The sequence below is a fragment of the Lithobates pipiens genome, unplaced genomic scaffold, assembly GCF_037356315.1.
Source record: "Lithobates pipiens isolate NorthernLeopardFrog02 unplaced genomic scaffold, aLitPip1_a1.2 Scaffold_30, whole genome shotgun sequence".
In the NCBI taxonomy this organism is placed as follows: domain Eukaryota; kingdom Metazoa; phylum Chordata; class Amphibia; order Anura; family Ranidae; genus Lithobates; species Lithobates pipiens.
The window spans coordinates 79,737,860-79,882,038 of record NW_027507791.1 but is presented as its reverse complement, the minus strand read 5'-3'; the positions used below and the strand labels follow the sequence as shown (position 1 = coordinate 79,882,038).

The window sequence follows — 144,179 nt, the reverse complement described above, 5'->3', positions numbered from 1 at the left end:
TGTTATAACTGAGTTGTTCAATAAACTTGTGCTGTTTCAAAAAAAAGGAAGACAAGAGAGTGATGGCCTGGGTTCAGTCTGGTCTGGCAAAAAACGCAGGCTGTTGTATGGCCAAAGCCTGGGGACAGATATGTCATCTGCTGCTGTCCCTGATCTCTTGTAGTCCTAGACCGGATTGTGCTCACTATTATAAGGACTCCTCAGGCCACCAATTTCGATGTAAAATAACTCATGTGTGCCCTGGGGTATATTAACACACAATATCATGTCAGCACAGTTGCCTACAGCACGGCCCATGTGTCCTGATGTCACCGCTGGCTCCGCCCAAAGCGGTTTGCCTCAGGTGTCAACTGGGATTGAAGATACGTGCCTAAGCCTATCTTAAACCGCCACTCCTCTGAAAAACAATCCACGTTCAGATTGCTTTTCAGAAGTGATTGACAGGGGAGGAGGTGATGCCTCCTCAATGCCTGTTTTAACACTTTTTTTGCCAAATGAACATGCCACTACTGTGTGCATTTCACTTCGTTGTGGGGCATAGAGCGGCCATGAAACCTCTTCTCAGTTCCCCCACCGATGCTCCTAGCCCCTCCTTTCTGTCCAGTGCCCCCGTGAGAAGCCGCTCCCCATGGGGGGCACTCGCGCGTGCTTGCTTCCGAGCCCCACTGCTGAGTCCATTGTGTCAGAGGGCGGCAAAACAATGTTTTCAAGGCGATCAGGAGGTGATTCTGCTGCCTTCTGAATACATGTTTTTTTTTGTTAGTTTTTTTCCAGCCTAACAGGGATTTTGTATCAAAAAATTGTGCCACAACCATGAACCAAACAATTGGCTTTAGCTTACGTTGGCAGTGAGGCCCCATTGACTTCAATTTGCAAGTTTGGCAGATGCTGCTGCTTGTCAAACTCGGCATGCCAAGTTCAATTTGCCATGGCTGAGAATCAAAACAATTCCCTCCTGGATGCATGCTATATTTTAGGTGGGCAGTCAGATGGGCACTTGGCTGCCTGTGTGAATGAGCCCTAAGTGTGTATACAGTTTGTCAGCTCCCCTGCTAGTGCTACTAACCTTCTGTACTGCCAGGAAATGAGAGTGTTACAGCATTTCTACTTTAGTTTCTCATTTATCCCGGTTGTGGTATAGCTTGTAGAAGTGAGTAACATCAAACTAGACTTCCTCAGTTCTAACCGAGAACATTACAACATAAATGATGTCTAGGTGGTGGTGAGAAAGTTTCCTCCTACCGTGTTTCACCGAAAATAAGCAGAGGTCTTATATTAATTTTAGCAACAAAAGAAACAGTAGGGCTTATTTTTGGGGTAGGTTTTATCATGCCATGTGCCATGTGCTGTCTCTCTACCTCCCTGCCTGTCAGGAATACCCTGTGTAAAAGTGTTGGTAGAATACTTGAATCCACTCTGTTACAGTATCACACAATGCAAATAATGTAGTGCCACATACTTTATAGCGCCCGTGACCCGCCGAACCTCTGCAGAGGGAGGGGGATCCCGAGATCCCCAACCCCCAAACATATATATATATATATATATATATATATATATATATATATATATATATATATACATAGTGGGGACAGAAAGTATTCAGACCCCCTTAATTTTTTCACTCTTTTTTATATTGCAGCCATTTGCTAAAATCATTTAAGTTAATTTTTTTCCTCATTAATGTACACACAGCACCCCATATTGACAGAAAACACTTTGTTTTTATTTCTTTTTATTTTTTTGCATTTTTGCAGATTTATTAAAAAAGAAAAACTGAAATATCACATGGTCCTAAGTATTCAGACCCTTTGCTCAGTATTTAGTAGAAGCACCCTTTTGATCTAATACAGCCATGAGTCTTTTTGGGAAAGATGCAACAAGTTTTTTCACACCTGGATTTGGGGATCCTCTGCCATTCCTCCTTGCAGATCCTCTCCAGTTCTGTCAGGTTGAATGGTAAACGTTGGTGGACAGTCATTTTTAGGTCTCTCCAGAGATGCTCAATTGAGTTTAAGTCAGGGCTCTGTCTGGACCATTCAAGAACAATCACGGAGTTGTTGGGAAGTCACTCCTTCGTTAATTTAGCTGTGGGCTTAGGGTCATTGTCTTGTTGGAAGGTAAACCTTCGGCCCATTCTGAGGTCCTGAGCACTCTAGAGAAGGTTGTCGTCCAGGATATCCCTGTGCTTGGCCGCATTCATCTTTCCCTCGATTGCAACCAGTCGTCCTGTCCCTGCAGCTGAAAAACACTCCCACAGCATGATGCTGCCACCACCATGCTTCACTTTTGGGACTGTATTGGACAGGTGATGAGCAGTGCCTGGTTTTCTCCACACATACCGCTTAGAATTAAGGCCAAAAGTTATATCTTGGTCTCATCAGACCAGAGAATCTTATTTCTCACCATTTTGGAGTCCTTCAGGTGTTTTTTTAGCAAACTACATGTGGGCTTTCATATGTCATGCACTGAGGAGAGGCTTCTGTTGGGCCACTCTGCTATAAAGAAAAGCCCGGAGCAATGTAAATAAAATGCCATAGGCAAAGGGCTGACATGACAGTGGGAACAGTAGAATGTAACAGGAGAGGGGTGGTAATTTGGTGCCAAGGGAGAGGGGTTAGGGAAGTGATGAAAGGGAGACCTGCCTATATGAGTCATCACAGCGTGGGGGAAAGTTGGAGAGTGCAGCAGCATGGAGAGAATCTTGGCCCTGCTCAGGGAGGAGGCAGCGGTGCAGGGTTCAGGCTGGCTGCAGGACACCTTGGGGACTGTGTTACAACACCCGGGGTCGGAGGCAAGTACTGGCAGGAGGAGCGGTAACCAGGCACGCAGTTCCGGTTTTCCCTGGACCATGCAGGGCCACAGCGACAGTCAGGTGGCAACCTTACAGGGCCGAAAAAACTATGAAAAAACATGACTTTATAGGTGCAGAATCAGATGAAAAAGTCATAATCAGTATATAAAAACTATTCCTTTTATTGGAAAAATAGAATACAAATACATATATTCCATGAAACCAAAAATAGAAAAGGAAGGGGGGTACAAGTTATGACTTAACACCTAATATTTCGGGGGGGGGGGGGGGGGGTGGACCTTCGGCCCAGGGAAAATCGGCTGGAAACAAGAAAGGGGTTTGTTGGCAATACAATACAGGGACCTGCAAGTTTGGAGGTAAGTGCCGGTACAAACACGAGTGTCCAGGGTGTGGAGGGTCTCATCTGGCGTCAAGATGTTTCAAACAAGGAAAAGGCCGTTCCGGGGAGGCTGGACACAAGATGGAGGACCCCAGTGCACCTTTTATGGTTGAATGTTCCCTATGGAGAACCCGTCAGGAATACTCTAACTGTGATGTGCATACTATTGTACTTCTTCAAGTGATATTTGATTATTGTTTTGTTTTATACCTCTATTAAAATTATATTGATTTTAAATTTCATTAGTGTTTGTCCATTACCAAGTACCGATATAGTCCAATCCATTATATGGCTGAATGGAACTACGTATAGGGTTGGTGTGAGCGACTACCCGGTATTTCCATTTAAGCCTTTCTCTTTAAAATTACAACTTCTGGATGATGGTATTTTATACGATATTATAACGATATAGACCAGAGGCGATACTCATAGTATTTGGAAATGAAAGGTTGTCTTTATTTTTAAGTAGTTCAAATGGGAAAGGGGAGGACAGTAGAGGTGCTTCCAGTGCCGGGTTCGCCGCTGTGTCCTGTGAGGGCAGTTAAGGTGTTTTTGGATATCTGCCCAGCGGTGAAGGGGTCCTTTTTGGTGCATTTAGACGGAGCTCCTTTATCGTGATTCCAATTTGTTGCAGTCTTTAGAAAATGCCTACGGGCCTTGGGGTTGGATGAGAAGGAATTCTCATCTCATTTATTTCAGATAGAGGCTGCAACGGAGGCAGACAGAAATGGGATGGATGTGGAGTCAATATAATGTATTGGGCAGTGGGAATCAAGGAGGTTCCAGACTTATGTTTGGCCCCATCTTGTGGTGGGGTTGTGAAATATTAGGGTGGGGAGGAATTTTTTTGTTTGACCGGGTGTGGAGCAGAATACTAGTGGTCATGGTATTGTGTTTTGTTCTCTTCTAATTTCAGGTTCGGTGGCAGGACTGGTCTGGATAATGGACCATTCCTATGTGTGCTGGGGGTCCGGAGGGGAGACGTTAGATATGAAGGCAGGCAGTTGGGTTTCTCTAGACAGGAGGCCTGCATTATGTGGTTGGGAGTCCCGGGGATGTTGTGGGGTAGGTTGGTCTCGGAAGTGCATCGATATGCACAAAGGGATAGGCCGCCTGACATTTTTAGTTTTGCACATAGGCGGCAACGATTTGGGAGTTAGATCCATGGCGGACATCACGCGAGACATCAAATTCGATGTGTGGCGGTTAATGGTGGAATTTCCTGAGATGGTCATTGTTTGGTTGGACATCGTGGCTCGTACAACATGGAGGATGGCCAGGTTGGTGGAGGGTGTTAACAGGGCCCGGAGGAAGATTGATAGGGATGTGAGCAAGTTCATGGTGAAATGGGGGGATTGGATATTAGGCACTTGGAATTAGAGTTTGAGACTTGGAGATACCTGAGGAATGATGGGGTGCATCTGAATGAAGTGGGAATTGATATGTGGGTGTTGGGTTTACAGGAAGGTATTCAGAGAGCACTTTGAGTGTGGAGGGGCACCCAAGGGTAAGGTTGTTACCCTTGGGTGCTGTGGCGGGTGTTGGTCTTTGCAGAGGAAGAAAGATATTGTGGCAGCACGCAGGTAAAGTCACCTGGTTGTATCCAGGATGGAAAATATGTGTGCCCTAGATTCAGGCTTTATGCTGACTTGTACAACTAGAGGGGAAGAGTTAATGAGCCCAGCTGAAGTAAGTGGGCTCATTAAGACCTCTACAAAAAACCCCAGCATGCTTAGGGAGATGCTCCATCCTGGAACCAGTTTTGTGTTGTATAGACTGGGGAGTGTGATATCTGTTCTGTGCGGTGAGTTAACGCCTGTGTGGCAAACCTCTACAACAGAGACAGGGACTGGTGCAGCACAAGGCTGCACTCAGTTGTTAGATAGGGAATCTAAGTGTGTAATTAGAGGTCAAGCTGACCAGGATTTATTTTCATGTTTTATTTTTGTTTGGCTGTTATATGTTTCACTGCATGGAGCATAAATAAACCGCATCTTTTGTTTTTTTTGCACCTACAATGCTGTCTGCTGTGCCTGATTTTGTGTTGTGAACCCATCCAGGAGGTCACACACACCCGCTGCCGAGCTAACCCCTCACAGTTGGTGGAGAATGCGGGCAGTTTTTTTTTTAAGGCCAGCATGGAAGAGATACTGAGACAGCTGGCTCTAGCAAATGCAAATCAGCAGCAAGCAAATGCAAATCAGCAGCAAACAAATGCAAATCAGCAGCAAACAAATGCAGCTTTACAAAAGAGCCTTGCAGCCCAGCAGCAGGCAAATGCAACTTTGCAGCAGAGTCTGGAAGCTCAGCAACAAGCCCAGCAGCGATCTGAAGCCCACTTAATAGACCTGTTGCAGAAGCAAGAGCAGAGTTTTCAACAGCAAATAGAGACATTAATACAGCAACGTCCGCAGACCAATGAAGCAAGTGGTTACAATAATACCGCATCCTTTGGTGTGAGCCGTTTACTAACAAAAATGACTGGAGAGGATGATCCGGAGGTGTTTTTGACCACATTTGAAAGGACTGCTGAAAGGGAAAAGTGGCCTAAGGAGCAATGGGCTGGACTGGTGGCCCCTCTGTTAACTGGGGAATCGCAGAAAGCTTATTATGACCTAGAGCCTGACCAAGCAAAATACTATGTGGTGCTAAAAACAGAAATATTGGCACGGCTGGGTGTCACCCTGGCCGTCCGGGCTCAGCGTGTGCATAATTGGACTTTTCAGGTTGGAAAACCCCCCAGGTCTCAAATGTATGATCTCATTCGCCTGAGCAGAAAGTGGCTGCAGCCAGAGATTTTGACCGCACCAAACATTGTGGAACGTGTTGTTATGGATCGTTTCCTGAGAGCTCTTCCTACTGCCATCCAAAAATGGGTAAGCCATGGAGATCCAGAAAATGCAGATAAACTTGTGGATCTTGTTGAGAGGTACTTGGCTACAGAGAACCTGACCACCTCTTCCAGGGACTCACGGACTTTCCACCCTAAGACCAGATCATTCCCAGTGGCGGGTAAGATGACTCCAAGGGGTGAGGGTGGAGAGAGTGAGAGAGTGGGAGTTCTACCTAAGGTCTGGCGGGAGCAGCCCGGGAAGCCCAGGCTGCAAGAGGCAGCGAAAAAGATTATTTGCTACCGCTGCCGCCAAGAGGGACATATTGCAGCCAATTGCCCAGTTGTGGATGAGCCTATGCAATGTGACTTTATAAGGGAGAGACGTCAGTCGCTGTTTGCGACAGTTGCATGCACTGCCATTCGGGGACCTGAGAAACATTTATGTAAAATGTGTATTAATGGTAGAAATGTTGATGTGTTGCTGGATTCAGGTAGCCTGGTAACATTGATAAAAGCTGAATTAGTTACTACAGAGGTCTCTGGGAAGAACAGGGTGGCTGTTATTTGTGTGCATGGGGACACCCGAGAGTATCCTGTAACTTCAGTGTTTTTTGAGACCCCCAAAGGTAACCTCTCTCATCAGGTGGGGTTAGTGTCTCACTTACCACATGATGCTATTGTGGGAAGGGATTTTCCAAAATTCTGGGAACTCTGGGATTGTCCTGAGCCCCCCACTGGTGCCCCTATAGATCAGGAAGATGACCAGAATTCCTCTGGGAGTGGTGAGGACTCTCCTGAATTTCCCTTGTCGGTATTGGCGGGGGAAACTCGAGAAACTGGGGAGGAGCCAACATCCTCAGGTGAAAACATGCCGTCTGTGGAGTTTTCAGATCTTGAGGTTCACAGGGAAAATTTTGCCACAGAACAGTTAAAAGATCCCACCCTAATAAAGGCACGGGAAAATGTGGTGAAAATAGATGGCGAGTTAGTGAACCCAGATAAGACTTGCACTTATCCTTACTTCACTATGGAAAGGGACCTGCTGTATCGAGTGGCTCAAAGGGCAGAAGAAACCATTGAGCAACTTGTAGTGCCCAAACCTTACAGGAAGTTGGTGTTAGAATTGGCCCATGGGCACATTCTGGGAGGTCATCTGGGGACCGAGAAAACCAGAGAGAGGGTACTGCAGAGATTCTATTGGCCTGGGGTCATGAAGGAAACGCAATGGATTTGGTAGGTCCGATAATGAAGTCTGCTAGGGGGCATCAGTACATTTTGGTTATATTGGACTATGCCACCCGTTATCCGGAAGCAATTCCTCTTCGAAATACCTCGGCCAAAACCATAGCCAAAGAGCTATCTCTTGTTTTTAGCCCCGTGGGTATTTGTAAGGAACTGCTTACGGACCAAGGTACACCCTTTATGTCCAGGGTTATGAAAGAACTATGCAAGTTGTACAAAGTGACACAATTGCGTACATCTGTGTATCACCCCCAAACAGATGGGTTGGTTGAAAGATTCAACAAAACCCTAAAACAAATGTTAAAGAAGGTGGTGGATAGAGATGGAAAGAATTGGGACTGTCTAATACCCTATCTGATGTTTGCCATTAGGGAGGTACCCCAATCCTCTACGGGTTTCTCACCCTTCGAGTTGCTCTATGGGAGACACCCAAGAGGGCTGCTGGATATCGCCAAGGAAACTTGGGAAAATTAGAGTTCTCCTCACAGGAGCGTGATTGAGCATGTCACCCTGATGCAAGATAGAATTGCACAGGTAATGCCAATCGTAAAGGAACATTTGACCCAAGCGCAGTTAGCACAGCAGAGAGTGTACAACCGTGGGGCCAAGACCCGTACTTTTTCCCCAGGGGATAGGGTCTTGGTGCTAGTCCCTACGGTTGAAAGCAAATTTCTGGCCAAATGGCAAGGTCCATACGAAGTGATTGAAAATATTAGTGAGGTGAACTACAGGGTTAGACAGCCAGGAAGACGAAAGCCGGAGCAGATCTATCACGTCAATCTGCTGAAAGCCTGGAGGGATAGGGAATCCCTAGTCGCAGAGACTTTGTCACAAGCACAGCCTGATTGCTTAGTTCCTGAGGTTGGAATAGCAGACACCTTATCGAAAGCCCAACAACAGGAGGTTAAAGAGTTTGTACTTCGTAACAAAGAGATTTTCTCTGAGCTGCCGGGACAAACATCTGGTGTAGAGCATGACATTATCACCCCGCCAGGAGAAAGGGTAAAACTAAAACCTTATAGAATACCAGAGGCCCAACGGGAGGCAATACGTGGGGAGGTTCAAAGGATGCTGGAATTGGGTGTGATAGAGGAGTCCCAGAGTGACTGGTCCAGTCCTATCGTACTAGTGCCCAAACCTGATGGGAGCTGGTGGTTTTGTAACGATTTTCGACAATTGAATAAAGTTACAAAATTTGACACCTACCCCATGCCGCGTATAGATGAGTTGATTGACCGGCTGGGAACAGCCCGATATATGACAACTCTTGATCTCACCAAAGGGTATTGGCAAATTCCCCTGGCCGACTCGGCCAAGGAGAAAACTGCGTTTGTAACCCCAGATGGGGCATTCCAATATAAGAGAATGCTGTTTGGGTTACAGAATGCACCGGCAACATTCCAGCGCAAAATGGATAAGATTCTGAGGCCCCATCAGAAATATGCTGCAGCTTACCTGGATGATGTGATTATCCATAGCACAGACTGGGTCTCACATTTGCCAAAAGTACAAGCAGTCCTAGACTCTATCCGGGAAGCTGGGTTTACGGCCAATCCAAAGAAGTGTACCATTGGACAGGAGGAGGCCAAATATCTTGGGTACACTATTGGGAGGGGGGTGATAAAACCCCAAGTCAATAAAGTCGAGGCCATACAGAGTTGGCCACGTCCCAACAGCAAGAAACAGGTACGAGCCTTTCTGGGAATCGCTGGCTATTATTGACGATTCATTCCCCATTTTGCTTCTCAGGCTGTGCCCCTCACCAACCTGACAAAAGGGAAAGAGTCGGTCATGGTTAAATGGTCCCCAGAGGCTGAAGAAGCATTTCAGTCCTTAAAAACAGCCTTATGTAGCCAGCCAGTGTTGTACTCACCAGACTTCTCTAAGGACTTTGTTGTACAAACTGATGCATCAGACGTTGGGTTAGGAGCAGTGTTATCCCAGGTCTGGAACGGGGAAGAGCACCCAGTCATTTACCTCAGCAGGAAGTTGAAGTCCCATGAGGTAAATTACGCCACGATTGAGAAGGAATGTTTAGCAGTGAAGTGGGCTCTAGATTCCCTTCGGTACTATCTGCTAGGTAGGCACTTTGACCTGGTGACTGATCACGCTCCTTTAACCACTTTCAGACCGGACCATTTTGCTGGTAAATGACCAGAGGTCTTTTTACACTTTGGCACTGCGCTGCTTTAACTGGTAATTGCGCGGTCATGCAATGTTGTACCCAAACGAAATTTGCGTCCTTTTCTTCCCACAAATAGAGCTTTCTTTTAAAGGTATTTGACTAACTCTGCGATTTTTATTTTTTGTGATATAAACGTAAAAAGACCGCAAATTTTGAAAAAAAATGATATTTTCTACTTTTTGTTATTAGAAAAATCCAATAAACTCAATTTTAGTCATACATTTAGGCCAAAATATATTCAGCCACATGTCTTTGGTAAAAAAAAGTCAATAACTGTATATTTATTGGTTTGCGCAAAAGTTGTCACATCTACAAACTAAGGTACGTTTTCTGGAATTTACGCAGCTTTTAGTTTACGACTGCCTATCTCATTTCTTGAGGTGCTAAAATGGCAGGGCAGTACAAACCCCCCCCAAATGACCCCATTTTGGAAAGTAGACCCCCTAAGGAAATTGATAAGTGGCATGTTGAGCCCATTGAATATTTTATTTTTTTGCCTCAAGCGATTGAATAATGACAAACATTTTTTTTTTTTTTTTTTACACAAAGTTGTCATTAAATGATATATTGCTCACACATGCTATGGGCATATGTGAAATGACACCCCAAAATAAATTCTGCTGCTTCTCCTGAGTATGGGGATACCACATATGTGGTACTTTTTGGGAGCCTAGCCGCGTACGGGGCCCGGAAAACCAAGCACCGCCTTCAGGCTTTCTAAGGGCGTAAATTTTTGATTTCACTTCTCACTACCTATTACAGTTTTGAAGGCCATAAAATGCCAAGATGGCACAAAACCCCCACAAATGACCCCATTTTAGAAAGTAGACACCCCAAGCTATTTGCTGAGAGGCATGTTGAGTCCATGGAATATTTTATATTTTGCCACAAGTTGCGGGAAAATTACAAACTTTTTTTTTTTTTTTTTTTTTTACACAAAGTTGTCACTAAATGATATATTGCTCACACATGCTATGGGCATATGTGAAATGACACCCCAAAATAAATTCTGCTGCTTCTCCTGAGTACGGGGATACCACATATGTGGGACTTTTTGGGAGCCTAGCCGCGTACGGGGCCCCGAAAACCAAGCACCGCCATCAGGCTTTCTAAGGCCGCGTACACACGCGGGGACTGTTCGCCCAACTTTGTCCGCTGAACAGTGTTTCGGCTGACAGTCCGCTCGTGTGTGGGCTTTCAGCGGACAGTTTCAGCGAACAGTCCGCTGAACAAGGTTTTTCGGAAATTCCGAAAAACTGTCCGCTGAAACTTTGTTTCAGCGAACAGTCCCCTCGTGTGTAGGCTTGTTCGTCAAACTAAGTTCCGCGCATGCTCAGAAAGGATTTACACGCCGAAAGTTATAATGCAGTGTATAGGACGTCGTATTTTTCGTCCCGTCGTACGTGCCGTTCACGTCATCGCGCACGGTTTCAGCAAACTGTTCGTTCGTCGTGTGTGGCCATGTCCGTCCATGCTAATTTTGAGCGGACTGTTTGCCGAAACTGTTTGACGGACAAAGTTGGGCGAACAGTCCCCGCGTGTGTACGCGCCCTAAGGGCGTAAGTTTTTGATTTCACTTCTCACTACCTATTACAGTTTTGAAGGCCATAAAATGCCAAGATGGCACAAAACCCCCACAAATGACCCTATTTTAGAAAGTAGACACCCCAAGCAATTTGCTGAGAGGCATGTTGAGTCCATGGAATATTTTATATTTTCCCACAAGTTGCGGGAAAATTACAAACTTTTTTTTTTTTTTTTTTACACAAAGTTGTCACTAAATGATATATTGCTCACGCATGCCATGGGCATATGTGAAATGACACCCCAAAATAAATTCTGCTGCTTCTCCTGAGTATGGGGATACCACATATGTGGGACTTTTTGGGAGCCTAGCCGCGTACGGGGCCCCGAGAACCAAGCACCGCCTTCAGGCTTTCTAAGGGCGTTACATTTTTGAAGGCCATAAAATGCCAAGATGGCACAAACCCCCCCCAAATGACCCCATTTTGGAAAGTAGACACCCCTAAATTTACGGGTACACTAGTGAGACTAGGTAATAAATGGCGGGTGCCCTGAAACTATAAAAAAATAACTAACCAACCAGCGTCACCTGTAAGGCCGCGTACACACGCGCGGACTGTTTGCCCAACCTTGTTCGTCAAACAGTTTCGGCAAACAGTCCGCTCAAAATTTGCATGAGCGGACTTGCCCACACACGAGCGGACTGTTTCAGCGAACTGTTTGCCAAACAGTTCGCTCAACTTTTGAAATGAACGGACTCGCCCACGTAAGGAGGAGGCAAATCCGCCCATTTCGAGCGCGTGTACAGGTAGGCGGGGCCCGCGAAGGAGACGTCGCGAGCTCCGCCGCCTGGAATGGGCTTAAAGGGGAACCCCAACGCCGAAAAAAATCGGCGTGGGGGTTCCCCCAAAGTCCACACCAGACCCTTGTCCGAGCACGCTACCCGGCCGGCCAGGAAAGGGGGGCGAGCGCGCCCCCCTCCTGAGCCGTACCAGGCCGCGTGCCCTCAACATGGGGGGTGCCTTGGGGAAGGGGGGGCCGCGCGGCCCCCCCACCCCAAAGCACCTTGTCCCCATGTTGATGAGGACAAGGGCCTCTTCCCGACAACCCTGGCCGTTGGTTGTCGGGGTCTGCGGGCGGGGGGCTTATCGGACTCCGGGAGCCCCCTTTAAGAAGGGGGCCCCCGGATACCGGCCCCCCACCCTATGTGAATGAGTATGGGGTACAATGTACCCCTACCCATTCACCTGTGAAATAAAGTACAAAAAAAAACACAACACAGGGAAAAAATATTTTATTGCACAGCTCCGGGGGTCTTCCGTCTTCGGGGGTCTTCTTGCCGGACTCCTCCGCTATCTGTGTGTAGCTCTTTTACTAGCGGAGGAGTCCGGCTTTCTTCCTCCCCGCCGCCGGCCTCTTCTCCCGACTTCGGGGGTCTTGTCCCCCTCTTCGGTTCTTCTGCCGGGCCACCGCGCCTTCTTCTAGCTCTTTTACAGGCGGTGGCCCGGTCTTCTGTCGCCGCTGCCTTCCGTTCTTCTGTCGCCGCCTTCGGTTCTTCTGTCGGGCCACCGCGCCTTCTTGTAGCTCTTTTACAGGCGGTGGCCCGGTCTTCTGTCGCCGCTGTCATCGCCGCCGCTTCCGTTCTTGTTCTTCTTCTTGTTCTTCTTCTTCTTCTCCTGGAGACTCGACGAGCTCTCCGGCCGGAATGCCAGAGCCGCGCTGTGCGGTCACTTATATAGTGACAATGGGGCGGTGTCACATGGTATATGTCACATGGGTTGGTCACATGGGTTGATGTCACATGGGGACTATGACATCGTAAGGGGGCGGGGTCACCATGTGACCAACCCATGTGACATATACCATGTGACACCGCCCCATTGTCACTATATAAGTGACCGCACAGCGCGGCTCTGGCATTCCGGCCGGAGAGCTCGTCGAGTCAACATCTCCAGGAGAAGAAGAAGAAGAACAAGAAGAAGAACAAGAACGGAAGGCGGCGGCGACGACAGCGGCGACAGAAGACTGGGCCACCGCCTGTAAAAGAGCTACAAGAAGGCGCGGTGGCCCGGCAGAAGAACCAAAGGCGGCGACAGAAGAACGGAAGGCAGCGGCGACAGAAGACCGGGCCACCGCCTGTAAAAGAGCTAGAAGAAGGCGCGGTGGCCCGGCAGAAGAACCGAAGAGGGGGACAAGACCCCCGAAGTCGGGAGAAGAGGCCGGCGGCGGGGAGGAAGAAAGCCGGACTCCTCCGCTAGTAAAAGAGCTACACACAGATAGCGGAGGAGTCCGGCGAGAAGACCCCCGAAGACGGAAGACCCCCGGAGCTGTGCAATAAAATATTTTTTCCCTGTGTTGTGTTTTTTTTTGTACTTTATTTCACAGGTGAATGGGTAGGGGTACATTGTACCCCATACTCATTCACATAGGGTGGGGGGCCGGTATCCGGGGGCCCCCTTCTTAAAGGGGGCTCCCGGATTCCGATAAGCCCCCCTCCCGCAGACCCCGACAACCAACGGGTAGGGTTGTCGGGAAGAGGCCCTTGTCCTCATCAACATGGGGACAAGGTGCTTTGGGGTGGGGGGGCCGCGCGGCCCCCCCTTCCCCAAGGCACCCCCCATGTTGAGGGCACGCGGCCTGGTACGGCTCAGGAGGGGGGCGCGCTCGCTCGCCCCCCTTTCCTGGCCGGCCGGGTAGCGTGCTCGGACAAGGGTCTAGTGTGGACTTTGGGGGAACCCCCACGCAGATTTTTTTCGGCGTTGGGGTTCCCCTTTAAGCCCATTCCAGGCGGCGGAGCCCGCGACGTCTCCTTCGCGGGCCCCGCCTACCTGTACACGCGCTCGAAATGGGCGGACTTTCCGAGCGGGAACAGTTTGCTCATTTCGAAAGTAGCCTACACACGGGCGGACTGTTCGCTCAAACACAGTTTCAGCGGACAGTTTTTCGGAATTTCCGAAAGACTTTGTCCGTCCAACTGTCCGCTGAAACTGTCCGCTGAAAGCCCACACACGGGCGGACTGTCCGCCCAAACACTGTTCAGCGGACAAGGTTGGGCGAACAGTCCGCCCGTGTGTACGCGGCCTAACAGTTATATGGTGATCACTGGTGAAAGGGTTAACTAGGGGGCAATCAGGGGGCTTTATGCGGTAGTATATGGGGGTCCCTGGCGCTATAAAAAGCTGCGGCGAACCTAAATACCTACCTGCCTAACTAGCGTCACCTGTGACACTAATACAGCGATCAGAAAAACGATCGCTTATTAGGCTGGGTTCACACTGGAGCGATGCGGGAACGCCACGAATCCGCGGCGGGTTCCCGCATCGCATGCCTCCCGGCGGCAGTTCACACTGCCCTATGCGAACTGCTGGGAGTGTCAGTGAAATGTTAATGACACCCCCAGATCAGTTCGCATATCGCAGTGCGATCTGCAAACTCGGATCGCATGGTGTGAACACCCATGCGATCCGATTCTGCTGCGGACCAAAAAAAGGGTCCCGTGCGAGTTTGCGGCGCTATCTGTATGGCTGAACTCGAATCGCACAGAGATCAGATGTGATTTGCACTGCAGTGCGGTGAGAATCACATCCGTTCTCATAAACCGCTGCAATGTGAACCCAGCCTTAGTGACACTGGCGACGGGGGGTGATCACGGGGTTAAACCTTTATTGGGGGGGTTAGGGGGGTACCTTAGAACTAAAGGGGGCTAACCCTAACTGCCCTAACAGTTATTACAGTCACAAATGACACCCGCCGTGTGATCAGGGGGTTAAACCTTTATTAGGTAATAAATGGCGGGTGCCCTGAAACTATAAAAAAATAACTAACCAACCAGCGTCACCTGTAACAGTTATATGGTGATCACTGGTGAAAGGGTTAACTAGGGGGCAATCAGGGGGATTTATGCGGTAGTATACAGTGGTGTGAAAAAGTGTTTGCCCCCTTCCTCATTTCCTGTTCCTTTGCATGTTTGTCCCACTTAAGTGTTTCGGAACATCAAACCAATTTAAACAATAGTCAAGGACAACACAAGTAAACACAAAATGCAATTTGTAAATGAAGGTGTTTATTATTAAAGGTGAAAAAAAATCCAAACCATTATGGCCCTGTGTGAAAAAGTGATTGCCCCCCTTGTTAAAACATACTATAACTGTGGTTGTCCACACCTGAGTTCAATTTCTCTAGCCACACCCAGGCCTGATTATTGCCACACCTGTTCACAATCAAGGCATCACTTAAATAGGAGCTGCTTGACACAGTAAGGTCCACCAGAAGATCCTTAAAAGCTACACATCATGCCGAGACCCAAAGAAATTCAGGAACAATTGAGAAAGAAAGTAATTGAGATCTATCAGTCTGGAAAGGGTTATAAAGCCATTTCCAAAGCTTTGGGAATCCAGCGAACCACAGTGAGAGCCATTATCCACAAATGACGAAGACATGGAACAGTGGTGAACCTTCCCAGGAGTGGCCGGCCGCCCAAAATTACCCCAAGAGCGCAGCGACGACTCATCCAAGAGGTCACAAAAGACCCCACAACAACGTCCAAGGAACTGCAGGCCTCACTTGCCTCAGTTAAGGTCAGCGTTCATGCCTCCACCATCAGGAAAAGACTGGGCAAAAATGGCCTGCATGGCAGAGTTCCAAGGAGAAAACCACTGCTGAGCAAAAAGAACATCAAAGCTCGTCTCAATTTCTCCACAACACATCTTGATGATCCCCAAGACTTTTGGGACAACATTCTGTGGACCGATGAGACAAAAGTGGAACTCTTTGGAAGGTGTGTGTCCAAGTATATCTGGCGTAGAAGGAACACTGCATTTCATAAAAAGAACATTATACCAACAGTAAAATATGGTGGTGGTAGTGTGATGGTCTGGGGCTGTTTTGCTGCTTCAGGACCTGGAAGACTTGCCGTGATAAAAGGAACTATGAATTCTGCTGTCTACCAAGAGATCCTGAAGGAGAATGTCCGACCATCTGTTCGTGTACTCAAGCTGAAACGAACTTTGGTTCTGCAGCAGGACAATGATCCTAAACACACCAGCAAGTCCACCACCGAATGGCTGAAGAAAAACAAAATGAAGACTTTGGAGTGGCCTAGCCAAAGTCCTGACCTGAATCCTATTGAGATGTTGTGGTATGACCTTAAAAAGGCCGTTCATGCTCGAAAACCCTCTAATGTAACTGAATTAGGACAATTCTGCAAAGATGAGTGGGCCAAAATTCCTCCAGGACGCTGTAAAAGCCTCATTGCACGTTATCGCAAACGCTTGGTTGCAGTTGTTGCTGCTAAGGGTGGCCCAACCAGTTATTAGGTTTAGGGGGCAATCACTTTTTCACACAGGGCCATGATGGTTTGGATTTTTTTTCACCTTTAATAATAAACACCTTCATTTACAAATTGCATTTTGTGTTTACTTGTGTTGTCCTTGACTATTGTTTAAATTGGTTTGATGTTCCGAAACACTTAAGTGTGACAAACATGCAAAGGAACAGGAAATGAGGAAGGGGGCAAACACTTTTTCACACCACTGTATATGGGGGTCCCTGGCGCTATAAAAAGCTGCGGCGAACCTAAATACCTACCTGCCTAACTAGCGTCACCTGTGACACTAATACAGCGATCAGAAAAATGATCGCTTATTAGGCTGGGTTCACACTGGAGTGATGCGGGAACGCCACGAATCCGCGGCGGGTTCCCTCATCGCATGCCTCCCGGCGGCAGTTCACACTGCCCTATGCGAACTGCTAGGAGTGTCAGTGAAATGTTAATGACACCCCCAGATCAGTTCGCATATCGCAGTGCGATCTGCAAACTCGGATCGCATGGTGTGAACACCCATGCGATCCGATTCTGCTGCGGACCAAAAAAAGGGTCCCGTGCGAATTTGCGGCGGGTGCGGCGAATGGCTGAACTCGAATCGCAGAGATCGGATGTGATTTGCACTGCAGTGCGGTGCGAATCACATCCGTTCTCATAAACCGCTGCAATGTGAACCCAGCCTTAGTGACACTGGCGACGGGGGGTGATCACGGGGTTAAACCTTTATTGGGGGGGTTAGGGGGGTACATTAGAACTAAAGGGGGCTAACCCTAACTGCCCTAACAGTTATTACAGTCACAAATGACACCAATGCAAAAAAAAAAAAAAAAAATGCATTGGTGTCACTGTGACTGGGGGGGGGGCAGGGGTAATTGGGGGGGTGATCGGGGGGTAAAGGGGGGGGTGTGAGTGTGCCTGGCATGTTCTACTGTGTAGTGTAGTGTTGTGCAACTCACCGATCCTCTCTCCGGTGCCGGAACGAAAAATACCGACACAGAGGAGAGATTACATCACTTCCTCTCCTGTGTTTACATTACAGGAGAGGAAGTGATGCAATGCTTCACTCCCATTCGTCAGGAGCGATCGCGAGGGGGTGGCCATGAATGAATGGCCGTCCCCTCATCACCGATCGCTCCTGCACGGATACCGACCGCCGCTGGCACTGGGCGGGGGCCCAATCGGGCTCCCGACCCGCGGGAAGGCAGGGACGTACATGTACGCCCATATGCCTGCCCGTGCCATGCTGTCGACGTACATCGTCGTGCGGCGGTCGGGAAGTGGTTAAAGTGGATGGCTCAAAACAAGGAGACCAATAGAAGGGTAAATAGGTGGTTCCTGGCCCTACAGGAATTGAACTTTACAGTTGAGCATCCCCCTGGTGTTAAAATGGGGAATGTGGATGCTTTGTCTCGGATACATGCGTGTCTGACTGCTTGTGTTACAACCCCAAGGTTGAAACAAGAGGGGGGGTATGTGGCAGCACGCAGGTAAAGTCACCTGGTTGTATCCAGGATGGAAAATATGTGTGCCCTAGATTCAGGCTTTATGCTAACTTGTACAACTAGAGGGGAAGAGTTAATGAGCCCAGCTGAAGTAAGTGGGCTCATTAAGACCTCTACAAAAAACCCCAGCATGCTTAGGGAGATGCTCCATCCTGGAACCAGTTTTGTGTTGTATAGACTGGGGAGTGTGATATCTGTTCTGTGCGGTGAGTTAACGCCTGTGTGGCAAACCTCTACAACAGAGACAGGGACTGGTGCAGCACAAGGCTGCACTCAGTTGTTAGATAGGAAATCTAAGTGTGTAATTAGAGGTCAAGCTGACCAGGATTTATTTTCATGTTTTATTTTTGTTTGGCTGTTATATGTTTCACTGCATGTAGCATAAATAAACCGCATCTTTTGTTTTTTTTGCATCTACAATGCTGTCTGCTGTGCCTGATTTTGTGTTGTGAACCCATCCAGGGGGTCACACACACCCGCTGCCGAGCTAACCCCTCACAATATGTTAGAAGGAAGAGTTCGGGAACTATCATTGGTATGGGTCCTGATGGTGGTTTCCGGCTAACGGAGGTTAGCCGGGAAGTGGTAATAGGGGCACTGCGGTCAGTGGTTGTCTCTGAGCCAGCCTGTCGGCTTGAGGCCTATTATTGCACTTGGAAAGGGACCGCAGTGCAATATTGTTCCTTCCACAGATGGTTACGAAGTTCCTGCAAAGACCAGTGCTAGATAGATTGATGGGTTGACTAACAGATGTTTTTGTATGTTTATGTTAATTTGAAGATATATATATTTGTTTAAATAAAGTAGGCTGCTACGGCCTTTTTTTGTTACTCCAACCTTTGTGTGGCCTCAATCAATAAGAGGAAGGTTAAGAGGTTGGGGTTATGTAAGTGGTGGGTGTAATCACATCTGTTATACAACAGTCAAGCCCCGACTGGTGGAGGGCTGCAGTGATGGTTGACTTTCTACAACTTTCTCCCATCTCCCGACTGCATCTCTGGAGCTCAGCCACAGTGATCTTTGGGTTCTTCTTTACCTCTCTCACCAAGGCTCTTCTCCCCCGATAGCTCAGTTTGGCCAGACGGTGCCAAAGTGCAGTAGAATTTTTTTGTAATCTTGGCCAGATCTGTGCCTTGCCACAATTCTGTCTCTGAGCTCTCAGGCAGTTCCTTTGACCTCATGATTCTCATTTGCTCTGACATGCACCTTGAGCTGTAAGGTCTTAGACAAGTGTGTGACTTTCCTAATCAAGTCCAATCAGTTTAATCGAACACAGCTGGACTCAAATGAAGGTGTAGAACCATCTCAAGGATGATCAGAAGAAATGGACAGCACCTGAGTTAAATATGAGTGTCACAGCAAAGGGTCTGAATACTTAGGACCATGTGATATTTTAGTTTTTCTTTTTTAACCACTTCAGCCCCGGAAGGTTTTACCCCCTTCCTGACCAGAGCACTTTTTACAATTTGGCACCGCTAATTGCGCGGTCAAGCAATGCTGTACCCAAATGAAATTTGCGTCCTTTTTTTCCCACAAATAGAACTTTCTTTACATGGTATTTGATTGCCTCTGCGATTTTTATTTTTTGCGATATAAATGCAAAAATGTTGAAAAAAATGATATTTTCTACTTTTTGTTATAAAAAAAATCCAGTAAACTAAATTTTAGTCATACATTTAGGCCAAAATGTATTCAGCCACATGTCTTTGGTAAAAAAATGTCAATAAGCGTATATTTATTGGTTTGCGCAAAAGTTATAGCGTCTACAAACTAGGGTACATTTTCTGAAATGTACACAGCTTTTAGTTTATGAATCTCATTTCTTGAGGTGCTAAAATGGTAGGGCAGTACAAACTCCCCCCCTCAAATGATCCCATTTTGGAAAGTAGACACCCTAAGGAAATTTCTGAGAGGCATGTTGAGCCCATTGAATATTAATTTTTTTTGTCCCAAGTGACTGAATAATGACGAAAAAAAAAAAAAATTACAAAAAGTTGTCACTAAATGATATATTGCTCACACATGCCATGGTTATATGTGGAATTGCACCCCAAAACTAATTTTTCCACTTGTCCTGAGTAAGAGGATACCACATGTGTGGGACTTTTTGGGAGCCTAGCCGCGTACGGGGCCCCTGAAAAGCAAGCACCGCCTTCAGGATTTCTAAGGGCGCAAATTTTTTATTTCACTCCTCATTACCTATCACAGTTTTGAAGGCCATAAAATGCCCAGATGGCACAAACCCCCCAAAATGACCCCATTTTGGAAAGTAGACACCCCAAGCTATTTGCTGAGAGGCATGGTGAGTGTTTTGTAGCTCTCATTTGTTTTTGAAAATGAAGAAAGACATGAAAAATGTATTTCTTTTTCTTTTTCAATTTTAAAAACTTTGTGACAAAAAGCGAGGTCTGCAAAATACTCACCATACCTCTCAGCAAATAGTCTGGGGTGTCTACTTTCCATTTGGTCATTTGGGGGGTTTTGTGCCATCTGGGCAGTCCATGGCCTCCGAAACTGTGATAGGCAGTGAAGACTGAAATCAAAAATGTACACCCTTAGAAAGTCTGAAGGCGGTGCTTGGTTTTCAGGGTCCCGTATGCGGCTAGACTCCAAAAAAGTCTCACATGTGGTATCCCCATACTCAGGAGAAGCAACAGAATGTATTTTGGGGTGTAATTTCACATATGCTCATGGCATGTTTGAGCAATATATCATTTAGTGACAACTTTGTGCAAAAAAAGAAAGAAAAAATTGTCTTTTTCCCGCAACTTGTGCCACAATATAAAATATTCCATGGACTTGACATGCCTCTCAGCAAATAGCTTGGGATGTCTACTTTCCAAAATGGGGTAATTTGAACTGTCCTGGCATTTTATGCACAACATTTAGAAGCTTATGTCACAAATCACCCACTCTTCTAACCACTTGAAGACAAAGCCCTTTCTGACACTTTGTGTTTACATGAAAAAATTACTTTGAACCCCCAAACATTTTATATTTTTTTTAAAGCAAAGGCCCTACAGATTAAAATGGTGGGTGTGTCATATTTTTTTAACACAGTATTTGCGCAGTGATTTTTCAAACGCATTTTCTGGGGAAAAACACACTTTTTAAAATGTTAATGCACTAAAACACACTCTATTGCTCAAATGTTTGAGCAATAGAGAAGAAGAAAAAAGATTATCTTAGGCCGAGTACACGGATACCAAACACGTCATGCTTTAAAATTGCGCACAAACGTGTAGTGGAGACAAACTACATACATTTTTAAAAGCCTTTGCAGGTTACCACTTTAGATTTACAGAGGGTCTACTGCTAAAATTACTGCCCTCGATCTGACGAATGCGGTAATTTTTTTGTTATAATTTTTATTGTTATCTCAGGGAATGGAATGTAAATATCCCCTATGATAGCAATAGGTAGTGACAGGTACTCTTTTTTGAAAAAATTGGGGTCTATTAGACCCTAGATCTCTCCTCTGCCCTCAAAGCATCTGACCACACCAAGACTGGTGAGATAAAATGCTTTCCCAATTTCCCAATGGCGCTGTTTACATCCGGCGAAATCAAAGTCATAAAATGCTTGTAGCTTCTGGTTTCTTAGGCCATAGATATGATTGGAGCTGTTCTTGTCTCTGATCAGCTCTATGTTCAGCTGGCCGAATCACTGGCTGCATTCTCAGGTTCCCTGTTGGTACAGGAGAGCCAGAGAAAAACATGGAAGACGGGGGCGGGGGACATTCCCTCCCACTGCTTGTAAAAGCAGTCTAGAGGCTAATTAGCCACTAGGATTGCTTTTACATGAAAGCCGACCGCTGGCTGAAAAGAATGATACCAAGATGATACCTAAACCTGCAGGCATCATTCTGGTATAACCACTCAAAGTCCAGCAACATACCAGTACGTTGCTGGTCCTTGTTTGGTATGTATTTTAATCTTTTTTTTTTCATGCAGCCTGTGGGCTGAACGAAAAAAGAGATTGATCAGTAGGTATGCCCACCATTAGAATACCTCCCTTCATCCACCCACTTCTAATGATGAGCATACATGCACCATTTATATATGCCAAAGCATATGGGCATCCGCCCCAAAAGGTAGGAGTATATCGCTCCTCCACCCGTGCTGCCCCCATGCTTCGGCATACATGCTCTTTTTTTTTTTTAACTGTGGTGGTGAAATCGCCTCTGACAGCGCTGGAGTCAAGGCTTTATGTATCGTGGGAGCAAATGCTGTTGCTGTCAAGATAAATAAATCCGCTCTGCAGCTGAATGGTGTACCTGAAAACAAAAAAAATGGTTAACAATAAAACATAGTCAACAGTAAAGTATAAAAAAAATTGCATACCTGAAAAGCAAACATGATAAAACATAATTAATAACAATAAAACATTGCAGAATAAAGTACAGTAAAAAAAAGAGCAGAACAATAGAGAGAGAGAGCAATAAAACAACAACTATTTTTTTATTTTATTTTTATATATATATATATATATATATATATATATATATATATATATATATATATATATTTTTTTTTGTTTTGTTTTTTTACTTTTTTTTGTTTTTTTTACACTTTTTTTGGAACTGTAATGGTTGTAATGGTTCCAGCGGTTTGGGTCTCTCAAAATGCCATGGCATCTTGGGAGACCCTGTGAAAGTGTGCCTAGTCTGTGCAGTGCTGTACCCTATGCTAAAACTCGACTAGTGTTTGGTAGTGTTCAAAACATTCACCAATGCAAAGACCAGGATTGTCAGGACAGGAGGGACAAAAGTAGCCCGTGTCACACCTATATCCGCACTTGTTGCAGACACAACATCTTCTTTGGGGGGTTTGTTGGATAGGGGTACTCGGGAGGACATAAGGGAAATGCCTCTCATGCAGCCGGCTTACAGCATTTGGTTGGGGAAGGTGAGGTGGAGCACCGTCTGGAAACAGAAGGGCACTGATGATCTCTTCCTGGAATTTAAGGTATGATCCAGTCCGTCCTGAAGCTCTGTGTAGCACATGAGCATTCAGCAAAACCAATTGAAATAAATAAACAGACACTTTCTTGTACCAGCGGCTGGCCTTACGGGCAACTAGGTATGGCGCCAACAACTGGTCATTGAGGTCCACCCCTCCCATATTTTGGTCATATTTATGGACACAGAGGGGTTTCTCCACAACACCAGTCGCCATAGTAATTTGTACCGTCATGTCTGCATGAAGGGAGGTAAGGACGAAAACATTCTTATTATCCCTCCACTTCACAGCGAGCAAATTATTACACTTGAAGCAGACTCTCTTCCCCAGCCTAAGACAGGAATCTACAAGCCGCTGGGGAAAGCTCTGGCAATTAGGTCGCACGGTGCCACATGCTCCAATCTGCTGATCAAACAAGTGACTAAAAAGTGGCACGCTCCTGTAATAATGGTCCACGTACCAGTGGTACCCCTTTCCGAATAAGGGTGACACCAAGTCCCACGCAATCTTGCCAGTGCTTCCTATGTAGTCAGGGCAGTTTGTCGGCTCTACGTGACTATCTTTGCCCTCGTAAACCATAAAACTACATGTATAGCTTGTGGCCCTGTCACAGCGCTTATACATCTTGACCCTGTATCTGGCACGCTTGCTGGGAAGGTACTCTTTGAATGACAAGCGGCCAGAAAACTTAATCAGGGACTCATCAATGCAGATAACTTGATGGGGAGTAAACAAGTCTGCAAAATGTTGGTTGAAGTGGTTTACAAGGGGCCGAATTTTGTAGAGCCGATCGTATCCAGGGTCTCCACGAGGATGACAGAGTTCATTGTCATTGAAATGCATGAACCTCAAGATCTGCTCGTATCGTGCCCTGGTCATGGAAGCAGAGAACAAGGGCATATGGTGAATTGGGTCAGTGGACAAATATCACCGCAACTCACTCTTTTTGGTTATGCCCATGTTGAGGGAAAGGCCCAGAAAGAGCTTAGATTCTGGAACCGTAATTGGTTTCCAATCTCTGGCAAGGGAGGACTGAGGAATAGTGGCGATGTGTTGACCAGTGTACAAATTGCTTTGGTCCACAAAAGATCTATAGAGATCGTCGGTGAAAAACAGTGAATAAAAATGACGTAAAATTAACTTTTTCCACCTGAATGCCGGGTTGGCCAGTGAATGGGGGAAGTATGGGTGCTGCAGAAGTTGTGGGTCCCAATTAGGACTGGCGAATGCAGCAGGAAGGGCACTATGGGCACAACGGGCCTGTGTTTATCTTTTTGGTGGCAGAGGGACACCACTTGTGCTTGCCACCTCACCAGCTTGAATTGTACTTATGGGACTCGCCGCGTCACCACGTGATACTGCAGTGCTGGTTTGACTATGACCAGGGTGTACTAGGCCGCTGGTGCTTGCCAGTTCACCAGGAGGATGAGCGGCACTAGTACTGCTCTGCTCCATACGAGGGACCTGCGGTTCTTGCGCCTTAACGACAACAGAAGAAGATCAGGGTCTGGTACGCCTGACCTTGGCAGGGACCACAACTCCATCGTCAGAGCTATCTGTCATGGAGCCACTGTCGTCTACAGGATCATATTCTGAGCCTGAATCTGACAGATGAGTGACTTCCTCTTCACTATCTGTCATGCTCAAAAACGTGTAGGCCTCTTCACTAGTGTACCTTCGATTTGTCATTTTGGGCTCTAAATTTAGTGGTACACTAGTGAGACTCCCAGGTAAAAAAGCTCCTGACTGTTAGCGAATGTATCAAAACGCTACCAAAAAAATGTTAGCGATCGCAGGGATCAGGCCTGACTCTGCGAACGCTGCAGTTATGTGTGTTTAGTGTTTTGTAAGTGATAGTGATCGATCAATACTGCACTTGGGTGGGGTGGGCTGGGCTGGGCGGAATGGGCAAAATGCAGGTGCTAACAGGTATCTGGGCTGATCCTGCTAACACTACGTTTTTGGGAACCCTAAACTGCTGGGGACGCTAGTATAGAGCGGATCAGATCAGATTTCGATCCATTCAGATACTATACCACTAAGGGAGGTTACATAGTTACATAGTCAGGCTGAAAAAAGACACAAGTCCATCCAGTTCAACCACAAAAAATAAATAAATAATATCATACAATCCCATATACCCAATTCTATACCCACAGTTGATCCAGAAGAAGGCAAAAAACCCCAGCAAAGCATGATCCAATTTGCTAAAGCAGTAGAAAAAATTCCTTCCTGATCCCCCGAGAGGTAATCGAATTTTCCCCGTATCAACTTTACCTATAAATGTTAGTACCCAGTTATATTATGTACACTTAGGAAATAGTCCAGGCCTTTCTTAAAGCAATCTACTGAGCTGGCCAGAACCACCTCTGCAGGGAGTCTATTCCACATTTTCACAGCTCTTACTGTGAAGAAACCTTTCCTTATTTGGAGATGAAATCTCTTTTCCTCTAGACGTAAGGAGTGCCCCCTTGTCCTCTTTGTTGACTGTAAAGTGAATAACTCAACACCCTGTTCACTATATGGACCCATTATATATTTGTACATGTTGATCATATCCCCCTTAATCTCCTCTTATCAAGAGTGAATAAATTCAGTTCCTCTAATCTTTCCTCATAGCTGAGTTCCTCCATGCCTCTTATCAGTTTGGTTGCCCTTCTCTGCACTTTCTCCAGTTCCCCAATATCCCTTTTGAGAAGTGGTGCCCAAAACTGAACTGCATATTCCAGATGAGGTCTTACTAATGATTTGAACAGGGGCAAAATTATATCTCTCTCTGGAGTCCATACCTCTCATAATACAAAAAATTACTTTGCTTGCTTTGGAAACCACAGCTTGGCATTGCATGCTATTATTGAGCTTATGATCTGCCAAAACCTCCAGATCCTTCTCCACTATGGATTCCCCCAGTTGTACTCCCCCTAAAATGTATGATGCATGCATATTCTTAGCCCCCAAGTGCATAACTTTACATCTCTCAACATTAAACCTCATCTGCCACATAGTCGCCCAATTAGACGGAGCATTGAGGTCAGCTTGTAAATTGGAGACATCCTGTAAGGACATTATTCCACTACATAGCTTGGTGTCATCTGTAAAGACAGAAATGTTACATTTGATCCCAGATCCAATATCATTTATAAAGATATTAAAAAGTAAGGGTCCCAGCACTGAACCTTGGGGTACACCACTGATAACCTTAGACCATTCAGAGTAAGAATCATTAACCACTACTCTCTTTTAGCCAGTTTTCTATCCATTTACAAACTGATATTTCCAAACCTGTAGACTTTACCTCACACATGAGCCGCGCATGCGGAACTGTATTGAACACTTTTGCAAAATCCAAGTATACCACGTCCACCGCCATCCCTCTGTCCAAGGTTTTACTTACCACCTCATAAAAAGAAATCAGGTTTGTCTGACAACTTCTGTCATTCATGAATCCATGTTGTCTGTTGCTTAAAACATTTTTTTCCTGCAAGAACTCGTCTATGTGGTCTTTTATTAATCTCTCCAGTATCTTCCTATAGAAGGTGTATGCTGCATGCGTGGGTGTTAGCGGTACTGGCACTAACCTGACGCTGCCTGGGGCGACGCAGACCCTAAAACCTAACTTATGTAGCGGCGACACTTTTGACAAGGTGTCCGCTATGTACAAATTTAGTTTTTCCTCAGAACAGTAAAGGGGTTCTGAGGGTTGATTGTGCTGGTTTAACTTTGGCCTCAGTTTGGCTGGGCTGTGTTAGGGTTCTGCCTGGTCATGTGTACAGTTAGGTGCACACGACAGGATCAGAACCAGGCCTTGTTGGAAGCTTTGAGTATCAGCGTTTCCCGGAGCCAATCAGTGGGTGCGTTTGGCCCCGCTGAGGAGTCAGGGGAAGGGTACTTAAGAGGCTGAAGTCACGTGTACGGGGTTGGTTCGTTCGGCCAGAGCTATCTGTTCCTGAGTCTGGACCGAGGTAGCCCCTCGAGGGGTCCTGGTCATGGGGCCGCTCCGCAACATGGTCAGTTTGACTAGCCCCACTAGACCCGCATTGTCTGGGGTAAGGATCCATCTGTTCCCAAGTCTCGGAACCGGCTGGTCCGAGGTGCAGTAATTGAGGGAGGATTCAAGGCGTCCGGGTGGGCTCTCAGCTTGGAGGGGCACCGCAGCTCGTATAAGCGACTGGGAGGAGTCTTCGGAGGAGGGCCAACAAGCTGGCATCCCAAGAAGTGCCTGGTTGCTGGGTTTTCAAGGACACTAAGGAATCCACGCTTTTCCAGTACTGCCAAGGAGACAGAGAACATTCCAGGTACTGAGAAAAGGTTCCTGTTCATTTTCGGTTGCATATTTATTCAAGGTCAGAGACTTTGCAAGTTTCGGATTAAAGTGCTGAATGCCATAATCTCTGGCTAGAGATTTGTTCAGCGTTGAAACGCCCAGCTGCTAGTGGCTACTCTGGGCTGCCTTAAAAACTTCCTGATGATTAGCAGTTCAAGGTGCCTGAGTTTCTTCACCCTTGTCCTCTGTTCCAATACGAGACTGTGTTTATTGGATGTTACCCCTGCAAATAAAAACCTTTTTTAAGGATTTTTATGGTGTCAGCATCCAAAGCCGTTGGGTACTTACCCTGGGAACCCCTAGACATGGAAGAACAAGCCAAGCAGAGGTAACCGGTAAGCCAAAAAGTCAAGGCTGCTCCATTGAGGGTTATGGCCGCTACACTTATATCACCCGCTGGGTGATCAGGGGGTTAAACCTTTATTAGACAATAAATGGCGGGTGCCTGACACTATAAAAAACAAACTAACTAACCAGCGTCACCCGTAATAGTTATATGGTGATCACTGGTGAAAGGGTTAACTAGGGGGCAATCAGGAGGTTAAAACCTTTATTAGGTAGTATATGGGGGTAACGGACGCTATAAAAAGCAGGGGGCGAACCTAAATACTTACCTGCCTAACTAGCGTCCCCTGTGACACTAATACAGCGATCAGAAAAACGATTGCATAGTGACACTGGCGACGGGGGGTGATCACAGGGTTAAACCTTTATTAGGGGGGGTTAGGGGGGTACCCTAGACCTAAATGGGGCTAACCCTAACTGCACTACCACTTATAACAGTCACAATGCACCAATGCAGTATTCAGTAAAAAAAAAACAAAAAAAAACTGCTATTGGTGTTACTGCGACAGGGGGTGCAGAGGGGTGATTGGGGGATGATTGGGGGGTGAAAAGTGTGTCTGCGTGTTCTACTGAAAGTGTAGTGTTGGTGCAACACACATTGATGTCTTCTCTCTTCGGAAGCCAGAACGAAAAGGCTCCACGAGGAGAGGTTACATTCTTTCCGCTGCTTCTGTTTACATTACAGAAGCAGGGGAAGGATTACATTTGCCGGGAACGAACACGAAGGGGTGGCCATGAATCAGTGGCCTCCCCCTCAGCACGGATCACTCCCGCAACGATGTCGACCTCGCGGTATGCCCCCCGCCCATTGGAGACAAGTAACGTGCCATTCTGCCGACATATATCGTCGTGAGGCAGTAGGCAAGTGGTTAATAAATCTTCAAAAATGTCAACAGTTCTGTGTTTTTCTGTCAATATGGGGTGCTGTGTATATGTATATATATATGTATGTATGTATGTATGTATGTGTATATATATATATATATATATATATATATATATATATATATATATTGTGACAGAGCGAGGCTCTGTCCTTATGAAATTGGAGGAAAAAGAGACACAGACACAGAGTTTGCATATCTGCGGACTGCAAGACTACGGAGTGTAGCGTTTAAATGGAGAAAACTGCTCTGTCAGTTTTCTCCAGGTTTTGCTAGCTCCAAATGGGATTCTATAGTTTGGAGATCCTTGAGAGTCATGGGTGGGACGGGATCTCCAACCCTGTGTCTGGGTCTTGACGATTGCTGCTGCTGCTGTTTGAAGACAAGCCTGTGTTTGGAGAGTGGTCTGCCCTGTGGGAGACTAGTCTGTGTAATGGACTGGGAAAGGCTGACAGCCTTGAGAGTCAGTAAGACTAATGCCGCATACACACGTAGCCAACTGTCCGACGGACTTAGTCTGGCGGACTTCCTGCCAGACTATCCGTCGGACTTTCCGAACAAGCTACTTGCCCACACACGGCACTTTTTCAGCGGACTAATACGGCGTACTAAGTCCGCCGTACTATCCGCCCTACTTTTGAAATGAACGGACTCGCCCACACACGCGGAGGAAAGTCCGCTCATTTCGAGCGCGTCTCCAGGTAGGCGGGGCCCGCAAAGGGGCGGGGCCTGCAAATCGGCGTGGGGGTCCCCCAGGTCCATATCAGACCCTTGTCCGAGCACGCTACCCGGCCGGCCAGGAAAGGGGGGACGAGCGAGCCCCCCCTCCGAGCCATACCAGGTCGCGTTCCTGCCCTCAACATGGGGGGTGCTTTGGGGAAGGGGGGGCCGTGTGGGGTGGGGGGGCCACGTGGCCCCCCCACTCCAAAGCACCTTGTCCCCATGTTGATGAGGACAAGGGCCTCTTCCCGACAACCCTGGCCGTTGGTTGTCGGGGTCTGCGGGCGGGGGGCTTATCGGAATCCGGGAGCCCCCTTTAATAAGGGGGCCCCCGGATACTGCCCCCCACCCTATGTGAATGAGTATGGGGTACAATGTACCCCTACCCATTCACCTGTAAAATAAAGTACAAAAAAAAACACAACACACAAGATAAAATAGTTTATTGCACAGCTCCGGGAGTCTTCCGTCTTCGGGGGTCTTCTCGCCGCGGCCTCTTCTTCCGACTTCGGGGGTCTTGTCCCCCTCTTCGGTTCTTCTGCTGGGCCACCGCGCCTTCTTATAGCTCTTTTACAGGCGGTGGCCCGGTCTTCTGTCGCCGCCGCCTCCTTCTGTTCTTCTGTTCTTCTCTTCAGATGTTGCCTCGTCGCTCGCTCCGCTCACAATGACGGGGACCGGGCGTGCGGCGACTTATATAGGGACATCATCGGATGATATCTCCGCCCATTATGGTGTCACAGTCCCAGAGGATGCTGGGACTGTGACATCATAATAGGCGGGGACATCATCCGGTGATGTCCCTATATAAGTCGCCGCGCGTCGCGCCGGAGCCATTGTGAGTGGAGGGAGCGACGAGTCAAGATCTGAAGAGAAGAACAGAAGGCGGCGACGGCGACGACATCGGCGACAGAAGACCGGGCCACCGCCTGTAAAAGAGCTATAAGAAGGCGCGGTGGCCCGGCAGAAGAACCGAAGAGGGGGACAAGACCCCTGAAGTCGGAAAAAGGGCGGCGGCGAGGAAGAAAGCCGGGCTCCTTCGCTAGCAAAAGAGCTAGAAGAAGATAGCGGAGGAGTCCGGCAAGAAGACCCCCCAAAGACGGAAGACCCCTGGAGCTGTGCAATAAACAATTTTTACCCTGTGTTGTGTTTTTTTTTGTACTTTTTTCACAGGTGAATGGGTAGGGGTACATTGTACCCCATACTCATTCAAATAGGGTGGGGGGCCGGTATCCGGGGGCCCCCTTATTAAAGGGGGCTCCCGGATTCCGATAAGCCCCTCGCACGCAGACCCCGACAACCAACGGCCAGGGTTGTCGGGAAGAGGCCCTTGTCCTCATCAACATGGGGACAAGGTGCTTTGGGGTGGGGGGGCCGCGCGGCCACCCCTTCCCCAGGGCACCCCCCATGTTGGGGGCATGCGGCCTGGTACGGCTCAGGAGGGGGGCCGCTCGCTCGTCCCCCTTTCCTGGCCGGCCGGGTAGCGTGCTCGGACAAGGGTCTGATGTGGACCTGGGGGGAACCCCCACGCCGATTTTTGCCGCTGTCCCGTGCGAGGTGGGGGGCATGTTTGCTTGCCCCCCCCACAATATTGGGCACCAGCTGCCACTGGTAACAACCATTTAGTTTTGCAATGCCCAGAGCCCTGAAAGACGCTGGTGAACTGAGTCCTAATTCCATCTTGAAGCACACACAGCCAGGCACACAGCATTCTGGGCAATCTTCCTCTGGCTCAAAAATCAATCTAAGGGTTTCTTATACTCACTTTGCCGCAGGATCGTTGGTTGCCTCCTGCCAATATCCACCATTGAGGGAGATGTAGACTCACACCGCCTCTTAATGACTTGGGCTCTCTCCCACAGATTCCTCCCAGCTCTATCCCATGAGTAGGGATGAGCTTCGTGTTCGAGTTGAACCCATGTTCGACTCAAACATCGTCTGTTCACCTGTTCAGCGAATTCCGAACGTTATGGGCCGTTCGCGCCAAATTTGAGTGGAGCGTCATGGCCCATAATTCACTGCGGCATCGCAGTGCATTTCTGGCTGATGATTGGCCAAGCATGCACTATGACACGCATGCTTGGCCATTCACAGCGCCGTCTGTCTAGCGAGCCACAATTGGCCAAAGCCAGGGTGGCTTTGACCAATTATGGCTCAGGGGGGTTTATTACAGGCCCCATGCTATATGGAAGTCGGCCTTGTGTAGTGTGTTTCAGCGTGGTGAGAGAGAGAGAGACAGTGTAATTTCATTTGAATTAGATAGAGCAGGCAGGAGGCTAGTCAGTTAGCTGCAGTCAGTGTATTGTGTGTGTGTATATCTATATCTATATCTTTTGTTCCTGTGTACGGTGTACTCTGCACAGTGTGCCCTTAAAGCTACCTCAATTGCTGGTCTTCTGCTGATCCCATGCCGCAGGCAGGCAGCTGCAGTAATTACAGTTGGTGTACGGTGTACTCTGCACAGTGTGCCCTTAAAGCTACTCCAATTGCTGGTGTTCTCATACTAATAATACTACAGGTAGGCAGTTGATTCTGCTAGCTGCAGTATAATCACTATATACACTGATTATATATACATCCCAGCTTTGTGCAGCTACATCTCCCTGCAGGCCATTAGTATGTCTGGAAGGCCAACAAGGAAAGGCAGACAGTCACGAGCCAATAAAAGAGGGCAAGCAGGCTCTGTGTCTAGAGGCAACAGAGCTGGTCATGGACATGGTGCATCCTCATCAGCACATGGCCATGGGACACGCTTGTCCTTTTTTTTTGCCTACTGGCCGCGTTGAGCTGCAACATGCTGAAGACGTGGTAGAGGGGATGACCAAGCCATCCTCATCCTCCTCATCCACTCTCTCACCCATGCTCAGGGTGCTTTGTCTGGCAAAGCAGCTGCCAACGCGGCCTCTTCCCTCAGCTCAATGACATCAGTCACTCCTTCCCTAGCCCCACCATGTCCTCCTGAGGAGTCCCCCGAACTGTTGAGCACGGTGTTGGGTACATGCTCCAGGAGGGTGCCCAGCGTTTTGAAGGCTCTGATGATACCCAGCTAGAGGAAGGCAGTAATGTGAGCCCAGAGAGAGGGGATGCCCAAGAAGGACAGCAATCTGGCAGTCATGTTCCCCCAGCTGCAACATACTGTCAGGTTTGCTCCAGTGATGAGGAGGGAGGGGATGATGAGGTCACTGACTCCATGTGGGTGCCTGATAGGAGAGAGGAGGAGGCACATCTCCAACGAGGCAAGATGCCCTCCAGGGGCCAGCTCAAGGGAAGCACACAGACTGCATCACACTGCAGAGCTCCGCATGTGCAAGGAGCTGCCTCTGTGCGTTATTCCAAAAGTTCTTTGGTGTGGGCCTTTTTTGAGACGAGTGCATCAGATCGTACCTCGCATGGCCAAAACATCAGCCGCTTGGGCACTACATGCTTGATCAGAACAAAGCAGACCTCTCCTTGCTCCTCATCAGCTGGGATCTCCAACCCCACCTTCGGCCCTCTCTGAAACCTGTACTGAGAGGAATGAAGGTGTAGAATTAGGTGTGTCACAGCCAAGTACTTGCGGGCAATCTGCTATCAGTACACCAATGTCCGATTGTACCAGGCAAATTTCCCTACCCCAGCTGCTGCACCGCCGAAAGAAGTTCACTCCCAGCCATCCACATGCCCAGTGGTTGACTGCTAGCTTGGCTAAATTGCTAACAGTTCAACTGCTGCCTTTTCAGTTGGTAGACTCTGCCCCCTTCCGTGAGTTTATGGAATGTGCAGTTCCTCAGTGGCAGGTTCCCAAACGCCACTTTTTCGCAAGGAAGGCGAATCTGGCTCTCTACCGGCATGTGGAAGGCAATGCCTTGGTCTCACTGGACAGGGTGGTCAGCGGTAAGGTGCATATTACCATGACTCATGGTCCAGCAGGCATGGACAGGGACGTTGCCTATCTTTCACGGCACATTGGGTTACTCTGCTGGCAGCTGGGAAGGATGCAGGATGAGGTACAGTAGTGTTTGAGGTTGTTCCGCCACCATGCCTCCAAAATGCTACTACTGGTTGTGACACACCTCTCTCCTCCACCCCCTCCTCTTCTTCTTCCTCCATGGCCTCTTCCTGTGCTTTGTCCTCAGAAATCAGCGGTGCTCTGTAGGCATTCAAGGGGCTACGCAAGTATGCAGGCAAAAAGATGCCATGCCATGGTTGCACTGGTGTGCTTGGGAGACAGAAGCCACACGGGGCAGAGATTCTGTCAGCTCTGCAGGGGCAGGCTGAGAGGTGGTTGACGCCATGCCAGCTTAAGCCAATAATGATGGTTTGCGACAATGGCACCAACCTCCTCTCCGCTCTCCAACAGGAACAACTGACCCATGTGCCCTGTTTGGCTCACGCCCTTAACTTGGTGGTGCAGCGGTTCTTGGGCAGGTACCCGGGCTTACAGGATGTCCTGAGGAAGGCTAGGAAAGTCTGTGTGCCTTTCCGCCGGTCATATAATGCCAGTGCTCGGCTAGCTGACCGCCAAAAGGAATTTTACCTGCCCAAGAACCACCTAATCTGTGACATGCCCACCAGGTGGAACTCAATGTTGGCCATGCTGCAGCAGCTGTACACGAAGCAGAGGGTCATCAATGAGTACCTGTGTGACTACAGCACCAGGACAGGGCCAGGGGAGCTTTGTTTTTTTTTCCCATGCCAGTGGGCCATGATCAGGGATGCATGCACTGTCCTGTCACCATTTGAGGAGGCCACGAGGATAGTGAGCAGTGACAGTGCATGCATCAGTGACACTGTGCCTCTTCTCCACCTGTTGGAGCACACACTGCATGGAATAATGGACAGGGCACTTGAGGCAGAACAGAGGAAGGAGGAGGAGGACTTCCTTACCTCTCAAGGCCCCCTTTATCCAGACAGTGTTCCTGCTGGCCCGTCGATCACACAGGAGGAAGAGGAAGATTGTGTCAGCTTGGAGTTGGAGCCTGGTGCTCAGCATCAGGAGCAGTCTTTTAGGGATGATTTACAGTCCAAGAAACCCGTGAACTTGTACGTAGCTGGGAGGAGGTGGCTGTGGATCCTGTTGTCCTTAGTGACCCAGAGGACTCCGGACCGAATGCCTCAGCTAGCCTACGCTGCATGGCCTCCCTGATCCTGAAAAGCCTGTGGAAGGATCCTCATATTCGTCGGCTCAAGGAGAGGGATCATTACTGGCTGGCAACCCTCCTTGATCCATGTTACAAGGGTAAGGTTGCAGACCTGATCTTGCTGTCGCAGAGGGAGCAGAGGATGAAACATCTTCATGAGGCCTTGCAGAAAGGTCTGTGCAACGTGTTCCCAAGGACTGGGAGGTTACAAATTCCTGGTCCTGGACAACGTGTTGCTAAGGCTTCGGCCAGTCACAGAAGGAGCGGTGGAGAAGGTGGCTATCTGACCGATGCGTTCAGACAATTTTTTAGTCTGCAGCCCCAAGGTATGATCGGTTGCAGCAACCATCGCCAGCGTCTGATTTACATGGTACAGGAATACCTAGGGGCAAGATCAAGCTTGGACACCTTTCCCACCGAAAACCCTCTGGGTTACTGGGTCTTGAGGATGGATCATTGGCCAGAGCTTGCACAGTATGCAATTGTGCTACTGGCCTGTCCTGCATCCAGCGTTCTTTCGGATTGAGGCTTTGTAACCGATCACAGGGTGCGCCTGTCCACCGACTCGGTTGATCGACTGACCTTCATAAAAATGAATCAGTCTTTGATCATCACCAGCTACCAAGCACCTGATGCTGATGTAACCGAATACATTTTTTTGAAATGTCAGATCCCTTCAAGACTGCCTATGCTGATGCAGAGTGACTATTCTGTTATGCTCAGTGATTATCCTCTTCCTCCTCAATGATCATGCTGAAAGCTTGTAAGAACATTTTTGGTTCTGGGCACCAGTGGCTAAGGCCCAATTTTTCAGTCCCTGTTTAACAAGGGCGTGTAATTACATTTTTGATGCAATATTTGTCAGGAGGGTTCGTTGCTGCGCTCAACTACAATATCTGTGAATGGTTCCAGTGTTGTGGCACCAGCATTAGTGCCTAAGGCCCCATTTTCAGCCCCTGTTTAACAGGGGCATGTAATTACAATTGTTGATGCGATACTTTGCAGCAGGGCTCATTCCTGCGCTCCAACCAGAATTTCTGTGAGGTGTTGCAGTATTGTGGCACCAGTGCCTAAGGCCCAATTTTTCAGCCCCTGTTCAACAGAGACATGTAATTACAATTCTTGATCTAATATTTCACAGCAGGGCCCATTCCTGCGCCCACCAAGAGTAACTTGTTGTGGCACCACCACCACCTATTTTTCTACCACTGTTCAACAATGGCATGTAATTACAATTCTTGATATAATAGTTCACAGAAGGGCGTTCCAGCACCCACCAAGAGTAACTGTGAGGCCGTGTACACACGGGCGGACTGTTCGCCCAACTTTGTCCGCTGAACAGTGTTTGGGCGGACAGTCTGCTCGTGTGTGGGCTTTCAGCGGACAGTTTCAGCGGACAGTTTGACGAACAAGGTTTTTCGGAATTTCCAAAAAACTGTCCGCTGAAACCTTGTTTCAGCGAACAGTCCGCTCGTGTGTAGGCTTGTTCGTCAAACTAAGTTCCGCGCATGCTCAGAAAGGATTTACACGCCGAAAGTTATAATGCAGTGTATAGGACGTCGTATTTTTCGTCCCGTCGTACGTGCCGTTCACGTCATCGCGCACGGTTTCAGCAAACTGTTCGTCCGTCGTGTGTGGCCATGTCCGTCCATGCTAAGTTTGAGCGGACTGTTTGCCGAAACTGTTTGACGGACAAAGTTGGGCGAACAGTCCCCGCGTGTGTACGCGGCCTGAGGGCTTACAGTGTTGTTGGCAACACCAACACCTTAGGCCCAAATTTCTGCAGATCATATAGGGCAGGCCCCTACTTTCAAACATAAAACTTACAAACGACTCCTACTTGCAAATGGAAGGAGACAACAGGAAGTGAGATGAAATATACCCCTAGGAAGGGAAATTCTCTCCTGTAAGAGTTTATATGGGAAAAACGCGTCTCCTCTCCACTGATGCTTTATCACCAATCTTTGTTTCACTAAAACCCCCAAATTTAAAAAAAACATTTGTCATTGGGACAGAAAGTGAGGTTAAATCTTCTGAAAAGGTGCACAAACAGCAAAACAAATGTTACAGGGGTGACAACCCTTCTCTATGGTTTCCAAAAAGCTTAAAAATAGATTTTTTGACTGGAGCTACACTTTAAAAATGGACCAGTTCAATTAGAAACCGATTTTACTTAACAACAAACACAGTCCCTGTCTTGTTTGCACGGCCTGTATACTGCTGTTAAGAGTATATAGGGCCTGGGGGCCCCACGCCTTTCCCTTTTTTTTTATTTGGGTACAGGGTTCCCCTTAATATCCATACAAGACCCAAAGGGCTTGGTCTCTCTCTTTCTCTATCTCTCTTTTTCTTTTTCTCTTTCTCTCTTTTTCTTTCTCTCTTTTTTTCTCTCCCCCCCTCTCTCCCCCCTCTCCCCCCTCTCCCCCGGAACGTACCCGTCTATTGTCGAGGAAATATGCCCTTGAAAATATTATACTGATATCTGGTGGATGGTAGGAGTGGAAAATCAATTTTTTCAAGGCTTGACATCATTTATTGTCTGGTGAATGCACCCCCAAAGGGGAGATTCTATCGCACGTGGTGAACTTTGGGTGGAAGCTTTTTAGCACAACAAAGACTAATTTTCCTACCGTTATATGCATTTTTTTTCATAGACTATTTATGAAAACGTATATCTACATTTGAAGGTGGATAAGAAAAAGCACTGCTGCAATATATTGAAGGACTTTCTATCAGAGTTTTAAATACTGCCTGGTTTACAATAAATTAGAATCCCTTGCAGAGATGAGCGATAGTGATTTGTGGGGAAATTCTTCATCAAACGCTTAATCTAACGACAGCGACAATTCTGCAACTGAGAAAATTTCAGTGTCTTTGATTTGATTACATTATTGAATAATTGTTATTATATTGTTTTTTATAATTATTTACAGATATTTATTATATTATAATTTATGATTTTGTGTTTCAAACTATATTATACCCGGGATGTCTGCTAGACTCTGGTTTGGACAGATTTAAGTGAGTTATTCCTAAGAATTGCAGGCCTACAATATAAAATGCCAAATTTCCATGCAAAATATTGTACTGCTTTCAGCACCTAAAATCAGAAATAAACATACCGCCAGGGAGGTTAAACCACTGTATGGTCTTAGCCACCATGCTGCAGCTCAGTTTCAGGGTCTTGGCAATCTTCTTATAGCCTATACCATCTTTATGTAGAGCAACAATTCTTTTTTTCAGATCCTCAGAGTTCTTTGCCATGAGGTGCCAAGTTGAACTTCCAGTGACCAGTATGAGAGAGAGAGAGCGATAACACCAAATTTAACACTAGCGAGTCACATGACACTGGGGAGGGAAAATGGCTAATTGGGCCGAATTTGGACATTTTCACTTAAGGGTGCACTCACTTTTGTTGCCAGTGGTTTAGACATTAATGGCTGTGTGTTGAGTTATTTTGAGGAGACAGCAAACTGTAGCAAAGTGTAATTTCTTCAGTGTTGTCACATGAAAAGATATAATAATACATTTACAAAAATGTGAGGGGTGTACTCACCTTTGTGCGTTACTGTAAGTATTGGTAACTGTAAATTGTATTCCTCTCCGTTTACAGTGAATTCTGTGAGACAGCCAGTTGGTGGACCCTGGGCAATGTTGGTGGCAAGGTCAGGGGGGGAGGGGGGGAGGGGGGTCCAGTCCTAAAGCTATGTAAGGGGCCCCAAAATTTATGATGGCTGCCCAAAATGAAATATGAAAGAAAAGAGAAGGGGAGAAATTGAGCAAAAGAATGAAAGCAAGGGAAAATTAGTCTGTGTCTCTTCACCGTCCAGGCCTGCAAATGAGACAAAGTAGCAAATGGTCAATAACAAACCTAGGGGTCTCCTAGAATAAGACTTCTTGCAAATGCCAGAACTCCAAAACATGGTTATGTCTCTCCATCGTATTCTTTAGGTGAGCGGTCAACATTTCCATGAGTTAGACATCTCTAATTCTAATTCTGTATAACACCATCTGAGAAGGAGGAATTCTCTTTTCCCAGTTAAGCGCTATTAAGCATTTAACCGCTGTGAGGATATGCCACAGCAGATTCTTATGTGATTTGGAAAGATTCTGAGAAAGGTAACCTATTAAGAATAGTTTAGGGGTGAAAGCAAAGGTGGAGCCAAATAGTTGTTGCAGTAATTGATGGAACACTCTCCAATAAGGTACTATTTGAGGACAACGCTGTCAGGGCTGGCTTAGCCCTTCCTTCTCTGGGCTGGCTGCTCAGCTGTCGGCTAATTGCCAGCTCTCATCTCTCTCCAGTTACCAGCTGTTCCTTATCCAGCTTGTCTGACCTGCCTACTTAAAGCTGTCCAGCTCACTTCATATCTGCCTTCGCCTTGGTCACATCACAAGAAACCATCTCCTGCGGTTCTGTTTAAAGACTGGCTTGCTGACATCCCTTCTGGCTCCTTATCCTGCTTGCTGTTGCTCTACTTGGATCCTTGACTTCTGGCCTGGCTGATTGCCCGATCTGGTTATTGAACTCTGGGCTGACTACTTGATCCGGTTACTGGATGCAGGAATCAAGGTTCAAGTTCAGGATCAGGGTGACAGGATACAGGTCAGGGCTCAAGGACAACCAAGGCAAACATGTGAGTGCTTGCCGGCTATTTCTAGGCCTTTGATTGGCCTCAAGTGACACCTGATTGCAGGAGTTGCTGTCTGCTCCACACTGCCAGGATCCATCCGCTGGTGGACGCCAGTACTGCAGCCCAAAGATGACATAACATCAGCAGGGAAAAGCTCTCCTGACAGTTCCAAACTGCTAGGAGACACCTGCTGTTGGACCTCAGTACTGCACGCCAAAAGACAGATATTATCAGTGAATGGAACATTTCCTGACAGTTCCCCCCTCCCTCAAAGGAGCAGCCTCCGGACACTCCAACTGGATGTAATTGTCCATAGGCTGTGGCATCAAACAGAACAATGGATAGGGGTACATCAGGCTGGGCAACAGGCACTTCAGGCTGGGCATCAGGCACTTCAAGGCAGATAGCGGGCTCTGGGCCATTGAGTTGGGTGGCAGGCACTGGGCCATTGAGCTGGGTGGCAGACACTGGGCCATTGAGCTGGGTGGCAGGCACTGGGCCATCGAGCTGGGTGGCAGGCTCTGGGCCATCGAGCTGGGCGGCAGGCACCTTGAACTACGCAACATGCACATCAGGCTGGACAGCCAGCACGGGTACAGCCGGCATGGGTACATCAAGCTGGGCAGTGGGTACATCAAGCTGGGCAACAGGCACTTCAAGTGGGGCAGCAGGGTCATCAAGCTGGGCAGCAGGCACAGGCACTTCAAGCTAGGCAGCAGGCACTTTGAGTTGGGCAGCAGGCATGAGCACTTCAAGCTGAGCAGCAGGCACTTCAAGCTGAGCAGCGGGGTCATCAAGCTGGGCAGCAAGCAATGGCACATCAAGCTGGCCAGCAGACAGTGGCACATCAGGCTGGGCAGCAGACAGTTGTACATCAGGCTCCGGGTCGTCGGGCTGGGCAGCAGGCTCCGGGTCGTCGGCCTGGGCAGCAGACACAGGTGCATCAAGATGTGTAGTAGACAGTGACACATCAGGCTGGACAGCAAGCACATCAAGGCAGATGGCAGACACATCGAGGCAGGCTCCGGGTCATCGGGCTGGGCAGCGGGCTCCGGGTCATCGGGCTGGGCAGCAGGCTCTGGGTCATCGGGCTGGGTAGCAGACAGGAACTCATCGGGCTGGGCAGCAGGCACCGCAGGCAGGGAAACCGGCAACTTACCCTCAGACCGGGAAAAAAACACCGTGACCTCCGGCTGGAACGCTGCCCCTGGCACCTCTGACTGGGACAGATTGGTGGGTGTGGAGGCAGGTTGGGTTAATGGCAGGATCATTTTGGTTGGGAAAAACTTTTTTTTTTCTTTGGTTTAGTCACTGAAGCTTTGTAGGTGGGGGGTGCAGCAGACTGGAAAGGAGGATTGGGATATGGCAGAGAGGAGGTAACAGCAGCTGGGGGAAGTTCTTGTGGATTAGTAGGCAGCTAAGAAGAGGCCGGTGAGTTGTATGCAGGATAGGTACAGGGAGCAGAGACCAGATAGGAGTATTTGATTGGAAGCAACGTATGCTGTGCTGCTACTGGGTTTGGCATAGGTGATGGGGAAACAGACTTTTGGGCAGGCAAGTGTCTGATGACAGGTGATTTGTTGTGGAATGGTTGGAGCTGGTAGTAACATATCAGACCATGCTGAGAGTATTGGTTGGACAAAGAACGGATCACATGCTGCCTGTCTAACAAGGGTCTGTACTGAGTGAATACATTCCATAAGCTTCTGCTGGGAACAAACAGAATAGTGCTCAAAAAAGCATGTGGAACCATCCTCTAACAGCCACACCAGAGACTCCACCTGATCAGCACTGAAAGGGGGAGAAAAATCATCACCAGTCTTTCTGAACACTGGACAGGGCTACCTCAGCACATATTTGGATCAAAGGCTGCACATCCCTAAACAACATACAGCCCTGGTCAACCAGGGAGTGATCTCAAGCAGCTGGTCATTGGTCCACTCTTTCAGTGTCTGGCGTAGATACTCGCCACTCTCTGACGCCAGCAGATTCATTCCAGCAAAGCTAACAGAACCAAGGTGATTCCTCTGTGCAGCCACTTCTGGTCAGGGATGGCCTTGGTTTCTGTCATAAACCGGATGTGACCAGAACTGTGTGACTGTGACAGAGTAAACCAAACATAAGTAGGTGAAAGTAAGTGATTTTATTAAGATGAATGCATATAATGTGAATACACCACCAATACCAGAGTGAGAAAACCGAATAACATTGACAACCAACCAGTATATATACAAAGGGGATTCCATAATTGTAGTTTGGCAAACATCCTAGCTACTCGCCTTAATACAGTAATTTCTGCACTGGTCCATGTGGACCAATAGTGGATCATGCCTGGCAGAGGAACAGACATTAATATTCACAGGTTCTTCACCCATATGTGCTTGGCTCGTGCTGACAGCCTAGTTGTAGTGGCCTCCCTTGATGCTGAAAAAGTGTTTGATTCCTTGGAATAGGCTACCTCTGTGCTGTCTTAGCTAAATTTGTCTTTTGGCCCCTGATTTATCTCCTGATTGAAGCTACTAGATCTTACCCCAATGGCTCGGGTGTGCATCAGCAGTTTGTTGACCCCCTTCCCCCTACATAAAGACACGAGAAAGGGTTGCTCCTTGTCGGAGCTATTGGCCACATTAAATAGGGAACTGACCACAGTGCAGGGAATAATGGTTAGCATTATGAAGGAGAAGTACTCCCTATATGTGGATGACACTCTGCTATATCTCCAAGACCCGACTATGCCTCTCCAGGAAGAGTTGCGGATTATAGACAAATGTGGGTCATTCTCAGGGATAAGGATCAACTGGGATAAATCTCTCCTGTTTCCACTTACTCCCTTCATGTCCCAGGAATGATACTAATACACCTCTCCAGTGGGTAACTTAGTTTAAGTACCTGAAAGTCACGATCGGTAACAAAATGACCACGTATCTAGATTTGAACTTATCCCCTTTGCTCAAGCAGTTTTCTCAATGTTGTTCTTCAATGAAGTCTCACCCACTAACCCCTATGTAAAGGGTTAACATAAATAAACCATTTTATTTGCTGACATTTTTATACTTTTTCAGGAAGGCTCCGGTAAGAATACCTAAATCGTTTTTTTTTAACTTGATAGATATTATTCCATGCAAAAAAAGAAAGGCTGGTGCCATGGAAGTCAGCTAAAACATTGTTTTATTATTGCATGTGAACAACAGTCAGAAAAGCCAACGCATTTTGGCAATTTGACCTTAAAGGCTTCCTTTTTTGCATAGATTACATGGAGGTTTGCAGAGACTTCCCAGGCTGAGTGCTGTGTTCTTAAGGCTCACCAGACATTACACAGGAGATAGTAGCTCGGATGCACCTGTTCCAGTTCTCGGCTAGATAGTATTATTATTATGTTCATTTGGGCTAGGAAAACTCCTTGGGTTGCTCAAACCACCTTGCAGCTCCCCCTTAACCAGGGTGGCCTAGTATGTCCCAATTTTCTTCTATATTATTGAGCAGCGGTCTTAGTAACCATGCCTCGGTGGTTCTCTTAGCCCAAATGCAGTGGTGGCCCATCCATACAGGGCGCAGGGGCGCCGCCCCCCAATCCATGCGCTCTGCCCCTAATTGATATGCAGGGCACCGGATGCATGGATTCCAATAGGGGTTTTTTTTTTTTTAGAAGCACATGATTAGAGCCTGAGGCTCTAATTGGATTAAAAAAAGGGTGGGCTAGGGGCATAGATCACTGCACCCTGAGGTCACCCAATTTTGTGACAATAGTGAATTAATATTCGATATTGTCTTCCTGATTCTCCTACCGGCCGATCAGGAAGTGGGTCCTGAGACCCGTCACCTCACTGGCCAATAGGAGAATCAATGCCATTGGCTGCCTATGAGAAGGAGGGAGGAGACGCATGGTGAAAGCTGAAGTGATGCCTAGAAGAAGATGCAGGGGAGCCCGCCACCCCAGAGGAAGCTCTGCCCGCGACCTAGATCAGGGCAGATGACAGAGTGACTGGGGGGTGGGGGAGGAGGCTGTGGGGGCTTTTTTTGCCGCTTCCCCTCCCCCAAATAATATACCACCAGCCCCCACTGCCCAAATGTAATCCAGCAATGAAACCAAAAGTGGTTATATGCCACCCTTAGCAAGTTAGCCTTTGCAGGTCCTCATTCACAGTCTGCTATTACACCCCCTATACATACTACTCTGCTGGTGTTGAGTCACTCCAGGGCGAAATATTGAACCCCTGCCTAATACCTAAACAAATTCCTGGTCCACACTTTTCAGCCAGCAAGGGCATCACTACTCATATTACAGCCAATGGGAAGCTATTCGATTTTAACACACTGTGTGCAATATCAGTTACCTAATTGGATTTTTTTCACTTTCAGTAGCTGCAGCAAGCCTTTTCCATGTTCCCACTGCTTCCCACTTTGAATTCTGATCCTCTTGAACATTTATTGGCCTTGCGAATGATGGGGCAAGCCTCTTTCCTCAATCTACCTCAAGTTATCTAATGCATATTCTGCTATGATTAGAACACACGCATCAGAAAGGGGTTTCAGACTTACCCAACCTCACTACTGAAAACTGGGAAGAATGTGCGTCTAACTATCTGACCACATGATATCTGTCAAAGACCATTTCATTTAATTGTAGTTTCTTCACAGAGTTTAGGATAGTAAAGAATGTAGCCGATGGCTATCCCTCTCGTATGACGCTTCTGGGCGATTACGCGTCATTTACAGGTGACCGTCTGATGTAATTTCAGGTGTTTGGTGCCACGAGGAAGGCGCTTGGCTGCTCTCTGCTCGTAGGGACAGACCCCCTTGGATGAGAGTTTTTTGGCTGTCCAGTCTGGGTGTTAAACGCCTGCGTTCCAGCCTTGTGGCTTCCAACGTCTGAGTTCCAGCCTTGTAGTTATCTGCACAACCCTTCTGGTAATAGTACATACCCCATACTTTTAGTGGAGGATATACTATCCCCGATGCTCTCATGCCTGCCAAAGCCATTGTACCCCATTTCTGAGTAACAACTACTCTGTGGTGGACTTTACAGGTTCATCATAGGATTGTTTCACTGATTGGACTTTTTTCACTTGTGTTTTTACTTAGTATATATATGATTGTTATAGTTAAGATTGATTTCCATCACAAAGTCATCATTTGTATATTTGGTACATCATTTTGTTCATTGTTTTTATCGCTACATTCTTTACCATCCTTCACTTTGAATTTTTGTCACATTCTTATGTAGCAGCTTTATATACATTTTTTATCACTTATTATGTTAGCATAGTAATATTTCTTATTTTTATTCTTCACAGAGTTTACTATACCCTAAAGCCGGCCATAGTTAAAGCAATTTTGAATTTCAGGAAAGACAATGCTCAGTTTCCCCAAGAACAATATGTGGTGATGGGGGAATCCCTTCTGTGGAGCTATTGTGTTCTCCAGAAGGGGGTGCAGGGAGTACACACAGGCATTATAATTAGCGGCTATAGCCACTGGCAATAATGGCATGCAAAATTTAACAGGCTGGTTGTATCCAAGTTGATCGATCAATCAACTTTGGTACAATCAGCCTGCCCATACATGGTTTGAATCTTGACCGGTCACTGCTGAACCTGCTGAGATTAGAACTGTCTATGGCATGCTTGACATACCAGTATACCTGACTTCCCACCTGTGTCAGAGATGCCTATCGTCATCATCGGGTACGTTTTTGCATATGGTCTTTGCTACTCTACTGGGACACAGTGATCCCAACTATTAACATCTGTGGTCTCCGTCTATGGTCAGATCCCAAACTATTCTTATTGAGCATCACTGACACCCTAGAGGTAGGTATATATGTTAAGTTGTTTGTTTTATATGCCTCCTTTTATATGAGAAGGAAAATACCAATTGCATGGAATCCTCCTCCCCACCCATTTTGTCGGCCTGGCGATCCTCCATCAATACTCTATTGCATTTGTATAAGCTTACTTATGAGAGCAGACAATGCCCTAGGAAATATGATAAGATCTGAAATCCATGGGTTGACTCCTCAAGTTCATAGATTATTATGTGACCAATCCCAAAGCTGATCTTGAACTTGTTCTGACTCCCTCCTTCTCTGACCCTCCCTTTCCCCTGTCCATCTCAGTTGCTCAGTCTATGGTAGACTTTACAAAACTATGTATCCTCTGAGGCTGGGCTGTGGGCTTGATTGACTGTTCCCCCTGTGGCTATGATGTATTGTCACGGGTAGTTAATGCTTTATAAGTCTCTGTGTTGCTTTATTAACTTACTGGTAAGATGAAAGTCGATATGACTTTATTGTTCTAAAGTGCCTTCAATGTATGTGATATACAGTGGGTAAAATAAGTATTGAACACGTCACCATTTTTATAGGTAAATATATTTCTAAAGGCGCTATTGACATGAAATTTACACCAGGTGTCGGTATTATAACAACCCAGAAAAATCCAGAAGTGGAAAGGATATCATTTCACCATAAAATGACCACGGCCAGGAGCTCCTTGCAAGATTTCTGACAAATAAGTGAAAAAAATTATCAGAAGAGTTCTCCAAGAGCCAAGGACCACTTGTGGAGTGCTCCAGAAAGACTAACAGGTACAGACTAGGGGGTACCCTCAAGCACTGATGGCCTCCTCGGCACTCCTTCTCTCGAATGAAACGTCCCACACTCCACTTGAGTGATTTCATCATATACCGCTTCCTCCCAGTCTAAATATAGATATCAGATCTTCAAACTGCTCCCAACAACAAACAAGACAATACTCATTTGGTTGCTGAACATGGACTGTTTATTGAAAACACATGTACACAGGTAATACGCTGGACATCCTCCCCCTTTGCATTCTGGGCGGGGTAGACTGTCCAATCAGCAGTGAGAGCTATTGGAGGAATTCACCCCACCAATCTCACAGCTAATCTACATACACATTCCATAATATCCAAGGCAGACAGACACAATAGAACATTGGAATAGAGCCACACTCTAAATGACCCAGCAAAGAGTACACAGCAAAATTAGACAATATACCAACCACCCCAAGCTGACAGAGACCATCATGGCCTCCTTAATAATGTCCTTTTGCATTACATAACAGAATATCTTCCTAAATGCTTGTAGCTCCCTCAAATGCCAGGGCCCATAGTTGGTAGGAAGGGGGTTGCATTCAGTCCCCTCCAAAAGCCCCTGTCCCGAGTGAGTCTGTCACATTCTCCATCTTCTGTCAGACTGTCCCTGCTGGCTTGACCTAAGGTATTTAGTAAGTGCCCATCTGGATGATGGGTGTGAAGCTATGCAGATGACAGCATGAATATTGGTACAGCCCAGGCCTATCCCAGAGAGGCAGGTTCTGATGCCATGCTGGGAGACTGTATATATTCTGTGAGCTCAGGGTCTTTTCCCAGAGTGGATTGGTCCAGCCTGGAGGGACACGTTGCCCTTCCTAGGCAAAGTTGCTGCTATGTTTATTGAGGTCTCAGGTGGGAGCGACCCGAGGGCCTGGATGCTGAGAATCTAATGCTAAAGAAAGCTGACTGAGGGTTAACTGTCCGCAGAAGATCCAGACTAGTATCACTGGAGTAAGGTGTCGCTTGGAAGTTGTAAGGAGGCAACCAGCTGTTCCTTGGGCCTTGTGTGAGTACAGACGCTTAAAAGATCTTGGGGGCTTTTTGCTAACCTTCTGGTGCTATAGAAAGTCAGCTGCGAGTCTATTTAAATGGGATGCTGGCTGGTTTCCTGAAGAGCTTTGTCCAGATAATCTCCTACTTAAAGGGACTCTGCTCAGTTACTACTACTGTTCTACAAAAATAAAAACAACATTCCTTGACTGGTAATTGAAGAATTGTGTGAATGAGCCTGTGTGCCCGGCAGGGCAAAGCCTGTGGGGAGGGCCTGGACAGTAATCGTGTGGCTCCTACAGGAGTAGCTCTACATCTCTACAAAGCCTCCCCTAGACCTCTTTATACTCATACCTTATACACTATACCTACCTTATAGACTTACCTGCACTACAGTGCTTTGCTGCTAGGCTCAAGCACTGTCATAGGGGAGGAAGTCATGTGCTTCCCCGTTCCCAATATCATCAGGTAGTGTACACTGGTTGTGATGAAGAAAGGAGCTTCAGAGGAATGCTAGTGAAGTAAGTGAGAGAAAAACCTCTGTAGTGGCTGCACAAATGGCAATAAAAACCTGACAGAGGTCCTAACTCTTGCCCACTTTATCTAAAAGTGAAAAAAAGATTTTGCCAGGATATTTTCTTTAATAGCACAGGAGTTATTCTGACACTGTAACATCACTGACTAGTTCTTGATGAACATAGTGTTTGTCAATGGAATATGATCTGTAATTTAATTATATAATTGAAACAATGTAACAGATTTATTGAGGCACCAAAAATATTTTTTTACAAAAACCCACATAAAAGAAGATAATAAATAAAATATAAATACACATAAAAATATTGATTATGATACACATAGTCCTTTGATTAATTATTTTGCCCCTACTCCCAGTCAATGGGAATAATATCTGTCCTGCCGTTTGTCTATTATACCAAGCCCACTGTGTGTCGAGCAATCCTTATCCAAAGGCAGGTCCCGGGAATTGTGGTTATGTGGATAAGTACTGTTATCGCTTTTGGTGTTAAGTGATAATTGTCTTCTCCAAATCCTCATGGCTCTACAGATGTCCTTCCTGACATTTTCACTGACCAAGACGTAGATAAAAGGATCAGCAACGCTGTTTACAGTCAAAAGACAAAGGAGTATAGAATAGACTGTGTAAACCTTTTCTTCAAAATCACAGAAGTTTTTGTCTTTTAAGAAATAAGCAACTCCTCGTATAAGCAACACCACATGATACGGAGCAAAACAGATCAAGAAGATGATGATTACGGCAATGGATAAATACTTTACTTTGTTTTTTTGCTGACTGGTGAAGCTGCCGCTTGTCTCGATCCTCCTTTTGATGATGTAGTTGGTGTACATCAAGGTCAATAAAGGGGCCAAGAAGCCAATAATGAACCTGGCAACATAAAAGTAAGCAATGTGTGATGGTACTGGCAAGGTTTCAAAGCAGGTGGTTTGGTTTCCTGTTTGGTCACCGTCACTGAGCCTGAATACTGGGGCGTGGATTAATGCCACCACGGTGCAGATGGTGACAGTGACACCAATAGCAATTTTCTGGCGCCGAACCCCTCTTGATTCCAAGGCATACTCCACGGCCATATAACGATCCACAGAGATACAACACAAGAGGAGAATGCTTATGTATATGTTGTTGAAGAATATAAAGCCTGTTATCTTGCATGCCAAGGGGCCCCATTGCCAGTCATGACCATTTTGTACATAGAGAATCCAAAGTGGTAGAGTGCCAAGATACATGATTTCACTTAGCGATAGGCTGAACAGGTACACTGCCAGAACATTCTTCCTATATATTTGAAGAAGTGTCAACCACAAGGTCAAAATATTAGCTGGCAGGCCAATAGCCAGGACAATGCTGTACATGATAATCACAAAGAACTTGCTGTCATCATATGGTGGATTGCACTGTGATTCAAGGATCGAAATGTTGGATGAGTTCACCATTGTGAGGCTTAGATTCCCAGAAACATTCATCTTCAGCTACTGGAAAAGAAAACACAAGAGAAATCAATATCTCTACAAATCCACTAGAGCTAAAGCCATGAGAAGACCCCCCCCCCCCCCCCCTCCTTCCATACTGAATACTTTTCTTTCAGCATGTAGAAGCAACACTATGTGGTTGATGCAGTTGCCCTCTGCAAGTGCAGTTGCTCCAGAGCTTAGTAAATGAGGTAAGGCTTAACTTTGCATAGAATACCCAATTACGTGCAAGGAAAATAATAAGAAGAGCATTTTTGCTTGCACGTGATTGTATGATGGAAGTCAGCAGAACTTCTGCTCATTTACTACGCTCTGGAACATCTGAACTTGCAGAGGGCAACTGCACTTTGCAAAGTGCACAGCATTTTTACCTTTAGTAAATCAACCCCTATGTCAGCCTATGGAGTTGATTTACTAAAGGCAAATAGACCGTGTACTTTGCAAAGTGCAGTTTCACTCTGCAAGTGCAGTTGATCCACAGTTTAGTTTAGTAGATGAGCAGAAACTCTGCTGACTTCCATCGTCAAATTATGTATAAGTAAAAATGCTGTTTTTCTTTATTTTCCTTGCATGTGATTGGTTACGCTTTGCAAATTGAAGCCTTACCTCATTCGCTAAGCCCTGGAGTAACTGTACTTGCAGGAGGCAACTGCAAAGTGCACAGTCTATTTGCCTTTAGTAAATCAACCCCTATGTGTCCATACACATCTGGACGTTTTCAGACATATTTGTAGGGGAGCATTTATAGTCTAAAAAAAAACAAGAAAAAAACATTACCGGTGCATTTTTGAGAGGAGCTTTCAGACAGAAAACAAATGCTTGCTGAGCCTAAGCATGGTGTTTAGGTGTTTTAAGTGATGTTAAGTGCAATGTTTTTCTAGTGTTTTAGAAAAAAAATGCTTTTATACACAAATGCTGGTAAATGCGTTCACAATCCACTCCATAGGATTGTTTTTTATTCAGATTTTTTTTTTGCCAGCAGTTCTGGTATCTTTTCTGCCACCTAGTGTTCATAGATACTAAATGCATTGCACAACATTTTAACACAAATAAATATATGTTGTAATTTTCCAATATCTATAAAACCAGACCAGCAGATGGCAGCATAAAATCATAAAGGGTTAGAATTTTATTAACGTGACCTTGTTAGTTGTTAACAACACTTGTAACAATTCCAAATGAAGGTCCATTGCAAAAGCAGAGCAAGAGGTCTTACACTCACTTCACTGGCAGCCTGTGTCACCTTTTTTTCTGCAGCCTCTGTGACTCTTCTGCATTGGAAACTTGTGGAAGTTTACATGTGTCCCCCGTGGTAAGTTGTCTAACCCCTACATCACCACAGGATACAGCAGTAACATAAGGGTTAAAGAGGAAGTAAACCCTGATGGGTTTACTTCCTCTTTCATTCCCTGCAAAGGCAAAGCATAATGGACTACTATGCATCGCATAGTAGTCCATTATGTGTCACTTACCTGACACAGGAGCCAGCGATGTCACCGCTGTCCCCTGTAGTCCGGCGCATCCATCTTTTCGGTGGGGTCTCGCAGCTCCGCCGCTGTCATTCGGCGGAGCCGCGATGACGTCACTCCCGCGCATGCGCACGGGAGCCGACACGCGCAGCAGCTCCATTGTTGGAAATGCCGCGCTCAGTGCGCCTGCGCGCCGCTGCGCCGTAGACAGCGGTGCCTGTCTTCGGCAAATATCTCCTAAACCGTATAGGTTTAGGAGATATTTCTTGGACCTACAGGTAAGCCTTAATCTAGGCTTACCTGTAGGTCAAAGTGGTTTGTAAGGGTTTACAACCACTTTAAAGAGGAAGTAAAGGCAAATTGTTTTTTTTTTAAAAGCACACCGAGTAAGGCAAAGGCATAATGAGCTAGTATACATAGCATACTAGCTCATTATGAATAACTTACCTGAGAACGAAGCCCCCGAAGTGGTCCTCCGTCTTCCTCTTCGCCGCTGCCATGGATCCCGGAGCGACTTCCGGGTCTTGCGGCTCCGGCGCTGTGATTCGTCGGAGCCGCGATGACGTCACTCCCTCGCATGCGCACGGGAGCCGACACTCGCGGGATATTGCCGCGACCTGCGCACTGCTGTCTATGGCGCATGTGCCGTAGACATCGGTGGCTGTCTTCAGGTAAATATCTCCTAAACCGTATAGGTTTAGCAGATATTTCTTGAACCTACAGGTAAGCCTTAATCTAGGCATACCTGTAAGTCAAAGTTGGTTGTAAGGGTTTACAACCACTTTAGAGGTAGTACCATGGCATGCAGAGGAGGGCACAGACATCCAACTCTCTCTGGAATTTTCTAACTCTAAAGAGGCTGTTAGAGGCTGCAAAAAAGAGATGCCTGCCATGTTAGATTTTAGTTTTTATTATTATTGGTATACCTTTAAAGGGGTTGTAAACCCTCGTGTTTTTTCACCTTAATGCATCCTATGCATTAAGGTGAAAAAAAAAACACCTAGCAGTGATTGACCCCCAATCCCCCCCGCTTACCTGAGCCCTGGAATTTCCCATGGCGGAGACGCACTCTTCCTCTACCGGGGGTTCTCGGCTCTTGATTGGATACATTGATGGCAGCGCAGCCATTGGCTCCTGCTGCTGTCAATCAAATCCAATGACGCGGCGCCGGGGGGCAGGGGACCCCAGAAGAGGAGGATCGGGGCCACACTGTGCAAATGAACTGCACAGTGGAGGTAAGTATAACATGTTTGTTATTTTTTATTTTTTCAACTTGAAGCTTTACAATCACTTTAAGTTTTATTAAATATTGTTATCATAAAGCTGAATCTTCATGGTAGTCTGGTTTAAAGTGGTTGTAAACCCTTACAAACCACTTTGACCTACAGGTAAGCCTAGATTAAGGCTTACCTGTAGGTCCAAGAAATATCTCCTAAACCTATATGGTTTAGGAGATATTTGCCCGAAAACAGGCACCGCTGTCTACGGCGCATTTGTATAATCCTGCTTCCTGTTTCATGTTTCTCCATGCTGTAAGACATGTAATATATTTCTCCATAATAGGTTAAGGGTCCCAGGCACCCAACAAAACCAGCAGCACCCAGAGGCACTGGAAATAATACTCAGTGAGTACAGCAAGTCAGTGAATAAGGTATACAAGCTATCGAAACATGGCAAGCAGTTCAGATGTGAAGTTTGCAATTGCAAAGCTGAAGATTACCAGCTGTGGAAGTTTAAACAAAGAATCTTTCTCACCAAGGATGACTTGTGGCAAGTGCTGAATACAGACAGACCCACAGACTGAGATGGAGGACTGGGATAGGAAAGACAGACAGGCAAAAGCAATTATAAGCTTACTAGTGGTAGATGACCTGATTATCCCCATAAGAACAGAGAAAATGGGCAAAGGTATGTGGACTTCATTACAAAAACTGCATGAGCATTCAAGTCTAAACAGCAAACTATTTTTGCTAAGAAAGTTGTACAAGATGAGACTAAAAGAAGCAAATGTGTAACCACATGAATGCTATGCTAGAGATCATAGAGCAACTGCGTGCCATCGGAGAGGACATCAAAGATAATCATATTGTTTCCCTGTTCCCCTGCAGCCTTCCAGAGACATATACTGCTTTAATTAACGCGTTAGAAACCAGACCCGAGTCGGAACTCACATTGGAATATGTCAAGGGCAAGTTAATCAATGAATATGAGGGAAGGAAAGAAATATGCACCATGATAACAAACGATAACGAAAGTACAGAATCCGAAAAACACGAAAGATCCGACATAAATAAATGCTTTATTTTCGTTTTTGTTGTGACAACAGTTCGATACAGATAGGAGATTCAACATAACGCTAACAATAACAATCTGTATCTATCGAACCTGTGGTCGAATGTGCCTAACCTTAACTCTATCAGTCCAGGATTATTCTACATAGAGAGAAAAGATTCGACATAGAGATTAAAAATTCGACAGAGAGAGAAAAGGTTTGTCAGAGAGAAAAGATTCAACAGAGAGAGAAAAGATCACGCTGGAATTGGGTGGGGGAAGTAAAATAAAAATAATGATGATGATGAATGTTATTGGCAGATTGTAATCAAAGAGGAGGAGCAGTAAAATAGCTAGAACTAAGTACACACGTACAGCCAACTTACTTTCGATTGCTAGCAGAGAGAGACACACACACTGAATCATTTCAGAAGACAGTCAATCTTAGCTGGTCCGTTTGTCAGAGAACCTAAATTATTTAGCCATTAAGCATAAGCACAGCAGCAGAACAATAGTGAAGCATGCTACAGTTCAACTTAACTTTTTAATAATAATCTGCTGCTATTGTGTTAGTGTTGTGAACTTGATAGTGATACTAGTGTTGCTAGTGTTGTGATAGCCTCAGAGGCTGCCCGTATTGTGGGGGGGGGGGATTTATTATTATAGATTCTATATTATAGATAGGGTATATAGAATCTATATAGAATCTCAATCTTGTTACCTGTCTGATCAGTGATCACTATCACCAGTCCTTTTTCTGTTTGAACTATATACATTCAACATGAACAAAAAAGATTCGACAAAGTAGTGAAAAACATACTAATGTTGAATCTTTGGCTTATGGTGTCTGTCGAAAGTTGGGACTTTTGGATGCAGTTGCAGAAGCAAGACCTACTACTCCCCATACTTCACCTATTTGGGCTACCCCAGCAACATGTCGGGACCAAAGAAGATGGCAACAATCTTTCACAAATATGGATACCTGAAGAAATTGTCTCATTCCCTCGGTTATAATGTATTCCTGTCTTTTAAAAGACAACATCAAAGAAAATATAGGAACTAAAATGAGACAAAGATCAAAGATTTCCACTTATTCCATCAAGTTAAAAGAAAGGTTATTAAAGTTTTGAAAGGTTGCAAGTTAATACGGCAGCTCAAAGTAAACAGTTGATATACCCCTTGGAGGGTCACTTGTTAGTATTTTATATTGGCTTTTATATGAAGCTATATATTTTTGTTTTTCACTTTTTTAATGTATGACATACTGATCTGCCCCGTCTCAGTTAATTTTTCCCCCTACTCTCAATGGGTTCCCAAAATATGGTTCAGTCTGTAGCGTTTTTTACACAACTGATCATGTTATCTGTTATTTTAATAGATAGGGCTCCCTATGTGAGTTTTGGACAATTTTGTCCACACCAAAATGGTTTTTGGTCAGGTGGTGTTCCACACCCTGACTCCCTACACTATAGTACATTTTTTTACAAGCTATCTTATATAAGAAGGTCAACCATAGTAAATCTACAGTTAAGATTCATATATTTAACAATGTTGTACACATGTGACAAATTACACTATATCATAGAAAAGAATAGTCTGATCTCTTTCACAGGTCCTATAAAAATCCTAATGCTGATAGTGATGATGAAAATAATAATTCCCCATTAATATCCAGCCTTAATAACAACACTCAAAGAAAAAATTTCCATTCAATTGGTGCACAGATTTAGATAATTTAGATACCTAGGAATCCATATTACACCCTCATACAAAACACTATTACATGCAAATTATCCACCAATATTTAATAACATCAAAAGTATAATGAAAATATGGTCATCATACCAAATATCATTCTCGGGAAGAATAGTGGCCAAGAGAATGGTTATACTACCCAAACTTTTATTCTTTTTTAGAGCCATTCCACTTACATTGCCCAAAAATACGTTAGATTCTCTCCAAAGAGAAATCAATACATTAATTTGGCAAAACAAAAAAACAAGGTTTAGCTATTCCTTAATGTTTAGGCCCCAACTAAAAGGAGGTCTAAATATCCCAAATTTATGGATTTATTATCTGTCAGACAGATTCACTCAACTAGCACAATGGTATGCCCCAGCCTCCCAAATCCCATTGCTCCTGTTCAAAGAACAATCAGTCCTCTCATACCACCTACAAGGACTACTCTGGTCCAAGTCTATTTTACCACAGAAAATAAGACCTTTAAATATAATTGTAACACATTCCCTACAACTGTGGAAAAGACAAGATACCAAATTTAACACATCTTTAGACATCCCTCCCCTCGCATCCTTTCTAGGAGACCCTCACTTCACTTCCTTAGATAATAACCAAAACTCCTTAACAATATGGAAACTGCATAAACTAACAAATCTACAATCACTTACTCATAACAATACATTTTACTCTTTCACTGAACTAAAAAAAAAAAGACCTTGCACCTAAAGAACATGAAAATTATACGAAGATAAAACACTTCTACCAAAAATACTACTTACTCATTCTACGTACCCCCTTCTCACAATTCGAACAGATTTGTATTTCCTCTACACGGGACAAAGGACTCCTTTCCAAAATATATAAAAATCGAAAAAAAATTAATATGCCTGAAAAATCACACCCCATGCTACAATGGAAATCAGACCTAAACGTTTCATTCTCCCCCGAACAATGGGATACCATATTTGAAAACTTACATAAATACACCAAAACTACCACCATCAAAGAATCTGCCACCAAACTGCTTTATAGGTGGTATCTTACCCCTGCCAAACTCAACTCATTCTACCCATTAACATCACCACTCTGTTTCAGGGGCTGCCCAACACATGGGACACTACTACATATATTTTGGGATTGCCCCCATCTAAAAAACATCTGGCACAATGCAAGTCTCATGATTGATTGAATTTCAGGCAGAAAAATCCCACTAACACCCCAAATGTGCCTTTTATTCTCCCTCATACAAGACATACCTATAGCCAGTTCTAGACTAATCCATACTCTATTTAGCTCTATCCACTGGACCATCGCTTTCAACTGGCGTTCATCCAACGTACCATGGCCTCAGGTTCTCAACCGTATGGCAAACTTAAAATTATCAGAAAGAATACACTGCACATTATATGACACCATGCATCCTTTGTGGGAAACCTTACTACTGGTGTAATGTTCACTACTGTAATCTAATTAAGCACATCTACAGATCCTTGCCTGCAAATGCTATATAGATTTATAATCTAATATGTGTATTTTCTCATATGATATGTCTTTACTCAGATATAATGTATAATCTAAATGACTCTCTCACTTGTACATCTTCTACCACTGTTAAAAACTTGTACAATGACCTTATCGATAATAAAAACTGTTTGTAAACAAAAAAAAAGTAGATATATGTTATTTTTGATTTTGCACATAGTTTTATTGTAATTTTATTGTATTTGTGAAGCAAGTTTTTAAATTCTTCATTAATCGTAGCTTTTTTTTAGTACAATTAAAGTGAAAAAAGAAAAAAAAAACACCTCTGGGTGTCAGACATTTGTGTTTATCATTAATAGAAATACCAAGAGAAGAAAGAAAATCAAAACCGCAAAACAGCTGAAGCAACGGTGCTGAAGCAATGGGTGCTGAAGCAACCACAGCTTTCGGGGGGGGGGGGGGGGGGGGTGAAAGTCGTGATGGTCTGCTATGTCTCTATAAACTATCTAAGAGACTTAGAATGCAGTAAATGTGAATGGCAGAGCAGCACAACAGAAAGCATAGGGGACTATTGACAACAATTTACTGGTAATTGAATGTGTTTAAAAATGACTGGGTCAGCATATGTAAAATGGGCCATATTATAGGTATGGTGACCTGGATTTTCCAATGAAGAATAGAAAAGTCCAAGGTGGGGGGGAGGAGGCAGGGGGCCTTGATGCCCTGGACTCATAGGAAGCAAGTTGAATGGCGCTGGGCCTCATTCAACCTGCAAGAGGAACAATGCTGGATCAGTAAGTGGGTGAGTCTGCATGGAACAGGGTCAGAAATAGGTGCATTGAAGCTGTAGCTGCCTGGCCAACTTTGCTAATTGGTTGCCCAAGTTGGACTTTAAAAGGGTTAAGTTTACCCCTTTGAAGACCAAGCCTTTTCTGACACTTTTTGTTTAGAAGTTTAAATCAGTATTTTTTGCCAGAAAATTACTTAGAACCCCAAACATTATATATATATATATATATATATATATATATATATATATATATATATATATATATATATATATATATATATATATATATATATATATATATATTAGCAGAGACCCTAGGGAATAAAATGGCAATTGTTGCATTTTTTATGTCACACCGTATTTGTGCAGCAGTTTTTCAAACACAATTTTTTGGAAAAAATACATTTTAATGTATTAAAAAAGAATAAAATAAAATTAATATATAAAAAAAAAATATATATATATATATATCCCAATTTTTTTGTATAATATGAGAGATTCTTAGATTCTTACGCCAAGTTAATAGATACCTAACATGTCACGCTTTAAAATTGCACATGCTTCTGGAATGGCGACAAACTACAGTACTTAAAAAATCTCCATAGGCGAGGCTCGAAATGCCTTTACAGGTTACCTTATCTTATTTATTACATTTTTTAATTTTACACTATCCCTTTTAATCTATTTTTTAATAACTTTTATTCATATTACAAGGCATGTAAACATGCCTTGTAATAGAAATAAAGAGACAGGTCCTCTTTATGGAGAGACCTGGAGTCAAAAAGACCCCAGATCTCTCCTTTTTACCTTTACCTGGCAGTTTTTGGAGGCATTGAAGCAGAGGAAGACATATGTCAAACATTCAGAGATGGTTTTCCATCCCCAGAACTCTTGGGATTAGTACGTGGCTGGGAGGAGGCACTTCCAGATACTGTAATCCTCAGTGACTCAGAGGAGTCTGCTTCTCATGCCACCAAACTTGCAGTGCATGGGCTTCTTCATGCTTCAAAGACTGCGAAAGGACCCAAGAATACGTGGCATAAAGAAGGATCACTATTGGTTGACAACCCCCCTTGACCACCGTTACAAGGGGAAAGTCTCAAAACTCATCCCATCCCCACAGAGGGTGCAGAAGATGAAATTTCCTGAGAACACCTTAAAGTGAAGCTTATCTAATGCTTTCCCCAATGGTTACAGTGTTGTGGAAAATGTTGTTTTGAGGCTTCTGTTGGTCAGGAGAGAGGAGCAGTGGAGAGGGGGCCGCCTAAGTGATGCTTTTTACTATTTTTTTTTAGTCCTTGCCACCCAGGGCTGTCAGCTTCCACATCCCATCGACAGCATCTGCATTATATGGTGGACGATTATCTAGTGGTGAAAACAGAGATAGAGAGATTTCCAATTGACGATCCACAGGGTTACTGGGTCATGAGAATAGACCACTGGCCAGAACTTGTTCAGTATGCAATTGAGCTGCTGGGCTGTCTTGCATCCAGCATGTTTTACAAATGGGAATTCAGTGCTGCTGGAGGTTTTTTTACTGATAATAAAACGTGTCTGTCCACAGACTCCATGGACCATCTGACATTTATTAAAATTAATATATATATTCTAGTGTCAATGCAGGTAGCATCGTTTTTATAACACAGTGGATTAAAGTGGTTAAGGGGAACTCTACTCCGAAATTTTTGTAAAAAATAGCATGGGGTCCCCCCAAAATCCATACCAGACCCTTATCCCTGCATGCAACCTGGCAGGCCACAGGAAAAGGGTGGGACATGAGAGCCCCCCCTCCTGAACCGTACCAGACCACATGTCCTCCAAAGCACCTTGTTCCCATCCTCATATCTACAACCCTTGCCCGATGGTCGTTGGGGTCTGCGGGTGTGGGGCTTTTCGGAATCTGGAAGCCCCCTTTAACAAGGGGGCCCCAGATCTTGCCCCCCATGTGAATGGGTATGGGGTGGATTGTACCCCTACCCATTCACCAAAAAAGTGTCAAAGTAAAAATGACAGGAGACCGTTTTTGACAATTCCTTTATTTAAAAAAAAAGTGTCCCATGATGTCCACCCTTCTTCAATCACAGCGCCAACAGACCAGAACAATAGAAAAGAAACCCCCTCATGTATACATCACATATATAACAGCTGTCAAAGTGAAAAGACGGCAGTCAGCGGGACGCCTCCCATGGAGGCAGAGTTTTTCAGTTTTTTTGGGGGTTTTTTTCTCGGGACCGTCAGACACCATGATTAACGATGGATTTACCTTGCGGGACAATTTTTTTTTTTTAATAAAGCAATTGTCAAAAACTGTCTCCTATTGCTTTTACTTTTTTGACCTTTTTTTGGTGAATAGGTAGGGGTTCAATGTACCCGATACCCATTCACATAAGGGGGGCCAGGATCTGGGGGTGAGGCCCTTGTCTCCATAAACATGGGGACAAGGTTCTTTGGGGGGGATTCCAAACACCCTCCCCATGTTGAGGGCATGTGGCCTGGTATGGTTCAGGAGGGGGGGCACTCTTTCGTCCCCTTCCCCTTTTCCTGTGGCCTGCCAGGTTGTATGCTTGGATAAGGGTCAGGTATGGATTTTGGGGGGGGGACCCCACACCATTTTTTTTTCATTTTGGCATTGGGTTCCCCTTAAAATCCATACCAGACCTGAAGGGCCTGGTATGGATTTTAGGGGGGAATCTACATCATTTTTTTTTTCCAATTTTTTTTTATGTATATTGCTGGAATCAACTGGAAGCAATTTTAAACAACATTTTTTCCTTTACAAATTTCATTTTGCTGCGGTAATGTTATAAACACAGGAAAGATGCACGATATTTAAAGGAATATTTAATTTTTATTGTTTCACTTTAAGCATTAATAAAATCACTGCTCCTGAAAAAAACAACTGTTTTAAAAACTTTTTTTGCATTCATATATGTGCCCTTGGGCAGCACCCGGGTCCCCAAACACTTTTTATGGCAATAACTTGCATAAAAGTCTTTAAAATTAACACTTTTGATTTTTCATGTTCCATAAACTTTAATGCTGTTCGCACAAATTTTGTGCTTCGGGGCATCCCTAATGTCAATGTTGTTGATTAAGTGTTTTTGCGATGTGGAATCTCTGCACAACTTCTAAGCTGCCTAGCGTTGTGGGTGTTCATTTCATATGGAAGAAGTTTTTGGGTGTAGGTTTCATGGGCACAATTAACACCCAAATACCAATTTTTCTGCACCTGTTTGAAAGGTGCATATCATTTCAGTTTTTGACAGCAAGGCCAATTCTAGCTTTCTGAAAGAGTACTTCTATAGGGTTACAGTGTGAAGGTACCATAGACACCCAAAGACCAATTTTTCCACACCAGTTTGGCAGGTGCATATCATTTAAATTTTTGACAGCAAGGCCCATTCTTGCTTTCATCAAGAGTACCTCAATAGGGTAACAGTGTTAAGGCACCTCTGACACCCAAAAAACAATTTTTCCGCACCTGTTATTTCCATCCAAAATCTGCGTAGGAGACTAGAATTTATCCAAAAAATCTCTTATCTTGTTCCCAATGCACTACATTGTTGCCTCATCATACAGACTGGCTCCCCAAGCTGTTTACAAAATAAAGGAAGCTTGCAGGGACAATGTAATTTGTGGGCTTTATAAATGCTATTATTGCTGCAGGAGCTTCTATACACAGTACAGATGTGCCTATTTACAGAAAGACTAAAGCCCCGTACACACGAGAGGACTTATGTCCGACAGACTTCCGAAGGAGTTCTGCCGGAGTTCTGCCGGAGTTCCGACAGAGTTCTGACGGACTTTTCGGCTGAGCGGACTTGGCCACACACAATCACACTAAACTCCGACGGATTCGAACGTGATGACGTACGACTGGATTCGAATAAGGAAGTTCATAGCCAGTAGCCAATAGCTGCCCTAGCGTCGGTTTTAGTCCGTCGGAATAGCATACACACGAGCCAATTTTTCGAAGGGACCGGGTCCGGCGGAGTTCCTTCGGAAAAATTTGAAGCATGTTCCATATTCTAAAGTCCTTCAGACTTTGGCGAGTCAAAAGTCCGTTGCAGCCCACACACGATCGAATAGTCTGACGGAATCAGTCCGTCGGACTTTGGATGTTGTAAAGTCCGCTCGTGTGTACGGGGCTTAAGAGGACCCCCCAGGCACTATATTGAAAGGAATTTTCAATTTTTATTGCTTTTTCTCATTTTTATGCTTTTACTTTAAGCATCAGTAAATCACTACTCATTTAAAAATTAAGTTTGTTACAAACTTTTTTTCATTGATACATGTTCCCCAGGGTAGTACCCAGACCCCCATAACTATTGTATGCCCAATTACTTGCAAGTAAGCCTTCCAAGTGGGCACTTTAGATTTTTCCAGTTCAGGTCGCACAGACTTATATGGGGTTCCTTCTTCGGGTCTCAAATTTTTGCAATGTTCTAAAGCTCTGCCATTGCAGAAGCGTTTTCCCATTAGGGCCTATGGAAGGTAGTTTGTTACCCCATGTTACCAAAGCTTTGGGTATTATACTAATATATTACAAAGTAACATTTCTAAATAAGTTAATTCCAAGTTACAACCATAGGGAACAATGTGCTGACTCTCATCTCCATCTAAACAGTTTTAGACTTATTTTACAATGGCCTTAAAGAGGAGGGCCGGTTTTGAATTTTTTTTTTAAAAGTCAGCAGCTGCAAACACTGTAGCTGCTGACTTTTAATAAGTAGACTTACCTGTCCAGGGCGCACGCAATGTCGGCCGCCCGAGGCTGACCCGTCCCTCGGTCTTGGGTCCCGGCGCCACCATTTTGGGTAAGGAAAACAGGCAGTGGAGCCTTGCGGTTTCACTGCCCGTTTCCTACTGCGCATGCACGAGTCACGCAGCGCTTTGTGAATGGGACGAGCTGTGTTCTGGGACACACAGTTCCCAGAACACAGCGCGACCCATTACCCAGAAGACGCCGCACGGAGGAGAGAAGAAAGAAGATCTCCGCGGAGGAGGAAGAGGCAGATTAGGATGATGTGCCTAGCAACAGGCATTTCTGGCAAGTAAAAAAAAATAATTTTTTTCATTTTTTTTTTTAAATGATTTTTTTCTAATTTTTAATGTATCTTCTTTTTTCAGGGTGGCGCTCCACTTTAAAGGGTATCTAAATCAAAAATGTCAAATATTATCCACTATAGCATCAAAAGTATTGAGACACCTGCTTTTCCATGCAAACTTTAATGGCATCCCAGTCTTAGTCCGTAGGGTTCAGTATTGAGTTGGCCCACCCTTTGCAGCTATAACAGCTTCAATTCTTCTGGGAAGGCTGCCCACAAGGTTTAAGAGTGTGTCTATGGGAATGTTTGACCATTCTTCCAGGAGCGCATTTGTGAGGTCAGACACTGATGTGGATGAGAAGGCCTGGTTTGCAGGGTCAGCTCTAATTCATCCCTAAGGTGTTCTATCGGGTTGAGGTCAGGGCCGCAGGCCAGTCAAGTTCCTCCATCCCAAACTCACTCATCCATGTCTTTATGGACCTTGCCTTGTGCACGGGTCCAAATTATTTAGTGGGGGGGGATTATGGTGTGAGGTTGTTTTTCAGGGGTTGGGCTTGGCCCCTTAGTTCCAGTGTAGGGAACTATTAAGGCGTCAGCATACCAAGACATTTTGGACAATTTTATGCTCCCAACTTTGTGGGAACAGTTTGGGGATGGCCCTTTCCTGTTCCAACATGACTGCACACCAGTGCACTAAGCAAGGTCCATAAAGACACGGATGAGTGAGTGTGGGGTGGAGAAACTTGACTGGCCTGCACAGAGTCCTGACCTCAACCTGATAGAACATCTTTTGGATGAATTAGAGCAGAGACAAAGAGCCAGGCCTTCTTGTCCACATCAGTACTTGACCTCACAAATGCACTTCTGGAAAAATGGTCAAACATTCCCATAGACACACTCCTAAACCTTGTGGACAGTCTCCCCAGACGAGTTGAAGCTGTTATAACAGCAAAGGGTGGGCCAACTCAATATTGAACCTTACAGACTAAGGCTGGATTCACACCTATGCAGTTTTAGTGCTTTTTGCATTTTGCAGATATGCACTACAGAACATGTTCCATAGGAAACCATGTTAAATGGACTGTAGTGCAAATCTGCAAAATGCAAAAAGCACTAGAAATGCATAGGTGTGAATCCAGCCTAAAAAAAAGATCAGTCCTGCTGGAATTTATACCTTTGGGAACTATACTTATTTAATTCTTTAAATAAATCTCTCTTTTTTGGTCTTTTCTTATACACTCCTAGGCAGAGGGGATACAGGAAGAATAATATATATTTTTTCTACCATATTTATATATGTTTTGTATATTTCTTTCTTTTTCAGCTGTGAGAACAGAAAGCTGTAGCTGACTACTGCATTGATCTGTAAAGGCAGAAGACTGTTGGTTTTGGCATTTTGTCAAGTTTAGCAGTTCACATCTTTGTTTTTCACACATTTAAGCAAAATGTTAGTGGCTGTAATGAACTGCCCAAATTAAACAATTTCCACCTTCACTATATAAGAAAGCTGCAAAAACCTTCCTGAAAACCAACATGTTTGCCGACAGTTGAAAAAAAAATATATGTACTGTATATATTGTTACTATATAATATTTTAACGTTTTTCACGTCTTCATCTATTTTTTGGTATAGTGTTTCTTTTATGTGGTATAACTGTGACTGTTACTTCCCTCCCTGAGCTGACTATAATTTCCCCTTCCTTTTTTTTGCCTCCCTACTTGCCCATTGCTTTTTTTGCCTCCCTACTTGCCCATTGCTTTTTTTGCCTCCCTACTTGCCCCTTCCTTTTTTTGCCTTCCTAATTTAGGCCTTATTTACACCTATGCATTTTTAATGCTTTTTGCATTTTGCAGGTTTGCGCTACAGAACATGTTCCATAGGAAACCCTGTTACATGGACTGTAAGTGCAAATTTGCAAAATGCAAGAAGCACTAAAAATGCACAGGTGTGAATCAGGCCTTAAAGGGTAACTCCACTTTTGTAGGGAAAAAAATAGCAAATAGTATATACAATTGTAATTGAATGTTATTTTAAAAAAAAATACCTTTCCTTTTAAATCTACAGCCAACGTGTCTGGCTCCCTGCACTGCGCAGGGGTGAGATACCGCGCTACTGAGCAAATGACATCTATGCTGAATGAGCTGGGGGGCTCAAAGCTCAGGCAACGCAAGACAGGGGTGGTTTCCAAAGGAACCATCCTCACCAGGGGAGTCATAAGTCCGCCGCTGGGGAGAAAAAAAGTAAACAGCCAGGAAAGAACTGGCTAAATGTGCAAGGAAAGCAACAACTCCAGTTAGTTATATCAATAATACACAAAAATAGTACAAAATAAAACATTAATTACAAGGAAAGATGTGGCGGCAAATTAATCCCAATTGTAAAGTAAAGCTTTATTAAAATAAAAATAAAGAACAGTTTGGAAATTTGACTATGACTGATCTAGCTCCAGGACAGGTATGGATGGCCGGGTAACCCAAGGTGTCATAGGCCAGTGGGGAATTACAGCAGTGGTTAGAAGGGGCCCACTTGTAAGACAGTCAAGCACACTGATTGGCACTGGGTATGTGTCATTATGACAATATTGGCGCCTTTGTCCGATTGTTTAATAACAGGTTCAGAACATTTTTGTAAGGACTTAAGTGCTTTAATTTGTCTGATGTTGAGATTGGATGGAATCTCATGCCAGTGCTGATTATTAAGGTCTCTGATAGCTTCATGCAGAAAGACCCAAATGGCCAGGCAGGTCATGAGATCAGGAAATTTAAGGGAACTCAGTCAGAATTATCTAGTCGAGCGAATCTGAGATAAGGAAGAAGTGGGAGCCATAGGTACAGAGGGGGAGGAGGGAGGTGAAGAAGCAGCAATGTTCTCCGTTGCCCCTTCAACATAGAGAATCATGAGGTTGCGAATCGCCTGAAACTCCTCCATAGTGTTTCGTTCGCTCCGCAAGCCCACGCTCAAGGTTAAGCTGTCCTCTATCCTTGTCAAAGATAAACTTAAAAGTGAGGTTGCGGACAAAAAGGTAGAGATCCTTGATGGTCTCTGTGATGATAAGTGAATCAAGTGGACCAAAAGCCCAAATCCAGCTGAAGTACTGAGGGCTCATCCTCTGCCAGCTGGTAGGGAGTCAAATTTATGATGTTGTGGTTCAGCAGTAACATTGGAAAGTTGCTAACCCAACAGGTCAATTGCCAAGTACAAGGCCCAGCCATTCAAAAGGCTCCCCCCGTGGCGGACAAGGGGGATTGTACGGAATTAGGTCTAAATAAAGATAAGAGTAGATGTATACAAAGTGATGGGTCAGATAGGGAATAAAAAGTGCACCAGGGAATGGGGGAAGGAGGGGGGGAGGGGAGGGGGGAAAAAGAGGGAAGGAAGGGGAAAAGGGAGAGGAAAGGCAAGTGGGGGAAGGGAAATGGGGGTATGGGGGTATGGGGGAAGGGGGGAGGAAAGGGGGAGTTTGTTAAGAAAAGAGGAAAGAAAAGAACAAAGGGAGAAAAAAAGGGGTGAGGAAGGAGCGGAAGAAAGGGAAGGGGGAAGAGTGGACCACTGATAAGGGGGGATGAGAGGGTAATGACAGGTAAAGGGAAGGAGATGCATATATACCTGGTAATTAAGAGGTATAACCCACCTGTTGGGAGGTCTTTAAAGATTTATTGGATAATTGTATACAAAACACCAGGGGGGAACGCCCCCTTTTCCTTCCCCTTCCCCCCCATTTCCCTTCCCACACTGCCTTTCCTCCCCCTTTTCCCCTTCCTTCCCCCCTTTTTCCCTCCTTCCCCCCACCCATCTTTCTCCGTTCCCTGTTGTACCTTTTATTCCCTGTATGGGCAATATCTGACCCATCACTTTGTATACATCACTCTTATCTTTATTAGATAGTCCACCACAAACTTTGTGGGTTAAAGCATATGTTTGGTCAGCCTCAGCAACTGTCCACATGCTCTTACCCCTCCCCTTCTTCTCCCATATCATTTTTAGATGATGGTACTATTTTATGCCTAGGTTTAGGCTTAAGGCTATACTCAAAAATTATCTATATCTATCGGGGTGGATAACACACCTTTCTCTCGCTTGAGGCTGAAGACGGATGTGTGTATTGTTCCACATACCATCAACACCTGCAGCATCTGAGTGCTTCTCTTTTTTATTGTATTACACAATTTTGACCCATTCAACGCTTATTACCTCTTGAAATTTGCCTTCTGGCTTGTTCCTTTGGATGGGATGGACGTTCTCGGTACTGATTGGGCAGGATTTATTAACAATTTATTCTGGCTTGTTCCTTTGGACGGGATGGACGTTCTCGGTACTGATTGGGCAGGATTTATTACCAATATACAGACCTCCTGTCTGAGTGGTCATAAAACAGATGAGGATGTCAAAGTGTTTTTCAACAGGATGCGTAGTCTATTGTAGAGTCCAGATATTCCCTACTATCAAAGATCCATCCCCGGATTTTAAAAAATCCTGGGAAAACACACTTACTCATTGTAGCCTCAAAATTATGAGATCTCTCATCATACAGTATACTGAACGGCTCAATACCTAATATTTACTTTTAACCAGTATCACCACCTTTTCAACTAAATGGAAGGAAGTAAAGATTGGTTAGAATTGATCAACAAGAAGATAATAGTCAAAAAACAGGGCAAATTCAGTAAAGACAAACTAGCCTTCTCTGAAAGCTATGCCTATAAGCGGTCTGGAAAAAACCCCGGTAGAAGGGGACATCCACGAGGCAACTATATCCAGAATTTTAACCAACAAAGAAAATGCAGCGCTCACATATACACTCAAAAAAAATATGGATACTGATTGTGTGACCAAATATAAGTGATAACACAATATGAGTGTAAAAACACAGATGAAATGTAAAAACAAAAATCCATTCAACAGTTGAAAAACACAGATAAATGTGTAAATAATGTCCACCAATGTGAAAAAAGGGAGTGTACAAAACAGGAGAGAAAGGGTTGAATAAAAAAGTCCTGAAGTAAATGGATGCTCTCAGTAAGTTGACATCACTGAGGGATCAAATGGGAACATGAGGGGTCAATGGAAACATGACAGGAAGGGGAACTTGCAAGGAGAACCACCACAAACTGTGTGAAGGCTTACCGGAAGCAGTGGACATAAAGGGGCATATACCGCTTAAGTCATGCAGGCTTGTGGTGATATTCACCGTTTAGAGTGAAAACAATCACAGATCCAGGTCACTATGATTACAGTTCCAGATCTGAACAGCACTGTTCATCAGCAAGTTCACAGTGAAACATATGGGTGAAGTTCACATGGAGGGAAGGAGGACCAAAGGGTAACCAAGTGCTCACACAATGTAACCACAAATTAAAGAAAGGTTCCACATAGTGTGATATCGTTTAAAAATTAATAAAAAGAGGGTAAACAGGAACACTCACATTTAAAATACAGATAAAGGCTCTTACAGAGACATGGAATAGCGTAATGATGTTGGCAGGACTCGACCCATCGCGTTTCGTCTAATCAGATGTCATCTCGTCATCTGAGGTGTGAGTCCTTGCCACAAACACTGCGCTTATATAAACTATGTGGCCCCAAATTGAATCACGTTCAGACCGGAACTTTCCGCATAAAAATGCATCACTTCCGGCAGACAAATTTTAATAAACATTATGATTAAATAGATACGAAGGTCAAAATAATTGATACAATACAAAAAGGTACATTGACGACATCCTCCTCCTATGGGATGGCACCCCTGAATCTGCAGCTCAATTCTTTTTAGTTCTTAACACGAATGACAGAGGAGTTGTTCTATCTTATGAATCTAGTCATAGTAAAATCATTTTTTTAGATCTAGAAATATAACTGTACACATCAGTTTAAGTTCAGCACTTACGTCAAACAGACTGATGGTAATTGGTTTATTCCTACTGACAGTTGTCATCATAAATCGTGGTTACGTTCAGTTCTGAGAAGTCAGTTTATGCGTTTACGCAGGAACTGTACTGATATAGATACGTTTAAAATGCAAGCCATGGTTTTATGACAGAGGTTCTTAGAAAAAGCTTATGGTCAAGGTGAACTTGACCTTGATTTTCATAATGTTTTACAAGTCGATCGAGCATCTTTGCTGGCTGACAAATCCCATCAAGAGTCTGATAAATCTTTTAAATGGTCATTATGAACATCATTTTCTGTATAACATAAGCAGATTAAATCCATTTTTGACCATCAATGGAGTGTGCTAAAAAATGATCGGATTCTAGGTACACTATTACCTGAATGAGTGAAGGTAATCTATAGAGGAGCTCCCTCTTTGAGGAGTAAGATCGCCCCTAATGTCATTAACTCGCCTGTTCGAGCAGCTTTTTTTCATAACCTGATTGGGTATTACCCATGTAAATAATGTACAGTCTGTCAGTTCAGTACTTGTGAAAGTCACACAACCAAACAGTTCACATCTACTACTGCTAAATGTACATATCCTATTAAACAATTTTGCACGTGTGCTACCAGCCTACCACCAATGTTGTTTATTTTCTGAGTTGTCCTTGTGGAAACAGTATGTTGGTCGCACCATACGTTTGTTTGCCACTAGGATCACTGAACATATCACTAAGATTAAGAGTGGAAGTATTAACATACTGTACCTAGACCGTCAATTTCACAATCGAGACCCTAGAGGCACTGAATTTCTAGTTATTGATAGATTTAGTTATTGGAGTGGGGGGCTACAACAAGGGGGGTCTCTAGACTTGAAATGTTTTGGATCTACGAGTTACAGTCCCACTCCCCAGTCGGAATGAAAGTGGAGTGAGATATTAATGCTGCTTGCCGACCAGTGCATGACGATATACGTCAGCACAATGGCATTACTGCGCAAATGGGCGTACCTGTACATCCAGTTTAAGACGCGGCATTGTGGTAGCACATGCGCCCGCCGTGACCGTGTCCTGCTGGTCCTGTGGACTCATGTCTGCCAGTGTCCCTTGATCGTGTCACGGAACGGCAGAACGAGGAGATGCCTATGTAAACAAGGCATTTCCCTGCACTGCCTAGTGACATGACAGAGATTTACTGCTCCCTGTCATTGGAAGCATTGATTGCTGTCATGTCAATGGTAGTCCATCCCGCCCACAGTTAGAATAACTCTCTAGGACACACACTTAAAGGGATTGTAAAGCTTCATTTTTTATTTTCTAAATAGGTTCCTTTAAGCTAGTGCATTGTTGGTTCACTTACCTTTTCCTTTGATTTCCCTTCTAAATTTTTTTTTTCTTTGTCTGAATTTCTCACTTCCTGTTTCTCCTCAGTAAACTTCACACCATCATTTGAGCTGTGTTTAGTCAGCCAGAAGAGCTTACTGAACAGCTTACTGAGGAGGAACAGGAAGTGAGGAATTCGGACAAAGAAAACAAAGAAAAAAAACATTTAGAAGGGAAATCGAAGGAAAAGGTAAGTGAACCAACAATGCACTAGCTTAAAGGAACCTATTTAGAAAATAAAAAACAAACCTTTACAACCCCTTTAACCCCTTGATTGCCCCTAGTGTTTAACCCATTCCCTGCCAGTGTCATTTATACAGTAATCAGTGCATTTTTATAGCACTGATTGCTGAGAAATGACAATGGTCCCAAAATAGTGTCAAACGTGTCCAATGTGTCCGCCATAATGTCGCAGTCACGATAAAAATTGCAGATCGCTGCCATTACTAATAAAAAAAATAATAATAAAAATGCCATAAATCTATCCCCTATTTTGTAGACGCTATAAATTTTGCACAAGCTAATAAATATACGCTTATTGCGATTTTTTTTTAACCAAAAATATGTAGAAGAATACATATTGGCCTAAACTGAGAAAGAAATTTGTTTTTTATATATATTTTTGGGGGATATTTATTATAGCAAAAAGTAAAAAAAATGCTTTTTTTCTAAACTGTCGCTCTTTTTTTGTCTATAGTGTAAAAAATAAAACTGCAGAGGTGATCACATACCACCAAAAGAAAGCTCTATTTGTGGGAAAAAAAGGACGTCAATTGTTAGCATCCATTTACATCAGGACTTTTTGACTCCACCCTTCCTCTCCTGTTTTGTACACTCCCCTTTTTTCACATTGGTGGACATTTATTTTTACATTTATCTGTGTTTTTCAATTGTTGAATGAATTTTTGTTTTTACATTTCATCTGTGTTTTTTACACTCATATTGTGTTATCACTTATATTTGGTCACACAGTCAGTATCATTATTTCTTGTGATTGTATATGTGAGCGCTGCATTTTCTTTGTGGGTTATTTTTTGCTATTTGTCTTTGGCTGTGCTGGCTGCTTTATATACTTTATTTTGAGCAACAGCGTTATGCCCAGAATTTTGACACTGAAGTTGAATCTGACTCTTCCCTGTCATGTTCCCTTTCTCAACAAAGTAACTTATGCTCTACAACTGCACTGTTCACTAATTCTTCACGTAAAAGATTGCGATATGGTGATGGGACTCCACCTGCTAACCCTAAAATAGATAAGAAAGCTCCTAAAGCTCCTAAAACCCCACTAGCACTCCCTACATCCTCCACAGTAGGTAATCAGGACCCAATTGATGGGGCCGCTAATAACTCTACCCCACATAGAACCATCCCAAAAATCCTGGGATCATCACTATTAACTCACAAAAACACTAAAGTTAATGAAGATCTCATTCTTTTAGATCTCAAAAAACAACAGGGCAACCTGGCCACATATGTCCTAAAGCCCCCACTCCAATTACCCAACACCCCCAACACGACACCCACCACAACATCATACATTTGACTCCCTACCAGCTGAAAGAGGATGAGTACTCAGTACTTCAGCTGGGTTTGGGCTTTTGTCTACTTGATGCACTTATCGTCATAGAGACCATGAAGGATCTCTACCTTTTTGTCCGCAACTTCGCTTTTAAGTTTATTTTTGACAAGGATCCAGGACAGCTTAACCTTGAGCGTGGGCTTGCGGAGTGAATAAAACACTTCACTATGGAGGAGTTTTGGGCGCTTTGTGACCTCATGCTTCTCTATGTTGAAGGGGCAACAGAGGACATTGCTCCTTCTCCACTTCCCCCTCCCCCTCTATACCCACAGCTCCCACTTCTTCCTCATTAGTGATGGCCGAACGGTTCGCCCGGCGGTCGTTTCGCGGCGAATTTCCGACATTCGCGGTCCGCACGTTCGAACGCCTTTTTCCGTCGTTCGCCGCGGCGGACTTACGTGTTTAATGTATACAAGAACTTTAACCTTTGGTGACACGTTTATCATGTGATACAGGACAGCCAATTGAGACATGACAGCACATGGACACTTGTACATTCCCCCTAACCTATAAATACACCCGATCCGGTGGCCATTTTACATTCTTTCTTCTGTTACGATAGGGACAGGTTCCTGTGTGGAGTAGGGAGAGATAAACCACTAGCTATTTGGTACACAAAAGTTCTTTTCAGGACTGGTATAGGTGTTAGGTGTTGATAGGTTTGCTGTGCTGCTGATTCTTGCAGCAGCCTGAGTGTCTTTTGTTAGTTTAGAGAAAGGGAAAGGACGGTGTATGCTACAGGGACAGCCAGATTAGTCTTTCATCATCATCATCATCATCATCATCATTAGCTGTTACTATCAAGGTCCACAAAAGAGCTGTTCCAGTAACCACTAATCGTTCTCTTTTTTTGCCAATTTGTATAGGGACAGGAAGGAAGCAGTGTTGTCAGGCAGTGAGGGTAATTTTAAAGACTTGCTGTTATTATTAGTTCCACAAAGGTTCTTTTCAGGACTGGTATCAGTGGTACAGTAATAGGCTTGTACATGTATAATATTCTTTCTTCCAAATATAGAAAGGATATTATACTTGACTGCTGCCCTTCTGCTGCAGTCTGCTAAACATTCACAACTCACTTGTTCCACAAAAGTTCTTATAAGGACTGGTAACTTGGTATAGGGTGCTACGGTACATAGGCTTGAGTGCGGTACAGTCTGCTGTTCTGTAAGGACCGCTATCGGTCCACAATAGATAGGGTTGACGTGCACCACTGCTGACCGCTCACCTATACTGCAGCAGTCCTTCAGCGGTATAGGGACTGACGTACAGTCTGCTAATCACTAACACACAACCTGCTTGTTCCACAAAAGTTCTTATAAGGACTGGTAACTTGGTATAGGGTGCTACGGTACATAGGCTTGAGTGCGGTACAGTCTGCTGTTCTGTAAGGACCGCTATCGGTCCACAATAGATAGGGTTGACGTGCACCACTGCTGACCGCTGCCCTATACTGCAGCAGTCCTTCAGCGGTATAGGGACTGACGTACAGTCTGCTAAACACTAATACACAACCTGCTTGGTCCACAAAAGTTCTTATAAGGACTGGTAACTTGGTATAGGGTGCTACGGTACATAGGCTTGAGTGCGGTACAGTCTGCTGTTCTGTAAGGACCGCTATCGGTCCACAATAGATAGGGTTGACGTGCACCACTGCTGACCGCTGCCCTATACTGCAGCAGTCCTTCAGCGGTATAGGGACTGACGTACAGTCTGCTAATCACTAACACACAACCTGCTTGTTCCACAAAAGTTCTTATAAGGACTGGTAACTTGGTATAGGGTGCTACGGTACATAGGCTTGAGTGCGGTACAGTCTGCTGTTCTGTAAGGACCGCTATCGGTCCACAATAGATAGGGTTGACGTGCACCACTGCTGACCGCTGCCCTATACTGCAGCAGTCCTTCAGCGGTATAGGGACTGACGTACAGTCTGCTAAACACTAATACACAACCTGCTTGGTCCACAAAAGTTCTTATAAGGACTGGTAACTTGGTATAGGGTGCTACGGTACATAGGCTTGAGTGCGGTACAGTCTGCTGTTCTGTAAGGACCGCTATAGGTCCACAATAGATAGGGTTGACGTGCACCACTGCTGACCGCTCACCTATACTGCAGCAGTCCTTCAGCGGTATAGGGACTGACGTACAGTCTGCTAATCACTAACACACAACCTGCTTGTTCCACAAAAGTTCTTATAAGGACTGGTAACTTGGTATAGGGTGCTACGGTACATAGGCTTGAGTGCGGTACAGTCTGCTGTTCTGTAAGGACCGCTATCGGTCCACAATAGATAGGGTTGACGTGCACCACTGCTGACCGCTGCCCTATACTGCAGCAGTCCTTCAGCGGTATAGGGACTGACGTACAGTCTGCTAAACACTAATACACAACCTGCTTGGTCCACAAAAGTTCTTATAAGGACTGGTAACTTGGTATAGGGTGCTACGGTACATAGGCTTGAGTGCGGTACAGTCTGCTGTTCTGTAAGGACCGCTATAGGTCCACAATAGATAGGGTTGACGTGCACCACTGCTGACCGCTCACCTATACTGCAGCAGTCCTTCAGCGGTATAGGGACTGACGTACAGTCTGCTAATCACTAACACACAACCTGCTTGTTCCACAAAAGTTCTTATAAGGACTGGTAACTTGGTATAGGGTGCTACGGTACATAGGCTTGAGTGCGGTACAGTCTGCTGTTCTGTAAGGACCGCTATCGGTCCACAATAGATAGGGTTGACGTGCACCACTGCTGACCGCTGCCCTATACTGCAGCAGTCCTTCAGCGGTATAGGGACTGACGTACAGTCTGCTAAACACTAATACACAACCTGCTTGGTCCACAAAAGTTCTTATAAGGACTGGTAACTTGGTATAGGGTGCTACGGTACATAGGCTTGAGTGCGGTACAGTCTGCTGTTCTGTAAGGACCGCTATCGGTCCACAATAGATAGGGTTGACGTGCACCACTGCTGACCGCTGCCCTATACTGCAGCAGTCCTTCATCGGTATAGGGACTAAGAGTTTTGTCACAGGGTCATTTAAAAAATGACAGGCAGAGGAAGAGGCAGGCCCTTCCGCAGGGGTGGTAGGGGTAGGGCAGGAGCAACAGGCTTGAGCCAAAGTGGGAAGTTGCAGAAGGTGCGTTCAATTACTTTAAAGGATGCACCAGACTTGGTTGAGTGGCTCGCTCAGCCTTACTCTTCTGCACCCTCCTCATCCTCTCGATCTGCACCCTCTTCTTCACTCTCTGCTATGTGCACCCCCAAAGACACTACCACCAACAACACGACCACCACCACCACCACCACATACCTTCCGCTTGAGTCACTGGAATTATTTTCCGATCCATATCAAGAGGACATTTCTGATGCGCAGCCACTCTTGGTATTGGATCAGGAAGAGGAGGTAGCAACAAGCGCTACTCAGCAGTCTGACGCCAGTACCCAGATCAGCCCAAGGAGGAGGTTGGTCCCCGGTGTTGCTGCCTACTCCGAGATCTCTACTTATAGCGGTGGGGAAGGTGACGTTGATGATGACGTGTCTAGTGATGTCACGTGGGTGCCCACAAGAGAGGAAGAGGAGGGGAGTTCAGAGGGAGATATGGACCAGCAGATAGGGAGGAGAAGCAGCAATGACTTACATTGCACAGCAGGGACAAAGCAGACTGCAAATGTATCAGGAGCGAGTCATCGACCATGTACGGTCACATCTGGCGCTCCCAGGACACCGGCACATGGCTCCGCAGTGTGGGCTTTTTTTAACGTGTCCGCTGCTGACAATAGCGTTGCCATCTGCAATCTTTGCAGTCAACGCGTTAGTCGCGGTAAGCCCAATACTCACCTAGGGACGACCGCCTTAAGAAGGCACATGAGCAGCCATCACCGAGCCCAGTGGGAGCAACGGAACACACAAAGCCACACTGCAGGCTCTCACCGTCCAGCCTCGTCTTCTACTTCTCCTTCTCCTCTCTCCTCACAATTGTCCTCCACTCCACCTTCCATCACGCCAAGCTCACATTTTTCTGCAAAAAGGCAGGCTTCCGTGGGCCTAATGTTTGAGCGTAAAAAAATGATGACGCCGGATAACCCTCTTGCCCAACGGTTGGCGGCTGGCTTGTCAGAACTCATAGCCCGCCAACTACTGCCATATAAACTGGTGGACTCGGAGGCCTTTCGCAAATTTGTGGCCATTGGAACACCACAATGGAAGGTCCCAGGAAGGAAGTATTTCTCAGAGAAGGGCATCCCAGAGCTATATGGCCATGTTCAGCGGCAAGTGAATGTATCTCTGGCACACAGTGTCGGTGCCAAGATACATCTGACCACAGACACGTGGTCTAGCAAACACGGGCAGGGAAGGTATATCAGTTTTACTGCCCACTGGGTGAACCTTCTGACGGCCGTCAAGCATGTAACCCGTGGCACCCGTGTAGATTTGGTTTTACCGCCACGGATTGCATGCAGGCCTGACTCTTCTTCTCCTCCTCCTACTCCATCCTCCTCCCTCTCCTCCTCAGCTGCCTCCTCCTTTTCCGCTGCTAGCGTCTCTTCCACTGCACCGCCCAAGCTCCCCAGAACCTATTCCACATGCCAGGTGAGACGTTGCCATGCCGTGCTGCGTCTGTTGTGCCTGGAAGCAAAGAGCCACACTGGCCCGGCACTCCTTTCAGCTTTGCGTTCACAGGCAGATGAGTGGCTAACACCGCTCAATTTGACAGTTGGTAAAGTGGTGTGTGACAACGGTGCCAATCTGCTTAGCGCATTGAAACAGGGCAAAATCACGCACGTGCCGTGCATGGCACACGTCTTAAACTTGGTCGTGCAGCGATTCCTTGTCAAATACCCTGGGGTCCAGGACATCTTGCGGCAGGCAAGGAAAATCTCGGCCCATTTCAGAAGATCTTACACGGCCATGGCTCGCCTTGCTGACATTCAGCGGCGACACCATCTGCCGGTCAGACGTCTTATTTGCGATTGCCCGACGCGATGGAACTCAACCTTCTATATGCTTGATAGGCTGCTCCAGCAGAAACGTGCAGTTAACGTCTACCTGTATGAACTCTGCGAAAGAAACGGTTCTGGGGAGCTGGGTTTTTTTTCACCGCGCCAGTGGCTGCTCATGCGCGACACATGCAGACTTCTGCGGCCATTTGAGGAGATCACCAAACTGGTCAGTCGCAGCCATGGCGCCATCAGTGACATGGTACCTTATGCCTTCTTTCTGGAGCGTGCATTGCGTCGTGTCATTGATCAGGCTGTGGAGGAGCAGGAGCGGGAAGATGAGGAAGTCGCAATGCTGGATGAATTCCCAGGGGGGGCTACTCTATCTGAGACAAGTCAACAACAGGAGTCTGATGAGGAGTCAGAGGAGGATGGTGCCGGGGCGGATGAGCAGGAGCAAGAAGAGCATGCTTTAAACCTTTCTGGGATCCCTGTTGTGCGAGGATGGGGAGAGGAGAATGAAGAGGACGACATTATCCTGGATGATGAGCAGGAGCCAGGCCACCACACCGCTTCCACTTTAGTGCAAATGGGGGCCTTCATGCTCCAGTGTTTTAATAGGGACCCCCGTATAAAAAGCATGAGGGTCAAGGACCAGTACTGGGTGGCAACGTACTTAGACCCCCGGTACAAACACAAAATGGCGGAAATGTTACCGCCGTCGCAGAGGGCTGTCAGAATGCAGCACTTCCAGGCCTTGCTTCGAGAAATGCTGCATTCTGCTTTTGCGTGCGCTGGCAGAGGAGCAATTCCCACTCCCAGAGAAGGATTTGCGGGTACCAATCCAACAGCGCCTGCAAGAAGAGGCCGGTTTGAAGATGTGTTGGTGACTTCGGATATGAGGTCATTCTTTCAGCCGACCCATCGACAGGTGTCATCCGGATCCAGCATCAGGGAACGCCTAGACCGTCAGGTGTCCGACTACATTGGGTTAACGGCCGATGTGGACGCTCTGAGGAGTGATGAACCCCTAGACTACTGGGTGGGCAGGCTTGACCTCTGGCCAGAGCTTGCCCAATTTGCAATCGAACTGTTGGCTTGCCCCTCATCCAGTGTCCTGTCCGAAAGGACGTTCAGCGCAGCAGGGGGGATTGTGACCGATAAGCGTACTCGCCTAGCTCACGACAGTGTTAACTACCTCACATTTCTAAAAATGAATGAGGCATGGATCTCGGAGGAATTCAACACATGTGACCAGTAGACCATGTATATGTCTATAAACTATTTTTTTAATCAAGCACACAGACCTTCTTAATTCATTTGGCTCACTTCCTTGACCCAAAAAAGCACACCGTACTATATGCCCCTACCCTCCTCTTTGAAGAGGTTGAGCGGTGTCATATTTCTACTGGGGCTGCTTATGATATCCCTGTGCTGTGCTGACTTCCTCCTGGGGGTTCTTATTATGAAGGGATCACACTATCCCTGTGCTGTGCTGACTTCCTCCTGGGGGTTCTTATTATGAGGGGATCACACCATCCCTGTGCTGTGCTGACTTCCTCCTGGGGCTGCTTACGGTGCTGCTGTCAGCGCTGTATGTCACGGTGCTGCTGTCAGCGCTGTATGTCACGGTGCTGCTGTCAGCGCTGTATGTCACGGTGCTGCTGTCAGCGCTGTATGTCACGGTGCTGCTGTCAGCGCTGTATGTCACGGTGCTGCTGTCAGCGCTGTATGTCACGGTGCTGCTGTCAGCGCTGTATGTCACGGTGCTGCTGTCAGTGCTCTGTATTACGGTGCTGCTGTCAGATGCCTCTATCACGGTGCATGTGTCATTCCGGTATGTCACGCTGCTGGTGATCATCTCCTGCACCCTCTTCTTTGCCTACCCTGGTCCCTGACCTTCCCTCTCCTCCATTGCCTTCATTAGCTCCATAGTCCTGAATTGTTAGAACAATTTCCCAAATAAAATAAAAATGCTTGTAGTTATCGATCCCAAATTCACCTCATACATGTATTATGTCATTGTCCAGATGGTGGGACTACGTTTTACCCCCTAATAATTACCACGTGGCCGCAAATTCGACATGAAGGTTTGCAAAGTTCGCCTCCCATTGAAGTCAATGGGGCCCGCGGCGAACGTTCGGTTTCGCGAACGTTTGGGTCCGTTCGCATTTCGCGTTCGCGAAACGTCCCGTCGGAAGTTCGTCCATCACTATTCCTCATCTCAGATTCCCTCGACTAGACAATTCCGACTGAGATCCCTTAAATTTCCTGATCTCATGACCTGCCTGATCATTTGGGCCTTTCTGCATGAAGCTATCAGGGACCTTAATAATCAGCACTGGCATGAGATCCCATCCAATCTCAACATTAGACAAATTAAAACACTTAATTCCTTACAAAAATTTTCTGAACTTGTTATTAAACAATTGGACAAAGGCGGCAATATTGTCTTAATGACACATACCCAGTGCCAATCAATGTGCTTGACTGTCTTACAAGTGGGCCCCTGCTAACCACTGCAGTAATTCCCCACTGGCCTATGACACCTTGGGTTACCCGGCCATCCATACCTGTCCTAGAACTAGATCAGCCATAGTCAAATTTCCAAACTGTTCTTTATTTTTATTTTTAATAAAGCTTTACTTTAGAATTGGGACTAATTCACCCCACATCTTTTCTTGTAATGAATGTTTTTTATTTTGTATTATTTTTGTGTATTGATATAACTAACTGGAGTTGTTGCTTTCGAAGCACGTTTAGCCAGTTCTTTCCTGGCTGTTTTATTTTTTTCTCCCCAGCGGTGCACTTGCGACTCCCCTGGTGAGGATGGTTTTTTCGGAAACCCCCCCCCCCTCTCTTGCATTGTCTGAGCTTGGAGCCCCCAGCTCATTCAGTATAGATGGCACGTGCTTGCGCAGTAGCGCGGTATCTCGCACCTGTGCAGTGCGAGGAGCCAGACCCGTTGACATGATGGCAGCGTGTGCATGGCTTCTATGTTGGGGAGCTCATTTAGCGCTAGCACTCATTTGACCCGCTAGTGAGCATTGTAGATGTCCTTCTCCAGGGGGGTCGTGAATGGTAGATAGCAGTAAGTTAGAACCGGGACCCTGTGGCCAGTCTGGGTGGGTTTACCTCCTTGTACCAACGTTGCATTAATTTTTGCTTCCACAGACCTATCTGATGCCTATTTGTTCCAGCCAGGCCGCAGACAGAGGGACCCCTTACCAGGCACCAGTCCCATGTCCAATAAGCTTCCAGTCTATAATTATCTACTAGTGTTCTAGGACGACTATATAGTCCAGTCATCACCTTTCGTAACACCCCTGCATTATATGTGGTATCGTTGCCTGCACTATCCTCTCCTGCCTGCCATGCTCTCTTTTTTCCTCCCTGGAGTTTTGTATACAATTATCCAGTAGATTTTTAAAGATCTCTCAACAGGTGGGTTATACCTCTTAATTTCCTGGTATATATGCACCTTATTCCCTTTACCTGTGCGTCCCTCTCATCCACCCTTATCCGTGGTCCACTCCCCCTTCTTCCCTTTCTTACGCTCCTTCCCCCTTCCCCCCCCCTTTTTTTCCTTCCTTTCCTCTTTTCGTAACAAACCTCCCCTTTCCTCCCCCCCTTCCAAACCCCCCTTTTTATTTCCCCTTCCTCCCATTTTCCTCCCCCCCCACTTACCTTTCCTCCCCCTTTTCCCCTTCCTTCCCACTTTTTTATCCTGCCTCCCCCCTCCCCTCCTTCCGCGTTCCCTGGTGCACTTTTTATTCCCTGTATGGGCAATATCTGGCCCATCACTTTGTATACATCTACGCTTATCTTTATTTAGATGTAATTCCACAAAATCCCCCTTGTCCGCTGTGGGGGGAGCCTGTTGAACGGCTGGGCTTTGTACTTGGCAATTGACCTGTTGGGTAAGCAACTTTCCAATGTTACTGCTGAACGTTACCTGTTTACAGTATGTTTGGTATATTTCTTCCATTATGTGTTTTTGTGTTTTATCAGATCATTTGTCTAAGCCCTTGTACACACGGTCGGACATTCCGATGGACAATGTCCGATAGGACCGTGTTGTCGGATAATCCGACAGTGTGTGGGCTCCATCGGACTGTTTCCGTCAGAGTATCCGACGGACCAAGTTTTCTAGCTGGGCTATAAAATTGTCCGACAACATGATCTGATCGGACTTTGTCCGATCATGTGTAGAGAATTCCGATCGGACAAAGTGCCACGCATGCTCAGATCAAATTCCTAGACCAAAGCTATTGGCTACTAGCCTGAACGTAGTCCTGTCCTAACGAAATAATGTCATCACGTTAAGTACGATCGGATTTTCTGACAACTTTGTCCGACTGTGTGTATGCAACAGTTTCGGATGAAATCTGTCGGACAAAATCCGTCGGACAAAATCCGACGGATTTGGTTGTCGGAATGTCCGACAGTGTGTACAAGGGCTTATACATTACTCCTCCTGATGAAGCGGTGTTTGTACCGTGAAACTAATAGAAGACTGGTTCATCTATGAGAAACATTCCATTAACAGATATCTCTTGGGGAAACCTTTGAGTATTTGTACATTGTTTATTCAAATCATTTTAATGTTATTTATGTATGTCTTTTTATATGTAATAAATTAGTAAATTTTTATCTAAGAATTACTTTTTTGTTGATCAGTACCGAGATAGTCCACCACAAACTTTGTGGGTAAAGCACATGTTTGGCCAGCCTCAGCAACTGTCCTCATGCTCTTACCCCTCCCCTTCTTCTCCCATATCAATTTTGGATGATGGTACTATTTTATGCCTAGATTTAGGCCTGTGGTTAAAAAGAGAGAGACCGTACTGTTGGCTGGGAGGAGATGAAACCAAACATATAACAGCAGTTATTTTCAGTTGATCACCACGGTTACTAATTACGATTTAGGTAAGCCAAGTGGTAATATTGAAACTTACAAAAAGAGTACCAACAATTCAGTTAGAGATGAGAGCTACATGTTGACTGTTAACTGTATTAACCTCATAGTGCAACTGTGTGTTCAAGTATAGGTTGGCTTTTTAACAAATTTTACATTATTAAGATGGTGTGATAAAATTTCCATATAATATCACCATCAGCCAGCTAAAAAAAAGCACAAAATATATAATCACCAAATGCAATCCTAATTTTACAATGCATAGAAAATAATACTCACTGGAGAGCTGCAGAGAGGGGTTGACATTTAGGCCTGGTTCATACCTATGCATTTTTAGTGCTTTTTTTGCATTTTGCAGATTAGCACTACAGAAAGTGTTCCATAGGAAACCATGTTAAATGGATGGTAGTGCGTTTCTGCAAAACTAAAAATGCACTAAAAATGCATAGGTGTGAATGAGGCTTTAAGAGCTGTGGATTACTTTTGCATGTGGGAGAGTTTTGAATACCTAAATGCCTTAGGCTGGATTCACACCTATGCATTTTTAGTGCTTTTTGCATTTTGCAGATTTGCACTACAGAATGTGTTTCATAGGAAACCATGTTGAATAGACTGTAGTGCAAATATGCAAAATGCAAAAAGCACAAAAAATGCATACCGTAGGTGTGAATCTAGCCTTAGGCTGGGTTCACACTATAGAATGCAAGTGGCTCACAGCAGGACTCCAGTGCGTTTCCATTCACCATATCAAGTCCAATTTCAGTCTGAATTTTGAGCTGAATTTGGACCTGAAATGGACCAAAAGAAAGTTAGGCAGATCCAGTCAGTGAGTGTAAATCCATTGGACTTGGAACACTTCTTGGAACACTTTGTTGTGTTGTCATGAGACTAATGCCGTGTACTCACGATCGGACTATCCGGTGGACTAAGTTCGGCGGACAAACCACTGGACTTTGCAGCGGAGGTCCACCGGACTTTCCGAACGAGTGGACCTGCCCACACACGACCGGACTTTTGAAATGAACGAACTTGCCCACGCACACAAAGAAAAGTCTGTTCATTTTGAACGCGGCTCCAGGTAGCCGGGACTAGCTAAGAAGGTCAATGTCGCCGCCTCCATCGGCGAGATTGACACCTCGCTAGCCCCGTCACCTGGTATGGACTTAAAGGGAAAGCCCTACGCCGTAAAACAGCGTAGGGGTCCCCCCAAAGTCCATATCAGACCCTTATCTGAGCACAAAGTCCGGCTGGTCAGGAAGGGGGCGGCAACGGCGACAGAAGATCGGCCCACCGCTAGTAAAAGAGCTGGAAGAATAAAGCGGAGCCCCGGCAAGAAGTACAGAAGAAGGGGACAAGACCCCCGAAGTCGGAAGAAGACCCACGGATGGTGTCGGCGATGACGAAGAAGAAAGCCGGGCTCCTCCGCTAGTAAAAGAGATAGCAGAAGATAGCAAAAGGAGTCGGGCGTGAAGACCCCCCAAGATGGAAGACCACTGGAGCTGTGCAATAAATGATTTTAAAAACATGTGTTGTGTTTTTTTCGTTACACTTTTTTTCACCAGGTGAATGGGTAGGGGTACATGGTACCCCAATACTCATTCACATAGGGTGGGGGGCCAGTATCTGGGGCCCCCTCATTAAAGGGGGCTCCCGGAATCCGATAAGCCCCCCGCCCGCAGACCCCGACAACCAACGGCCAGGGTTGTTGGGAAGAGGCCCTTGTCCTCATCAACATGGGGACAAGGTGCTTTTGGGATGGGGGGGCCCCCCTTCCCCAAAGCACCCCCCATGTTGAGGGCACGCGGCCTGGTACGGCTCAGGAGGGGGGCGCTCGCTCGTCCCCACCCCCCTTCCTGACCGGCCAGGCTGCATGCTCGAATAAGGGTCTCATATGGACTTGGGGGGAACCCCCACACTGTTTTTTCACCGTAGGGCTTCCCCTTTAAGTCCATACCAGGTGACGGGGCTAGGGAGGTGTCAATCTTGCCGATAGAGGCGGCGACATTGACCTCCTTCGCTAGTTCCATCTACCTGGAGCCACGTTCAAAATTAACTGACTTTTCTCCGTGTGTGGGCAAGTCCGCTCATTTCAAAAGTCCAGCGGACTAGCACACAGACGGCCGGATTGTCCGCTGGACTACCGAGTCCGGTGGACAATTTTGAGACAAAACTTCTTTCTAAGTCCGCTGGACTTTTGGAAAGAAAAAGTCTGCCAGAGCACACACACAGGCGGATTGTCCGGCGGACTAAATCCGCTGGATAGTCTGAACGTGTGTACGCGGCATAACATGGACTGTCTATGAAGATGGTGAAAAAGAAAAAGAGGGGCGAATGGCAAGAAGTGTGCTTGTTTCTCTGGGTGCCACATCCAAAAATTCGGAATCAGAAAATAAAGGAGTTCCCCTTGGTGGACTTTAAAGGCAACCGGAGAAACTGAGTAAGGGTCTATCACAATAATATAATAACAATAAATATTTTTATTAAAAATCATGTTTGCTCTTTAATAAAAACATTTATTGTTATTATATTATTGTGATAGACCCTTACTCAGTTTCTCTGGTTGCCTTTAAAGTCCACCAAGGGGAACTCTTTTATTTTCTGTCTATGAAGATGGTTTACACTGTGTGGACTTTTAATTTGATCTACTTGATACATTGTTCAAAGTTGGAATGAATGCATTTCCTAAATTGGATATTTTATATGTTTTGGCACTAAGGGCTGTTTATTAGTATTAGACAAATTGTTATAATCGTTCTGTGGGGAATTTTAACACACTGTATGGCGATATCATTTATTTGTACGCTAAGCACATTTCATTTTTTTTAACAATAACATTTTGGGTGTGGTGTACACTTTTAGCATTGAGTGGGTAATATAATTTGTTAATATGGATTGGGCAGCAGCTACAGTGCCTTGAAAAAGTATTCATACCCCTTGAAATGTTCCACATTTTGTCATGTTACAACCAAAAATGTAAATGTATTTTATTGGGATTTTATGTGATAGACCAACACAAAGTGGCACATAATTGTGGAAGGAAAATGATAAATGGGTTTCACATTTTTTTATAAATAAATATCTGAAAAGTGTGGCGTGCATTTGTATTCAGCCCCCCTGAGTCAAAACTTTGTAGAACCACCTTTGCTGCAATTACAGTTACAATTACAGCTGCAAGTCTTTTTGGGGAGGTCTCTACCAGCTTTGCAAATCTTGAGAGAGTGACATTTTTGCCCATTCTTCTTTTCAAAATAGTAATTTTCAATTGGATAGGAAAATAAATAAATTTTACAAATAAATATCTGAAAAGTGTGGCGTGCATTTGTATTCAGCCCCCTTTACTCTGATACCGCTAACTAAAATACTAATGGAACCAATTGCCTTCAGAAGTCACCTAATTAGTAAAAAGAGTAAACCCGTGTGCAATTTAATCTTAGTATAAATATAGCTGTTCTGTGAAGCCCTCAGAGGTTTGTAAGAGAACCTTAGTGAACAAACAGCATCATAAAGGCCAGGGCCAAGTCTAGGGTCACAGATGCCTGGGTGCAGAAATATTTCTGACACCCCCACATAGGCGTGGTCATCCTACGAAGTCCTCCCTTTTTATGTTTCTATGAACAACGACTCAAACATGGAGATGCTCCCCTAAGGAGTTTTTGTTACCCTGGGAACCTCCCACAATCTCTTAACAATAAACAAAATACAGGAAGAGAAACTGAGTACTCTTATGGGACCTGGAGGGGAAGTCTCTGCAATGGACAAAAAGAGGGCCAATCTGGTGCCCATCTTTCAGACTGTGATTAGTTAGTAACAGGCACAAGAGGCAGGACCTGGCGGTGTGTGGGCTGTGATCGATCAGCAGCCACTAGCAGGGGCATTCCTAGAACATTTGGCACCCCGGGAGGATCCTATATATAGTACTCCCCCAACTTTAAAATGTAAAAACACAGACAAAATGTTTTAATGTTTTCAAGAATATATATTGCACAAATATCACAGCCCTCCATCACAGTGCCCCTTGCAGTCTGCTCCACCCCCATCTCTCTTTAATCACGATGCCCCCTTTTACTCTTTGCCTCCCTTGCACAGTCCTACCTTCAGCATAAACAGATAGCTAATACTATTAGTAATGTGTTTAAGAGATTGCAGACATATTACAGGAGATGGTCAGAGACTGCAGACATACTACAGGAGATGGTCAGAGACTACAGACATAATACAATAGGTGCTCGGAGACTGCAGACATGATACAAGAGATGGCCAAATAATGCAAACATAATACAAGACATGGTCAGAGACTGCAGACACACTACAGGAGATGATACAAGATGATACAAGAGATAGTTAGAGACTGCAGGCATGATACAAGAGATGGTCAGAGATGGTCAGACTGTGGGCATGATACAGGAGATTATTATTATTATTATACAGGATTTATATAGCGCCAACAGAGCTATACAATGCAGAGGGGGACAGCACAAATTACAATACAGTTCAATACAGAAGGGACAGGAGGGCCCTGGAGCTGACATTATAATGGAAGGAGAAAGTTTTACGAAAGGAAATAGCTGTGGGGGGATGATCTTATGGGCATGGGTACAGTTCTTAGGTGGGTGTGTGATAGGCTTCCCTGAATAAATGAGTCTTCAGGGATCTCTAAGCCCTTGTACACACGGTCTGAGAATCTGTCGGAATGAGTCTTATCGGACCATGTCGTCAGATAATCCGACTGTGTGTGGTATGCATCGGACTGATTCCGTCCGAATCTCCGTCGGACCCAATTTTCCAACATGTTGGAAATATTTCCCGACCAACTGGGCCGGACAGACCTAACCTGATCATGTGTAGAGCATTTTCATCGGACCAAGTGCCACGCATGCTCAGATCAAATTCCTACATCAAAGCTATTGGCTACTAGCCTGAATGTAGTCCCATCGTAACTAAATTACGTCATCACGTTCTGAAAGATCAGATTTTTCGCCAACTTGGCCCGACCGTGTGTATGCAACAGTTTCGGACACAATCCGTCAGACTAAATCCGACGGGCAAAATCCGACGGATTTGGTTAGCAAAATCTCCGACCGTGTGTACGTGGGCTTAAAGGTGGACAGGGTAGGGGCTGACCAGACATACTGGGGCAGGGAGTTACAGAGGATGGGAGAGGCTCTAGAGAAGCCCTAGAGGTGAGCATGGGAAGAGGTAACAAGGGAGCTAGAGAGCAGGAGGTCTTTGGAGCAGTGGAAAGGATGATTTGGGTGATATCTGCAGATGAGGTTGGTGATGTAGCTGGGAGCAATGTTGTGGATGGTCTTGTATGTTGTGGTTAGTATTTTGAATTTTATAGGGAGGGGTAGGGGAAGCCAGTTGGACCCAAGGGACAAGGTAAGTAAATTCTCCCTGTGTGCTCCCTGTATCCAGTGATGCTATCCCAAGTCTGGCTCGGGGTGACCGCTTATGATAGTAAAATCCCAACCCGAGCCAGACTCGGGATCACCGCCAGGGAGGTTAAAGCAGGTTTAGGTTATAAAAAAATATCCCTAGCTTTGAACTTCTCATGGTGTACTGTTCAATCCATCGTCCAAAAATGGAAAGAGTATGACACAACTGCAAACCAACCAAGACATGGCCGTCCACCTAAACTGACAGGCTGGGCAAGGAGAGCATTAATCACAGAAGCAGCCACGAGGCCCATGGTAACTCTGAAAGAGCTGCAGAGATCCACAGCTTAGGTGGGTGAATCTGTCCACAGGACAACTCCACAAATCTGGCTTTTATGGAAGAATGGCAAGAAGAAAGCCATTGTTAAAAGAAAGCCATAAGAAGTCCCATTTGCAGTTCATGGGGGAGCCATGTGGGGGGCACAGCAAACACGTGGAAGAAGGTGCTCTGGTCAGATGATACAAAAAATTAACTTTTTGGCCTAAAAGCAAAACTCTGTGTGGGGGAAAACTAACACTGCACATTACTCTGAACACACCATCCCCACCGTATAACATGGTGGTGGCAGCATCATGTTGTGGGGATGCTTTTCTTCAGCAGGGACAGGGAAACTGAATAGAGTTGATGGGTAGATGGATGGAACCAAATACAGAGCAATCTAAGAAGAAAACCTGTTATGCCTCGTACACTCGATCGGACATTCCAACAACAAAACGGTGGATTTTTTTCAGACAAATGTTGGCTCAAACGTGTCTTGCATACACACGGTCACACAAATGTTGTTGGAAATTCCGATCGGCAAGAACGCGGTGATGGACAACGCATACAATGTGCCGAAAAAAAATTAAGTTCAATAGCCAATGAGGCTCTTCTGCTTGATTCCGAGCATGCGTGGACATTTGTGCGTCGGAATTGTGTACACATGCTCGGAATTTCCAACAACAAGTTTTTTTGTCAAAAAATTTGAGGACCCGCTCTTAAACAGCAAATGTCCGATGGAGCATACCCACGATTGGAATTTCCGACAACAAGCTCACATTGAACATTTGTTGTTGGATATTCTGATTGTCTGTACGTGGAAATAGAGTCTGCAAAAGACATAAGACTGGGGCGGAGGTTCACCTTCCAGCAGGACAACAACCATAAACATACAGCCAGAGCTGAAATAAAATGGTTTACAACAAAGCATATTCATATGTTGGAATGACCCAGTCAAAGTCCAGACCTAAATCCAATTGAGAATCTGGGCAAGACTTGAAAATTGCTGTTCACAGACGCTCTCCATCCAATCTGACAGAGCTTGAGCTATTTTGCAAAGAAGAATGGGCAAAAATGTCACTCTCTAGATATGCAAAGCTGGTAGAGACATCCCCAAAAAGACTTGCAGCTGTAATTGCAGCAAAAGGTGGTTCTTCAAAGTATTGACTCAGGGAGGCTGAATACAAATCCACGCCACACTTTTCACATATTTATTTGTAAAAAAAAATGAAAAACCATTTATCATTTTCCTATCACTTGACAATTATGTTCCACTTTGTGTTGGTCTATCATATAAAATCCCAATAAAATAAATTTCCTGTCGCATCATGGCAGCATACACTCTGGGTTGTGACTCCGCCCCCACAACCTGATAGGACCACATAGCTATAAGATGAAGATACGCCCCCGCCCCGGTATTCTCTTATTTTTCCTCACCTGTTGGGACCGCACGGATCATCACCCTCTTACCGCTTCGCCCCAGCCAGGTTCTAGCATCTCCTGGGTAGAAGTCCTTACCGGTACAGCCTCTAAAGGAAGCTAAATGGAAGGAACCCCACTCTGGTGATCTCAGGGGTGTGAATACTTTTTCTCTGCAAACAGAGCATTGCCTCTATAGCCGTTGGAAGTAAGCCTTAAATAGGCTGAAGGCATATAATAAAAAGATTGGTCTTTAAGCCTTAAACAGGCTTAGTACCTGCGGTGGTCTCCGGTTTCCTCTTCCTCCCTGGTGTCACTCTGTCTGCAACCTGACGGCATACTCTCTGCCTTCAGTATCTCTTGTCACCTTAGGTTGTCTGGTGCCTTTACCCCAGTGTTGCCTTTCTGCCATATTTTACTTCCTTTTCCTTAGCTCTCTTCCTGGTCACTCTGCCGCTTTGCACATGCTCACTGTGCACTTTGGGCAGCCTGTGTATGTCTATATATGTCTTTTCCCTTTTCCAAGATGGCGCCGGCGGCCGCATGGCACTACTGAGCATGTGCGGGCGGGACATGACCCCGGCTCCAATTTTAAAAGGGGAAGATGCCTTTTTTAACGCAGATGTCTTTTTTTGCCTGTTTTTTGTGCCCAGCTGAATTTCATGACTGCTGCATTTCTGTTTTTTTCTACCCCAGTGTTGCCTCTCTGTTTGGTAAGTATCTTCCCTGTATTTTTCTTCTCTCTATTCCCCTCTTGGTTCTGTTATGGCTTTATCTTCCTTACCTTTTTGTGTTACCTGTGTCTTCAGGCTTCCTCTGTTTCCCTATCCATGGAGACCACTGCTACAGCAGATCACCACCAGCATAATAGGTAAGAGGGGAGGAGTTTGGTAAGTAGAGAAGATCGAAAAAGAGAGCAGGACGCACTAGCGCTACCTAAATGGTTAGCCCCATCAGGTCCGCAAGATCATCTCGCAGAGATTCCTCGCATAGAAGAAGCCGCTCTGGCCATAGGCGGAGCCATTCGGGTGGAGGAAGTCGCTCAGGGAAAGGGAGTCGCAGAAGGAGTCGCTCCAGGTCTTGTTCAAGGCGCAGCCATTCCCACCGAAGAAGATCCCCTGACCGGAGGCGCCATTCACCAGCACGTCACTCCCATCCTTATGAAAATACCTGCTGGGTATGCGGGGCCATAGCCCTTCCAGATATGTTGGCATGCCGCCGGTGCTTTGAAGAAGCCACCAGAGAGAAAGGGCAAGAACACAGAGAGCTCACAGAGTCTTCTGCCCCACGTGTCGCTCCCGACACGGAGTTATCTCCACGGGGTGCTTCGCTGGCTCCCCCAAGTACTTCCAGAGAGAATGATTCTCCTTCAGATGGGGAAGAACTAGAGGCTTCAGCGGGCTTTGACTTCTCCCTAATAGAGCCTTTTGTGAGGTCAGTGAAGGGGGCCATTAGCTGGGAGGAACCACAGGAGGCCCAACCCAAAAGGAGAAAATATTTCCCGAACCTGATGAGAGAACCCGAAGCCTTCCCCTTCATTGATGAGTTGGAGGAACTTATCAGAGACGAGTGGCAGAGACCCGAGAAGAAAGCAAGTCTTAACAATCGGCTTGCCAAACTATATCCTCTAAAGGAGGCTAAAATTAAATCTCTCCTGTCCCCGCCAGTGGTGGATGCATCCCTCATGCGTGTGGCCAGACACATTACGCTCCCTATCGAGGACGCTGTGTCATTCAAGGATGTCCTGGATAGGAAGATCCATACTGATCTCAAAAGAGCTTACTTAGCAGCAGGAGGCGTATGCAGGCCAGCAATGGTTCTTGCAGCTGTGGGTAAGGCTATTGCCAGTTGGTCAGCAAGCACAGAAAAGCTTGTATCCAAGGCGCTGATCAGGACCAGATAGTAAGGGCCCTGCAAGAACTAAGCCTTGCAGGGGATTTTGTGGCAGAGGCATCTGTGGATGCTATTAAGTCCGCATCCAGGGCTATATTGTCCTCGGTAATGGCCAGACGGGCTCTCTGGCTCAAACCCTGGGCAGCAGATCCTGCTTCCAAGTCCAATTGGTGCTGCATCCCGTATGATGGTGAGAACCTTTTCGGCGCAAAATTGGACTCTGCTATTTCTAAGGTCACTGCCGGAAAATCAGGGCTTATCCCCTCGGATAGAAAGCCAAAGCTTCAGAGGCCTCCTCCCTTTAAGCGTAACCTCCCGGACAGGTACAGGGATGGCAAGTCCTACAGGCCTGGTAGGGAGTACAGAAGGAACTGGAAGGCCCCTCAAACGTCCTTCCTGACGTCCCAGAAACCCAGGACCCCAGCATCTACTGACCAGAAGTCCTGTTGAAGGTGCGTCCGCCCAGCCAGCAGTGCTGGGGGCCAGACTCTCAAAGTTCACGCTGGTCTGGGGGAAAACAATAAGCGTTAACCACCGTTCGCGTCGGGCACAGATGGTCATTCAGGTGACTTCCCCCGGGGGGACGATTTTTGCCCAACAAACCTCCCGTCATCCCGGCAAAAGAGGTTAGCCTTTACCCGATACGTTCAGGATCTGCTCCAAAAGGAAGCAATTACCGAGGTGCCCCTATCCCAAAGAGGTCGGGGGTTCTATTCCCCTCTATTTCTAGTAAAAAAGAAATCAGGGGACCTACATCCGGTCCTGGATCTAAACGTAAACCGCTCTATCCAGGTAGAAGCATTCAAAATGGAGAGCCTACAGTCTATCCTCCAGGCCATAAATCTGGGGGACTGGATGCTCTCCATAGATCTACAGGGCGCCTACCTCCATATCCCTATCCATTCAGAACTCCAAAAGTTCCTCAGTTTTTCACTAAACCACAGACACTTTCAGTTCTGAAGTATTCCGTTTGGAATTTCTGCGGCTCCCAGGACCTTTACAAAGGTCCTTCTTCCCGTTATCACGCATCTGAGGGAGAGGGGGCTGCGAGTCCACCATTATCTGGACGATATTCTCCTCCTCTCAGACAGCCGGGAGTCACTGTTACAGCATCAAAAGATCCTCGTCTCCACTCTGCAGAATCTGGGATGGCTCATAAACTGGGGGAAGAGCCAGACTCGGCCCACCCAGGGAATGATCTTCTTAGGAGCCCAGTTGAATACAGTGCAGCTGCCTCTGGAGAAGTCTTCCCTGTTGGTCCGGAAGGTGAAGAAGGCCATTCTAGCAAGATCCCTGTCGGCCAGAGTATGCCTCAGCCTTCTAGGCTTCTATCAGCGACAATTCCTATGGTCCGTTGGGCTCAGTGGCACACCAGACCTCTGCAGAACTCCTTCCTACATCAGTGGGATGGTTCATCCATGACCCAGACGATCCGGATCTCGGAGACAGTCAGGCGCTCATTGCGTTGTGGTCCCCACAACTTAAACAATTGCAAACACATAGTCATCCCTCCTCAGGAGGTAGTGACCACGGATTCCAGTCTAGAAGGTTTGGGAGCCCACTACCAGTCCCATGCAGCGCAGGGCCGTTGGCCTTTCGAAGTACGGGACTCGGTATCGAATGTGCTAGAGATGAGGGCGGCTCTACAGGCTTTCCTGGCCTTCAGCTCCCTTTTAAGGGGGAAGCAGGTCCTCTTAAGGATGGACAACAAGGTTGCTGTTGCCTACATAAACAGACAGGGGGGGACCAGGAGTCCCTCCATGATGCGGGAAGTTCTCCCTGTGATTGAATGGGCACAGTTGAACCTGTCAGACCTGAGGGCGACTTACATCCACGGGTTCGAGAACATCTTAACTGACACGCTCAGCAGGGAGTTCGCCTTCAACAAAGAGTGGTCCCTGAGCCCTCAGGCCTTCTCCCTCATCTGCCAGACCTGGGGTCAACCAGACATAGACCTTGCTGCGACTCCGGCAAACTCCAAATGCCGAAGGTTCCTGTCGAGGTTTCCCTTTCACTTAGCGGAGGGGACAGACTGCCTCCAGCATCCCTGGAACTTCCATCTCGGGTATATCTGCCCTCTGACTCCCCTGATGCGAGATTTCTCTTAAGGCTCAAGAGATCAACGGCATTGGTGATAGCGGTGATTCCTTTTTGGCCCAGGAGGCCATGGTTCACCACCCTCCTACAACTGAGCACGGCAGACCCTCTTGCTCTTCCCTGTCAGCCGACTTGCTCTCCCAGGGCCAGCTACTACATCCAGATTCGGGGAAGCTGTACTTGATGGCTTGGGGGCTGAGAGGGCTAGGTATCTATGTCAGGGCTGCTCCCAGAAGGTAGCTGATACCCTGCTCCAGGCCAGAAAACCTACCACCAACTGCACCTACCGCAGGGTCTGGGAGAAGTTTGTTGTCTTCTCTCAGGACCTTGGCCGGGATCTGTCCTCCCTTTCGGCTCCTCTGATCCTAGAGTTCCTGCAATCAGGCTTAGACAAAGGTCTTAGCTCTGGTACTCTGAAAGTTCAGGTGTCAGCTCTATCCGCCCTGACAGGGGTTAAATGGGCTCACGATCCCCTTGTTATGCAATTTCAGAAGGCCTGTCTTAAACTAAGACCACCTAGGAAGCCTTCCTTTCCAACATGGGACCCATCAGTCATCTTAGAGGTACTATCCAAAGAACCCTGTTTTCCGCTGGAAAACATCTCCCTCTGGCACCTGACACTAAAAGTCACCTTTCCTGGTCGCAATCACATCAGCGAAGAGAGTTTCAGAGATGCAAGCATTACTGATTAAGGAGCCGTATCTGATCATTCATCCGGACAGGGTAGTTCTAAGGCCCTTGGATCACTTTATCCCAAAGGTGGCATCCTCTTTTCACTTCAACCAGGAAATCAACTTGCCAGCTCTTAACACAGACACAGACTCATCCTCTGGATGTAAGGTGCAAAATCATAAAATATCTTTCCCTGTCCAAATCCTTTAAAAGATCGGAGAACCTCTTCATCATTCCCTATGGCCTTAGGAGAGGTCAAGCAGCTTCGGCCCGAACCATTGCCTCCTGGTTGGTGAAGGCCTACTTGCTGAGTGAGTCGCAAATTCCTGAAGACCTTAGGGCTCATTCCACCAGAGCAGTGGCCACCTCCTGGGCAGCGTATTGTAGGGTTTCAGTGGAAACCATCTGCAGAGCGGCCACTTGGTCCTCCAGGAACACCTTTATCTCTCACTACAAGGTGGACTCAGCTCAGCTATCAACAGTAGAATTGGGAAAGTCCATTATTCAAGCCAACTCTTCTATTCCTTGCTAATAAACGTTTACCTTTGCATCTCCCACCCAGTCTGCGAGTTAATCCCCAGAGTGTATGCTGCCATGATGCGACAGGAAAATGGAAAATTGTATACTTACCTTTCCGTAATTTTCCTTTCCTGTCGCATCTTCATGGCAGCATACAATATCCCACCCACAAAGGTGATTCATATATACAGAGAATACCGGGGCGGGGGCGTATCTTCATCTTATAGCTATGTGGTCCTATCAGGTTGTGGGGGCGGAGTCACAACCCAGAGTGTATGCTGCCATGAAGATGCGACAGGAAAGGAAAATTACGGAAAGGTAAGTATACAATTTTCCATTTTACGTTTTTGGTTGTAACATGACAAAATGTGGAAAATTTCAAGGGATCTGAAACATTTTTGAAGGCACTGTAAAAGCAACCACTGACTTCAAGTCTATCACAAAATAAAATGAAAGACAAAAAAAGCCTTCAATATTAGAAAATAACAAAAAAAAAAAAAAGACAGGATAGGTGTTACAATTACAATTACAGAACAGTTTCCTAAGGCCGCGTACACACGCGGGGACTGTTCGCTCAACTTTGTCCGCTGAACAGTGTTTCAGCGGACAGTCCGCTCGTGTGTGGGATTTCAGCGGACAGTTTCAGCGAACAGTCTGCTGAACAAAGTTTTTCGGAATTTCCGAAAAACTGTCCGCTGAAACTTGGTTTGAGCGGACAGTCCCCGCGTGTGTAGGCTTGTTCGTCAAACTAAGTTCCGCGCATGCTCAGAAAGAATTTATACGCCGAAGGTTGCATTGCAGTGTATAGGACGTCGTTTTCTAGTCCCGTCGTACGTGCCGTTCACGTCATCGCGCACGGTTTCAGCGGACTGTTCGTTCGTTGTGTGTGGGCAAGTCCGTCCATGCTATTTTTGAGCGGACTGTCCGCTGAAACTGTTTGACGAACAAAGTTGAGCGAACAGTCCCCGCGTGTGTACGCGGCCTAACTGATAACTAAAAGTCTATGCAGGTAGCAGTGAACACAAATCTCATCTTATTTATGCTTAATGATAAGCAGAACTGTCCTGTGTTCAGTTTGTCAGGGATCCCACACCCCATTGAAATAAACGGGAGATAAATCTGTCAAATTAGAAATGCCCATATCTGAGCTAATAGACAAAGGGGTGTCAAAATAATAGCATGGGCACTGCCCTGAGGAACATGTGCCAATGCAATAAATAAACAATAAAAAATAAATTTGGCCCGGAGCAGTGGTTTTTAATAGCATTGACATTTACAAAAAAATAAAAGTTTTAAAATGGCTGGCAAATGACTTTGACAATATCATTGACAGCTTGTTTGTTTGTTTGTTTTTTAAGAAACGGACAATGTAATTTGTTGGCAATTTAAACTGTTTCATATTTTTCTTTGTAAATGTAATTTTTGCTGTAGCATATCCTACAGCAAGAATGAAAATAAAATGTGTGGAGCAGTGGCAGTGCATCCATAAGGGCGCACGGGCACTGCCCCCTCTCTCCTGCCACCCCCTCTAGCACCAATAGATAGATTCATGCATTCCTTTTCGGATGCCTGAATTACAGCGGCAGTTTTTTTTTGAAGCACCTGATTAGAGCCATGGGCTCTAATAGGCATCAAAAAAAGGGAACCTGCAAGCACCATATTGGGCGCTTGCAGGTCACTCAGCTGTGTTAGAAAAGTGAATGAATATTTGCTTTCCTAACACTAAACCGCCTCTCCGCCAATCAGGTGCTTGGATCTGTTACCCGTCACCTGATTGGCTGAAAGGACAGGCGCTGTGATTGGAGGCACTGCTCTCATCAAAGCCTGTGTCAGGGGAAGAAAAGGGGAGAGACGTTACAGACAGGCCCAGCACTGGATTGAGATTGGGCCTAGGTAAGTATAATTGGGGTGAGAGGCGATGCACATACTGAAACAGGTAATGCATTAAGGCAACCAATTATAGCAGAGGACGGGAAGCGAGGACAGGAGAAGACATTGAGGAGCTGTCCCACTGCCACTGAGACAGGGTAAGTGCAGACGGCAGGCAGGGGGAACACTGGCAGCATTTGATATGGCCCAGTGGCTGCAATTGATGGGACACAGTGAGGCTGCATATGTTTGAACACAGTGAGGCTGCATATGTTTGAACACAGTGAGGCTGCATTTGATGGGGCACAGTGAGGCTGCATTTGATGGGCACAGTGGCTGCATTTGATGGGCACAATGGCTGCATATGATGTCACAGTGGCTGCATTCAATGCTGCACAGTGGCTGCATTTGATGGGGCACAGTGGCTGCATAAGATGTGTACAGTAGCTACATAAGATGGAAACAGTAGATGTATTTGATGGGGCACAGTGGCAGCATTTGATGGCACAGTGGCGGCAATTAGTATGGCACAGTGGCTGCTTTTTGACAGAGGCTGTGTTTGATTTTACAGTGGCAGAAATTGATGGGCACAGTGGCTCCATAAGATGGCCACAGTAGCTGTATTTGATGGGGCACAGTGGCAGAATTTTATGGCACAGTGGGAGCATTTGATAATGGCACAGTGGCTGCCTTTGATGGGCACAATGGCTGCGTTTGATGGGCACAATGGCTGCGTTGGATGGGCACAGTGGCGGCAATTGATGGGCACAGTGGCTGTGTTTGATGGCACAGTGGCGACAGTTGATGGGCACAGTGGCGACAGTTGATGGGCACAGTGGCTGCGTTTGATGACACATTGGCAGCTCCGGGGGCCTGCAGAGTCCAGACCAGTGAAAAACTGGCCTGGGTGAGGACAGTGCTTCATCCCTGGACTGGTAAGTGTCTTTTTATTAAAAGTCAGCAGCTATAGTATTTGTAGATGCTGACTTTTTATTTGTTTGGTTCAATTTGTATTGGGTTTTAGGTATAAGCAGTATAATATCACATAAATTGTACATTGAAAAAATCAGAAAGATTGCCAGTGCTACATTTGCATTTTAGAAAAAACAAAGTCAAAATGCATCAGACAAAATACATACACTCTGCATTAACCAAGTGGAAGGCAACTAGTGGTTGAAACAAGTAGTTCAACTTGACGGTCTTAATTAAGAAAAAGATAAGAAAAAAGAAGGGGGGGGGGGTGGTGGATGATTTTGTGGCTAGGTCCATTGACTCTGTTAATGGGTCAAAAAGTCCTGGTCAAACCCAGCAAGAAGGTAGTGAAAAGTCTATGGCCTCCAAAGTGCCTGGAGCTTCTTGAATCTATCAGTGAGTTTAGTGTGAATTTATTTTTGTTAAGGAGGACGTTATTGATCCTAGATGTTTTTTTGACCAGAGATAGCGTAGGGGGTTGCTATGCTTTTGCGTTTGTTTTCCTGCTGTAAAAACATACAGTAGCAATCTGAAGGTTTGTTTGTTTAAGCCTGGGGGCTTGATATTCTAGAGAGCAGCAAAATTAATAGGGTGTCTAAGCCCTTGTACACACTGTTTCCGTTGGAGTATCCGACGGACCAAGTTTTCCAACTTGTTGGTAAAATTTTCTGACAAAATGCTCCGGTCGGACATACTCTGATCATGTGTAGAGAATTCCCAATTGGACAAAGTGCCACGCATGCTCAGATCAAATTCCTGCACCAAAGCTATTAGCTACTAGTGTGAACGTAGTCCCGTCGTAACGAAATAATGTAATCATGTCGGATTTTCCAACAACTTTGTCCGACCATGTGTATGTAACAGTTTCGGACCAAATCCGTCGGTCAGAATCTCCGACCGGGTGTACAAGGGCTAAAAGTTCCCAAATCATATGATATAAAGCAGGCCAGAAGCAGTTTACTACAAACATGTTCACAAGATATGAAAAAGTGTACCGGTCTGTCCACAGTTGCAAAAGCAATGTGGTGGACATCCTAGACTGTAGCAAGCCACTTGAGAAGGAACAAGATATCACCTAGTTCAGTGATGGTGAACCTTGGCACCTCAGATGTTTTGAAACAACATTTCCCATAATGCTCATGCACTCTGCAGTGCAGTTGAGCATCATGGGAAATGTAGTTCAAAAACATCTGGGGTGCTAAGGTTCACCATCACGGACCTAGTTAAAACTGTAATTCATCTCCACTTCCAAAACATTAGTTGAGCTGGATTTAGTGGTTTTCCAAATTTGGGCCCAATCACGACGAGCATCTAACCCAATTCCTAGATCTGATGACCATTTTTGAGTGTAAGTGAAAGGATGTTGTGATGAGGGTTCCATGAGTTGTGAGTAGAGAAAGGAGATCAGATTGAGGGCATGTGGATCTGAAGCACATTTGGATTTAAAAGATGTGAGCACCCTAAGTTCTTCCAGGTATCATGTACTGGTTTGCAAGAGGTGTTTTATCTGTAGAAATAGAAAGAGTTCACTGTGTGGCATCTCTTTTTCTTGATGTAATTGTGCAAAGGGTTTCATCCTTTTTTAGTTAGGAGGTATCCTACCTGTAAGGTTTTTAATGACCCATTCGTGGTATGTCCAGGGGGTTAAGAGGCCCTGGGGAAACACAGGGTTATAAGTAAAGTCCATAATAGATTTATGCAGAGCAATACGGTTGGCAGAAAACTTGACTGACTTTTAATTTTTCTTTAAAGTGACTAAATGCAATAAAAAAAAAAAAAACAAGGAATGCAAACTAACCTCCTAGGGCTGTATTTATGAAAAAATGCATAGCAAATCACCTAGTAAAGGGCATGTATGTCCATTCTGTGCAAATACGGCGAAAAACAAATGTTATTAGGCTATTTCCTGTGCTGGTTGTGTTTTTCATTGAAATAAAATGGAAATTTCCACATTTGGCCCCTAGATGGTGCTAAGTATCATAGGAAAATCCAATGATACTTAACACCATCTAGTGGGCAAATTTAATATTTTCTGTTTTAAATCAAAGAAAAACTTTTGTCCAGAACAGGACATAGCCTAATAATATTTGTTTTTTGCCCCATTCACACAAAGCAAATGTATAAGCACTTTCCCCGGGATAATTTCTATGCACATTTTTTTTTAATAAAGAATCCTATGTGTTGCCTATACTATTTATTAAGCAGATGGTGGGCAAGAAAGAAACTATCTAGCGGTTTGTAGCGCTTGCTTGTAAATTTTTACATTTTTTTAAAACAACAACATGCTATACTTACCTGCTCTGTGCAACAGTATTGCACACAGCAGGCCCGATCCCTTTCTTCTGGGGTCCCACATAAGAAAACACTTCCTTTTGTGGCACATCGGCAGGCTTGATCCTGAGACCAACTGCCTGTGTCCATAGACACAGACAGCAAGACTCGGCCCCGCCCCCTGCTCCCTTGTCACAAGATTTGACTGACAGCAGTGGGAGCCAATGGCTCCCACTGCTTTTATCAAAGCCTGTGACAGGGGAAGAAAAGGGGAGAGACGTTACAGACAGGCCCAGCACTGGATTGAGATTGGGCCTAGGTAAGTATAATTGGGGTGAGAGGCGATGCACATACTGAAACAGGTAATGCATTAAGGTAAAAAAAAGTTTAAGCTTTACAACCACCGTAACTCTCGAGCATCTATCTACTTAAACCTGAAATACCAGTTTTAAATAGATTATTGATAATCCTTCTGCTTTTTTTGTTGGTAGCCATTGTGTCTGTGTTCAGCTGTCCACAGCTATCAACAGTTGACAGTGTAATGTCCTCATAGACATAACATTCCATGTGTCTAGCAATCCAAGTGGCAACATAGAAACTTTGAGCATTTCAAGCTAGACACAATACATATGTAGGAAGCCTGTACAAGCATAATGGAACAAGAGAAATACCCAATGATACATACTTAATAATACTCAATGAATACCTAACACCTTACCTACTAAAAGTATACAAGAACTCTATAATTGAAGATCTGCTTTCTTTTAGGGAACATCTAGAAATTATAGTTATTGTTGTGATTCTAGTGATTGTGATTTCAAAGGAACAATAATAAAAAAACAAAAAGCAAACAAACATGATGCACTTATTAGTTCTGTGAAATGGTTTTGCACAGAGCAGCCCAGATTCTCTTTATTTTGGGTCCCCTGCCAGCGTTTCTGGCTCCTCCCTTCTGCCGCATACCCCCAATAGCAAGCCTCTTGCAATGGGGGCACTTGAGCAGGCTCACTCCTGAGCCTCGCTCCTGTGAATGGACATTGTCCATTCACACACAGAGTGTGGCTCGGCCCCACCCCCACTCTCTCCTCATTGGCTCACTGGGTGTGATTGACAGCAGCAGGAGTCAATGGCTCCCACTGCTATGTGAACCAGTGAGGAGAGAGAGAGCTGCTGCTCTCCTGCACATTACTTGATCGATATGGGGCTCAGGTAATTATAAAACATTTTTTTTACCTTAATGCATAGAACCCCTTTTGCATAGAATCACTTTTAGCAGCCTTTAATTCCTCTTTGAAAATAACAGTGCACTTCCTATCATGTAATTGGGCCTAGGTATTCCTGTTGTGTACATGCATAGTTGTATATCTGCAGGGTGAGATCTAAGGCATTGTTTCCTATGACTGCTAGTCTCATGAGATGAAGAGTGAGATTTGGTGAAGTCCCTACTGTGCCATTCATTGTTCTCCTTGATTGAGGGGAAGCTGTACCTGAGATAATGCAGTGCAAGGGTCTCCCTGCTTCTGCTTCATTAAATCTGTGGCTCTACGCTTTCTGTTCCCCTTTTGCTGCTTCTTGGTCATTATCCCAGTAATTATTAGACAATCAATTTTCAATGGAAAAGCCCTAACAAAATCTTTCCTTTATCAAGATGTCCAACTCCACAGAGAGACACAGTGCAGTAAAAGGCACAGTAATTCAGTAATGGGGAAATGATCAGCTGCTTGGAGCCCACAGGCAATACTGGTGACTAGTCATTTTTACTCTGTTTGCCCTTTTTAAACACAGCTTCCACTGTTTAGGTCCTTTGTATATCTTTTTTAAATGTAGCAGAAATAACTAGAGCCAAAAGTATCTCAAACCCCATTTTTATCAGTCTTGTACATTTTTGGGAATTACTACTTATGAGTAGGGATGAGCCGAACACCCCCCGGTTCGGTTCGCACCAGAACTTGCGAACGACCCCCGCGTTCGGTACGAACGTTAGAACCCCATTGAAGTCTATGGGACTCGAACGTTCGAATTGGAAAGTGCTAATTTTAATGGCTAATATGCAAGATAGTGTCCTAAAAAGGGTTTGGCGACCTGCCTCCTGCCTCAGGGGACATGGGTCACTGCAAAAAAAAGTTTTAAAAACTACCGTTTTGGCGGGAGCACTGATTTTAATGACGATTAAAGTGAAAAAAAAAAAGTGAAATATTCCTTTAAATATGGTGCCTGGTGGGTGTCTGTAGTATGCCTGTGAAGTGCCACGTGTTTCTCGTGTTTAGAACAGTCCCTGCACAAAATGACATTAAGCGGAAATAACACCATTTAAAACTGCTTGCGGTTTTAATGTTATATCTGGTTCCTGCAATATGGTTGAAAATCATTCAGAAAAATGGCATGGGTAGCCCTCCCTGCCCATTACCAGCCTATTTGGGTCTTGTACGCATATTAAGGGGAACCCTGTACCCATATTAAAAAAAGGAAATGCGTGTGGCCCCCAGGCCCTATATACTCAGAACAGAAGTATACAGGCGGTGCAAACAAGACAGGGACTGTGTAGGTTTGTTGTGTTAAGTTGAATCTGTTTGTCATTTTCAACCGGTACATTTTTAAAGTGTAGCTCCAGTCAAAAAAAATATTTTTAAGCTTTTTGGAAAACATAGGGAAGGGTTATCACCCCTGTATAATTTGTTTTGTCGTCCATCTTTTTTCATCTCACTTGCTGTTGTCTCCTTCCGTTTGCAAGTAGGAGATGTTTGTAAATTGGATGTTTGAAAGTAGGGGCCTGCCCTATATGCTCTGCAGAAATGGCAGAACAAGGTGTTGGTTTTGCAACAACATTGTAAGCCCTCAAAGTGACTCTTGGTGGGCGCTGGAGCGCCCTGCTGTGAACGATTATATCAAGAATTGTAATTACATGCCATTGTTGAACAGTGGTAGAAAAATTGACCTTTGGTGGTTGTGGTGCTGGTGCCACAACACTATAAGTCCTCACAGTTACTCTGGGTGGGCACAGGAAGGGGCCCTCCTGTGAAATATTATATCAAGAATTGTAATTACATGTCCCTGTTAAACAGGGGCAGAAAAATTGGGCCTTAGGCACTGGTGCCATCACACTGCAACCTCTGCCATACACTCTAGTTTTATTGCAGGAATTAGCCCTGCTGCAAAGCATTGCATCAAAAATTGTACTTAAACGCCCCTGTTAAACAGGGGCAGAAAAATTGGGCCTTAGGCACTGGTGCCATCACACTGCAACCTCTGCCATATACTCTAGTTTTATTGCAGGAATTAGCCCTGCTGCAAAGCATTGCATCAAAAATTGTACTTAAACGCCCCTGTTAAACCGGGGCAGAAAAATTGGGCCTTAGGCACTGGTGCCATCACACTGCAACCTCTGCCATATACTCTAGTTTTATTGCAGGAATTAGCCCTGCTGCAAAGCATTGCATCAAAAATTGTACTTAAATGCCCCTGTTAAACAGGGGCAGAAAAATTGGGCCTTAGGCACTGGTGCCATCACACTGCAACCTCTGCCATATACTCTAGTTTTATTGCAGGAATTAGCCCTGCTGCAAAGCATTGCATCAAAAATTGTACTTAAACGCCCCTGTTAAACAGGGGCAGAAAAATTGGGCCTTAGGCACTGGTGCCATCACACTGCAACCTCTGCCATACACTCTAGTTTTATTGCAGGAATTAGCCCTGCTGCAAAGCATTGCATCAAAAATTTTACTTAAACGCCCCTGTTAAACAGGGGCAGAAAAATTGGGCCTTAGGCACTGGTGCCATCACACTGCAACCTCTGCCATATACTCTAGTTTTATTGCAGGAATTAGCCCTGCTGCAAAGCATTGCATCAAAAATTGTACTTAAACGCCCCTGTTAAACAGGGGCAGAAAAATTGGGCTGCTGGCATCACCCAGAACCAAAAATGTTCTTCCAACATATCAGCGGAGGAGGAAGAGGATAGACAATCAACATAACAGGACAGTCACTCAGCATCAGCATAGGCAGTCTTGAAGGGATGTGGTATTTCAAAAAAAATTATTCGGTTACATCAGCTTCAGGTGCTTGGTAGCTGTGGGTGATCCAAGACTGATTCATCTTGATGAAGGTCAGTCGATCAACTGATTCAGTGGACAGGCGCACCCTGTGATCGGTAACGAAGCCACCAGCAGCACTGAAGGTGCGTTCCGAAAGAACGCTGGATGCAGGACAGGCCAGTAGCTCAATTGCATACTGTGCAAGCTCTGGCCAGTGATCCATCCTCAAGACCCAGTAAGCCAGAGGATTTTCAGTGGGAAAGGTGTCCAAGTCTGACCTTGCCCCTAGGTATTCCTGCACCATGTAAATTAGACGCTGGCGATGGGTGCTGGAACCAATCATACCTTGGGGCTGCGGACTAAAAAATTGTCTGAAAGCATCAGTCAGACGGCCACCTTCTCCACCGCTCCTTCTGACTGATGCCTCAGCAACACGTTGTCCAGGACCAGGAGTTTGTGACCTCCCAGTCTCTGGGAACGCGTTGCACAGAGCTTTCTGCAAGGCCTCCCGGAGATGTCTCATCCTCTGCTCCCTCTGCGATGGCAAGATAAGGTCGGCAACCTTACCCTTGTACCGTGGATCAAGGAGAGTGGCCAGCCAGTAATGGTCCCTCTCCTTGATCCGAAGAATACGAGGATCCTTCCGCAGGCTTTGCAGGATCAGGGAGGCCATGCAGCGTAGGTTAGCTGAGGCATTCGGTCCGGAGTCCTCTGGGTCACTAAGGACAACATGATCCGCAGCTACCTCCTCCCAGCCACGTACAAGTCCACGTGTTTCTTGGGACTGTAAATCATCCCTATAAGACTGCTGCTGCTGATGCTGAGTGCCAGCCTCCACCTCCATGCTGACACAATCATCCTCCTCCTCCTCTTCCTCCTCCTCACCCTCTTCCTGTGTGATGGGTGGCACAGCAGGAACACTGTCTGGATAAAGGGGGCCTTGAGAGGCAAGGAAGTCCTCCTCTTCCTGCCTCTGTTCTGCCTCAAGTGCCCTGTCCATTATTCCACGCAGCGTATGCTCCAAGAGGTGGACAAGAGGTATAGTGTCACTGATGCATGCACTGTCACTGCTCACCATCCTTGTGGCCTCCTCAAACGGTGACAGGACAGTGCATGCATCCCTGATCATGCCCCACTGGCGTGGTGAGAAAAAACCAAGCTCCCCTGACCCTGTCCTGGTGCCGTAGTCGCACAGGTACTCATTGATGGCCCTCTGCTGCGTGTGCAGCCGCTGCAGCATGGCCAATGTTGAGTTCCATCTGGTGGGCATGTCACATATAAGGCGGTTCTTGGGCAGGTTCAACTCCTTTTGGAGCTCAGCCAGCCGAGCACAGGCATTAAATGATCGGCGGAAATGCACACAGACTCTCCTGGCCTGTTTCAGGACATCCTGTAAGCCGGGGTACCTGCCCAAGAACCGCTGCACCACCAGGTTAAGGACGTGAGCTACACAGGGCACATGGGTCAGTTGTCCCTGTCGGAGGGCGGAGAGGAGGTTGGTGCCATTGTCGCAAACCACCATTCCTGGCTTAAGCTGGCGTGGTGTCAACCACCTCTCGGCCTGCCCCTGCAGAGCTGACAAAACATCCGCCCCAGTGTGGCTCCTGTCCCCCAAACAAACCAGCGCAAGCACGGCATGGCATCGTTTTGCCTGCGTACTTGCGTAGCCCCTGCAACGCCTACGGAGCACCGCTGGTTCTGAGGACAGAGCACTGGAAGAGGCCATGGAGGAAGAAGAAGAGGAGGGGGTGGAGGAGAGAGGTGTGTCACAACCAATAGTAGCATTTTGGAGGCGTGGTGGCGGAACAACCTCCAACACTACTGCACCTTGTCCTGCATCCTTCCCAGCAGCCAGGAGAGTGACCCAATGGGCCGTGAAAGACAGGTAACGTCCCTGTCCATGCCTGCTGGACCATGAGTCAGCGGTAATATGCACCTTACCGCTGACCGCCCTGTCCAGCGAGGCAAGGACATTGCCTTCCACATGCCGGTAGAGAGCCGGAATCGCCTTCCGTGAGAAAAAGTGGCGTTTGGGGACCTGCCACTGAGGAAGCGCACATTGTACAAACTCACGGAAGGGGGCCGAGTCTACCAACTGAAAAGGCAGCAGTTGAAGTGCTAGCAATTTAGCCAAGCTAGCATTCAACCGCTGGGCATGTGGATGGCTGGGAGTAAATTTCTTCCGCCGGTCCAGCAGCTGGGGCAGGGACATTTGTCTGCTATAATCGGACGTGGATGTACCACTAGCAGAGTTCCCGGAAGCACTTGGCTGTGACACACCTAATTCTACACCTTCATTCCTCTCAGAGGAGGTTTCAGAGAGGACTGAAGGTCTAGTGGGGTTGGAGATGCCAGCTGATGAGGAGCAAGGAGAGGTCCGCTTTGTTCTTTGGTGTGGGTCTTTGAGGTATGCTTGCCAACGAGCTGCATGGCAGGTCAACATATGTCTGGTCAAGCATGTGGTGCCCAAGCGGCTGATGTTTTGGCCACGTGAGATACGCTTGAGACATATGTTGCAAATAGCAGCGGTGCGATCTGATGCACTCGTCTCAAAAAAGGCCCACACCAAAGAACTTTTAGAATAACGCGCAGAGGAAGCGCTCTGCGCAGAGGAAGCGCTCTGCGCAGGCGGAGCTCTGCGGTGTGATTCAGTCGGTGTGCTGCCCCTAAGCTGGCCCCCGGAGGGCATCCTGCCTCGTTGGACATGTGCCTCCTCCTCCTCCTCCTCCCTCCTTCCAGGCACCCACGTGGAGTCAGTGCCCTCATCATCCCCTCCCTCTTCATCGCTGTAGCAAACCTGGCAGTATGCTGCAGCTTGTGGAACATGACTGCCAGATTGCTGTCCTTCTTGAGCATCCCCTCTCTCTGTGCTCACGCTACTGCCTTCCTCTAGCTGAGTGTCATCATCAGAGCCCACCAAACACTGGGCATCCTCCTGGAGCATGTACCCAACACTGTGCTCAAAGAGTTCAGGAGACTCCTCAGGAGGACGTGGTGGGTCTAGGGAAGGAGTCACTGATGATGACATTGAGAGGAGGGACGACGATGTGTTGGCAGCTGCTTTTCTACTACCCTGAGACTGGGTGAGAGAGGATGAGGAGGATGAAGAGGGCTTGGTCATCCACTCTACCAAGTCGTTGGCATGTTGCGGTTCAACATGTCCAGCTGCAGAAAAGAAGGACAAGCATGTCCCATGGCCACGTGCTGATGACAATGCACCGCGTCCACGACCAGCACTGTTGTCTCTAGACACAGAGCCTGCTTGCCCTCTTTTATCGGCTCGCGCCTGTCTGCCTCTCCTTGCTGGCCTTCCAGACATGGTAATGGCCTGAAGGGAGTTGGGTAAAACAGTAGTTGGGTAGTTTATATTGTGCTGGAGGCACACAACACCCACTAACTCCTGCAGATGCCTTTTTTATAGAACAGCAGAGTTAAAGGGGTATATACAGATGTATACTGTGCTGTGCTGGAGGCACACACAACTTCCAATAACTCCCGCAGATGCCAATCGGGCCCAAATAGAGAACAGCTATGTAGGTGGATAATAGCGGTATGTACTGGGTACAGAGCAGGCACACAGCACGCACTATCTCCTGAGTGACACTACTGACTGCAAGCTCTATTGTTAAAGATGGACCACTAGCTATATAGGTGAGGTGAATATCACGGTGTATACTGCGGTCAGGGCACGCAGACAATAACAAGAAAACAGCAGAGTTAAAGGGGTATATACAGATGTATACTGTGCTGTGCTGGAAGCACACACAACTTCCAATAACTCCCGCAGATGCCAATCGGGCCCAAATAGAGAACAGCTATGTAGGTGGATAATAGCGGTATGTACTGGGTACAGAGCAGGCATACAGCACGCACTATCTCCTGAGTGACACTACTGACTGCAAGCTCTATTGTTAAAGATGGACCACTAGCTATATAGGTGAGGTGAATATCACGGTGTATACTGCGGTCAGGGCACGCAGACAATAACAAGAAAACAGCAGAGTTAAAGGGGTATATACAGATGTATACTGTGCTGTGCTGGAGGCACACACAACTTCCAATAACTCCCGCAGATGCCAATCGGGCCCAAATAGAGAACAGCTATGTAGGTGGATAATAGCGGTATGTACTGGGTACAGAGCAGGCACACAGCACGCACTATCTCCTGAGTGACACTACTGACTGCAAGCTCTATTGTTAAAGATGGACCACTAGCTATATAGGTGAGGTGAATATCACGGTGTATACTGCGGTCAGGGCACGCAGACAATAACAAGAAAACAGCAGAGTTAAAGGGGTATATACAGATGTATACTGTGCTGTGCTGGAGGCACACACAACTTCCAATAACTCCCGCAGATGCCAATCGGGCCCAAATAGAGAACAGCTATGTAGGTGGATAATAGCGGTATGTACTGGGTACAGAGCAGGCACACAGCACGCACTATCTCCTGAGTGACACTACTGACTGCAAGCTCTATTGTTAAAGATGGACCACTAGCTATATAGGTGAGGTGAATATCACGGTGTATACTGCGGTCAGGGCACGCAGACAATAACCAGAAAACAGCAGAGTTAAAGGGGTATATACAGATGTATACTGTGCTGTGCTGGAGGCACACACAACTTCCAATAACTCCAGCAAATGACAATCGGGCTCAAATAGAGAACAGCTATGTAGGTGTATATAGTGGTATGTACTGGGTACAGAGCACGCAGACAGCACGCACTAACACTACTGACTGCAAGCTCTATTATTAAAGCTAGATCACTAGCTATATAGGTGAGGTGAATATAGTGGTGTATACTGCGGTCAGGGCACAGACAGTAACCACTACACAAGAGCAAAATAGTAAATCAGCCAAAAACGATTGGTGTGTAACTGTGTTGAAGGTACACAGAACACCCACTGCTTCAGATGCTAACAAACACTACACGAGGCCGCCTGAAAGGCAGCTTTATATAGTGTGGGGCGTGCACTACACAGCCTGAGCTATGATTGGCCACAGGCAGGATGCCTGTGGCCAACCATTGCTCTCCTCGCTACTGGCGCTGCGATTGGCCAAGCATGCGGGGTCACAGTGCATGCTTGGCCAATCGTGAGACAGCAATGCATTGCGCCATCGCAATGCATTGTGGGCCACACGAATTTTGCCGCGAACGGCCCAAACGTTCGGAATTCGGCGAACGCACGAACGACCGATGTTCGAGTCGAACATGCGTTCGACTCGAACACGAAGCTCATCCCTACTTATGAGTAATGTGGCGAAGAAATCGTTTTTATTGTGTTGTTGTGCACAGTAATGTTTTAAGGGGAAAAAGCCATAAGCATACCTCCCAACTTTCTGAGATGGGAACAAGGGTTACCTTTTAGCAAAAGTATATAGGCATTGGCTACACCCCCTGCCACACCTCCTTAAAGGAAAATCGTCAAAAAAAAAGTATTAAATTAAACCCACTATTAACCGCTTGCCAACCAGCCGCCGCAGTTGTATTGTGGCAGAATGGCACAGGCAGGTAAAGCGCCGTCATGTTACGTCGCTCCTTCTGGTGGCCACTAGGGGAGCCGATGCGAGTGCTTGATGACCACCAGGCTCCCACGGTCCCTCGTAACATGGCGAGAACCGGGATCTCTGTGTGTAAACACAGAGATTCCGGTTCTCTGAGGGGAGAAGTGACACATCGTCTGTTCATACAAACTATGAACATCGATCTGTCATCTCCCCTAGTTAGTCCCCTCCCCCCTTCAGTTAGAAAACCTCCAAGGGAACACAATTAACCCCTTAATCGCCCCCTAGTGTTAACCCCTTCACTACCAGTGACATTTTTAAGTAATCAATGCATTTCTAGAGCACTGATCACTGTATTAATGCCAATGGGCCCAAAAACATGTCAAAATTGTCCAATGTGTCCGTCATAATGTCGCAAGTCATGATAAAAATTGCAGATGGCTGCCATTACTAGTAAAAGAAAAATAATAAAAATGCTATAAATCTATCCCCTATTTAGTAGACTCTATAACTTTTGCGCAAACCAATCAATATACACTTATTGTGATTTTTATTACCAAAAATATGAAGAAGAATACATATCGGCCTAAACTGAGAAAAAAATAGTTTTTTTAGAAAAAAAATGGGGATATTTATTATAGCAAAAAGTAAAAAATATTGTATTTTTTTCAAAATTGTTGCTATTTTTTTGTTTATAGCGTAAAAAAAAAAAACGCAGAGATGATCAAATACCACCAAAAGAAAGCTCTATTTATGGGGAAAAAAGGACATCAATTTGTTTGGGTACAAGGTTGCATGACCGCGCAATTGTCAGTTAAAGTGATGCAGTGCCGAATCGCAAAAAGTGCTCTGGTCAGGAAGGGGGTAAAATCTTCCGGGGCTGAAGCGGTTAATTTATACTGGCTTTTTAAAGCTACAAATGTAGCAATTTAGAAATTGAATAAAAGTTTTAGCACTGGGAAACATTTTTTGAAAGATAATTAATGCATTTTATATACAGCTATATAGATCAGACCAAAATGAGGGACAAATAAGAAGGAATGAGGGACAAAAGGACTTTGTTCCAAATCAGGCACTGTCCCTTGAAATCAGGGACAGTTGGGAGCTGTGCAAAGGTTATACTGTTGCAGGACTATGAAGAAAACTGAACTATAGAAAGACAAAAAGACAGCTGTGTAATCATTAACCACTTGTCCTCTGGGCACATAAACCCCCTTCCTAACCAGACGGATTTTCAGGTTTCAGTGCTCTCACAGTTTGAATGACAATTACTCAGTCAATGATTTTTTTTGTCCTTTTTTTTACACAAATAGAGCTTTTTTTGGTGGTATTTGATCACCACTGGGTTTTTTATTATAATTAAAAATATAATATAATATAATATAATATAAAATTTATATTTATAAAATTTTGCAAATTAGTCATTTTTCTTCATAAATTGTGACCACAATTTATACTGCTACATACTGCTACAAAATTTATACTGCTACTTTGGTAATAATAACCAAAATAAGTGTATATTATTTGGTCTTTGTGAAAATTATAGAGTCTACAAGCTATGGTGACAATCACTGAAAATGTATCACATCTGATATACTGACGGCTGATCTCATTTCTTGAGACATTAACAAGAAAGGAAAGTACAAATACCTCCCAAATTACCCCTTTTGGAAACTAGACATTCCAAGGTATTTAGTAAGAGGCATGGTGAGTTTTTTGAAGTTGTAATTTTTTTCCCATAATTCCTTGCAAAATTAAGATTTTTTTCTTTTTTCTTTTTTTCCCCACAAAATTGTCATAATAACAAGTTATTTCTCTCACACAGCATATGCATACCACAAATTACACCCCATTCTGCCACTCCTCCTGAGTATGGTAATACCACACGTGTGAGACTTTTTCACAGCCTGACCACATACAGAGGCCCAACATGCATGGAGCACCATCGGGTATTCTAGGGACATAATTTACACATATAATTCCTAGACTAACTCTTACACTTTTGAAGGTCCTGGAGCATCAGGACAATGGAAACACCAAAAAATGCCCCAATTTTGGAAAGTAAACACCCCAACATATATTCTATGAGGCATTATCAGTCTTTTGAACATGTGATTTTTTTCCACATGTTTTTGTAAAATGTGGAAAGAAAATTAAAACCCTTTTTTTTTCAACAAAGTTGTCCATGTATAAGATATTTTTAACACATAGCATGTACATACTAAAAATGACATCCTAAAATATATACTGCTACTCCTGAGTTTGGGGATACCACATGTGTGAGACCTTTACACAGTCTGGCCACATACAGAGGCCCAACATTCAGGGAGCGCCATCAAGTATTCTAAGAGCATAAATTACACATCTAATTTTACTACCTATTACACTTTTGTGGGGCATTGATGGGCACTGTAGTGGCACTGATGGACACTGTAGTGGTGTGGGTGAGTACTGATGTGGCATGAATGTAGCAGGGATGAGTATTGATGTGGCATGGATGTGGCATGGATGAGTATGGATAGGCATAGCTGGGCATGGATGATCATGGCTGGGCATGGCTGAGCATGGATGAGCATGGATGGGCATGGATGAGCATGGATGGATGGATGGATGAGCATGGATGAGCATGGCTGGGCATGGATGGATGAGCATAGCTGGGCATGGATGAGCATGGCTAGGCATGGATGGATGGATGAAAATGGCTGGACATGGATGAGCATGGCTGGGCATCGGTGTATGGATGGATGAGCATCGCTGGGCATGGATGGAGAATGAATAAGGATGGATGGATGGATGGATGAGCCATGAATGGGCAGAGATCAGCACTGTGGGCACTTCAGATCCAGCCCACAGCGCTCCTGTACCCAGGCTCCTTCCGCTCCCCGCACACTGAACCAATCGGTGTGAGGAGAGGTGAGGAACTGAACCGGACATGCTCCGATCTGTTGACAACTGATCTGTCTGTCATTTGACGGAGCAATCACATGGTAAAGGACCGCTGTCATTGGTCCTTTACCCTGTTCTGTGACACGCTGGGCCCAGAGCACCTGACGGTCATGGACATTCCCCGGTGCAAGAGGACATTATAGTACGTCCTCCCAGAGTTATCTGACCGCACTGTAGCAGTCATTCGGCTATAGCCTGGTCGGCAAATCGTTAATACATAGCTAAACTTATTTTCTTTTTTTAATTCAAGGAATGTAATTACCCAGATTCGACCTAACATCAGCCTCTTTCAGTCTGGTGTATATCAGTTGCTTTGATTAAGTAAGGAAGAAGCACCTTAAGAAGTCAATCAGGCGTGATGCATTGTAAGGAGCATGCTCATAGCTGGGCAGAGCCTAGTGACAGAGAGAGGACCTCATCAATATGCTGCTTCTCCTTTCACTGTACAGTCACAGGAGAGGTGTGACAGGAGATCTGTAAATGAAAGTGAAACTGCTGCACAAAAATATCAGGTGTACTCCCGTCAGACAAAAATATGCTGTGTGAGAGAGTAGTGTAAATCTCAGGACTGGCTGTTACATTAATGCCTGTTTCTAGTAAAGTCTTCAGTAAAGGAGTTACTGTATACTCAAACCACATCTCAGGTGTGCTCTCATACCGAGGTTAACCTGTGTCCCCACAGTCCAGTGATGGTGAAAAGCCTGTAGTAAGCATTACTACATTAACCATTAGCCATTAGCATTATCAAAATGTGTTGTCACAACATCTGGTCAGAAGTGGTCTAAATCTACAATCAAGAACTGTGAGTAACCAAACAAAAGCCTATATCCTCTTGACTACCTATAGGACATTGCTAGCATTCAGCCGCAGTGGTTAATTCTGAACTCCAGGCAAACTGCTGAATACACAGATGAAATACAAATATGTAAACTGTTTTATCTGCCAAAAAATCTGAAATTCTATCCAACCACTTTTGTGATGCACACACCAAAGCAGGGCCCCGTTTTCTTTGTAAGGCCTCTCACACACAGACAATCACAGACATAAAATATGCCTAGCATAAAATTCCTGCCATTTTCTTGCACCCAAAGTGCCGCTGGTGGGGCGTAGATGTGAGTGTAAACACAGATGCTTCTGTGCAACGGTGTTTACCCGCATGCACATGTACAATGTCTTTTCCGATAGTTTCCCACAGAAGAATCACCATTTACATGTGTACCATCATTGCCTGTATGCCCCGCCTGCAGCACTTTGGGCAAGGCAGAATTATGCAAATTTAATGCTGGGCATAGTTAGTGCCTGCTATAAACAAACCTGTAACAGCGCAAAAGACAGCCAGTAAATTCTGCAATGCTGAAGTCCAAGTTTCATTTCATAATATCCACACAGGCTGTACTACTGGTAAGCTCAGCCAACCTCAATAACTTAGTACAGCTCCTCAGCAGATAGAGGTAATATCTGTAGCAATAGCAAGAAACACAAGAGGGCACTTCTAAGTGCAGTAAGTATAAATAAAAAGTAAAAAAAACACTCACAAGTAGTAGAATTTAAAAAAAAAATGTCATAAGCTCTGTTTTTGCCATTCAGAAATCCAGGTAGTACAAAGATGTTAAACAGAAGAAACTGCCAATAACAGAGCATATGCCAGCTCTAGAGACGATCTGACAGCATGTAAACTTGGCCCGATGATGTCACACGCCGGGAGGCATGAAGGAGATGTCGCTACGCGTTTCAAGGTGGTGACGCCTCTTTCTCAACTTAGAAGCATCCTCTTATGTTTCTTTGCATAGTTTATGCCTGCATTAAAAGGGTTGTAAATCTACATGTTTTTTTAACCTTAATGCATCCAATGCATTAAGGTAAAAAAAAAAACTGCCAGTGGAGTTAAGTATGACATGTTATTTAAAGAAAAAAAAACCCCTTACAATCACTTTAAGACTTACTTCCCTTTCACACTGATGCGGTGCGGATTGACCGCACCACGTGTGCAGCACAGCGTATCCACGGGTTTGGTGCGGGTTAGCTTTGCTTTCCCATTGACTCCTCTTATCTCCTGCAGTTTTGGTGCACTTTGTGAAAGTGCACCAAAACCACGAGAGATAATAGAATTCTATGGGAAAGCACAGCTAACTCGCACCAAACCCCGAAGTACACTGTGCTGCACCTGCAGTGTGGTCACCCTACACCACATCATTCTGAAAGAGCTCTTTGAGTTGAGGAATACCATAGTATTCCTTTTCTCCACCTACAGCTTACTGATCATACAAAATAGGAGCAGCAGAATGCTGGTACCTCCTTCTGTCTTCATGTCCCTTGACTGCACATGTGCATGCAGCAGAATCTCATTAGTTACTACTACTGCCCCTTTTGCTTCTAGTCTGAGTACTGCTGTGGGATTACAGGAGGCTTTTTTTTAAGAAAGATTCACATCTTTACAGTATGTCAGCTATATGTAAAAATAAATGTAATTATTTTAAAAGAGAACGCTGCTGCTTTCATTTTTTTTTCTAATATCTGCCTGAACTTAGCTTTAAATAATTGCCAACTCAGTGTCACTGTTATGCCATGTACACCTGACCGGATTTCCTGTTGGAATAAACTCTGAAGGTTTTTCCGACGGAATTCCACTGAAGCTGTCTTGCATACACACGATCACACCAAATTCCGACCGCCAAGAACACGGTGACGTACAACACATACGACGGGACTAGAAAATGGAAGTTCAATAGCCAGTAGCCACTAGCCAATAGCTTCCGTCTCGTATTTGCTTCAGAGCATGCGTCGTTTTTAGTACGTCGGAACAGCATACAGACGAGCGGTTTTCCCGATAGGAATTGTTTCCATCGGAAAAATATAGAACACGTTCCCTTTCTAGGTCCGTCAGAATTTTCCACTTAAAAAGTCAGATGGGGCACACACACGGTTGGAATATACAATGAAAAATTCCCGTTTGACTTTTTCTACAGGAAATTCTTCTAGTGTGTACAGGGCATAAGTGCTAAGACAGTACAAAAAGCATGCAGAAAAGCATGCACAAGTGATCAAAAATAAATAGTTACATGACATAAGTGTTGTGAGTACTGTCACATGGTATGTTCCTATCCATATCCAAGTACACAGTCCTGTAATAATTGAAAAGAATGAAAGATCAATAAAGCAGCATTTATATAGCACCAAAAATGTACTCTACACAGTCACATCAGTCCCTGCTCCCAAGGAGCTTACGATCTAAGGTCCCTATCCCACGTGCATGGGTCAATGTCATTGGAGTATAGGAGGAAACTCATGTGCGCACAGGTAGAATGATCAAATTCCAAGCAAGTAGTATCCTGGTTGGGATGTGAACCAGTGAACCACATTCTGCATGGCCAATGTGCTAGCTACTAAGCCACTGTGCTACTCTGTTTACCCTATGGGGCCACACAGTTTAAAAAATATTTTTCAAATTTGAATGCACCCTTTGCAGCTACAACAGCTTCAACACTTCTGGGAAGGCTGTCCACAAGGTTTAGGAGTGTGTTTATGAGAAGGCCTGGCTCGCAGTCCCTGCTCCGTTATATCAGGTTGAGGTGTCGGCCAGTAAAAAACAAATGGCCCCTGCCCACACCTATAACTGGCCTTCACAGCAAGGAGAGCATGGAAGGGCAAACGCATGAAAGACAAAAACAGAACATTCCATAGCTCAACTCACCAACCAGTCTGCTGAGCAACTGATTTAACCTGTCCAACAGTTTGCATTAAAAACAGGAGTTTAGTTAGCACGCATTTGCAAGCGTAAGCTGCAAGGCCTCTTCACGGCACCCTGTGTATGCTTGCATTCCTAACACTACTGAATTCATGAGCATCTCCACAGTTGGAACAAATGCATTCTAATGGATAGGATAGATGAGGGGCAGGTAGGCCTGGAGGTAGCCCAAACCCCCTTAAAGGAACAGGAGCAGACTGAACACCCAGCACAATAGCAGCAAAGCTGCTCAGTGTGTCCCCAGACCATTTTACACCAGTAACAAACAAATGGCCCCTGCCCCCACCTATAACTGGCCTTCACAGCAAGGAGCACATGGAAGGGCAAACGCATGAAAGACAAGGTGCAGGCCAGTCAAGATCCTCCACCCCAAACTCGCTCATCCTTGTCTTTATGGGCTTTGTGCACTGGTCCAAATCCTTTGGTGGAGGGGGGATTATGGTGTGGGGCAGTTTTTCAGGGGTTGGGCTTGGCCCCTTAGTTCCAGTGAAGAGATCTCTTACGGCACTAGCATACCAAGATATTTTGGACAATTTCATGCTCCTAACTTTGTGGGAACAGTTTGGGGATTCCTGTTCCAACATGACTGCGCACCAGTGCACAAAGCAAGGTCCATAAAGACATGGATGAGTGAGTTTGGGGTGGAGGAACTTGACTGGTCTGCACAGAGACCCCAACCTGATAGAGCACCTTTGGGAAGAATTAGAGCGGAGACAGCAAGCCAGGCCTTCTTGTCTAACATCAGTGCCTGACCTCACAAATGCGCTACTGGAGGAATGGTCAAACATTCCCATAGACACACTCCTAAACCTTCCAGACAGCCTTCCCAGAAGAGTTGAAGCTGTTATAGCTGAAAAGGGTGGGCCGACTCAATATTGAACCCTACGGACTAAAACTGGGATGCCATTAAAGTTCATGTGTGTGTAAAGGAGGGTTAACCAATACTTTTGACAATATAGTGTATGTTCCTACATACAGTTGGACCATGGAAAAAGAGCATAGCCTCCTCTAACAGGAAGTCAGATCACAGCAGCATAAACAAAGGAACCGTATAAGGCCCTAAAATTGTGCAAAGGGAAAGAGTTTCACTTTGTTTAGATATGTGCAGTGTATTTCTTTATGAATCGAAAATTCGAATAAATTTTTTGTTATTTGGAAATTCGGATGTGTCCAAATTTCCGAATTACAATGGTAACTAATTTAAAGGAATCTGAAATAACAAAACAAACATTTTCGAAGAAATTCGAATAGTTTTCAAATCGAATTTGAATTTCAGAAGCAAATTTAGTAGAGACACGCATACTGCAGCAAGACAACAGCATTTCTTTGAGCAAGAGATTTGCCTTAGGGCCAGTTCACACCATATGCAATCCAGGGCATTTTTGTTCTACATCAAAAATGCATGGAAAGTAGGTTATATGGTTTCCAATGGCATAGTTCACACCAGTACAGTCAGTTACAAGACTTTCCAGTTCCAGAAAAAAAAGCAGAACATGCTGCATTTTTCCTGTACTGGAACACAGTAAAACACATAAAAAAAGCACTGGAACGCATCAAAAATGCACTGGACCCTAGTATAGTGGAAAAAAAACAGGAAAAAAAAAAAAAAAGCACCTGGAATGCATCTGGAAACGCATCAAAAATGCACCGGAACGCATAAAAAGCGCATTAAAAATGTCCATGCAGGAACGTACCTGGGATGGATCTGGAGTGCATTTTTGTGGAGTGAACCAGCCCTAAATGTTTCTTAAGTTCCTATCTACTAATTGTAATGAAACAGGGTTTCTGATGGGAATGCCACATCCCAATGAAATATAGAAAAGGAGGAACCCCCTAGGGGCACTACCACATCAAGGTTCTAGAAAAAATATATATTGAATTTATTGAAAATATCATACATATAAAAGACATATATAACACATGACCAAGGCCGCGTACACACGAGCGGATTGTCTGTCCAACTTAGTCCGCTGAACCGTGTTTCAGCGGACAATCCGCTCGTGTGTGGGCTTCAGCGGACTTTTTCAGCGGACTGTCTGACGAACAAAGTCTTACGGAATTTCCGTAATTTTGTCCGTTCAAACTTGGTTTTGTCCGTCCAAACTTGGTTTCAGCGGACAGTCCGCTCGTGTGTAGGCAAGTTGGACGGACTAAGTATGGCGCATGCTCAGAAAGGATTTACAGGGCCGAAGGTTGCATTGCAGTGTATAGGACATCGTTTTTCTAGTCCCGTTGTACGTGCTGTACACGTCATCACGCACGCTTTCAGCGGACTGTCTGCTCATCGTGTGTGGTCAAGTCCGTTCATTCAAATTTTGAACGGACTGTCTGTCGGATTGTCTGACAAACTTAGTTGGGCAGACAATCCTCCCGTGTGTACACGGCCCAAGGATGTAATACAATGTACAAAGAAATAGCAAAGGGAGATGATACAACTTCCTTAACCCAACAGCATTTCAGAGATGAATTGTTGTTTCCTTCATCAGCCATTTTCATAGGGAGTACAGTATCTATGAAATTTAAATGTAAGGCAGTCGGCCCTAATATATAATACTACATAATTAAAAAAGCCATTTTTAAATTTCATAGATACTGTACTCCCTGTGAATACCCTGATGGAGGCGAGAACAATTCATCTCTGAAACGCCGTTGGGTTAAGGAAGTTGTATCATCTCCCTTTGCTATTTCTTTGTACATTGTATTGCATCCTTGGTCATGTGTTATATATGTCTTTTATATGTATGATATTTTCAATTCATTCAATATATATTTTTTCTACAACCTTGAAGTGGTAGTGCCTCTAAAGTCCCATGCCTAGGGGGTTCCTCCTTTTCCATCTACTAACTGTAATGCCCTGTACACACGGTCAGACTTTCCGACGAAAAATGTGCGATCGGATCGTGTTTTTGGAAAATCCGATCATGTGTGGGCCCCATTTGACTTTTTCCATTGGAATTTCCGACACACAAAGTTTGAGAGCTGGATCTAAAAATTTCCAACAACAAAATCCGATCGTTTAAATTCCAATCGTGTGTAGACAATTGACAGACAAAGTACCATGCATGCTCAGAATAAATTACGAGACGAAAGCTATTGGCTACTGGCTGCCCTCTTTATAGTCCCATCGTATGTGTTGTACGTCACTTCGCTCCGAACGATCGGATTTTCCGACAACTTTGTGCGACCGTGTGTATTCAAGACAAGTTTGGCTCCAAATCAGATGAATTTTGTCGTCGGAATGTCCGACCGTGTGTACAGGGCATAATACATAATAAAAGCACTAAGGCAGTTCTAGTAAAATTACTGTGATACATAACTCAATAACACAATTAACGTTTAAAAAAAGAATTGCGACAGCAACACGAAGAAAAACAGAAGAATATATTTTTAAACACATGAGAAATTAGATTTTCTCAGGGGAGAGTAGAAAATTGTTTTCACATATGTGGAGGAATTTGTGCACATGTGACACATTTTTTCTGAACTTTTCTGGTCTGTCTGTTAAGATACAATAGCAAGAAATCCCCAACCATGACTTGCATACTGTAGGAAGACATCTGAAGGTAAAATACAAAGGATAATCCCAAAAAGGGAATAGAGACATTAATAAATCATTAAGTTAAGATTGCACCACTTTTACAACTGTTGTTTTTGTTGTTTTTGTTTTTGCAGTAATAATCTCAATTGTGTTACCAAAACAAAACAAAACAGCAACCATAGCACTACTACACAGTACAAATAAAACAATAGTAGGAATCATACTATCAGCATTCAGCATCAGCTATTGGGCTCTGTAGACAACATGATTTTATTTGCAGCAAAGGTATTTCTAATTTGGACCAAAGTAAATAAAAAATATACACAAAATTATAATAAGATAATAATATAATAATGGTTATAATGCAGGAATTATTACTGGTCTGTTTGTTAACCACTTCCCACCCCGCCAATGTACATATACGGTTGGGTGGGTGCTCTCTCCTTTTGAGTGGACATTCAGGAACGTCCTCAGAAGGAGGGGGATCATGTGCGTGCATGCCCGAGCAGTGGCGTGATCCCGATGTGCTTGTGTCACACGGAAACGGCGCATCTACGATTTGCAGGAGGGCACTGTGAGTGGCCTTCCTTATCACATGACGGCCATGTCCAATCACAGCCGTCATGTGATGGTTGCTAGGCAATCGGCTCTCCTCTCCTCACACAGAAGTTGTCGGTGAGGAGAGGAGAGCAGATCGCTGCAGCCGGCTGCAGTGAGTATGAGCTGTTTTTTACAGCTTTTTACTCACTGATCACCAACCTAATGTAAACACACATGTAAAACACACAGTGTAAACACACGTGTCCCCACACAATGTCTCCAAAACACACATGTTCCCAAATAATAAAAACACATGTCCCCCACATATGTCCCACTAAAATCACGTCCCAATGATTATCTGCACACATATGTCTGTGATAACTTGCACACATATGTACATGATCATTTGTCTGTGATCACACAAACCAATTATTATACACTTAACGGAAATTATTTTACCAAAAACATGTAGCAGAATACATTTTGGGTTAAATTTACGACACAATTCGATTTTATTGGATTTCTTTTCAAATAGAAAGAAGAACATTTTGTTTTTTTTCAAATTTCCGCTCTTTTTCAGCTTATATCGTAAGAATAAATACCACCAAAATAAAGCTCTATTTATGTGAACAAAATGATAAAAATGATAAAAATTTAATTTGGGTACGGTGTAGCATGACCGTGCAATTGTCATTGAAAGTGCGAGAGCGCTGAAAGCTGAAAAATGGTCTGGGAAGGAAGGTGGCGAAAGTGCCCAGTAAGTGGTTAAGATACAATAGCAAGAAATCCCCAACCATGTCTTACATACTGTATGAAGACATCTGAAGGTAAAATACCATAAAGGGCAGGGGTAGGCAACCTTATAGAGGTGGAGCAACACGGGAGAAGTCAAAGATCACTGGGCACAGTGTCGCCTTCTCACACCTGATTTAAAAATGGAATTGCCTTACTACCGTGTCGCAATCACGTCCAATACAGGCAATCATGGGTTTAAATCTGGTGCTGAGGAGGCAACATATCGGCTCCTCACCACCTGTCAAATAAACTCGGATCATTTTTCAGAGGAGCAGCAGTGCCTGCTGCACTTGTGAATGAGCACCTAAGTTGCATTTGGCAGTGGCACCCACGTAAAGTTGGGGGGTGGTAAAACCCTATGGTTGAGTCACGGTTCAGTGTGAAAGCAACCCTATACTATTATACCAATGTATTGCTTCACACTGACATGAAGATGTCTTCTTTCCCACCGCCGGTGTTCTGCCGAGAAAGGTCCCCCTTGTGCAGTACGGAGGACAAAGGAGACGCCGAAAGTCTCCGAACGTGAACAGCTGTTGATGAGCTATACATGGCGCCTGCGCAATTAACAGTACATTGTGCCACACGCTTCCGTGTGCTTCCGATGCTCATGCAACTCTGCAAGGGGCAAGTGAAGGGGTGGATGCATACAGAAGATGGCCAGAGCTCATACGATGGGGGTGTTTTCCCAAAGGGGCTGATCTTTGTAACCCGCCCATCAACATTGAACTACCCACCCTTATGAGCTCTGCTCATCATTGTAAAACTGCAAAGACATGTAGTTTACACGCTTCTCAATATTACATCCGCCCCTTTGAGAAATCCACCCCCATCGTATGAGCACTAGCCATCATGCGACATCTTCTGTATACATCCGCCCCTACAACCGCCCTTCTGGAGACCATTAGCCAGGATAAGAAATGGAGTGCAGTTGGTATCACTCCGCATAAAACAAGAGCCAGCAATACAGAAGAGGCATCGGCTCTTGCTCCATACTACAGATCTAACTTTACAAGTAATCCCTCTGCATTGCAATCTGATGCTCTAGAATATCGGGTCAGCAACCCCAGACTGAGATCTACCAGTGACCTGTCCGAGATCTACTGGTAGATTGCGATCTATAAGTTGCTGACCCAAGATAAAGGCAATAGAAACGTTATTGAATCACTAAGCTAACATTGCGCCACTTTTACAACTGTTAGTCAACTGATTTTTTTGTTGTTTCCTTTTTTTTTTGCAGTAATAGTATCAATTGTGTTACGAAAAAAAAAAAAAACAGCAATCATAGTACTACTACACAGTACAAATATAACAATAGTAGCAATCATACTATCAGCATTATTTATGCTGCTGCTTTTACTATTTTAATACTGATAATATAGTGTACTATTAATATTTCTGAAATGTATGCACAAGAAAAAATTAAGATACTGTGGTGCAGATGAAAAAAATATTTAATATTACAAAGAACCATAAGGTACCCACAGCAGCCAGTAAGGGTTAACCTTTCACTGCTCCGAGTAGGGTAAACTAAAATCGAATTGGGGGATACCAATTGTGGCACTGTCAGTGCTCTATGCGCTGCTTTTAGAAAAACAAAATAGGTGAATACAAATGCACAAATATCTTTTAGTAATATTTATTATAAACCTGTGCAATGTAAACTTAAAAACATAAAAGCAACCAAGCTTACTGTACTTTGCACATTATCATTAGTTAAATAAATTAATCTGGTTAATTAAACAAATAATCGTTACATAAATGTGTTTGTGCACTGCTGCAATCCTGTATACTGGGCAGCACATTATTAGACAGTGTATGTGGAATCCCATGTGGTCTGTGTATAGAGTTCTCTTGGGCGTCAAGTGCACATCAAAGAGGAAATATAAGAGTAGCAGATGAAATGCATTCTACACCCATCTATAGCAACTATATGAAATAAAAATGAATGTTTTATAGGAGACGTACCTATTTTGGAACATGAAGCATTTCCAGCCTTCTTTTTTTCTAAATTCTTTAAGCTTCTTTAGAACCGTTCTTGCTCTTCTCGAATCCGTTAACATAACAGGAAGTTTCAGAGTGAACCAGACGTATTGAACTGTAGTGAGAATCACAAAAGAGAATGAATAGTACTTTCCACTTTGTCATCTGTGTAACTCTTAAAGTCTGATTTTTCTCTGATCTTTGCTAGCTAACTTTCCACCAAACATTTTGTCTTCAAGTTGTAACACTGAAAGCAAACCCAAGGCAGAATTGCTGCCAACTTGAATTTTTTTTTCAAATTGAAATGGGAAGGGAAATTGTGTTCATGGTTTGACTAAAGGACTTTTTCATAGATGTAAAGAAACAGAAAGAGAAAAAAAATTAAAAATTGTGTGGTATAAGTGAAAGTCCCTAACTTTATAAACTCTTATTTATTTCTTATTTATCTTTGAAGGGGAACTATATAATATTTTTTTTTTATGATTCTTTTTTAGAAACTTGTAATAGGGTGTTTATGGGGACCATTGATTGTGGCACTTCCCAAGGGAGGAAAGATGGAACTGTGTCCCAAGAAGCACTTGGAACATACACAATCACATAAGTGCTGTGGTGCTCTGTGCACTAAGGGCAACCCAGGAAAGGACTGCATTATCCTCTTTAGTGGGCTCCCTGTGGCCATCTTGGACACGCCTGTGTTAATTTTTAGACACAAGATTCTCACGAGATGCTGCCATAATCTACAAGACTGCAAGTGTGAAATTAGTTAAGACAGGTAACCCCCAATTAGGAAAATAGATAAAAACAGAAACATTTGTTTCTTTTTTTTTAGCCAGTCTGCCCACACCGCCAGCCCACAGTAAATGTACTGTGGGCAGTCTGGAAGTGGTTAAATGAGAAATGTGTAAATATATGTTAAATATGTAAAAATATTAACAAACAAAAACAATAAAAAAAAAATAATAATAGTCAATTGTCACGTCTACCCCTTCGCAGGTGGTCAGACACTATAGCTGGCTACTGTGTTCTTCACTTATAGCAGCCCCCTTTCCCATAAGGCAAGAAGGCCTACTGATACTCAGTTCCCCCGGAACTTATAAACAATGCTATAGTGCCTGGCCACCAGACCAGGGCAGGCACGAACTGAGCAAAGCAAATATGCGGTTGGCAGACAGGCAGAGTGGTTCTATGACAGTCCAGGTAAAAGGCAGGCTGAGTTCAGGGAATAATTCAAAATCCAGTCCAAGGTCCTACAGAGGGAAATCCAATCTAGCAGAGCAGGGCAGACAGACGGGGGCTTGATCAGGATTTACACATGCATCACGCCCTATCACAAGCATAAGACTGAAGATTTGGCTTGTTTATAACAGGTTTGGTTTCAAGTCGGATTGCTGAAAGACAAGCAGAATGCAGAGAGACTTGAAAGAAAGGTTAAAAGCCCCACCTGGCCGAATGAGGCAGTCTATCCAAAGGATGAATTGAACTTCTTAGCCCCTGTACACACGGTCGGAGATTTCCACAACCAAATCCGTCGGATTTTGGCCATCGGATTTTGACCGTCGGATCTTGTCCGAAACTGTTGCATACACACGGTCGGACAAAGTTGGCGAAAAATCCGATCTTTCAGAACGTGATGACGTAATTTTGTTACCATGGGACTACATTCAGGCTAGTAGCCAATAGCTTTGATGTAGAAATTTGATCTGAGCATGCGTGGCACTTGGTCTGATCAAAATTCTCTACACATGATCAGAGTATGTCCGATCGGCCCAGTTGGTCGGGAAATATTTCCAACATGTTGGAAAATTGGGTCCGACGGATATTCTGACGAAATCAGTCCGATGCATACCACACACAGTTGGATTATCCGACGACATGGTCCGATAGGACACATTCCGACGGATTCTCCGACCGTGTGTACAAGGGCTTAGACAAGTTTGAATGGATGTAGTAGCAGTAGGGTGAAGTCAGGTTACAGAAAGTCCTGAATAAGAAAAAACAGGAGGCTCAATTGGCATTCGCTGAACCGCAATAACTGGCACAAAGGCCGACTGAACTGCATTGGCAGGAGTTGAGACTGACTGGACCACATCATCAGGAGTTGAGACAGACTGACTGAACCGCATCAGCAAGTGTAGAGATTGCAGAACTTGAGGACAAGTTAGCCTGAACATGTGTCCAAAGGGAATTTAGGGACAGGCAATGGTAGGGATAATCCAGAGGGCTTGACTTCTGAGGGCCTAGAGTGAGCACAGGTTTTGCAAGCTTTTATGTAGGAACAGGAGTTCTTATAGAGAGAGGGTCACCAAAGCCCATGAGAAATCAAAGAAAAAGTTTTAGTAATTCCTGGGTGCCTGGCTGTCTTAGCAACATGTGCTTCTGAAAGCACTTTAAACCTTCAGTGGAAGGGAAGGGGAACAAACAGATTTCCAGGGGCTAGATTAACACAGGACTAAGCCTTTTAAACAGTCCAGAAGGTCAGGAGAAAAGGCCCCCATTACTTGTGCTGGAGGTAAGATATTGTGAAACTTAGAAGAAGTTTCAAAACAGGGATCAAAGCTGCAAGCCAGCGGGTATGTTTGGCTTCTAGGAGGAAAAAAATCAGACTGTGGCAATTGGCTGGAGAGGTGATCTGTAGAGAATCCAATAAACTTGTCAGCGTCTTTTGCTTTAATAGTCATGTAAAAGCAAATGGTTATGCAAACTGGAGTCACGCTTATAAAAAGTGTCATGATCAGGATCCGAATAGGACTGTAGTAAAGGCACTGGTACTGGTCACACAAAAGTTACAAGGTACTGTTTATGAAGATGACCACAAAGAAAGTCAACTAAACTGAAAACCCAAAGACATAGGTAGTGTATCTGGGGTGAGCTCGTAGTCTTGTGCACAGTTGCCAATAGGATATGAATATGAGCACCCCAAGTTCCCGGAAGTAGGTTATTCTTTGTTGAGGTTAGTAAATTATTCAAAAGGAAGACTTCATAGTGGACGGGAATGGATGAAAATGGATGTAGAGAGGTGGCCAAGGAGTTGGTTGCTCGTTGAGATTGTGTTGAAAAAGGGTAACCATTTGTGAAGAAAATGTGGAGACAAACCGGTGGAGGAGAGATCGGTGTCTAGTTTTTCCTTTTGTAGAAGGCTTATGAGATCCTGTTTGACTTCCAGGATGGTAGGGGGTTTTGTAGAGGCCCAGTTTTTGAGAATGGCTTGTCTGGCTGTCATAAAGCAGGTCGCTGGCCATGCCTTGTTTTGTTGGGTAATGCTATGCTGAGTCTTTGTGATGCTCATGTTGACAGGTGTAAAGTCGCCAAATAGTAAAGGGAAGATGTCCTTTGTCAGGGAGTGACCTGTGACAGAAGCGGCAAAATTTTCAGTTTGGGACCAGAATGAGGTGATGTGTGGGCAAGACCATAATCTGTGGAGTAAGTTGGGTTTGTCCTTCCTACAGAGGGGGCATAGGCGTTTTTGCTGTGGTTGTGGTGAAGACAGAAATGGGATGTAGGCCTGGTGCAGTATTTTAAATTGTTGTTCATGCCAAAATTCGTTGACCACCAGAGCACAGGTGGTGTTAAAACCATCTAGTATACAGTCCAGAGCCTCTGGAGAGTTTAATTCTTTGTTCCAGGCTGCTGCAGATGTGGCTTGGATTGGTTTACTGAGGTGTGTATTTAAAGGTTTGTAAACATCAGATATCTTGTATTGTTGTTTCTCCATAGTGTCCAGGAAAGTGTGCTGAAATCTTTGTGACTTAGTTGGGCACAGGCTTGAGATGTGCTGGACTGCTTGGTGAATATAAAGGAAAAGGGACTCCGGTAGCTGAAAGCGTGACAGCAATTGATGGGTCGGAAGTGCTGATCCTGTGGATGGGTCAAAGAGTTGAATGGAGTGTGATAGATTCTGGGAGGCCCATATCGTGTATCTCATGTGCCGTTTTACATTCTGGAAGGAGTGGTTCTCGTGGATAGGGAGGTAATGGGAGACCCATGGAGATAATTTTAGTTATCTTCTGGTTTCTCTCAAGGCAACCAAGGCGTCCTGTATTAGTATGTTTTGCTGGAGACGTGGTGGCATAGAGTGTAGTTTGCAGTGCAGCAGAGCAGGTAGACTGTACGGGCTTGCCATGTGGGATTCAAGTTCAAAATTTGAGTACTTAGAACATAGAGATAGCCAATCAAAACAGATTCTTAGCAAACAGGACAAATTATGAGGGCGCCGTCTGTGCCACAGAAATTTGGATAAGGATTTTTGTAAGTTCTGTACATCTCTATGTCGTAGTAGTAGTGGAATGGTTTGGAGGGGGTTCATTAGTCTGGCGAAGGATACCATTTTAAATAGGTGGCACCTCCCGAGAAGCGAGATGGGGAAATCCTTCCATGTTTCCAATTCACCCTTGACTTTGGACAACAATGGGGTAAAATTGACATTATATAAGGAGGATGGTGATTTGCCTATCTTTATACCAAGGTATATAATGTAAAATATAAAGGGAAATTGGGGCAAGGGGAAAAAAATGGGACTTTATATGATAACAAACCCCTCGGGTTGGATGGGACATACAATATAATATCTAGGATATTCATTGGTGACGATAATGGACTTAATACAGTGATTGATATGCGTTTAATTAATTCAATAAATATGATACAAATTAGTAAAGAATGATTGATACATTATATCATAATAGAATAACATAGTAGACAATGTATCATAATATCATATGATAAAATCAATATCAGCAGTACATCCAGAATAGTCACAAAACAACATAAACATATTGTATTAAATAAATTGATGGCTCATCCAGATAAAACCCATGGTATAGACATGGTTGCTGTGACAAGACATCAAATATAAAAGCTCTACGCGTTTCATGGATTTCTCTTTATATTACATAGGGATGGAAACACACTACTCATTTACTGTTTATACTCCATGGTTTGCTGTTGTTATGCATCAAGTGCCACCTTAGGTATTTGCAACATTGGGATACCCTAATTTGTTGGTACCACTGAGAGGTTAACACTCGGGGGTGATCTCATTCATTCCCGGGAGCTGCGACGCGCACCGGGTCTGTCCCCCACTCCCTCGATCTTGCTGGTTGTGGGGCTGGGAGCCTGTACTCGATGCACGTCAATGCCACGCCCCATACACGCCCACACGGCTGACGTCATTATGGCGCCGCATGTTGGCGTGTATTTGACCATCTGCGTGCAGTTTGGCAGAGGTTTAGGTGCCTACATATAGGCGTGCAGTCGCCTGTGTGTGGTCGCCTCCTCTCGCAGTGCACAGCATAGCATGGCGTTGGTGGGTCACCGCTGGCGGGCAGGCTGGTTTTCTTTCCAGCATCCAGGGGCTTCATAATTGATAATGGGCGAGTTGAGGTTGGTCAGTGAGGCTGGGTCTAGGGGGAGCTGGGCTAGAAAGGCCTGGGTGGAGGTCAGATCAATGGGGTCTGGACTGTAGAGCTTGGTGTAGAATTGTTCAAAGATTAAACTGATGCCATCCACCGAGGCGGTGACATTACCTTTTGAATCTTTTAGCCCTGGTATGTGAGTGGGGGTGTGATTGCCTTTACACAGTCTTGCCAGCAGTTTCACAGACTTGTTACCAAACTTGTGGTATTGTAAGTCAGAGTGTGACTGGTAGATTAGTTCTTGGGCATCCGCCCACAGGTCAAATGTAGCCTTGGCCCATGAATTGTTTTGCGATAGCTGGGTTTGTGAGTGTTGTAGCCTGTCACTGGCTTCTCTGTAGCGCTCAAGAACTTTCCTATTGTATGATAAGGTGAAGGCTATGTTCTTGCCACGCAGAACTTCCATGCCTTCATCCCAGCACAGATTGGGGTCGGTGATGTGGGCATTGTTTGTCAGTTCGTATTCCGACCAGGTCTGTTGTAGCATTGTTTTGAGATCAGGATTGTGGGCAAGGTATTGTGGGAAACGCCACATTTTCATAGGGGATGAGGGACCAAAGTCTATAAAATGTGCTGAGATAGGGGCATGGTCTGAGATAGCAATTGGGTGGATAAGGGTGTCAGAGGTGAATGGTAAAATGGCTGCATTCACTAGTAGATAGTCAATTCTCGATAAAGTGTGGTGTAGGGGTGAGTAAAAAGTGAAGTCTTTTCTCTCAGGATGCTCTAAACACCAAGGGTCAATGAGTTGTATGGCAGTAGCAAAGGAGGACAGCGCTGTGGGGGAATGGTGAGGTGAGGGTAGGGTTCTCACTACAGATTTGTCTTTCAGTGGCTCTATAACTGAATTAAAGTTACCACCTATCACTAGGGGTAAGTGCAGGAAGGGTGCCAAATGGGTGGAGATCCTTGGATGCATCATTTACTGATGACACTACCTCACAGGGGAAATTTTTGTGAATGAGAATTAGAACCCCTGCCTTGCCTATAGTCAATGCTGATTGATATACTTTCCCCACCCAGAGTTTGCACATGCGCTAGAAGTCTTCCATGGGGAGATGCGTCTCCTGTAGGAGGGCAATATCTGATTTTAGTCTTTTTAAGTGTCTGAGCACTGCCATTCGTTTATGGGGGGAACGTGGTCTCTTAACATTCCATGAAGTGATTCTCATTGTTAAAAATAGGGAAGGAGCAGAAAGTTGTAGAAAGTAGCCTGTTCTACTGTGATCTTAGATTATAGTATGATAGCAGACTGCTGGTGTCGGGGGGGCCTGGTACGGGTAGAAAGAAAGGTACACGGGTATAGTAAAACCTTGGTATAAAGTATAAGCATGACAGACAAATAAATAACTCTTAGAATAAAGCCTAGACTTCACTTTCTTCCACACGTAACTCACCAATCTAATGACAGCGTTAACGGAGAGGGGACTGTGGTCAATTGTGCTGTGGCAGGTCTGTCAGGCGAGTAGACAGAAGTATTGGTAGGGTTATAAGAGGTCCTTTAGGTATCATAAAACTGTAAATTGAACATGCTGCACATCTCCGGAAGGCTGTAACAATAATAAGAAATAAGGAATGAACCAACGGGTAAAGGTGTAACAAAACACTAGTCAGGCAGCAGTGATATTTATCACATAGAATGACGTAATAGTTAGAACATTTAGAGGATGTGAGCTCTGGCTAGGTTGAAATGCGTAGGTGGCTGAGCTGAAGGGGCCTGGTAAGGAACTGCTTCAACCATGTTTGATCGGTTCCTGGTTGGCAGAATAGCGAAACCTTTTAGGCGGGTCCTTGCGAGGGCTACGTTGATCCCTAGGGCCCTCTGGATAGAGGTTTGTTTCCATAGGAGTTAGTTCTGGAGAGATATGGAGGTGTGTCTTGAGGTATGAGGCAGCTTCATCCGAGTGCGAGAAGGACTTGGTTTGCCCCGATTGGTTAGTGAGCCAGAGGATAGCTGGGTAAGTGAAGAACATATGGGCTGAAACGCCTTTCTTCTACGTGAGACTTCTTGAGAGTAGTCCGCAAAGATCAATAGCTTTTGACACTCTAGTTGCAATGGAAAGATTTCAGTATGGCTACCCTATCCGAATAGTTGAGATAGTGTGCAATGATGGGGCGTGGGGAGCACCTGTCATTTGATGGAGCTCCTATGTGGTGTGCTCTTTCCACTGTGCATGGGTTTGCAATCCCGAGGGCTGATGGTATGCACCTGGAGCAGAGGTCAGCCAGAGATTCAGAGTTGATGGACTCAGGTAGACCGATGATGCGCAAGTTATTTCTGCAAGAGCGATTTTATAAATCATCCAGTTTTTCTAGGATGTATTGCTGGGTTTGGTAGGTTTTATGAGCTGCAGTCTGCAAGGTCTGATTCTCCTCTTCTAGCTCAGAGATGTGATTCTCTTCCTCAGAGATTCTGCCTGCCTGCTCTTTAATCTCCCTCCTGAGCTGATCAATACCAGCATTTACAGCTCTGTCCACTGCTGCTGTGATCATGGGTGAGAGCAGGGCAGCCCCTGCCTGTGCCATCCTTCCATACTCCTCTTCTAGAGGGTCAGGAGCAGCAGGAACTGGCTGGGCTAGAGGCGCGCTGTTACACACAGCTGCACCGTCGACCATTTTAGCTTGCTGAGTGCCAAGGGACAGAGCATCTGAAGCCGTGGGCTGTGTGGCAGTGGAGCCGCCTGTAATGAGGAACCGTTCCATGCCCTGGTAGAGCGGAGAGAGAGTGTGGAGCGTAGGGGAAGCAAGAGAGGACCCGGGGCTGTGCCTGAGAAACGAAGCCGGTCTGTTTATCAGTGTTCCCACCGGAGCCGCTGTCTCTCACTGCCGTTACATGTGGCGCCGGAACTGGAAGAGAGTGGTCAGCAGTTTTAATGTAGTTCTGGATTAAGGTCTTGGGACCAGGACCTAATCAACCCTGTAGCCCAATTTATGTGCGGGTTATAAAGTTTAAGCAGGGGATACCCCAAGATAAGGGGTTAAGCAGGATAGGTTATCAAGTGGAAGCTGATTTTCTCCTTATGAAATTCCCCTACGGTCAGAGTATAGGTACAGTACACAAGTTGACCAGGCCCATGGACAAGGGAGAGTTATCAACAGCTAAGACTGAAAATGGTCTGTGCACCTTAGTCACAGGAATCTATATACAGTGTGCTAGGCCCCTATTAATGAAATTGCTAGCAGCACCAGAATTTATGAAAGCTGATAGGTGATGAGAAAACTTGGCAGAACTAAGTTGTACAGGAACAAATAGTTTATCTCCGAGGGAAACTGACACAGTATAGTCTATAGAAGCATATCCCACCCACACTAGACTCTTGCCATTTCCCGGCTTGTTAGGGGAGCTGGCGACAAAGTGGCCATGGTTGCCACAATATCAACCTGAGTTCTTTATCTAGCCTTTTCCCCAGAGGGTGCACCTATTTGCATGGGCTCATCCTCCAGGAGAGGTTGAGAGGGCTCAGGAAGGTTTGATGAAGAATAAGAAGTAGGCAGCTTACTAGGGGGCAAAGAAATAAATGTCTGTGTACGCCTTTCTCGTAAACACCTGTCTAAACGGATGGCTACTTGCATGGTTTCATTTAACGACTTTGGTTCAGGGTAGTGTACTAAGGAGTCTTTGATGAAGTCTGATAAGCCTAACCTAAACTGGCTTCTTAGAGCTGGGTTATTCCACCCTGAGTCAGGTGCCCAGCGGAGGAAATCAGAACTGTATTGTTCAGCGGTGCATTTATCCTGGCACAGTCAGGATCATCATAGAGTAAACCTGGGGCCTTGAAAAAGCTTCAACTGTCCCTCTGGCTGGGTAATCTGTGGGGAGACTAAAAGCCCAAGACTGGGGATCCGCTTGCAACCATGTAATAATCAAGCTGATGGGGGGTCACCAGAAAAACGATCAGGCGGGTTAACTGTGGGCTCTGGCTCCTGCGTTACTGCTGAAGGTGCATTTACACGCACAGAGAGCTCCTGGATAGGGATGGCCTTGCGGTTCGCCCGGCGGTCAGTTCGCAGCGAATTTTGCATGTCCGCGATTCGCCAAACCAGCGGACTTCTGGTGCTGTTCGCGCGGCGGACATATGCGTTTACATTGTGAAAGAACTTTGACCCATGATGACACATCCATCATGGGGTACAGGTCAATTGAGACATTTCAGCACATGGATAATTGGACATCCCCCCTACCTTATAAATAGACCTGATCTGGCAGCCATTTTACATTCTGACTTTTGTCAGTGTAGGGAGAGGTTGCTGTGTGGAGCAGGGACAGACTGTAGTGACACAAATCGCTAGCTATTAGGTCCACAAAAGTCCTTTTAAGGACTGGTATAGGTGTACAGTATATAGGGTTTTGGTGCACTGCTGCTGATTGCTGAGTGCACTGCTGACCAATTCTGCAGGGACAGGGCGCTGTGTGGAGCAGGGACAGTCAGTTTGATCACTAGCTATTACTATTAGATCCACAAAGGTCCTTTTAAGGACTGGTATAGGTGTACAGTATATAGGGTTGTACACGTATAATATACTTTCTTTCAAATATAGAAAGCCTATTATACTTGACTGCTGAGCTGAGTGCTGACCGATTCTGCAGTTGTCTTTTATCAGTGTAGGGACTGAGGGACAGTCTGCAAATCACTAGCTACTAGGTCCGCAAAGGCCCTTTTAAGGACTGGTATAGGTGTACAGTATATAGGGTTGTACACGTATAATATACTTTCTTTCAAATATAGAAAGCCTATTATAATTGACTTCTGAGCTGAGTGCTGACCGATTCTGCAGCTGTCTTTTATCAGTGTAGGGACTGAGGGACAGTCTACCAATCACTAGCTACTAGGTCCGCAAAGATCCTTTTAAGGACTGGTATAGGTGTACAGTATATAGGGTTGTACAGTGAGGGAGATAGCAGCGGAGAAGTCAATCAGCAGGCAGTGCCAGCACCATGGCTGAGGATCAGCACTGGACTGGCACCTCCGGACCACCGCAGTGGAGCCCTGCATAAGTGGGGGTAAGGGCCGGGCAGAGGGAGGGGCTCAAGCACAGGTTGGCACACTGGGACACTGGCACAGGACTGCGCTGCCCTGACTGTGGCACTGATCATCTCCTGCACCCCCTTCATAGCCTGCCCTGACCTTGCCTCCCCACCATGGCCTGCATGCGCTCCTGAATTGTCAAAATTTCACAGATAAAAAAAGAATGCTTGTCGTTGTCGATCCCAGATTCCCTCAATACTTTTGTTATGTCAGTGTCCATGTTGTGGGACTATGTGTGCACAGCTAGTAAGTATTTTGTGGCTGAAAATATGACCTGGAGGTTTTTAAGGTTCGCCTGCCATTAAAGTCAATGGGGTCTGCCGTGAACTTTGCGGTTTGCAAACTTTTGGCCGCGTTCGCGGTTCGCATTTGCGAAATGTCCCGTTGGAAGTTCGTCCATCACTATTTCTGGACGTGGCATGTCAGTTTGGAAATTTCCTCAGCAAATAAACGAGCCTATGTAGGGTCCATCTTCACATAAATAGTTTTTGTTAAAGGCTTGTAATAATGTCACGCAGTGGCGGCTGGTGAAGTTTTAAGATGGGGGGGCGCTAGACCACGCCCACCCTTTTGACCCATCCCACTTCTCATAAGCCCCACCCATTATAGAATCCACCAACTCCATCCCCTGTAGTACATCATATACAAGGCTCTACATCATACACAGGGCTCTATACTTCATATACCAGGCTCTACATTATAGACAGGGCTCTGTACATCATATACCAGGCTCTACATTATACACCAGGTTCTAATGACACATCAATATGTCTGACAGCCCAGCCACACTCCTCGTTCACCAGAGAAAAAAAAACAGGAAACACAAAAAAGGTGCTCGGGAAACAGCAATAGGCAGAGGTCACCGCAGACAATGAAGTACAAGAAAGCCTAATAAAATAAAACAAATACAGTCATCCCATTTAGTGACTGCAATAATGCAATATCTTACATGTTTGCCTTTGGTGGTGGGATCAGAGGGATGGTGATGATCAGAGACAGAGGGATGGAGGTGGGGTGGGGAGTTGGATCAGTGGTGGGTGGGATGGGATCAGGGACAGAGGGATGGATCAGGGACAGAGGGGTGGTGGGATGGATCAGGGACAGGGGGATGGTGGGTGGAATGGATCATGGACAGAGGTATGGGTGGGTGGGATGGATCAGGGACAGAGGGATGGGTGGATGGATCAGGGACAGAAGGATGGTGGGATGGATCAGGGACAGAGGGATGGGTGGGTGGGATGGATCAGGGACAGAGGGATGGATGGGTGGTATGGATCAGGGACAGAGGGATGGATGGGTGGGATGGATCAGGGACAGAAGGATGGTGGGATGGATCAGGGACAGAGATATGGTTGGTGGGATGGATCAGGGACAGAGAGATGGTGGGTGGGATGGACCAGGGACAGAGAGATGGTAGGTGGGATGGATCAGGGACAGAAGGATAGTGGGATGGATCAGGGACAGAGAGATGGTAGGTGGGATGGATCAGGGACAGAAGGATGGTGGGTGGGTGGGATGGATCAGGGACAGAGAGATGGTGGGTGGGATGGATCAGGGACAGAAGGATGTTGGGTGGGTGGGATGGATCAGGGATCAGGGACAGAGAGCTGGTGGGTGGGATGAATCAGGGACAGAGGGATGGTGGGTGGGTGGGATGGATCAGGGACAGAGAGCTGGTGGGTGGGATGAATCAGGGACAGAGGGATGGCGGGTGGGTGGGATTGGATCAGGGATCAGGGACAGAGAGATGGTGGGTGGGATGAATCAGGGACAGAGGGATGGGTGGGTGGGATGGATCAGGGACAGAAGGATGGTGGGTGGGTGGGATGGATCAGGGACAGAAGGCTGGTGGGTGGGATGAATCAGGGACAGAGGGATGGTGGGTGGGTGGGATGGATCAGGGATCAGGGACAGAGAGATGGTGGGTGGGTGGGATGGATCAGGGATCAGGGACAGAGAGATGGTGGGTGGGATGGATCAGGGACAGAAGGATGGTGGGTGGGTGGGATGGATCAGGGATCAGGGACAGAGAGCTGGTGGGTGGGATGAATCAGGGACAGAGGGATGGTGGGTGGGTGGGTGGGATGGATCAGGGACAGAGGGATGGTGGGTGGGTGGGATGAATCAGGGATCAGGGACAGAGAGATGGTGGGTGGGATGAATCAGGGACAGAGGGATGGGTGGGTGGGGGGAGGCTTCATATGGGCTGTGTGTTTCACAAGAGCCTCCACTGACACTGCCAAACCGAGACACAGCAACACCAGTGGAGATAATAGAAGCACTGACGATCAGCACTTGATAAACACACAGCCCGTGTGAAACCTCCCCCTCCATCCATCCTGTAGAAATAAGGAGACCAGCCTTGTGTGATTCATTATTACGATATTGCCCCCTTTGTCGGAGGGTTTGATTGTTAATTGATGTTGTTTTTCTAAAGTGGCTAGAGCTTTTCTCTCAGAGCTGGAAAGGTTGTCTACAGGAACTCCCTTAGACAATTTTGTGATATCTTCGGTCACCATTGTTACAAAAGCTTTTAAGTTAACATTCTGGGCAAGGGAGGGGAACTTGTTTGACTTTTTCTTTAGGAGTGATTTGCCCTGGATACCTCCTGTTGTGGAAGTAATGTTGGTTAATAGGAGAGTATCCAGATCAATAGTGTCAATTACTTCTCTCTGCTCCTACTCCAACAATGATACCAATTCGTCCAATGCTTGCTTCTCCTTGTCACATAAATAATTTTCTTGTTGGGGTTTTGTATATAGATATTTTAAAATCAATTTTCATGCAAAAAGCTGCACGTCTTTGGTGGCTTCGAAGGTGTCAGTGTTGGAAGATGGACAGAAGGTAAGGCCTTTAGTTAGTAGGGCCATTTCATCCTCTGACAATTCGTAGTTCGAATATTAAAAGTCGTGTCTGAGGCTGATGCCCCTGACTTCCGTCATTGTGTCTCTATTACGTCATTTTTCCCACTTGTATTAGGGGATTCCGATATAGACCGTCCCTGCCCAGATGGGCCACCGTGTGTATTGCCTGACCTTAAAATGCGCTCCGTACCCCCCCCCCCCCCACTAAAAATGAAGGTTGTGTGGTCATGGAGGCCTCCATGATATGTTTTTTATTACTGGGTGCGGGTTCAGGTGACCGCCATTTTTGTTTCCTTGAAGCTTTCTTTGAGGTTTGCGAACATGTGGAGGACAGGGAGTTCAAGGATGAATTGGATCCCATGTCTCCCTCTTTATTGTTATTGGTGTTCCTTTGTCGTCTAAAACTTAGTTTCTTCCCCCTTTGTTGTTGACGCCCCTGGGGATTGCGGGGGTGCCAACGATAGGCCTTTCCCTCCCTTAAAGCCACCTTGTCCCTCCAAAACGTTTTCTCTTTCAGAGAGATGGAGTCCTTTACTATCATATCTATGTATGTCTTAATGCATTCCTCCTGTTCCTTGAAAGCAGGTACATCTTTAAAGGGTTCAAATTTTATGTACACTCCTTCAATCTCCCTTTCTAATATACCTATCCTTTTCTGGTATTCCTCTATTAGCAGGCGCATCATTGTTTTTGTACATTGTTGCAAGTTATTTTCCCATCTTTTTTTAAAAGTGTTGTTCAGGTTCTCCAATGTGGGAAAAATCTGGACCCTCAGGCCTAAAGGGTTTATATCGTCTTGTATATAATGTTCAAAGTTGTCAACCTGCCAATAGAGGAATACTTTGTTTTCTATCAGTGACTTTAATTGTAGAAAAAGGGAATTCATTTCTGACTCTTTAGCTTCTTTATGACCATGTTCTCTATACTGGCCCATAAGGGCATCAAACTCCTTGCCTTTGAACATAATGGGAGAGAGAGAAACAACAACTATGCAAGAGACTTAGCAGACATATACTGAGTATACGCACCTGTAACCCTGATTTAACTCTGGGTCGGCATGCCCATGATATTCATATGGGGAACTTTCCCAAAGTTAGGTTTCTAGTACTGGATCGGGTGCATCCCAGCCCCAGAGGGGGAGATTGGGATAAAACCCTGTTACAAAGAGAGACGAGGTGGATAATGGCCTTACACGCCACATGTCCACCAGGACTCAATGAATGTGTCAGTTTTAGACCTTTCTTAGAGGGTTTTACTTCTGGCACTTGGGACGGATATGAGGGCCAGTAATAAACTGGGTATTATTCTGTCATCATGTATTTATATATTGTCTCTGAGTCACAAATATTGCAACTGTCTGCTACGACATATCGCCTTTCTTTTTCACAAGTTTTGAAATTTATGTCCCCATTATCCTCATTGTTTTTCCTAATATGTTATTATTACACATACCTTGCACATAATCCTTTCTTTTTAAAATTGTAATTTTTTTTTTTCTTTCCTCATTCTTATTTTTATTATTACTTTTATCTTTTTTCACTTTTAGCACTGACTGGTTGCATTTTTCCTTTGTATAACAATTTTTTCTTAAATTTACAGTTCATCCTCTAGCTATGGATGATGAGATGGTTTTCTGTATCAGACCACCTTCGGTGCATCTCGGTATTTCCGCCCCCGACGCTGCGTTCCATTACACGCTGGATGATTATATGGCTTTCTGTATCAGACTACCTTCGGCGCATCTCGGTACAGGATATGACGTCACTTCCGCCCCCAATGCTGCGTTCCATTACACGCTGCCTGCGCAGGGACACTGATGTCTGAAATCATGGTAGGCATTGATTACAGAGGGAACGTTGCAGTGACGTTCCTGGCCGCGCGGGCCAACACTCCGTCCCCTCTGCACGTGCCGCCGCACTCCCTCATACGTCAGCACTGACGGCCAATGCTCATACACCAGCGGGCTATTTAAACCTCACCAGCTGTACATAGATGAGCAAAACCTACATGCCCTAGACGCCAGACAATGCCGATCCACTCTCTGGTAATTATACTGGTTATATATACTCTCTATTGGCTAACCTGCTTGTTGTCTAATGTTAGTTTGGCTTATGGCAACTTTATCTTTATAGGTATACAAACCCACAGGCATTGCTGATAACCCCACTTTTGGGGGGGACAAATATGTCCAACGGGGGTGCTTGCTATTAAGTTAAAAACCTCCTCTCTGTGCCACTGGGTACATTTTTCTTTCTGTGGTCTGCGGTCTCCTTGTTGCGAGTATTATCCTGCAGGCATATTACTACTATTTAGTGTTCTTGCACGCTGTGACTACTTGGTTACTATATTTTTATGTTGCTTTCCTATTTACACGTGCTGCTTCTCTGTTCTTTTTCTTGGTTTTAGGTAACATGATTTCACACGGGCTCTGTTTGACATTTGTCATATCTTTGTGTAGGGAATCAGAGGTACTTCCTACCGCTATCCAGCCATTCTATCACATATAGGTCTATTTTGAGACCCGTGTAGGGCTGCTACCCTGCCTGTTTACATGTTTTATTACTTTCTGGCTCTAGGAATGGTGGTTGACGGAGTGGTAGTCCATATATCATCTTTCATTAGTATACTATGACACGTGATTCACTTTGATATTATTCAAGTGTTTTCATTATACATGTGACTAATCAGGTGGGCCTCAGGTGGTTTCACATATAAATACTATCTCTATAGCAACCGAATCAGTAGCTTCACATATACATACTTTATGCTAACCCCCCCCCCCTTTTTTTTCTTTCTTTTTCCCCCCTCCCTTCCACCCCTCTGTTGTGTTTGGTGTGGTTTTTGATGTTTTCTTACGCTCTAGAAATACTACTATGTTATGAATTTCAGCTCTCCACCCCTGATGAAAGTTCTGTGACAACAGCAACTGGAAAAGCGTCGGGTGTGGGATATCTAGGAGAGTATTTATTATAACTGTATAGTTGTTGGTCTATTGTAACAATTTATGTGACTGTATCTGCATATCAGAGAGACTGTAGGCATGCATGTCTCTTTTTACCTTCTTGTTAACTACCGTATATACTCGAGTATAGGCCGACCCGAATATAAGCCGAGGCCCCCAATTTACCCCCAAAAAAACTGGCAAACTTATTGACTCGTGTATAAGCCGAGGGTAAGACATGCCTGTCCATCCCTGTGTGTGTGTCCGTCCATCCCTGTGTGTCCGTCCATCCCTGTGTGTCCGTCCATCCCTGTGTGTCCGTCCATCCATCCCTGTGTGTGTGTGTCTCCATCCATCCATCCATCCCTGTGTGTGTGTGTGTGTGTGTGTGTGTGTGTGTGTGTGTGTGTGTGTGTGTGTGTGTGTGTGTGTGTCCAGCCTACCTGTGTCCTGAGCCTTTGTCCCGAGCCTCCGTCCCGTGCCGAGCCTCCTTGCCTCCGTGCCTCGCCGCCGTGCCTCGCCGCCATGCCTTGCCTCCGGTCCCGTCCCGTCCCGTCCCGTGCCGTGCCGTCCTGTGCCTTGCCTCCGTCCCGTGCCCTCTTCGTTCGTCGGCGGCCATTGTAAAATTCAAAAGCTGCGCCGCCGCCTTCGCCTGTGATAGGCGGAACACTGAATTTCCCAGCAGCCTGTGTTCCGCCTATCACAGACGTCGTATCATCCTCGTCCGTAGTACGAGGATGATACGAAGTCCGTGATAGGCGGAACACAGGCTGCTGGGAAATTCAGTGTTCCGCCTATCACAGGCGAAGGGGGAGCCGGAGGCGCGGCTTTTGAATCAGAATGGCCGCTGTCTGTCTGCTCGACACGCTGATCGAGCGGGCAGACAGCGATGACTCGAGTATAAGCCGAGGGGGGCACTTTCAGCCTCAAAAAAGAGGCTGAAAATCTCGGCTTATACTCGAGTATATACGGTATTAATAAAATATAAGTATGTTTTAATTGTATTTTGGTGTTGGTGGTCTTTTAAAGTCCCATCCAAGGGGGATTTCCTTTCTTAATTCTATTAGGGATGGGACCACCTCACCAAAGACATTTGACTAAGTGAAAGTCCTTTCTATTATATGTGTATTAGTGCTCGGACAGACACACTTAGACCAAATTTTAATGGTTCAATGGTCGGCCCTCGTGCATGTTCACTTCCTCAAATCTGGCCCTCTTTGGAAAAAGTTTGGTTGTTGGGCTCTCCCTATGGGATTTGGTTTGGGAGTGTGTTACTCACGTGCTTATATTTTGTCTCAGCAGCTGAAGTCCTCCATTTGGATCTTACAGAGAATGTTGCTGATTTTTTTAAGGTTTTTGAAAACGAATTTATGTGTTTTCTCCCCAATTCCAGATCCTAAAAGTTTGTAAGGATCTAAAACTAAAGCCAGGTGACTTGTGGATTGTTAAGAGACATTTATATGTAAGGAAATGTTTGGAGACTTAATACAGCATCTATTTCATGTACAGTTGTGCAAAACTTGAAGGAGAAGTTACCTGGATGCACACCAGACAAAAATTACTAAATTAAAGAAATATCTGTGTTTGATTTGTTTCCCTCTTGCAATCACAGTCTAGGATACTTATTGATTCAATTACTTTAATTGTGAGCGATATATATATTTGAAAAGTAGTTTAGCCACGTTGAAGTCATATTTGTCTTTTGTACCTCTTCCATTTTATGTAGAATTGTCTGTGTTTACATTTGCTGATAAGTCAGCATACCAACAATTACCAACAATTAAGCCAGTACTCTGTAAATATGTCTTATCAATCATTTGTTTTTCACTATGAAAAGTCATTTTTTGTAATGAAATAGCTGCTCAGCTATTATTTTCTCCACAATGGAGTTTTTGCCTCTTTGGCCAGGACTACCTCCACCTAAGCATGTGGAGGTTCCAGGTTAAAGGTGATAGCAGGTATGGTTAGTTATCAAAATATTGATCAAAAGAGAGGAGACTGTAATGGAAATTTGTAAGTTCTGTATATAATTGTATTCTTTTTTATATGTATTGCACAATGCCCTCACTGTGCACACAGCACTAATAATGTTTTCAGTACATGTTTTGCATTCTTTCGAGTCCTGAATAGAATTAGCCTGCCTATGTAACGCCCCTTGTTACCATAAACGTACAATTGTAATAATAATTATTATTGTGATACCTACATAATCATGTGTATAAAAACCATTAAATGCGTCATAATAAAGGAGAACGGTTATTTGGAAAGATGCTGAGCGTATCTTTTGTGTCTGTTCCCTACTGCAGTAGTTATTATTAATTTGGAACCACTAATCAATATGAGGATAGGAGTTGCCTATCTATAAAATATATATTTCAAGTTATACATAGAATTATAAAACAAATGTCTGAAAATTTGTGTGGTTAGTGGAACAGGACTGTGCAATGCATAACCATTGTTGATGAAACATGCAATGATGTAAAGCAATTAAAGTGGAAGTATATATTACATTTATGTCTGCTAAAAAAAATAACACTGCTTCCCTTTCCTCTTACCTATGCTGTATACTGCTTGTAAAAAAGATTTGTGAATACCCTTTTTCAATTCACTCCAGTGTCTTTACATGCTGTAAAACCTCCAGTTCCCCTGTGTCATGGGGCAGCTGCTGCAGGGAAGAAGAGGGAACACAGACATTAGGCAATGGAAGCTGGCTGGGGATGTCACTGCTACAACATTTCACCCTAATTGTCGAATGACATGATACAGGGGTGTCTGAGCTTCTGCATCACATGACTGCACTGCAACAAGCAGCATTTTGAAGCAGAGACTGTACATTCAGCATACCCATAGATGGTTAGAATTCTGCTGATCCCTGCTGATTTGGCCAAGGTTTGAACCATCTATGGGTGACTTAAGTAGTCAACTCATAACAGCCTGCGCTGAAGCAGAAGCAACAAGGGCAAAAGTTTATTGCATTGTGAGGAAAGCTGACATTGAAACACAAGCTTCTCAAGCAGCAGCACAAGCTTTCAGAACACTTCCACAGTCAGAGACTCAAGCTGCCCAGGTTTGTGTGCAGACAGACAAGCATGCTACCCAAACACTTGAGCAGACAGGGGCTCAAGCTACCCAGGCACATGATGATACAGAGTTGCAAGCTGCCCAGGTACTGTGCAGGCAGAGGCACAAGCAGCCCAGCCAAACGCCCATGCCACTCAGGCACAAGTGCAGGCAGAACCACAACTAAAAGTCAAAGTCTTGACTAAGCTCAGAATTCTACCGTTCTGTCTTAACACTCTTTGACCCTGCAAGACAAATCTTGCAATTTGTCCCAAACCAAAACATTATCCTCACAATTGCACAGGGTGCTTTAAATGCAGTAGTACACCAGCCTTCATTGAATTTGCCAGCACTAGAAGCTACAGCAGATAACCACACAGGTCGCCCTGACACTTTGGACACTTCTCTGCATACTGAGTTACTAATATCCTCTGTGGTGGTTCATATGCCATTGTAGTTCAGCTCACCAAAAGCCCTCAAAACCTCCTGAGACTCGTTAAACAGTTCTCGAGACCCACACCATGAGACCTCAGATAGAAAACCTTCACCTGGGCTGAACCTGAATCTGCTACCCCTACACCTTTATATCAGGTATCAGATACCAAAACCTCCAGCAATTGTGAAGGAGCACTTGACTGAAAGAACTGATACACCAGACCTTGCAAGATATATACCTCACAGACAACTAATTAACACTGGTCTCATGAAGTTCGACAATCGACTGAAGAACTTGAGGAGTTGAAGGTACACATTCAAGTCAGTAGTCTGAGACCTCAGCACTTCACCTATGCAAGAGCTTAATCTGCTGATCAGATGGTTAGATCTTCAGCCATCAGACTGTGTTAAGAGACATAAAACCATTCATGTCCATGAACCAAAGACCTTAATCTTGAATGGGAGCGATTAAAGCAGCCCTAAGGCAATATAACTTGCCTTATTCAAAAAAATGACAGGATTTTCCTAGCTTGTTGAACACAGGCAACCAGATGTTCCAGGAACGGAGTGATCTTCTTCTTCTTGAGCTGAAAATTGCCAGGAAGACCCAAATCTACCAGATCCTAAATTTGTAGACACTGAACACAATGTTAACCCAGTTATAGCAACCAAACCTTATAATATCCAAGAAAAATGGGAAATAATGGGTTCAACATAGAAGGAAGAACATCAAGTCTCCTTTCTATCTTTCTACCTTTCTCCTTCTTTTCATCAAAGAGGTATAAACAATACAAACTTCTCAATTTTTGGCTAGCTTATTCCAAATATAAGAAGAGAAAACATTACTACTGAATACAGAAACTCTAGGAACATTGTATGTTAGGTCAGGTGATACTTCCAGTACCAGTAGAAGCAGCAAACAAGAACAAAATAACCCAAACACCTACGGTTTCATTCAAAACAAACCACATCCTTTCAAAAAGTGTAATGCTTTCAAAGGAAAGCTCCTTAAAGAATTCAAGGAGTTTGTACAGAACCATGACGTCTGCTTCAGATGCTGTGCCCCTACTGAGCATTTTGCTAGAGGTTGCAAGGCTGCAGTTAAAGGCCCCATGTACACGAGACACTGTTAAACGTGCATTCAGAGGCAGTTGGACACTTTTTTCAACTGCCCCTGAACTCCTTCAATGTTTTCTAAAGATGGCAGGCACCCATCACCCTTACATCTAGCCCCCATAAACAAGACTCTACATCCATCCTACACAGTCACCTCCAATGATCATATCTAAATATAGTGAGCTATAGTGATCGCACAAAGGACTTGTGAGCAAAATTGTGTTGAATTTAAATTTTCGAGCAGTTAAGCTGGCTGTGGATGGTTCCAATCACCAGGTGACTATACTGTCTGGAAAGACAGGGTCTATGGGGGTATGCCAATGCATAAAGCGGCATTTGAAACAGAACACACATCCCTGTGAGTACATGAATCAGAGGTTACCAGACAAAGCAGGTGAAATTTAAATGAAACAAAAAAAGAAACATGGCAACCATGCACAACTAAAATAGGTATATTGTATCCAACAGTTTGATCTAAGGGTTTACCAATACTTTAGCTATATTATTTATTAACATAAAGTAGTGGAACACAATACTTTTTTATTTTTTTTGGAACAAGCTAGCCAATGTATTGCCAGCTTAAGATGACACCTTGTAGTAGTAGCAAGAATCGCGATTCGCTCCTTCTGGCTTCTAGGTTCCATCTGCTACTGTATAAATTTATTTGCATCACTCCACTGCTGGTCAAGACCAGGTTTGCCCTACTACAGGGTAAATAATAGACTATATGGATATGATTACAATGGAATGCAGGGAAAACTAAGTTGTCTTGGAAAAGCTTCCAGTTAAATACTATTATTATTATTATTGTTAATTAGGGAACAAACGTCCTATTTGGGGCAAATACGATTTAATAAGTAGCCTCAGTGTTTCTTAAGAAAAAAAACAAAAAACAATCACCTCTGGGTGATATATGTACATTGTAGGGATTTTAACAATCTTTGTTAAAGAGTCCAATCTTTTGTTGCTCTGTAGAAAACCACTGATTTATCAATCAGTGGATACACCTTCAGGCTTCTAATGAGGGAAACTGCAATGTCTGAATCTCTTTAGACCAGTCTTTCTCTGCCTTTTTAACACATAGGAACCCTTTAAATAACTTTCTGGTCTAAGGGAACCCCTCCTAAAACATTACTGTATCTGCACTTATTGGTACAATAGTGTGATGATCAGTGGGGAGAATGATTATACTTGTGGACATTGGGAAGAATTACTTCTTTACAAGGCCGGGGCAAGGAATTTATGTACTTAGGTGGATTTTTGAGTGACGTGGCTGCATATATCCGGCAGATGACAAGCACACATGACCGAATCATTTTATGAGATCAGATTTTTTGGTAAGCAGATGGTGTGTGCTCTGTATTGGTGATGGTACTAAAGTCAGTGCAAACAGCTTGCAGTGGGTCTGCACAAGTTTATTACAACACAATTTTATTGGATGTTTTATATGAAATGTATGCATTTACTGCACTAGCACTTTAGAATGTACATATATTAATTATTCTCAATTTCTATCACATCACACTTTAGGGACTTTTACATGAGCAATCCAATTGGATCCGCCTGTCTGTTTTTCAGGCAGACCCAACTGGGCCCTCCAGTCTCTTCTATGGAGCAACCAATCCACTAAAAATAAAACGGAAGGGCATCTGTTCCCATCCATCTGGGCGGATAAGATCACAGTCAGGTGTAAACGGACAGCAAAGTCTATTTACATTTGACCGCCTATAGTGCAGAGCGGGCTTCACCCCACTCTGATCAGCTCACAGATCGCAGAAAGCGGATTCCACCCCACATGTCTTCTGTAGCTTCTCTAACTGCCCCCATGTCCCCTTCTGTCCCCATCTCTCTTTTCCCTTGGTCTGTCTCTTCTTCTCTGTCCTTATCTATTCCTCATGTAGGGTCCACATGTACATGCAGTGGGCTGTATAATAAAAGACATTGTACAGACAGTCAGACATAAAAAGGAACTTAAAGTGTTGCTAAATCCATTCACTATATCTGGTCTCCCACAGTACACAGAACATGGAAATGCAATTATTTTAGTAAAAATAAACTGCTAAATACCTTTTTTCATCAGCAGTCTTGTGACTTCTATCAGTTCCTGATAAAGCTTGTAGGAGGAGTTTTCATACTGCACTGAGCTGTCCTATCAGGATCCAGGACCCCCGATGCTCTGTCTGGACAGTGCTGATCACATGCACCCTCCCTAGCAATGCACACCAAACTGAGCGTGTGCAGCCTAATTTCAAAGGCTCTGTCTTATCAGGAGATGTTCTGGAGTCAGTGGAAGAAGGGGAGGATCTGTGCATACAAGATCAAACAGCCTTTTTACACAATGCAGAGGTTTAACCCCTTAGGTTCCACAGTGAGTATAACAAGCATGCTTTACTGCATATACAGACTGATTTTACTGTTGTGGGTTTAGTAACACTTTAAGCCATGCCCTACCTTCCACAAAGGATCGTCATCTGTGCCATTCCAGCTCCTGTGCCTGCTTGCCACACCCCCTGGTCTTCTTTGGCTCCCCCCCACAGTCTCCCAGGCTCCCTCTTATCTTAATCACCTCCAGTTCAGCAGAGATTGAGAGATTGTCTCTGTGCTGGACTGGAGATATTATTATTATTATTATACACAATTTATACAGCGCCAACAGTTTACGCAGCACTTTACAATGTATAGGAGGGGGACAACACAATTACAGTACAGTTAAATACAAAAGGTACAGGAGGGCCCTGCTCGTAGAGCTTACATTCTAAAGGGAAGGGGTGGTGGTACAAAAGGTAATAGATACGGAGAATGATTTGATGGGGATTAGATATGACTTAGTAGCAGGGGATTGTTGATAGCAAAGGCTGGAGGGAGAGAAGCAAACTGGGGGAGGGGTCAGGAGAGCAGATGGAAATGTGTGGAGGCAGCACTGAAGTTGACAATGTCTGG

General features: G+C 45.1%; 1 protein-coding gene across 3 annotated transcripts; it reads right to left on the bottom strand.

Moving 5' to 3' along the window:
- Positions 1-45,544: 45,544 nt before the first annotated feature.
- GPR132 (G protein-coupled receptor 132) lies at positions 45,545-120,671 on the bottom strand. 3 transcript variants are annotated; one of them, XM_077464488.1, is made up of 2 exons: positions 120,371-120,665; positions 45,545-48,400 (listed from the first exon to the last, which is right to left on the bottom strand). In XM_077464488.1, exon 2 carries the CDS (start codon positions 48,392-48,394, stop codon positions 47,288-47,290), a length of 1,107 nt encoding a protein of 368 aa, XP_077320614.1. In that variant the 5' UTR covers positions 48,395-48,400; positions 120,371-120,665; the 3' UTR covers positions 45,545-47,287. The 3 variants fall into 3 exon arrangements, 2 of the variants coding, with proteins under 2 accessions (XP_077320614.1, XP_077320613.1); XM_077464487.1 differs by having other exon boundaries at positions 45,545-48,403; positions 120,371-120,662; XR_013264869.1 differs by lacking the exon at positions 45,545-48,400 and adding an exon at positions 49,013-49,149 and having other exon boundaries at positions 120,371-120,671.
- Between the last annotated feature and the right edge of the window lie 23,508 nt (positions 120,672-144,179).

Excerpts from the sequence above, each read along its gene's own strand:
- GPR132 (XM_077464488.1), bottom strand. The coding sequence starts at position 48,394 with ATGAATGTTTCTGGGAATCTAAGCCTCACAATGGTGAACTCATCCAAC.